Below are 144179 nucleotides of genomic sequence, written 5' to 3' on the forward strand. Positions count from 1 at the left end.
GGGAAGCACGCAGTGTCCACCAACACACTCGAGATTTTCAGGGAAAGGTGGGAACAGCAGAGAGTGATGTGTATAATTTCCTTCTCCAATTCTATTTTGATTTAATCCCTGCCCTCCCCTTCACTGGTTGATCACACAGCATTGCCCTCTGAGAAGGACACTGCTTGTCACTGGCCACTTGGGTGTTTCCTTTCTTCCTGGTGGTGGGAAATTAATAAAGATTTGTACACCTGTTGTCTTTCACTGTGTCTCACACCCGCAAAGAAAAAGAAATATATATCCAGGGGATTTCTCTGTTTCTGGTTGCACTTCAGTCCCACGCTACTGATCATTGGGCACCCGGTGCAGAGGAGGGAGGGTAGGGCAGAGGACCTCCTTGTGGTTCTGTTCCTGGGCCTGGCCAAACTGGTCATAAACGGATCCAGGCAGCGGGCTGTGGAGGGGGTTGTTAGCATTGATTGCCTGCCCCTCTTTCGCGCTTATGTTAGAGCCTGGGTGTCTCTGGAGAAGGAGCACATGGTGTCCAACAACACCCTTGAGCTGGGAGAGGTGGGTGCCACAGGGAGTGGAGTGTATTATTTCCCCCTCCAATTATATTTTGATTTAATCCCTGCTCTCCTCTTCACTGTTTGATCACACAGCCTTGCCCTTTGAGGAGAAGGGCACTGCTTGTCACTGGCCACTCGGGTGTTTCTTTTCTTCCTGGTGGTAGAAATAAAGATTCATGCACCTTGTGTCTTTCACTGTGTCTCATACCTGCACACACAACATGGGTGCTGGGGAAAAAATAAGTTGTCCAAAATGGTAGCCCTCAAACCCGCCAACACACTAAAACAGCAGCTAATGAACTTGAAAGACCCAATACAAACAACGAACAAAACTAGTGTCATTTACAAAATACCGTGCAAGGACTGTAACAAACACTACATTGGACAAACAGGCAGAAAAGTAGCCATCAGGATACATGAACACCCACTAGCCACAAAAAGACATGACCCAGGGGCTGGCTGCAAGTGTCTCCGTCTATACTAGTCTGAAAACACCTGATCTCGGAAGTTAAGCAGACTCAGGCCTGGTTACAGAATTCTGAGTAATCCAAGATGGTGGACATGAACAATTTCTGGCTGTAACAGCTGCTTCTTTTTTGAGGTATTTTTGCTGGAGGGGATTTCCTTGAATTCCAGGAGCAGCAACTACTGTTTTATATGCTGTTGCATTGTTTTGGAACTTAGGGGAAAAAAAGTCAAAACAACAGCAGTTTTAAAATTGAGAAGAACAGACAAAGGAAGCACATGGTGAGGTCAGTGTAGAAGAGAGAGAGAGAGAGAGAGAGAGAGAGAGAGAGAGAAAAAAAACTGACACCACAGTGTACTTGCACAGTACTGCCTTTGCTGTTTGAATTCATGTATCGCTAGGCATCGGAGTACGTCTGGGAAAACTAACAGTGAAATTCACAACTAATCTTGGAGGAACTGTTTGGGTGAAGTTCACAGCATAGCATCAGATAAGTGTATTGTTTTAAGTGTGACCTACAGAAAGTCTGCAGTAGTGAGTAGAGTGGGTTCTTTCTGAATTATATGTTTTTTTGAGATCTGTCTCTTGCTTAAACTTAAAATATAAGCCATAACTATTAATTTAACCTGGGGCAGTGAATAAGATGTTGTCATTTTCGGGGTCTGCAGATTGTGAAGGAGCAAAAGTGGCCTTTAGTAGAGTGATATGTGCTTCTTGGCAGATGTGGGAGTTTAAAGAGAGTTTAAGGGTTACTGCGGATTATATCTGCAATGAATGCTGTTGGTTGTGAATCTTATCAGATCAAGTGGATCGGTTGGAGAGATAGTTAGAATCAAGGAGGAAATTGCAACAGCAACAGTATGTGATGGATGGCAGTTATAGGAAGGAGGGAAAGTCTCAAATACAGTCACATAGATGGGTTAACTCCAGGAAAGGTAAGAGAAATAGGCAGCTAGTGCAGGAGCCTTCCGTGGCTATACAAATTTCAAACAAGTATGCTGATTTGGAAAATGTAGGGGGTGATAGATTCTCAGGGGAATGTAGCACGAACAGCCAAGTTTCTGGTATTGAGACTGGCTCTAATGCAACGAGGGTTACATCGGGTTCCAAGTGATCAATTGTGTTAGGGAATTCTCTAATCCAAGGTACAGACAGATTTTTCTGTGACCAGCAACAAAAAATCAGAATGGTATGTTGCTTCCCTGGTGCCAGGATCAAGGATGTCTCAGAGAGCGTGCAGAATGTTCTCAAGGGGGAAGAGGGGCCAGCAGGAGGTCATTGTCCACATTGGAACCAACGACATAGGCAGGGAAAAGTTTGAAGATTCTGAAGGGAGATTACAGAGAGTTAGGCAGAAATTTAAACAGGAGGTCCTCGAGAGTAGTAATACCTGGATTACTCCTGGTGTTACGAGCTAGTGAGGGCAGGAATAGGAGGATAGAGCAGATGAATGTATGGCTGAGGAGCTGGTGTATGGGAGAAGGTTTGACATTTTTGGATCATTGGAATCTCTTTTTGGGTAAAAGTGACCTGTACAAGAAGGACGGATTGCACCTAAATTGGAAGGGGACTAATATACCGGCAGGGAGATTTGCTAGAGCTGCTTGGGAGGATTTGAACTAGTAAGGTGGGGGGGTGGGACCCAGGGAGATAGTGAGGAAAGAGATCGATCTGAGACTGGTACAGTTGAGAACAGTAGCAAGTCAAACAAGCAGGGAAAAGGTAGGACTAATAAATTAAACTCCATTTATTTCAATGCAAGGGGCTTAACAGGGAAGGCAGATGAACTCAGGCATGGTTAGGAACATGGGATTGGGATATCACAGCAATTACAGAAACATGGCTCAGGGTTGGGCAGGACTGGCAGCTTAATGTTCCAGGGTACATATACTACAGGAAGGACAGAAAGGGAGGCAAGAGAGGAGGGGGAGTGGCGGTTTTGATAAGGGATAGCATTACAGCTGTGCTGAGGGAGGATATTCCTGGAAATACATCCAGAGAAGTTATTTGGGTGGAACTGAGAAATAAGAAAGGGATGATCATGTTATTAGGATTGTATTATAGACCGCCCAGTACTCAGAGGATAATTGAGAAACAAACTTGTAAAGAGATCTCAACTCTCTGTAAGAATAATAGGGTGGTTATTGTGGGGAATTTTAACATCCAAGCATAGACTGGGACTGTCATAGTATTAAGGGCTTAGATGGAGAAGAATTTCTTAAGTGTGTACAAGAAAATTTTCTGATTCAGTACATGGATGTACCTATTAGCGAAGGTGCAAAACTTGACCTACTCTTGGGAAATAAGGCAGGGCAGGTGACTGAGGTGTCAATAGGGGAGCACTTTGGGGCCAGCGACGATAATTCTATTTGTTTTAAAATAGTGATGGAAAAGGATAGACTAGATCTAAAAGTTGAAGTTATCCTGAGCAGAGGGACCCAGTGACTGTCCACAGAAGAACCCCAAGGCAAAGTCGAGCCTCAGGCAAGTGGCTAAAAAGTCCTTCAGGATCTGAGCCAGCAAGCCATTATATTTGCTGCTAGAATGTGGATTTGAGACAGCAAAGAGTCTTATAAGGCCTGACTTAAGTAAAAAATAAACTTGTTGGCTGGTACGGGGAAAGTGCACACCCTGGAAAGTCCCGGTGCACAAGTGTTCAAATAATTACGTTGCATAGCGACTTTCAAATCACAGCTGATTAAAATTCATGTTTGGTTAAATGGTCACCGAGTTGCCATGGAGGCACAGTTGTATCTGTGGTTGTAGAACCTATCTTTAACAAGATTCGCTTGGGTCTACAATCCTTAATTATGCACAAGACCTCAACCAGACTGAGAACATACCCTGAGGAACTGTTGCAGAATAAGGGTACGACTTTGGTTGTGGTCTCTGATGAGAAGCAGTTGGTGCAGTTACCACTGATTGTAGTAAAAGGCTTGGGCCCAAGGCTTTTGGGGCAGAATTGATTGAGGAAGATTCATCCAGAATGGCTCAATGCTTTTCGATTGTGAAAACAGCTGCACGAGTGAAGTCCTAGTGAAATACCAGAATATTTCAGGAAGGCCTTGGGACTATCAAAGGGGCCAAAACCACTTTGCATGTTGACCAGGAAACAATTCCGAAATTTTGCAAGGCCCACCAGGTGCCAGTTGCCTTACGGGCAAACGTGACGGCAGAAAGCAGGAGGATGGAGAGTGAAGGAATCATCAAACCAGTGCAGTTTGCAGAATGGGCAGAACTGTTCATACTGATGGTGCAGTATGTTGGCTCAGTTCACCTTTGTGGGAATTTTAAGCAAATGGTAAACAGCTTCTCGCAACTGGATATATACCTAATCCTTCACAGAGAGGACACATGTGCAAAGTTGGTCGGGGTGGGGAGTTGACTTTTACAAAGCTGGACGTGACCCATGCCTACCTGCAATTGCATTTGGATGAGGAGCCCCACAAGTACACTATAATTAACACCCATAAGAGGTTATACCAAAATACAAGACTGCCATTTGGGGCATCATCACCCAGCGCCCTTTTCCAGCAGACCATGGAGAACGTTTTACAAGGGCTACCAGGTTGCCATTTATTTGGATGACATGTTAATAATGGGGAAGATTAATAAAGAGAACTTAGACATAGTGATTAAACATTTCTCCCAGGTGGGCATATGCCTGAGATGGGAAAACTGTGTTCCAAGCACCCCAAGTGACCTATTTTGGTTACAGAGTCGACAAAACCAGCTTACTCCCATTGGAAGAGAAAGTGAGGGTAATCAAAGGAGCCCTGGCTCCCACGGCTGTCCAGGGCTTCAGTCTTTTCTTGGTTAGTGAATTATTAAGGAAAATCCATACATAACCTGGACTCCATCTTGGCTCCCTTACACCTCCTATTGAAAAAGGGTCAGCCTTGGAAATGGTCACGTAGTCACGATGCACCTTTAGGGAAGTGAGAAAGCAGCTATCGTCATCTCAACTGTCGGCCCACTGCAATCCAAAACGAGAGGTAGTGTTGTCGTGTAGTGCCTCCCCTTACGGCATCAGGGTCGTGTTGGCTCATCAGTCATCCAAAGGAGAGGAACACCCGATAACTTATACTTCCCGGACTTCGGCCGATGCCAAATTCAAATATGCCCAGAGAGAGAAGAAAGGTTTAGTGGTTATCTTTGATGTGAGGAAGTTTCAGCAGTTACTTTACAGATGGGAATTTCTCATAATAACAGATTACAAATCCCTGCCAGGGCTATTGATGGAATACAAGGCAGTGCCACCCATAGCTTCTGGTAATATTCAGTGTTGAGCCCTTATTCTCAGCATGCAAGTACAAGTGAGAACATCCTCCAGAAAGTCAAGTGGCTAATGGAGATACCTTGAGTCACCTCCCACTGGCAGATATTCCATCAATAGTGCCTCCCCTGGAAGAGTCTGTTTTTAGTTTTGAACTTCAGTCAAAGATCCAGACCTATCAAAACTTAAACAGCTGATGGTAATGGGGAAGAAGGTGTCATCGCAACCCGGATTGAAACTTTTCTGGACGCAATGAGAACAGGTCATTGTAGAGGATGGCATATTACTTTGGGGAGCAAGGGCAATTGTTTCAAGTAATGGTTGCTTCCAGAATCATAGAATCCCTACAGTGTGGAAACAAGCCCTTCAGCCCAACAAGTCCACACTGACCCTCCAAAGAGTAACCCATCCAGACCCATTCCCCTACTACTCTACATTTATCCCTGACTAACGCAACACCCCTGAACACTATGGGCAATTTAGCATGGCCAATTCACCTGACCTGCACATCTTTGGATTGTGGGAGGAAACTGGAGCACCAGAGCAAACCCACGCAGACACAGGGAGAATGTGTCAACTCCACACAGTTGCCTGAGGCTGGAATTGAACCCGGGTACCTGGTGCTGTGAGATAGCAATGCTAGCCACTGAGCCACCATGCCACCCAGATACTGGCTGAACCCCACCAGGGTCAACAAGGGGTTTCCAAGATCAAGATGCTAGCAAGAAGCTATGACTGGTGCCCAGGGTTGGATGCTGACATAGCTGCATTGGTGGGACTGTTCCCAGAGTGTCATGGGAATGGCTAGGAAAACCCTGGACATGGCTACATGCCAACTATGCCGGTCATCTCATGGGTTCAATTTTCCTGGTCATTGTGGATGACCATTCAAAGTGGTTGAACATACATAAAATCCATCGGCAAACTCAGGGAGGACAATTGAGAAGCTGCAAGTATTGCTCACAGTGTATGGCCTCTTGGAAATTTTGGTCACGAACAAAGGGATGTGATTTACCAGCAGGGAATTTGAGTGTGTCCTGAAATCAAATGGCATTTGGCACATAAGGACAGCTCTATACCATCCATCATCCAATGGTCTGTCAGAAAGAGTGGTCTAAACAGTGCAGGCAGGATTAAAGAGGCAGTTTCAATTGAGACCAATGGTCCCAATTCCTGTTCAACTATAGGACCACCCCACATGCAACAACAGCAATTGTTTCAGTAAAGTTGCTGATAAGGAGAAGACTCCGTACCAGGTTAAACCTGATATTTCCAGATCTGGGAGGGTGGTGGGGGGGGGAGGGTGAAACAGCAGCAGGGATGCCAATATCAACCACACGCTTCCTCTAGGCAAGAGAGACAATTTAATTCAGTGGATGCAGTTTGGTACCAGAGCCATGGAAATAGTGAGGTGGACGCAAGGTCACGTCCCCTGACTTACAGAGTTCAGGTAGGTGAGACACTCCTGTGGATCACCTTAAAGCTGTTACCTCACGAACGGGGCAGAAGCAAAACATACCTGGCCACTCAGAACATGCAGAAGGCCTGATGGAAACCATAGGTGTTCCCTTTCTGTCTATTGTCCAGGAAACTTCTGTGTCCAAGATGGCTGCAGTCTCAAGGCAATTGCTGACTGAAGAAAAGGAAACCCTCCGAGATGCTAGGGAGGCAAGAGACAGGCTATGGTCCAGTATACGCTGCCCCTGTCAGAGTCTGAATCAGAACCTGATCTGGGGCAAACACAGACAAAGCTTCGAGACAAAAACCAGGCCTACATCTCTGGACATAAGCGCGGAGAAGTGGTGGGTGGATGGGGAGAGTTGTAGTGATTGAAACTGGGTAGACTATGTTGACTATGAAATCCTTGATTGGGGTTGTTAACTTGAGCCAATCGGGAATGTTGGTTGACCAATCTAATCAGGAGATTAGATCTCCATTTCTCTTACTGCCTCTTCTTACCAATCTAGCAGATGCAAGTCATTGTTGATACCATTTCTTAGTGTGGTGATTGTAACGAGGTCAGACAGGTGGAGCTCAGGGGCTGTTAACTTGGTCCAATCAAGGAGCCCTAGAAGGTTCCCTACAGTGTGCAAACAGTCCCTTCAGCCCAACTAGTCCATACCGACTCTTGGAAGAGTAACCCACCCAGACCCATTCCCCCTAACTAATACACCTAACTCTACAGGCAATTTAGTATGACCAATTCACCTAACCTGCATATCTTTGGACTGTAGGAGAAAACCAGACCACACAGTAGGAAGCCCATGCAGACACAGGCAGAATGTGCAAACTCCACACAGACAGTCGCCCGAGGCTGGAATCGACCCCTGGTCCCTGGCACTGTGAGGCAGCAGTGCTAACCACTGAGTCACCATGCCACCCTCTTATAAAGATCACTCTGAGGCAACCCAAGGTGGGACACAAACGCACCATCCCTGGTTTAGGAAGCCAACACCTTATCCATTGGGCCACTGCGGCCACATAATCAAATGGCAGAGCAGACTCAATGGGCCAAATGGCCTAATTTCTGCTCCTGTGGTCATACACCTACAGAGACACAGGGAGAATCTGTAAACTTCACACAGACAGTCACCTAAGGTGGGTCCCTGGCATTGCACAGCATCAGTGCTAACTGTTGAGCCACCACGGTGACAGTTTAAGAAATGCAGGCTCCTCCAGGATTTGAACATGGGATCTCTCGCAAGTCTGTGTAGCAGGAGACCCTAAGCAAGAATCATATCCCTAGACCAACGAGCCACATGCAAAGAAGAAAGAGAAAAAATAATCAGGAGATTAGAATCTCCTCAGATCAAGTGACTGACTCCAAGCTGGCTGGTTACAGTCAGGGTGTTAGTATTGTTTTTTTTGGGACTGGTTTCTGTGCTGGTTGGCCCTGCAGTCACTGTAGACTGTGGGTTCCAGGCTTTTAAGCTGACTGGCCACACAGCCAGTGTGTACTGCTGGATTTAATTTCTCATGAGGGAACTGTTGCTTATTAGTGAACTGACTAGTTGAAACTTGTGCAATGCTCTTTTGTTTTTTTTAAACAAGGACAATATTGATTTTGTGGCAGGGCTTGGCCCGTGCACCAAAGTTTTTAATGTCTGCATTTTCTTTTTGGATGCGTTTTCACCTTTTTGTGTTTGGACTGAGCCCCCCTGAGTCAGCTGCAGTTTCACAAATGAGCTGTGTCTCTGTGAGTGGGCCTGGCCCTCTGTGGAGACTGAATGCCCGTGTGGGAGCAGACTCTGCCTTCAGGCATGGCTCTGTGTTGGAAATGGACTCAGCCTTTTTGATGGTCGCTCATTTCACCTTCATTGTGTTTTGCATGTCTCTGGGTCCGACAGGCCTTACTGGGAGCCAAATGGTGAGCAGATTATTCTGAAAGCCCAAGGATTTATAGATCATCCCAAAAACCATCACCACGAGAGCTGGAAGGTGGATAGGCCATCCTGAGCGCTGTCATCCTGGGGAGATATAGGGATGGGCTATCCTAGAGGTGGCCAGAAGGCACATAGGGGTGGACCCAGAGGGAAAGCATGTGGGGACAGACCAAGAGTGACAAGGCATGCTGGGATTGGGGGGGGTGGACCAAGAGCAGCAAGGCGTGTGGGGGGGAGGGGAAGGGGGAACCAAGAGCAGCAAGGCGTGTGAGGGGGAGGGGAAGGGGGAACCAAGAGCAGCAAGGCGTGTGAGGGGGAGGGGAAGGGGGAACCAAGAACAGCAAGGTGTGTGGGGGGAGGTGGGGGGAGGACCAAGAGTGGCAAGGTGTGTGGAGGGGAGGGGTGATTGAGAGCAGCAAGGTATGTGGAGTGGAGGGGGGGGGGGAGGCACTGAGAGCAGCAAGGCATATGGGTGGGTGGGGGGAGCTGTCTTTGAGTGGCCGATTTCCCAGGGATGCCTGTGAGATATGCACTGTTGCATTATTTGATCGATTGGATTTGTTTTCTGTGTAATGCTTTCCCTTGAATATATTATGGTGAGGTTTGAGGTTTGTCGGCATTTCCCTGTAAAATTGTTTGCATGGGAGGTGTTCGGGAACCAGTTTTGCCTTCCTCATTTCACTGTGAATTGTTTATTGTTAACTGTTGCCTGTTTTTAATGTTTTTATACCGTTTTAATAAAAGTATGATAATGCAAGGAAAAGAAATGAACCAGGAGATTTAGAATTTTCACAGTTCAGCGGATGTGACTCGAAGCTGGCTGGCCACAGCTTGTATACCATGCACCAGCCTCTGTGCAGTTGTTACACAGTGCGTGATAGATTCCTCAACAGAATCTTCTAAACTCATTACCTTGATCACCAGAAAAGCAGCATGGACAACACCAGATTCAACAGACTGTCACCCGCTGTCCTAACTGGGACATTAAGCCCCAGTGAGGTAAAAACAATGACTGCAGATGCTGGAAAGCAAATACTGGATTAGTGGTGTTGGAAGAGCACAGCAGTTCAGGCAGCATCCAACGAGCAGCGAAATCGACGTTTCGGGCAAAAGCCCTTCATCAGAGGGCGTTTGCCCGAAACGTCGATTTCGCTGCTCGTTGGATGCTGCCTGAACTGCTGTGCTCTTCCAGCACCACTAATCCATTAAGCCCCAGTGTTCATCCATTACTATTGGATTAAAAGATCAGAAGTCCCTATTGAACAGCACTGGGTGAGCAGCTTCACTGGAAGAAATGCAGCACTTCAAAGTGTGGCTCACCAGGACTTTCGAGGGTGACGAAAGTTGATCAGCATTTTCTCCAACACATTCAAGACTTCTGCCATGGACTCCTATCCTTCTCGATGTCACAGGAGATGTGTTTCCGTGAGTTGGCTTAAGGACTGATCGCTAACCAAACTGTCTCCTGCCTGACGGTGTTGAGATTGTAAAATGTGACCATTGACTAACACCAGTAAAAAAGAAACAAAGACTCCCAGGCCAAACATTTTTAATTGTCATTGTAAATAATATATTCAAGTCACATTAAAGACCCCAACTTTAACCCGTTCAGCAAGAATATACTTCGTGCATTAAAAAAGAGCTTCAACAAGGACTTCCATTGATACAGTGTCTTTAACATAATTATAAATACCAAGGCACTTCACAAAATCTGACATTGGTTGACAGAAGGAGATATAATGAAAAATGACTCAACACATGGGCACTGAGGTAAGTTTTAAGGAGGGTCTCAATGAATGAGAGGTCAATTTATTGAGGGAATCCTGTAGCTTGTGGCTGAGAAGATTCGAGACACGATCACTTTGGGTGGCAAAAGGAGTGGGGGAGAGATGAGGCATGAATTAGAGAAATGCAGTGGTCAATGGGATTGTCGAGTGGGTGGAGATTAGACAGTCATTTCAAACATATCTCTCATCCCACTGACAGATAAATAGCCTCTAATTCATTATTTTCCCCACTGCTCACATTGAACTTCTTTTGGCCTGTCTGTGAGTGAACTTGTTAATCCAGACCAATGGCAGCTTGTGCTGATGCCACTGGATTGTGCACTGACTGTGCTGCAGAAAATGCACCAAGACTGTTCACATTCAGCTCAGACGACACTGCAGTGCCAAGAGACACAGTGCTGCATTTGTTGAGAGTCTCTTTAAAAAAGACCATCCAGTATAACAATTTATTACACTTAAAGCGTTACATTATCGAATTACCAATTTATGACTTAAGTTCAAATAGTTTGTGCAATTTGCTGCTATTTACATTGCAGGCCACAGTACTTGGTTCTTGGAGATGTGTAAACTTCATTGTATTGAGCTCCAGTTGCCTGTCCTGTGCCCGTTTCAAACAGGAAACCAGAGAACAATGTTCAAACCCACGAACTTCATAAAAACCTTGGTAGAGGTAGCTGGAGGGAAACATTTCAGCTCCTGGTAGAAAAGCCCTGGGAGCATTGACAGTGCTACAACATGCTTCCTTGCAAAAGATGTAAAGGTGTGTCTGGGCATTGTGTCAGACTCACGAATACAGGAACAATGCTAACAGTGGAGTCATGTTCGACAAACCAGGAGGCTCAAATGGGGTCTGTCTCTGTCTGCAAGTCACTTGGAGAACTATCTTTGTCATTGTAAATGTTCACAGTTTATTAAAAATGCTTTAAGACCATAAGATATTGGGACAGATTTAGGCCATTTAACCTATCAGGTTTGTCCCACCATTCAGTAATGGTTGACATGTTTCACAACCCCATTATCATGCCTTCTACCCTAACCTTTGATCCCGTTAACTTTGGTTAAAGGAGGATTTTGTACTGAATATGACAAGACAGTTTCACTCGGGGTTGACAATTTTCAATTTCAGCAATTCTTTAATTTGTTACTAAAGCAATCGGCAATCCTTCAGATAAATGAATACTCCTAAAGCATTTGAACACAATTCTAAATTATAAGTTTCAAATAAATGGCTTAATCAAAGAAGGAAACAGTGCAAACATTTTTCATCTATTAGAACACATTTTTGTTTGTCTATGAGTTATGATGTGTTTTAAATACTGGAGTAGGTCATTTAATCAGGAGAAAGTGAGGACTGCAGATGCTGGAGATCAGAGCTGAAAATGTGTTGCTGGAAAAGCGCAGCAAGGATGCTGCCTGACCTGTTGCGCTTTTCCAGCAACACATTTTCAGCTCTAGGTCATTTAATCAATTGACCTTGTTCTAGTTAACAAACCTTCAAATAAAAGAACAGGGCTCCCTCATATAGACCAATAATCTGTCCAGGAGTGGATGTCAACTTGGATCAGAGCAGCTTACATTCCACTACCCTCCTGGAAGATAGAACAGGCAACCTATACATTCACCAAAAAACTTTAACATCAAAGCACACCTTTTCTTGTGGGATATTTTCACAACACAGCTGATCTCTTACCAGTGACACAAAACTCTCTTCATGAGTGTCGTCTTTGGCAAAATTAACCTGGAACCAAGGAAAGAATAAAAAGCCAAGATATGCAGCCAGTGATGGTTGGGGCTACATGATATAATTCGGTTTCCAGCAGTTTGTTTCTTTACTATCTGGCTCAAAAGATAAAGTTGGCTTGACCATGGCTAACACGGGGAATTAGGGGCAGTATTAGATTCAAGAAAGTATCATACCAATCGGTTAAACAAAACAGTAGCAGACCCAGGATTGTGAGCAGGTTAGATTTCAGCAAAGGAGGACAAAGGGACTGATTAAGAGGGGAAAGCAGAGCACTAATAATCTCGTGAAGAACATACAAACTGATTGTGGTAGTTTCTAAGTGAAAAAGATGCTGGAAGACAAATGTGGGTCCCTTACATTCAGAAAATGGGGAAGTTAGGTGGAGAACAAAGAGGTGGCAGATCAATCAAATACATACAGAGTCATAGAGTTGTAGAAATGTACAGCACGGAAACAGACCCTTTGGTCCAACTTGTCCATGTCGACCAGGTATCCCAACCCAATGTAGTCCCACCTACCAGCACCTGACCCATATCCCTCTAAACCCTTCCTATTCATATACCCATCCAGATGCCTTTTAAATGTTGCAATTGTACCAGCCTCCACCACTTCCTCTGGCAGCTCATTTCCTACATATACCACTCTTTGCATGAAAAAGTTGCCCCTTAGGTCTCTTTTATATCTTTCTCCTCTCACCCTAAACCTATGCCCTCTAGTTCTGGACTCCCCCAACCCAGGGAAAATACTTTGTCTATTTATCCTATCCATGCCCCTCATGATTTTATGAGCCTCTATAAGGTCACCCCTCAGCCTCTGATACTCCAGGGAAAACAGCCCCAGCTTACTCTCCCTATGACTCAAATCTTCCAACCCTGGCAACATCCTTGTAAAGCTTTTCTGAACCCTTTCAAATATCTTGGTTCTGTCTTCACAAAGGAGAATTCAACATCCCAAAAATGTCAGGGAACACACAATGAAATGAGAAAGCAGAACGGAAGGAAATCGATATGAGGAGGGAAATGGTGTTTTGGAAATGGATGGGATCAATGGCCAAAAAATTCCACAGGCTCAATAATCTTCCTCCAGGTGTACTTAACAAAATGGCCCTAGAAACAATGGATGTTTGATATCTTTCAGGTTCTATAGACTCAGGAAATGTTCTGATAGATTGGATTGCTATTAATGTACTTGCTTTGTAATGTTTTATAAAGCAAGTAGAGATCATGGATAAAGAACTGATTGGCAGGGAAGAAATAAACAGGCTTTTTCTGAGTGATAGCCATTGACCAGTGAGACTCCAAAGGGACCAGTGCTTGGACCCCAGCTAGTCACGATTTAGATGGGAAAAAATAAATATAACATCTCAAAGTTTGTAGGTGACACAAAGCTGGGTGGGAGAATGAACTGTCTGAGGGTGCAGAAATGCTTCAGTTTGATTTGGACAATGCATGGCAGATGGAGTATAATGTGGAGAAATGCGAAGTAACCACTTTGATAGCAAAAGCAGAAGGTAGCCATTATCTGAAACGCAATAGATTGGGAAAAGGAGAGGTGCAATGGGACCTGGGTGTCCTGTACACCTGTCACTGAAACTAAGCATGCAGGTGTGGCAGGCAGTGGGGAGTACAAATGGTACGTTGGCCTTCATAGTGAGAGGATTCAAGTCCAGGAGCTGGAATGCCTTGCTGCAATTGTACAGGGCCTTAGGAGTATTGTGTGCAATTTTAGTCTCATTATCGGAGGAAGGATGCACTGGCTATGATGGGGGTAAAACAAAGTTTCCTAGACTGATGACAATACTGGAATATGAGGACTATAATCATTGGAGTTTAAAAGAATGAGGGAGGATCTCATAGAAACCAAAAAGATTTTAACAGGTCTAGACAGGACAAATGCAGGAAGAATATTCCTGATGACTGGGGAGTCCAGAACCAGGACACAGTCTAAGGCTACAGAGTAGGGACAGAGTTTCGGAGTGAGATGAAGAGAACTATCGTCACCCAGAAAGTGGTGAACCTGAGGAATTCTCTGACTCAGAAAATGGTCAAGGCCAAAACATTGAATGTTTTCATGAACTAGTTCGACCTAATTTTTTCAGCTAGAGGTTAAAAAATAGTAGCGGAGAAAGTGGGAATAGTGCACAGAGTCGGAAGATCGGCTGTGATCATATTAGTGGCGGAGTAGGCTTGAAGGGCTGAATGGCCTACTCTTGTTTCTAGTGCCTATGATTTTATGTTTTTATTACTGCTGCAAGTCACTTCTTTCCCAAATTAACTGAGTTACACACAGGGTCAGATACATATGAATGAGAACCTATTCCTTCCATCTGCACGATAAAGAAACATTAAGGTGGGATTTTTAATCAATGCAGATCAATTTGCTCAGTCAGTTTCCCATGTTTGTTGTTGGATGTTATTGCTAATCTGCTTCTTCCACAGTTTGAGCACATGATGTCTTATTACGTGATTTTTTAAATAAAATCAAATGATCTATTATGTTTTTGTCTAATTTCCTTGCAAAACAGTACTCTGCTGCAAATATGTAGCTCATTAGTGTTTATGTTTTCAGTGCTCAATGACTACAAAAACTTCTAATTACCCAACTCATCATTGTAACTTTAGCTAACATTTTTAGTGCCATACAATTATTCTGCTACTTGTAACCAGCTCTTGGCTGGAACTTAAGAACCCACAATCCTTTGAAAATGTCTATCATCATCAAGGAAACCCTTGAAAAGGAAAAGAAACAAATTGTCTGCAATGTTGTTAAGATAAAGAGGAGACAAATCAACAGTAGTAAGGAGAAACCCTTCTCCCTCACTATGTCCTAATTCCCGTACAGCTGTATCCAAACTCCCCACAACCTTCAGTACCCAGTAGCAATTCCCCAGCCCAACCACCTCTCCCCATTCCCTAACTCGATGCAACTTTACCTCATACCAGACCTTGTCACATTGTCCTTCAACTAATTTGACAGAAGCTGTCAATGCTCAGTGCCAGCTCCACTACTGCATTAAAAAAGAACATGAATTTAATTGGAAGCAGTGAGTCTGCCAGATTCCACTATGTGTGAGGCATCATTTACACAATACTTTTAGATCTCTCTGACTCTGTGAGATTTAGGTTTCGAATGAAGGGGATTAATGGAGACACACTGGCCCAAGGAGTGGCCCATGGGCAGGAAAGGCTGTCTCTGCAGTGTCCACCCAGAGAGGTTTCTCCCATCCCCACCTTGTCATTCTTTTTAACAGTTCCTTTGCCTGGCTCCTAGGTTCACCAAACTGCCTTGTCTGAGGTCACCTCATTTCTGGGTGTGACTGAGAGTTCAGCTCTCTGGTTGGGCTAGCAGCAAACAGGAGACCAGCTGATGGCCTTAATTTGATGGTGGGCCACAGAGATATTGGTGTGTGACCTGGGTTTACGAACCCCATTTTCACATCAGTGTTAGGGTCCTGATGCCTGTGGTGAAATTAGGCCCATAATCTTGCCGTGATATCATAGCCTCTTCAATCACACTGTGTAGAAAAATGGCACAGTCCCTCCTTCCAATAGTATTTCACCAGTTCACTGCAGACAGAGAATGTTGTACTTAATTACCAGGTCAAGCCAGAAACTAACGTTGTGTCTTAGCAGGGAGGAAAATGGTCATAGAGTGGAGGGATTCTTAATATATACAAGGATCAAGCACAGATAAAAGTACATAACTGACAGATATTTTGGAAGTAAACCATCTCAATAATGTAAAGATGGATGTGATGGTTAAGTGAGGTATTTGATCACTCCAGCATTCTTCAGCATCTTCAAAAACAGGTGTTCATGGGTGACATTGTGCACAGTGTTCTGAAAAAAAAGAGGGCGCAGTTTGATTAAATTAGTCACAAGATCAAAGTACAAGGCCAATGTAATTAGTTGCAAATATACAAACATGGGAACACAGGAATTAGAAGATGGGAGTAGGCTACTTCAAAGCCTTTGAGCCTTCTCTTCATGATCAGATCATGAGTGATCTGATTGTAATCTTAACCTGGACTTCCTTGCATCATTCCTAACAAATATATTAACATTTTTTAAGGCTGCTCCTTGGATAGATGAAAGGAAACCTGTAGATACAATATATTTGAAATTCTAAACTCATTATGTAAGAAAAGAAGGCATGGTGTTGGATTTTATATATTAGCGTAGTTAAAGGATTAATTAAGACAGAGAGTTAGGATAAAGGGGGCAGTTTCAGGATGCCAATCTGTAACTAATAGAGTCACAATTATTTACAGCGTATATTTATCACTTGGATGAAGAAAGTGAATGCGCGATAGCCAAGTTTGAGAATAATATAAAATATGCTCACAAGACAAATAGTGAGATTCTCACATAGAGTACATAAAAGAACATGGACAGGTTGGCAACTGAGTGGGCAAACTCCTAGTAGTTGCAGCAGAATTTGGGAAAATATGAGCTTATGCACTCTGGCCGGAAGCGAGCAGGAGCTGAGTACTATTTAAATAGAAAAAGACACAGAAAGTCGCAGCACAGAAGGATTTGTGACTTCCTGAACATAAATAACAAAGAGCTGACACCCACGTTTTTCAGGCAATAAGAACAGCAAATGGATTTTTGCCCTGAATACGAAGGGAATAGAAAATAAAAATAGGCAGGTTATGCTAAAATTCTACTAGGCACGAGTTGGAACATAGATAGAATACTGTGGACGGTTTTTCATCAATTAATAGAATCCTGACAGTGGAGAAAGAGGCCATGCAGCCCATTGAGTCTGCACCGACTCTCCAAAATGCATCTCACCCAGATCTATTCCCCACTGCCAATCCACCTAACCTGTACATCTTTCGACTGTGCGAGGAAACTGGAATATCCAAAGAAAACCCACGCAGACAGTCAGCCAGGACTAGAATCAAACCAGGGCCCTAATACTGTGAGGCAGCAGTCTGAACCATTGAGCCACTGTACCACCCTGATTGTTTTGGCCCTTCCTGTAAGGAAAGATTCTGACTTTGGAGTTAGTTCAGGGAAGTTTCAGTAGTTTGATTTGTAGGAGTTTTCCTTTCAGGGTAGATGCAGAGAAGGTTTTTCCCCTGGTGAGAGAGTCAAGGACTAGAGCAAATAATATCAGAGTAAGGGATCAATCATTTAAAATAGACATGGGAGGAAATTTCTGCTCTTGGAGGATAGTGAATCTGTGGAATTAATTCCTGCAGAGTGTAGTCTAGCTGGGACATTAAGTATATTCAGAGCTGAGATGGACAGATTTTTAATCAATCAGGAATTTGGGATAAGACAGGAAAGTGAACTTGAGGATTGCCAGGTCAGCCATGATCTCATTGATTGGCAGCACAGGTTCATTAGGACAAATTACCTACCTCTACTCCTGATAGTCTTGAGTGAAATAATAACATTTTATAAATCACTGGTTAGATTCAGCTGGAATATTGTGAAAAATGTGCACCACATTTTTGGAAGGTCGTAAAGACCAAGGAGATTCCTGAGAAAGATACCAGGATTGAGAGAATCTTGTGGAAAAAGTGGGGATGTTGGATTTGCACTTGAGCACATTGAGGCGATAATGGAAAGAGCTATTCCGAATTATGAAGCACATCAGTTGTCAAGAAGGAGAAATCTTTTTCATGACTGGGCGATTCAGTAACCAGAGGACACAAAGCCTTAATGGACAAAAGATCCAAAATGGTGGGCAAAGGGAATTTTCTTTTCAGATCTAATTAGAACATGTCATGCCAAGATTGTCGCAATAATAATACTTGGGATTGCACTGCACTGAGATATGTATGAAATAATTCAAAATGGAACAATTTGATATTTCAAAACAAACTGAATAGATAATGGAAATGGAAAAACTGAAGGACTATACAGAATATCTGCAAAGTGTGTCAAATTAGGTCATTCTGTCATAGACTTGCCATGGGGAATTTGGGCTAAATAGCCTTACTCAGTGCTATAAGATTCTCCAAGTGAGTGACAATGAGCATCCTGTACAGAATTTACTCATGTTTCTGCCTATTCCCTGTAAACCAGATTAAGACCTCAACTTGCTTTTAACGTAATTAGACTGACAACAGGAACATAGCAAATTTGCAATTAAATGTTCAGGTGCTGAAAAGAATAAATGTATAAAGGAACAGTGTTACATGCTGCTGTTTAAGAATCAGAATAGCTCTCCTGCAATATAAATATGTCACTACATCATTATTGATGCACCACAGTCTATAAAGAACATGTAGTTCAAATGTTCACTTTCCAAAAATCAGTATCATGACATCCAATTGCAAAGAACAGGCCAAGCACATGAAACAAACCAAGGTAAACATCTGAACTGACTTTGAAAGTTTGGAAGAGGAACCAAAAACAAAGGAAATTAGAGTGAGTAATGAAACATTGTTCTTTACAATGAGTGTCAGAGTTTTACTAACAAATGTTTATCTATTCTTGGGTGTGAGGGTCATTGGCAAGGTCAGTAATTATTGACATCTGTTAACTGCCATTGACAAGGTGGTGCTGAGCTACATTCTTAAATATCCATGAAGTGCAGATACACCCACATGAAGTGCTGTTAGGGAGATAGGGAGAACATTATACATACTGTGGTTGCAGTGCATCCAGATAGCAATGCTGATAATCCTAGGAATGAATGAAAGAAATCTATCTTCAGCAGTTGCTTCCTCTCAAACCTGCACTGCTACTTCTGAAATGCAACCATCTCTTCTTCTCACTCATCTGTAGTGATCATTAATGAAATAATCCATGGCATTCTGTGGATGCTGAAGTCTTCTCTTAAATCTTGCTCTTTCAAGAATTTTATTTATTATGAGATTGAAGTAATTGTCAAAGGCTTGCAATGCCTTTTTAAAGTATCTGTGCTTTAAAGTATAAGTGCTTAGTGAACTATCACTATCAGCTGTATTTCCAATTATGTATAAAAGTGTATTTATCTGTTCACCTTCAGATTTTGTATCCAATTTGGAATCTGTTCTGTGTATCAGAAATTGTTTTCACCAATATGTCCAATTCTGTGTTCTATCTCTGAAACCACACAACACCAGCTTATAGTCTAACAGGTTTAGTTGGAAGTACCAGCTTTCAGAGTACTGCTTCTTCAACAGGTAGCTGTGGAGCAGGATCATAAGACACAGAATTTATAGCAAAAGATTTCCGTGTCATGCAACTGGAATGGTATATTGAACAAACCTAGTCATCATACAAACCTATGATTTTTAACTTGACCACCCCAGTCAAACATCAACACCTCCACATCATGGCTATCTCTGTAATTAAGTCTTCTGAGCAATATTACCTCCACTACCATGCCTTCCTGTTATGATTAAAGATTTTACTTACTATAGAAGCTTTATTTCACTCTATTGGCAGTTCTGTTCAGCTTTGCCACTATTCTGGAAGTTTTTCCCATATTTTGCAGTTAAAATGAAGGTGAACCACCTTTCTTGATAGCGTTACTGTATGAATTCCATTCCACACAGCTTTAAAAAATGCTTCCTGCTTTTCTCATGGTTGCTTTCTGAATGATTCCCCCTTGTTGTGGTTTAAATAAATGATTCCCTCCTTTATCTTGTAGGATGGATTTCTTTATGAAGGATTTTTTGCCATTTCCACTGCCTGAATAAAGTTTCCTAATTTTTTTGCCCCCATTAAATAAGATCAGCTTAGGTTTTTAACCTGTTGATCATTATTGTGTTACTCACTGGCTTCATAGTATCCCCGGTCTATGATTAATATCCCCTTGGATTAATGTTTCTTTCATGGCCCTTTGCTGCCATTTTTATAGCTGTGCTTCATGGTGCCTGTTTGAAACGTTTGCAATGCTTGATCTGTGCAGTATCATAGAATCCCTACAATACAGAAATAAGCATTTTACCCCTTGACACTGACCCTTCAAGGAGCATTCCACCCAGACCCCCGTGCGTGCCCCCCACCATCCCTGTAACTCTGCATTTCCCATGGTCAATCCATCTAACCTGCACATCTTTGGACTGTGGGAGGAAACCAGAGCACCCGGCAGAAACCCACACAGACACGGGAGAATGTGTAAACTCCACACAGATAGTCGCCAGAGGCAGGAATCAAATTGGTCCCTGGTGCTGTGAGGCAGCAATGCTAACACTGAGCAGTCATGCCAGTATATAATTTTCTAACTTCTTACTTTTCCTGTTTGGATTATAGCTCCACTTAAAGTTTCCCCTGGCCCACATGGGATTTTAAACTTACTCAAGGAGCCTCCGATATCTGTTCACTCAACGTTGACCCTATGGACCACCACCTTGTGATGCTTTGGAGTTAGTTGTGCTCCTATTCCAGCAGGTCATTAACTCTCTTGTCCCTAAAAAGATCTGAAATGCTTTGACACTGCACTGAAGTACTCTTCCTCATTGAGGATTGCCATGAAGGTTTCTTCTGTAGGGCTCTTAGGTCTTCGGTTCTCCCCTGCTGCTGACTGTGCTGAATGAGCAGCTGGCTTTGAGCTGATTCTGAAGATCTGAAATTCTTGCTCATTATATGCTTATTGGTGCAATCAAATCAAGTCCCCATCACTGCTGTGACCTCGCCAGTTCAGTACACTGCGTGAGCTGCTGCTCATTATCAAGGTTGCTTTCACCACCTTCCTTAAGTGTAGGAAGCAACAGGGCTTGCTGATACAGTGATAGAGGAAAGCTACAGAACAATGGGTTTCTACTTCTGTTGCACCATTCTATGATGTTCTTTATTCAGTATCTTTATTAGTTCATCCAACTCGTGCAGGTCAGGTGAATTGGCCAAGTTAAGTTGCCCGTAGTGTTAGGTGAAGGAGTAAATGTAGGGGAATGGGTCTGGGTGGATTGCGCTTCGGTGGGTCGGTGTGGACTTGTTGGGCCGAAGGGCCTGTTTCCACACTGTAAGTAATCTAATTTAATCTAAAAAAACTCCCTGCTGCCCAAATCCTTTCCTATGCCCAATCTCACTTGCCCAAGAATTCTGGGTTGCTTGATACAATTTAGGTTCTGGTGTTCCAATGCAACACATTTAACATTCACCTTCATGTTTAAATCCCTCCATTAGGGTCCCTTCCCTCATTCTGCTGCTTCCTCAAGCCCATAACCATCCCTGACAAAAGACTCTATTCTGCATATCTATTTACTTCTTTTTTTCTGCCATTTGATCAGAGCTAAATCTCTTCTAGAGGGTAAAGTGGAGGGCAGCAGAGACATAGAGTAGTTTGGTGGCGGACATCACAAATGTTTAGAAACAAGAATGGAGCAAGAGAGATGAGTGTGGCATAGCATGACAACGGAACTCTTGACAGGAATGTATCTAAGCTCCAGCCAGGTTAACATGGACTGAGAAACTTAAGATGGAACATGGAATCAGGGGATTGTTTCCATCAGATACTTACTGCCATATGTTTCATACTCAGCTGATCAAAGTAATGAATCCTCCCGTTTTTTTGATTCAATGGATAACCAAATCCAGCAACATCAACTTCATCACAATAGTTCAGGCCCAACGTGACAGCTAAGAACCCAGTGGTTGGATGATTTCCTCTCTGTGGATGCAGAAACAACGTTATGTTGATATATCTAACCAACCATTAACAGAATAAGAACAGAACATGAGAGAGAGGGTGAAGGAGAGAGAGAAAACAAAGTAGAACATCTGGCAAGAGGGTATTTTCAGCTGATAAAATGAGTATAAGAGACATAGCATGTTGACTGAACAGTCAGGTACAAATGAAAATGAGATAATTGAAATGAAGAACCTCGAAAATAGAATAACAGTCCATTTGACAGGGACCTGGGAAAGCATAAATTTCAAAAACATTCACTATTAAACTATGACTAAAGGAATGGGATTGCAGGTTTCTGGTCTCAATGAGGACAAAGGGTTTGAACATGTAAAGAGACCATGGTTTTGAGGTTCTGGGGAAGAACAATTAGAAAACAAAGACTTGAAGACAACGTCAGTATGGGGAGAAAAAAAGATAATGCTCATTTATTCTGGTGCGAGCTGCAAATGACCAGATATAATGCATTCGGTTTGAAACTGGTGAAGGATTGAATGCTTGAGCTCATTTCAAATGTAGGTGCTTCCTCTGTGATGTGTGGCACAGACAGAATGGGCTGAATGGCCTCTTTCTGTGCAATTGATATTACCTGCTTCTCTCCTTCAATGGCAATTTAACTGAATATTAGTTCTGTATCAGTCTACCACAACCCAGCAGGCATTAATTCTATCCTCCAACTTCATCCCTTCATCTAATCCCATTTCTTGCTGCATATTCACCATAACCTCTGACCTTACCATCTTTGATGCTGAACGATCTGAAGCCAGCGATCTAAGGATTTAGTCTTTACCTTTCTGCCCTCACCTCAATAAAAATATCTCCAAGTCGATAATTGCATGATATGAAAGAGGAATCCAGGCATTTTAAAAGCAGCAGGAGGAGATGATCAGAGGTTCTTGGGGATGCAATGAAATTGAATGTGGACAATTGTCAAGTCATTCACATTTAAAGGCAAAATCAGCAACTCACAAACTCCAGGCCAGATGGTGAAATATCAATGGTTGAGGTTTATAGAAACCCAGGTACCTCAGTAAACCAGAAGCTCAGAATACCCACCTAGTGTGAGAGTAGCAACCAATACAAGCAACAGAAAGTTGAACGACAATAGACAAGAAAAAAAGAAAAAGAAAGCCAAAGACGACACGGTGGCTCAGTGGTTAGCACTGCTGCCTCACAGCACCACCGTTCCAGGTTCGATCCCAGCCTCGGATGACTGTCTGTGTGGCGTTTTGCACATTCTTCCCATGTTTGCGTGGATTACCTCCAGGTGCTCCAGTTTCCTCCCACAGTTCAAAGATGTGCAGGTCAGGTGAATTGGCCATGCTAAGTTGTCCATAGTGTTAGGTGCATTAGTCAGAGGGAATGGGTCAGGTGGGTTACTCTTCAGAGGGTCGGTGTGGACTTGTTGGGCCGAAGGGCCTGTTTCCACACTGTAGGGAATCTAATCTAATCTAATCTCTCAAATCGGAAATAATTCTGGTGAGTCTGACCCTGATCATCAAAATGCACGGAATACACTGAGTGCAATGCAGAAAAGAGCTTTGGGTGAGATGTCCAAGCTATGAACTAAGCATGGAGAAACCTGGCCTCTTTGTCAGTGAAGGAAGGAATCTCTGAGGTTAATTCTAGAGATTTATAAGATTGTGAGCAATAAAGGAAAGGTAACTCCAGAATATATTGTTGCAATTAATTGTAGGGGATGGTTTCAGGTTCAAAGATTTAAAGCAGTAAAAAGCTAAAGTTAAAATGTCATCAGGAAGATGTTCATTACAAAGAGAATCAAATCAAAATACTTTTAGAGATTGGTCAAGAATCAGTTGGAGTTTTTAGATACATTCTGGATGGATACACTTAAGGATGAATTGTAGCATCTTTGTTGTGATTAAAAGAAATAGTGACACATTTAGTGGTATTGCCAAAGGTTAGTCGAATGCTTACATCAATGCTGTCACAGTCTTTATTAATCCACTCTTGGACTCTTTGGCTCTCTGTTTCAATAAGTTTTTATAATTTTGTGTAATCTCCTCTTCATCTTATCTGAGCAGTCTTAAATGTTTTGCCCTCTCTCCTGTTATAACCTACATAACAGCTTCCCTTCTACTTGGCTATCAACCTTTACAATTATTTGCAAAACTCATTTTCAATTTATCTTTGGGACACCTCTTCAAAATTTGACACCTTCACTCAGGACAAGTGTCACAGCTGTATAGGGTCATACCTCCCAGTGTTGATCTAAGTCACACACCATCCTAATTTGGACAAGTAACTGCCATTCCTTCACTAGCATTGGAATAAAATCCTGGAGCATCCTCCCCAAATACACAATGGGAGAAAATTTACCAGATTGGCTGCGGTGGTTCAAGAGAAGCCTTACCTTCACCTTCTCAGATTAATGAAGCAAGGAGAAGTAGTGTTAGTGGTGAAGCAATGACCCACCACAACAATGAACTTTAAGTAAAACATCTTGTCTCTTCAGTGTTTTACTTTCCTTGTTCTTAGTCTCTAGGAAATGCATTAATGCATCTGGATGCTAAGATAAGTACGTAATCTGCTCTGTCTTATATTAATACCTTTTTGCCAGGCTAATTACCTGTGCAATGTTTTCATGTTTAATAACACAGATTCAAGTTTGTTACATGTTCACATCAGCAGAACACAAATCGTAGTCAAAGCTTCCAAATATAGTTTAGGCTAACAGTGCTGAGTAACACAGAGGAAGCACTGTCTTTCACCTCACAGCGAGGCTATGAAATTGGAAATGCCTTTTCCTAGGAACTGTTTTATTATGATTGTAATGATTATGATGATGATTATTATGATTCCACTTGCAATAAAATCCAATATCCCATTTGCCTTCCTAATCACTCACTGCAACTGCACACTAACCTTTTATAATTGAATCACCAGGGTACCCACATCCTTTTGCATTGCCCAGTTCTGCAACCTCTCCTGACTTACTTTCCCTGACAAAATGGATAGTTTAACAGTTTTTCACATTATGCTCACTTTGCCAATTTTTGCCAAAGCACTTAACCTATTTATATTCTTATATCAAGTCTTCATCTTGGTGGTATATTTTCTGACCTTTACAGCTATGAGTACTTCCATGTCTGTAAGGTCTTTTAGATCATGCTGAAATAATGAATGGTCTGAAACATATGCACATCTTTCTTTTCTTCTATGACCAAATGGAGAAAATCTTCAATTTCAAATTAAAGACAATATTCTATAAACCTCAATAAAGCCTTGTAATTAGAGGCTCCATGTGCATGGCATAGTGGCTCAGTGGTTAGCACTGCTGCCTCACAGTGCCAGGGATCCGAGTTCAATTCCACCCTCGGGTGACTGTCTGTGTGGAGTCTGCACATTCTCCCCGTGTCTGCGTGGGTTTCCTCCGGGTACTCCGGTTTCCTCCCACAATCCAAAGATGTGCAGATTAGGTGAATTGGCCATGCTAAATTGTCCATAGTATTCAGGGATGTGTAGGTTAGGTGCATTAGTCAGGGGTAAATGTAGATGAATGGGTCTGGATGGGTTACTCTTCCGAGGGTCAGATGTGGACTCTTTGAGCCAAATGGCCTGTTTCCACACTGTAGGGATTCTAATCTAAAACATTCACACCATTCACTGAGTAAAGATGCTTCTCCTCAAATTTTTATTACTGTTCTGAACACATTTCTATGATACACCTCAAGAATTTTTTTGTATGTTAAAACTATTCTGACAAAATTGTTTAATTCCTCTCTGATAACAGGGGAAGTGCCAGAGGATCGGAGGATGGTTAATATGGTTCTGCCTGTTAACAGGGGTAGTAAATATGAAGCCGGAAATTATAGACCAGTGAGTCTCACGTCACTGTTTGGGAAACTATCGGAGAAAATTATGAAGGAGTGAATTAAAAACCACTTGGAAAGGCACAGTTTATTGAGGGATAGTTGGCATGGCTTTGTCAGAGGGAGAGCATGCCAAACAAATTCGTTCAAAATTTTTTGAAAACGTGAGCACGTTTGTGGATGAGGGAAGTTCAATTGATGCAGTTTATATGGATTTTTGCAAAGCTTTCAACAAGGTCCCACATTGGAGATTGATTGAGGAGCTTAAACAGATGGAATTCAGGGAAAGTTGGCAAAATGGATCAGAAACTGACGGAGTGATAGAACACAAAGGATAGTGGTAGAGCCCTGTTTGAGTGACTGGAGGCTGGTATCCAGCGATGTACCACAGGGAGCAATATTGGCACCATTGTTGTTTGTTAGATATGTAAATGGAGAAAGTGAGGACTACAGATGCTGGAGGTCAGAGCTGAAAAATGTGTTGCTGGAAAAGCACAGCAGGTCAGGCAGCATCCAAGGAGCAGGAGAATCGACGATTCGGGCATAAACCCTTCTTCAGGAATCAAGAAGGGCTTATGCCCGAAACATCGATTATCCTGCTTCTTGGATGCTGCCTGACCTGCTGTGCTTTTCTAGCAACACATTTTTCAGCTATATATGTAAATGGTCTAAATGCAAATTTGCAGACAAAATGAAGATTGGCAAAGTGATTAATCATGAAAAAGATGGTTTTAGGTTACAGGAAGATATAGATGGGTTGGTCAGATGGGCAGATGAGTAGTCGATGTTATTTAACCCTGAAAAGCGTGAGGTGATGCACTTCCGAAGAAGAAACAAGATGCAGGAGTATTTAATAAATGGCAGGGCACTGGGTAGTTTAGAGAAACAGAGGGAGCTTGAGGAGATTATTCACAGGTCCCCGAAGTCAGCACAGCACATAAACAGGATAGTCAAGAAGACATATGGGACACTTGCTTTCATCAGTATAAGAGCAAGGTGATAATGATGGAGTTGAACAGTGTTGCTCAGGCGACAACTAAAGTACTGTGTGCAGTTCTGGTCACCTCACTACAGGAAGGATGTGACAGCACTACAGGGGGTACAGAGGAGGTTCACCAGGATGTTGCCTGGGATGGAGAAACTGAGGTAGAAGGAGTGACTGGATAGGCTTGGATTGTCTTCTTTAGAGCAGAGCAGACGGAAGCAGACATGATTGAGGTGTATAAGATTACGAGGGGTATGGGCAGAGTGAATAGAGAGCAGCTGTTCCCCTTGTTTGAGGGGTCAGTTATGAGAGGACATAGTTTTAGGGTAAGGGGCAAGAGATTCAGAGGGGATTTGGGAAGAAACGTTTTCACTCAGTGGGTAAAGGGAATCTGGAATGCACTGCCTGGGATGGTAGTGGAGGCTGTAAACATAAACTTTAAACAATATTTGGATGAGTAGTTCAAATAACATAACATTCACAGATATGGGACAAGTGCAGGAGATTGGGATCAGTGGTAGTTATGTTGACGCAGACTCATTGGACTGAAGGGGCTTTTCTGGGCTGTATTAATCTATGAATCTATGATACATATACAATTCCAATTTTATTACTAAAATGTATGTGAAAAATCTCCAATCTAATAAACTTTCCATTTTTGAGATGGCTTAGTAGTACCTTTCCTAAGAATTATCACAACGACCTTTACAGATTAGAACAGAAAGTTTCCCTTACATGTTTAATCATATTGGGTTGATTCAGCAATTTTGCCACGGCTTGATACATATAGTACGGATTGAGTATTCGCACCTTGGCAGGATCCAAATTCTTTACAAAGGCTGGCCTTCTCCAGAATCCTGTTGTAATCTAGTGGGAAAAATATTTTGCAATCAGGGAAAGGTATTAAAGAGAAACGTTAAATCTGCACACAGAGTAACCCTACTCCATCATTGTCTTCTATCCAAATATTTGAGTGCAACTGAAGCAGGAATCCAACCATAACTTTTCATGATCCATTTCTCCAATGCCCTCATTCTTTCCTCCAACATGTGGCAAGAATTGTCAATCTGTCTATCAACTGTGATATACTGTGCACCCCTCCAGATACTAGTGTGCACGGACACCAATGGTCACCATGCACTTGCATGGTGGCCAGTATCTGGCGTCCATCAAAGTTGATACCGGTGTTCCTGAATAGCTCATTATTTGTTTCCTGCCCAAGATCAATGACTTTCTCCTCTCCACCTCTTCTCTCTGCTACCTTGAGACCTTGAAAGGTCCTCGTTACTTTGATGAGGGTGAATATTTCTCTTCCATAAACGCCTCACAGCCATTAGAGTCACTGATTGCTGATGCTACATGGTGTGGTCAATAGAGCTCCAGGTCAGGCTTATCCCAAAGTGGGATAATGCCTAAGATTCAAACACAGCAGATGGTGTTCTCAGTCCTTCATCTGAACTGGGTGGGTGTTTCGTTGCTGTTGTCCTTTGAAGGGCCTCATATTACTCAAAAGTGAAGCCTCCTCCCTCACAAAACAAAGCCCTTACCCCACCCACTATGGGTGTGGTCATGGCCATTTTTATTTCCGTTGGGCTACTGCTATCTACAGCACGATGAAAGGAAGCAGTGATTGCTCCTCACACAGTGAATCTCAAGCTCAACCTCTTACCCTTGTTAATCCCCCAAATGTACATATTCTTAACTTGGTATTGCTTCCCCTTAACCCCATCAATCTTGAACTTCCCCACATTCCCACCCAACCCATGTATGTCAATCTTCATCTCCCCACTTTACACCCCCAACAGCAGATATATTAAATTAAATGCCAGATATAGTTGTTCAGAGGTTGGATGCCAGGGTCCATGGATGGGGATTGCATGTGGTCACTGTCCGTGGAGTGGTACCTGAGATGATTGTGCCAGGTGTCTTAGAAGGAAGCCCAGAGCGGCAGGTGACAACTGGAGTTACCAGATACCTGCTCCAACTTTCACATCAGGAATTATAGCCATCTAGTTTCTAACTGACCACTGGGAGAATGGAAAACTGCAGGCAAGTGAGGGAAAATAACATAGAAATGAGATATTAATGCACGCTAACACATGCAAAGAGGCCTCTCACTATTACTCATCCAAATCTCATCTCACCACTAAACACTTGATTGGTCACACCTGCACACACACATCATGGCTGCTGGGGAAATATAAGCACTACGCAGTTAGGTGGTAGTGTAGGGGATTATGAGAAGCTCATTGCTGGTTATCAGACACAATTGTCTGAACTTCCTCAGTGCTGCCTGCATCTTTCGGAACTGGGGAAATTCTGCCTCTGGTACAGCATTGATGGAATGCTGCATTGGCAGAGGTGTTGTTTTTTAGGTGACATGTTTAGCTAAGATCCTATCTTCGCTATTGGGTGAACAGAAGGGATCCCAATATCACGCCTTTCAACAGATTTGGGGAGTTCTCATTGCCATCCTGGTCAATAGTTGCTCCTCAACCACATCACTAAAACAAATAATCCTAGCTGTCTTGTGCAGCCTCTGCACCAAGTGGCTGCAAACTTTCTTCAATTATTGCAGTTATTTCAGAAGTGCTCTTTCTCTGTAAAATGTAGTTAGAATACTTTAAATCATGAACGCCTCAATATGAATGCAAGTCTTTATCTCAGGTTTGCTCCTGCTGTTCTGCTCCAACTTCTGGTCTCCAAGATATGTGTGATTCTGACCTCTTCTGAGTGAGCAATCAAATGATAGAGTAGAGTAGCTTTTGAGTGAGGGGTGTGTGCGGTCTTCCACAATGCTCTTAGCCTTTCGGATGCAGCGTGTGATGTAAATGTCTGTAATGGAGGGAAGAGAGACCCCGATGACCCTCTCAGCTGTCCTCACTATCCATTGTAGGGTCTTACAATCCAAGACGGTGCAATTCCTGAACCAGGCAGTGACGCAGCAGCTCAGGGTACTCTCAATGAACCCTCTTGAGAGTGTGATGAGGAAGGAGGGGTGGGAGGTGGGCTTTCTTCAGTCTACACAAAGAGTAGAGATGCTATTGGGGTTTCTTGGCTATGGAGCTAGTGTTGAGGAACCTGATGAGATTCTCAGCCAGGTGGATGCCAAGAAATTTGATCTCTTCGCTATCTCCACATGGGAGCTGTCGATGTCCAATGGAACGTGATCGCTCTGTGCCCTTCTGAAGTCAACAACCATCTCTTTCATTTTGTCCACGTTCAGAGACAGGTTGTTGGCTCTGCATCAGTCTGTTAACTGCTGCACCTCCTGTCTGTATGCTGATTCATTGTTTGTGCTGATGAGACCTACTACAGTCCTATAGTTGTATCATCAGCAAACTTGATGTTGTGTTTCGACCTTTGCATTTCTGTATAGTCGTGCGTCAACGGGGTGAACAGCAGTGGACCGGGTACACAGCCCGCTCCATCCCAACAGCCCCCTCACTCAGTGTGATGGTGTTGGAGATGCTGTTCCCAGTCCAGACTGACAGAGGTCTCCCAGTCAGGATGTCCAGCAACCAGTTACACAGGGAGGTATTTTACTCAGATTTCCAATCAGGTGCTGAGGAATGATTGTGTTAAATGCAGAACTGAAGTCTATGAACAGTAATCTGACATACCTTCTTCTCCAGGTGGATGAGGGCCAGATGGAGGATAGTGGAAATGGCATCATCTGTTGAGCGATTGGGACAATACGTGAACTGCAGGGTGTCCAGTGAGGGGGGCAGCAGGGCCTTAACATGCCTCATCATGAGCCTCTCAACACACTTTATGATGGTGGGTGTAAGTGCAACAGAGTGGTAGTTGTTGAGACAGGATGCTGAAGACTTCTTCAGCACTGGGATAATGGTCACGGCCTTGAAGCACTTTGGAACTGTTGTGCAGCTCAGGGAGATGTTGAAGATGTCTGTGAGAACTTTCGCCAGTACATTGAAGCATCCTCTGAGTACTCTGCCAGGGATGTTGTCTGGTCCATCAGCCTTATGTGGGTTGACTCTGCATAGGGTTTTCCCCACGTCATTGAGAGGGGGGTGAACGTCCTTGCTGCCACATCATTTAAACCTCAAACTATGCATAGAAGGTGTCTAACTCATCCGGGAGGGAGGCAAATCACTGACTCCGTTTATTCCTCGAAGTTGATGGAATCACCATCTGTTGCCACCTCCCTGAACATGTACCAGTCAGTGCGCTCAAAACAGTCTCGAAGAGCAGAAATAGCTCCTGCCGGCCAGGTTTTCATCTGCTTCCGAACCGGTCTGACATGTCTGACGAATGGGCTGGGATTAGCATAACAGAGATGTGGTCTGAGGAGCCGAGGTTGGGCAGGGCTCTACCTTGTATGCGTTGGGGATATTTGTGTAAACCAGATCCAGCATGTTCTCCCCTATCATCGCAAAGTCCACATGCTGATGGAACTTAGGGAGCACAGTCTCAAGATTCACATGGCTGAAATCTCCAACAACAATAAAGAGTCCATCAGGGTATGTGTTCTGCAGTCCACTAATAGCCCCATACAGTTCACAGAGTGCCATCTTAGCAATAGCACTGGAGGAATATAAACCCCGACCATAAGGACAGCAGTGAATTCAGTGGCAAATAAAATGGTCTGCATCTAACAGCCAGAAATTCCACCAGTGATGAGTATTAACTGGAGACTAGCATGGAGTCTCTGCACCATTTCGTGTTGATGTAGACACACAGACCCCCACCCGAGACTTACTGCACAGATCTGCATTTCTGTCGGCGCAAAACAAGGCAATCCCATCTAGCTGGATGACGGTGCCTGGAACTGTCACTGAGTCATGTTTCCATGAAAATAACAACGAACTCACATTTGCCACAGGGAGTAGACATTGGAGAGCAGAATGGACGGTAGAGCTGTCTGGCTGGGGCTTGTTTTTTAGCTTGGCACAGACTCCTGCACGCATACGCGCCTCAGTCTCCTTACACACCGCTTCCGGCATCTCAACACTTGGCTACTGGCATCAGGTGAGGCCGAGGACAGAAGGCCTAGTCTCCGCAGCAAGCCGAGAACTCCTGCATGCTTACCCCGCTTCCTCCTCCTTGCACACCGCTTCCGACATCGCAACATCCGGCTACTGGCATCAGGCAAGACCAAGAACGAGAGGGCTGGTCTCCACAGGAAGCCAAGATCGCGTAGCTCCTTCAGCAGCTCTCCGTTCAGGTTTTCAGCCAGTTCCTGTTCTGTAATAGTGTCTGCAAACACCGGGTTTCCTGTTCCTCCTGGAATTAAGTAGCTCAGGGTGTAGGTTTAGGGTGTAGGTTTAGGGTGTAGGCTTAGGGTGTAGGTTTAGGGCGTAGGTTTAGGGTGTAGGTTTGCTCGCTGAGCTGTAGGTTTGATATCCAGACGTTTCATTACCTGACTAGGTAACATCATCAGTGGCGACCTCCAAGTGAAGCGAAGCTGTTATCTCCTGCTTTCTATTTATATGTTTGTCCTGGATGGGGTTCCTGGGGTTTGTAGTGATGTAATTTCCTGTTCGTTTTCTGAGGGGTTGATAGATGGTATCTAGATCTATGTGTTTGTTTATGGCGTTGTGGTTGGAGTGCCAGGCCTCTAGGAATTCTCTAGCATGTCTTTGCTTAGCCTGTCCCAGGATAGATGTGTTGTCCCAGTCGAAAAGATAGCTTTTTTTAATCTGTGTGTAGGGCTACGAGGGAGAGAGGGTCGTGTCTTTTTGTGGCTAGCTGGTGTTCGTGTATCCTGGTGGCTAACTTTCTTCCTGTTTGTCCTACGTAGTGTTTGTGGCAGTCCTTGCATGGAATTTTGTAGACGACGCTGGTTTTGTCCATGGGTTGCACTGGGTCTTTTAAGTTTGTTAGTTTTTGTTTGAGAGTGGGTTTGTGTGCTACTAGGATTCCGAGGGGTCTTAGCAGTCTGGCTGTCAGGCTAAGCAAAGACATGCCAGAGAATTCCTAGAGGCCTGGCACTCCAACCACAATGCCATAAACAAACACATAGATCTGGAAACCATCTATCAACCCCTCAGACAACGAACAGGAAATGACATCACCACAAAGCCCAGGAACCCCATCCAGGACAAACATATAAATAGAAAGCAGGAGACAACAGCTTCACTTCACTTGGAGGTCACCACTGATGATGTTACATAGCCAGGTAATAAAATGTCTGGATATCAAACCTACAGCTCAGCGAGCAAACCTACACCCTAAACCTCAACCTGAGCTACAAACCTTCACGAGCCTTGCAAAAATTAAGTAGCTCTCGGCCCGGAGAGGCACTGTGAGCTGCTGCCGCATTGCCATCTTGGATTTCTTTTCGAATTGAATTTAAAATGGAAATGCCTGCATGGATTGATATTGGAACTGACTGTGTGGGAGTGTATTGGTAATGTCTGTTGGGGGTGGATGTTATAATGGAACTGTTTATCTGCATAGTGGAAATGTTCTATTGAACATAGAATGGAAATTATAGATTAGAACCAGAAAGGAGTGGGGAGGCTAAGGTGGAAAGTTGCTGAATTCAGGGACAGCAACCTGCTTTGCAATGACCCTGTTACCACATAAAGTGATATTAATACCCCTCAAACAGCAAGCTGCCTGCACAGTTTCATGAGTTTTGGATGCAGCCCAGAAGTGAACTCACTGTCGAGTGGCTGCCCACCTGAACTGAGGGACCGCATTCATGTGAGACTAGCATCATGTGGAGTGAATGTGCCTAATTACAGCCAGACGGAAACCCTTATAGGAGAGGGAAAATAGAGGAGAGATTGCATTCTGGTTGCAGTCTTCAGTCTTCAGAGAAGAGCTTAAAAGATGCAACATGCTGTAGAAGGCACCCTGGTGTTTTAAATGCTGTCTTGAAGTTACTGATGCAGCAGGTAGACTGAACAGGGAACCAGGCAGAACCTTGGAACATGTGCTGGGAAGGCGAGTGGGAGCAGGGGTACAAGGCATGAATAACACCAGCTTAGCCCAACAATGTGGAAGCTACAAGAGGTTTGATGATCTTGCACAAGTGGTCAAGGTTAGACAGTGCAATGGATATTGCCCGGCATATAGACATTTCCATTACACATTCACGGAAAAATCCATTTTGCTGTCACACAAGACTAATCTTTGCTCTTCAGTCAGGACAGTTCATGGCTGTGTAATTTTGACTTGGGAAAGAAGAGCAAGGCAGGTCTGATTTTGGGTTGGGGCAATGATGGAGAATGGAAGAGGCACAGGTGAAAATGGGGACAGCTGGCCCTAGAAAGAGAAAGGAGACTGCTAGGAGCAGAGGTGAGCTGGGTCAAATACCATTTTGTCTCAAACATTAATCAAGTACTAAAGCAAGAATCAGCCCCATCTACCCCTCCTACCCTCCTCATGCTTCATCCAAACCAAGCCATTGGCTGACTGACTGATGCACTGGAGTTGAAATGCTATTGCAATAGTAGGGTTTTGAGGGTGGGGGTGAGGGGGCGCAAGGGAGGGGGGAATGTGGAATTGAAGAACCAATCAGAACATGATCTGAAATTCGGAATGAAGATCATTCTTCAGTATCCAGCAGAGAAATGCTAGTCTAATGATGACCTGTTGTAAAAACTCATCTGATTCTGACAATCTTCAATTGTCAGAAAAGCCATTTGGTTCCTTTAGGGAAGGAAATCTTCCATGGACTGGCCTGCATATGACTTCAGACCCACAGCAAGAGGTTAACTCTTAACTGCTCTCTGGAATGGTCCAGCAAGCCACACAGTTGTATTAATCACTACAAAGTCTCAAGAAAGAAATCAAACCAGACTGATCACCTGGCACCAACTTAGACAGCAGAATAGACAATAGGAGACACAGCCCTGCCGAATCTGCAAAGTCCTTCTTGCTAACATCTGGGGGCTAGTGCCAAATTGGGAGAGCTGTCTCACAGAGTAACAGCTTGTCAGTCACACTAATGAAATCATCAGGTGGCATGGTGGCTCAGTGGTTAGCACTGTTACCTCACAGCACAGGAATCTGGATTAAAATTCATTTTCAGGTGACTGTCTGTGTGGAGTTGCGCATTCTCCCCATGTCTGCGTGGGTTTCCTCTGGGTGCTCCAGTTTCCTTCCACGGTCCAAAGATGTGCATGTTAGGTGAATTGGCCGTGCTAAATTGCCCATAGCATTCAGGAATGTGTAAGCTAGGTACATGACTTAGGCAAATGTAGATAGAGTAATGGAATGGGTGGGATACTCTTCGGAGTGGACTAGTTGGGCTAAATGGCCTGTTTCCACGCTCTAGGAATTCTATGAATCGATGAACATATGGGACGTACAAACACCTGGCAATGACCATCTCCAATAAGAGACATTCATCTCTGAATCCACACGATCAATATTTCTGGGCTTACCATTGATCAGAAACTCAACAGGACCTCATCATGTAAACACAGTGGCAAAAAGAGCAGGTCAGAGGCTAGGAATATTGCAGTGAGTAACTTACTTCCTGACTCCCCATTTACAAGGCACAAGTCAGGATTGTGATGGATTACTCCCCACTTGCCTGGATGGGTGCAGCTCAAACAACATTCAGGAAGCTTGACACCATCCAGGACAAAGTAGCCAGTTGATTGGCTCCATATTCGCAAGCATTCACTCCCTCCACCACTTACACTCAGTAGCAGCAGTGTGTACTATCTACATGGTGCACTGCAGAAATTCACCAAATGTTGAGTTTCTGATCAATGGTAAGCCTGTTTCCACACTGTAAGTTATCTAATCAAATCTAAATTGTCCATAGTGTTCGGTGCATTAGTCAGAGAGAAATGGGACTGAGTGAGTTACTCTTCAGAGGATTGGTGTGGACTGGTTGGGCTGAAGGGCCTGTTTCCACACTGTAGGGAATCTAATCTAATCTTTATGTCACAGAAACGTTTTCTCTGTTTCCATGATCCGCACCCCCAGCCTTTCAGCAGCTCTTTCCTTTCCCTTTCCTGCATATTCTCATCTAGTTTTCTTTGAAATGCAACTCAGTGACTTATCTCAGTCATTTCCTCTGACAGTGAGTGAGGTAATATCATTAAGCATTTCTGCGGCTTAAGACATCTGAAAACAGAAGGCAAGCCTCGTGCAAAATGTTAACATTTATTGCAAACACATAAAGGCAAGAGCTTCATAAGAGCCTTCTTCCGTCAGGTTGCAATCTGATTTTGTCATGACACAGCTGCTTATGCTTATGGTGAAAGTGAGAACTGCAGATGCTGGAGATCAGAGTCAAAATTAGAGTGGTGCTGGAAAAGCACAGCATGTCAGGCAGCATCCAAGGAGCAGGAAAATCGACGTTACGGGCAGGAGCCCTTCATCAAGAAGCTTATGCTTCTGCTCAGTCGCTCAAGGTTGAGGTACAGTTAACCACCTGATCTGCAATGACTATCACATGCTTTTATTTCAGTCATATGTGGGATCACCAACCCATTTATTTGTCCTGCCTGTTTCTTCTGGGAGTTACCTGACCTCCCATACCAATGTGACTGAGTCAGAATGCATTGTTTTGTAAACGGTGGGCTGCAAATTCACTACATCATTTATCAGAACAAGGCCCCCGAACAATTGAGCTTTTGCAAGCAAAGGTTTAGCTGCAACTCTTAACCATTTCGTGAACACAGTACAGAAGCACCGCATAGTAATTCTGAATGGCTCCGGTCTGGGTGTAGCTGGTGTGAACCATTACAGTTTCAATCCAGGATACCTACTTTTGTCTCATTGTACACGATTGCCTTCAACCAGTGGATGTCAGCTGTCTTAAATGGTACGAGCACAAAGAGTGTATCAAGATTGTTTTCAACGGTGGGATCTTCAATTGTTGATTCCGGGTAAAAGATCCTTAGGGTTGTTTTGTTTCCAACATCCTCCTCATAGCCTCTCACTGGAGCATTGTTTAATCTAGAAACAGGAAACATTAAGAGACCAGTTCAAAAGTCATTATTATGCCCAATTAACATTCCATTTTAAATTATTTTAATCACATTGACTTTTATATGGATTTATTGATTGCATTTTAGACTTTACTTAGGTGATTTTATTATTATAAATCTCCAATGAGTACCTATCATTTAGAGCAATAATTCTTCCCTTTTGAAAGATTGACTCATTGATAAGTGACAGAACAATGGACATCACTGTCACCAGCATTCCAATGACATCATTAGACTTTCCCCGACTGAAATGCTTGAGTATTCCCATCAATCCTGATGTCACCATCTCATCATGTACTTCAGTCCGATCTTTTACATAGAATTCCATATAGCATTCACAGCACAGAGGCCATTTGGCCCAACTGTTCCCCACTGCTTTACAAGTCCCTTCTCTATCAAAAGGAAACATATTAAAACAGCCTTCTATTCATTTTTCCATCATATACTTTTCTAGATTCTGCCTTAAATGTATCTACATTATTCTTTTAAACCTCTCTTCATGGAGGCACATTCCATATTCTCATCACTCCTTGTGTAAAATTCCTTTTGAATTCTTGATTATGGATTAGAAGGAACAGTTCTTCATTGAACCTATTTATATCATTTGATTAAATGGCTTCCCTTGGCAGTATTCAGCAAGGTTAGTTTTGCTCTCAGTTGGCACTTGATGAGGAGAGATCTTCATCACATCTGTGAGTTCCAGTCTTAACCCTCATCTGTGACCTCCCAATTTCAAACAGACACCTTTACTGTCAGTTTGGCAACTTGTTGATGGACAATTCGACATTGTAACTGGCAGCTGAAAGGGAAAATTCGATTTGGCGATTGAAACTGAAAAGCGACAGTGTTGGTATTTGAAGTGGGAAAGGAAAGTGCCAAGCGGCCAGCATGAATTTCAGCCAGGTTGTGAGTTTATTTGTTGCAGCCCATGGGAATAATGGTGAAGCAAATTGAGAACAGGACAGGAAACCTGTATCCATGGATAATCAGTTGGAAGTTTGTGTGATAAGAGGTGGGACATCAATGTGATTGGCATTACATCCAGGATCAACTTATAGTGCAGTAAGAAATCTGATTATCCTACCGAGATCAATAAGTTTAGTTAAATTTTACATCTTTCAAGCATTCTGCCTAGCCCTATTAGAATCATCAGCTTCCAATCCCTCCCTTCCCTGCTTGTCTCTATAAATCCACACAGAACACTTCAGAGTACTTCATTCGATTGGCCTTTGTACATTCAGAGAATGCATATTATATTTTAGAATTCGTGCGGATTTTTAAATTATTTCTATTTTTATTCTTTTATCAATTTTGAACTGCAAGCTTGAGATGCCTTGGGGACTTTGGGACAGCTTGAGGTAAAAGGAAAAGAACACACCAAACAAGCTTTGCTTATTTGTGAAGTCGGGCCTAGAGACTAATGTAGGGCTGACTTCTGTTTAAAGGGGTTCCAACCCCCAAGAAGTGCAGCATGTTTAAGCCTACAGCAGAAATTCAGCTATTGAGGAGGTCAATATCTGGGAGTTGGTTCCGGCAAGTCTGGAAGAGAATCTATGTTCAAGCAGATGACACTTGTTGAATGGTGACCAACCCCTCAGGGACAGTCTATCAGTCTATCTGGGCAGAACCAGAATTAAAGTTACTTGTTTGACTGATGTTTTCTGAGAGATGGTTCTGGGTTGCTGCTGAGACAACATGAAGCTTTGAAAGCTCCTTGCCTAATTTATGACACCAACTTCCTGAAGTCCAAACATATGAAAGCTGAGTTGGGCATAATTCTGGTTTTGCCTGGGTAAACTCAGAAAGTGACCCTGATCAACAATTCAGAAAAGTAACCAAGGAGTTCACATTTATCCCTCAGAGACGACACATTGTGAAAGTTATTTAAGTAACCTGGCCAGTTTTGATATTTTCTTTTCTTCATGCCAACTGTTTTTGTCTGTTTGTCTTTTGTTTTGTGATTACCATGAACCATTGCCTTCTCAATGGTCACCATCATGTTGGATGTAATTTGTGACTTTGATAAGGACCAATACAGACATGTCACTAAGGTTAAAGAGGGTTAGAGAGGATGGATCATGGGTGTTGAAAGAAAGATGAAGACAGAATTGAGTGGCATCAACAGGAAAAAGAGAAAGGGAGATTGGAGATGGAGACAGATTGCAAGGATTGAGTGTCATGGATACATTTTTGAGGAGGGAAGAGTTGACTTAGATTTGAAGGAGATAGATAAAGGCACTAAACAAAGATAACGGCTAATGATATCAGCTAAGCTGGGGGTCAAGAAAAGATATGGTTGGTCAGCAGGTAAGTGGCAATAGGATTGAGGGGGCAGGAACTGAGTGTCATGGACAGAGTGAGTTCAGAGATCGGATGGCAGGCATTAAGATAGAGATTAATGGAGAAAGGAATGAGATCAGAGCTGGCAGGTAATCTATTGAGGCATCAACATCAACTTCACAAGTTTTCAAATCTCTCCTACCCCCACCTCAGCCCAGATGTACCCCTCCAACTCAGCACCACCCTCTTGGGGGCCTGAAAACAAAAGTTTTGGGTTTAAAGCACCAACATTAATTAGCTGACCATGTTGTTTAACTTTATTTCTGCTGAAGTTATTGTGTGTTTAACAAATGGTTAAGTTTTTTTTTGTTTAAGATACAAAAACATTGAATGGAAATTAATTATTTGCAAAGTCTGGGGTGATTATTCAAAAAGACTGATGAGGAACCATTGCAGTGACTATTCTGAAGTCTTTGACGGTTGGATTTTACTGTATTGCAAATACAGAGGTAGAAAGGCTGATTTGGTTTGACTTTCTATCTCCATGTCATAACAAAATTTGACACCAACCACAAATGAGAACATTTATTGATCGATTAAAGAGTTTAGTTTGAAGCAGCATCTGAAATGGGAGAAAGAGGTGGTGAGGCAGAGTATTTTAGTATTTCAAGTCCAATATCTAAGGCCGAGACAACTGAAAACATGGTTGGCAATGTTGAAGCCATTAAAAATGTAAATACGCAAGGGGCAAAAATTGGAGATGATTGCAAGGATGGAGGAGATAACAGAGATAGTCAGACTAGAGACCTCAAAGACATTTGTAAATGACTGGAGGGATTTCAATATTGAGACATTGCTTCATCAAGACCCATAGAGAAGAGGGAAGCTGATTGAATGTGTCTTAATTGATGCAAGTTAAGATGCATGTCAAATGATTTTAATCTGTTCAAGTTTGTGGAGATAAGAGGTCAGCAAACAGGGCTTTAGAATGATAGGCAACAAAGACAGAGGTGAGGATTTCAGCAGCGGGTGAGCTGTGCAAGGCAGTAGCGAATATACGATTGGAAGCTCAGTCCATGGCCCAAAAGGAAGGCAAGGTTATAGTTTCTGGTTCAACCTCAGACAGTTAATCAGAGCAAGGGGTAGCGTCAGTGACTAGAAAATGGAATCTTTGTTGTTGGAGGGATCAACATCTTTCTAACATATAATTGGAATATATTTATTTTCATCCAACACCAATATCAATTAATCAGTATAAAGAGACAATGGATTGTCCAAGGGAACTGGAGCTCTTGCAGTCAATTTACATGCAAAGCCTGACAGTTCAGATGATAGTGCTAGCAGGTAGCCTACAGATGAGAAGTAGGAGATTGCAAAGGATAGATCCTTGGGAGACTCCAGAGATAACAATGGTAGGGCAGGAGGAGAAGTCATTTGAGGAGCCTCTTTGGTAACAACTAAGCATAGAATTAAGGAATCCAACCCAGATGGACAACAGGGGAGGGGAATTGGAAAAACGTTGATGTGGTCAACCAGCCAGGCTGAGGATGATGATGGGGGCTAATTTATTAAAAATATGGGTGCCACTGGCTGGGCCAACATTTATTCCTAACTGCCCTGAAGAATGGGAGAGTGAGCTGCTTTCTTAAACCATTGCATGTCAGGACTGTTCGGAAGAGAGTTCCAGGGTTTTGACCCAATGACAATGAGGGAGTAACAATATATTTCTCAAGTCAGAATGATGTGTACCTTGAAGGGGACCTTAAAGGTGATGGTGTTCCCATGTGTCTGTTGGCTTTGTCTTTCTAGGGCATGAGTTTGTAAGGTACTGACAGAAGAACCTTGGCAACGTATTGCAATGGATTTTGTAAATGGTACACACTCATGCCATTGTGTGATGAAGGAAGCGCTAGCTGAGGTTGTGACTTAGGCTCCTAGTCAAAGAGGGGTACTTGGTCCTGGATGATCTCAAGTTTCTTGAGTGTTTTTGCACCCATCCAGGCAAGTGGAGAGCGGCTAGTAGATGGTGAACAGGCTTTGGGGATATCCCATGTCAAAGCAGTCACTTTCACCTCACCTCTCGAGTTGAGCTCTTTTATGATATTTGGACCAAATTTGTAAAGGGGTCAAGATCTATATGAGATGAGGAGCTGAGTTACTCCCATAGAGTTCCCAGCTTCTGACCTTTCTTGTAGCCAGAGCTAGTCCAATATAGTCTCTAGTTAATGGTAACCTCAGGTATGTTCATAATCTGGGATTCAGTGATGATAATGCCATTGACTGTCAAAGGACAATGGTTAGATTCTTTCTTGTGGGAAATGGTCATCGCCTGGCATGTGTGTCTATGAATGTCACTTATCACATGTTAACATAAACCTGGATGTTGTCTATGTCTTATTGCATATGGACACAATATAATGAGTGATGCTGAACACTATGTAATCAACAGTGAATATCCCCATTTCTGACTTCATGATGAAGGGAAGGCCATTCCCAATGAGCTTGCGCATGACCCACACTAGCTCATATTGTGTATACTTCAAATGGAGCTCCAGTGCATCAATACATTTATTTCCCAAGCATTAATGGTTTTGTGTTAATTTTTCCCTCTGGGTTGATGAAACACCTAAAGATGGCTAGGCTTGGGGGTCTACCTTGAGGAACTCCTCGTGCTGTGGTGACCTGACGCTGAGATGATTGACCTCCAACAACCACAACCACCTTCCTATTTGATTGGTATGATTCTAATCAGCGAAGAGGTTTCCCTCTGATTTCCATTGACTCCAGTTTGCTAGGGGCTCCTTGGTACCACACTGATTAATCCCAAGGCTTAATATCAAGGATAATCACTCTCACTCACCTTTTGACTTCAGCTCTTTTGCCTCTATTTGGATCAAGATGTCATGACATCAGTATCTGAATGACCTGAGCAAAATGCTAATTTGCAGAAGTGACCATTTTAGTCCCACTTGATGACATTGCTGATGACCCTTGCTACCTATTTGCTAATGATCTTATTTGGTAGTAATTAACAGAGTTTAGGACATACCTGAGCAACTTCCTATATTGCCAGATAGATGTCAGTCTATGAAAATGACATTGTGACATCGTCATCATAGAATGCCAACAGTGTGTCCTTTGGCCCAACAAGTCCATACCAATCCTCAGAACAGTAACCAACCCAGACCCATTCCCCTACATTTATCCCTGACTAATGCACCTAACTATAGATCCCTGAACACTATGGGCAATTTAGCATGGCCAATCTACCTATACTGCACAGCTTTAGACTGTGGGAGGAAATCAGAGCACCCAGAGTAAACACGTGCAGACACAGGGAGAATGTGCAAACTCCACACAGACAGTCACCCGAAGCTGGAATCGAACCCAAGTCCCTGGCACTTTGAGGCAGCAGTGCAAACCACTGAGCCACCATGCCATCTCATTTGATTGGCTTTAAATTCAGAGTTTATTTGATTCACATTTCACCAATCCCATGGTGAGATTCAAACCCATGTTGCCTGAACAGTAATCTGGGGTGATGGATTACAAATCCAGTGACATTACCATGACCCCATTGCCTTCTCAATGGTCACCATCATGTTGGATGTAATTTGTGACTTTGATAAGGACCAATGCAGATATTCACTCAGGTTAAAGAGGGTTAAAGAGGATGGATCATGGGTGTTGAAAGAAAGATGAAGACAGAATTGAGTGGCATCAACAGGAAAAAGAGAAAGGGAGATTGGAGATGGAGACAGATTGCAAGGATTGAGCGTCACGGATACATTTTTGAGGAGGGAAGAGTTGACTTAGATTTGAAGGAGATAGATAAAGGCACTAAACAAAGATAACGGCTAATGATATCAGCTAAGCTGGGGGTCAAGAAAAGATATGATTGGTCAGCAGGTAAGTGGCAATAGGATTGAGGGGGCAGGAACTGAGTGTCATGGACAGCGTGAGTTCAGAGATCGGATGGCAGGCATTAAGATAGAGATTAATGGAGAAAGGAATGAGATCAGAGCTGGCAGGTAATCTATTGAGGCATCAACATCAACTTCACAAGTTTTCAAATCTCTCCTTCCCCCACCTCAGCCCAGATGTACCCCTCCAACTCAGCACCACACTCTTTACCTGTCCTACCTGTCCATCTTCCTTTCCACCGATCTGCTTCACTCTCCCCACCAGCCTATCACAATTATTCTCCTATCTATAGCCTTCCCAGTTACCTTCCCCACAACCCCACCCCCACCCTCCTACATATTTCTCAGCTCCCTTGCCCGTCCACATTCCTGAGGAAGGGCTAGTGCTCGAAACATTGATTCTCCTGCTCCCCGGATGCTGCCTGACCTGCTGCGCTTTTCCAGTGCCACATTTGTTTGACTCCAACTCTGCAGCATCTGCAATCCTCACTTTCTCCTTTCACCTAATTGGTCTAGTTTCACAAAAACGCTTGTTTTAGCATAGCTACACATCTCTGAGCTCTTCAGCAGGCAATATATTATTGCTGCAATGACTTTAACCATGCACAGAAGAATGGACTATAATCTTGTGATAAAAACAATGACTGCAGATGCTGAAAACCAAATACTGGATTAGTGGTGCTGGAAGAGCACAGCAGTTCAGGCAGCATCCAACGAGCAGCGAAATCGACGTTTCGGGCAAAAGCCCTTCATCAGGAATAAAGGCAGTGAGCCTGAAGCGTGGAGAGATAAGCTAGAGGAGGGTGGGGGTGGGGAGAAAGTAGCATAGAATACAATGGGTGTGTGGGGGAGGAAATGAAGGCGATAGGTCAGGGAGGAGAGGGTGGAGTGGATAGGTGGAAAAGAAGATAGGCAGGTCGGACAAGTCCGGACAAGTCAAGGAGACAGTTACTGAGCTGGAAGTTTGAAACTAGGATGAGGTGGGGGAAGGGGAAATGAGGAAGCTGTTGAAGTCCACATTGATGCCCTGGGGTTGAAGTGTTCTGAGGCGGAAGGTGAGGCGCTCTTCCTCCAGGCGTCTGGTGGTGAGGGAGCGGCGGTGAAGGAGGCCCAGGACCTCCATGTCCTCGGCAGAGTGGGAGGGGGAGTTGAAATGTTGGGTCACGGGGCGGTGTGGTTGATTGGTACGGGTGTCCCGGAGATGTTCCCTAAAGCGCTCTGCTAAGAGGTGCCCAGTCTCCCCAATGTAGAGGAGACCACATCGGGAGCAACGGATACAATAAATGATATTGGTGGATGTGCAGGTGAAACTTTGATGGATGTGGAAGGCTTCCACATCCATCAAAGTTTCACCTGCACATCCACCAATATCATTTATTGTATCCGTTGCTCCCGATGTGGTCTCCTCTACATTGGGGAGACTGGGCGCCTTCTAGCAGAGCGCTTTAGGGAACATCTCCGGGACACCCGCACCAATCAACCACACCACCCCGTGACCCAACATTTCAACTCCCCCTCCCACTCTGCCGAGGACATGGAGGTCCTGGGCCTCCTTCACCGCCGCTCCCTCACCACCAGATGCCTGGAGGAAGAGCGCCTCACCTTCCGCCTCAGAACACTTCAACCCCAGGGCATCAATGTGGACTTCAACAGCTTCCTCATTTCCCCTTCCCCCACCTCATCCTAGTTTCAAACTTCCAGCTCAGTAACTGTGTCCTTGACTTGTCCGGACTTGTCCGTCCTGCCTATCTTCTTTTCCACCTATCCACTCCACCCTTTCCTCCTTGACCTATCACCTTCATCTCCTCCCCCACTCACCCATTGTACTCTATGCTACTTTCTTCCCACCCCCTCCCTCCTCTAGCTTATCTCTCCACGCTTCAGGCTCACTGCCTTTATTCCTGATGAAGGGCTTTTGCCCGAAACGTCGATTTCGCTGCTCATTGGATGCTGCCTGAACTGCTGTGCTCTTCCAGCACCACTAATTCAGTATATAATCTTGTGATACCTCTCCTAGTTTAGGCATTCAGTTTACCTTGTGAAGTAGAGCTTGGTTTATTGCAATCTTGCCTCTGACTCAGGACATGAACAGGAAGGTTAAGGCTAAGATAGCATTGTAGAACTGGGGACAGCAGCACTGTGGGAGCTGCTCCTTCACTCTGTATTGAAGTATCAGCTATGTGTTTGTGTCTCTTTGACGCTTTAAATTAACGGTCAGAGTCGATAATGGCTGACACCAAACCGATACTGTAAAGCAAAGCGACTCACCGAATAACAATATCGTACTTGTTGATTGTTTTTCCCAGGGAGCTGTTCCTCAGAGTGTCTCCATTGCCAACGACAACACATCGTTTACAATCTAACCTGAAAAGACCAAAACCTTATATTAAAGCAGGATTAATATATGCTGTGACTGAACGTTACAAAGTGAGAAGTTCAAATTTATTTAATTGGTGAATAATTTCTATTGTTGTTACAGCCAACAACATATGACAGATAAATATTTATAAAGGGACAGAGCATAAATGCTATGTTAATGATTGTTTACTTTAAACAATCATGACAACGATCTCCATGTTCCATGTTATGGTGCACCTGGACATGTCAGATGATAGTTTTAGAAATCAGTCCAAGCTTTGTTGGTTTTGGAGCTACGCTCATTCACCTTTTGCCATTTGTGATTAAATGGGAATTCATTGGGCTAATTAAACTTCTAATTGCAAAAGAAAATAATTCATGGATGCAATTATTGTCTATTTGATCTCAATACTCACCTCCCTACACCATGTAAATACTTGTGTGGCAATGCAAAGCAGACTGTATTTTTTTCTGTAATTGTCTGTATTTTACATTCTCAGTTACCACGATGGGTCATACTCCAACTCCAACAACCATCTACTTATTTATTTTCTTCACCATAATCAAGCATCTCAAGTCACTTCACAGAATTATTATAAAGCAAAATAGGACTCCAAAACATTGTATCATGTAAAGAGATATCAGGTCAGAGGGCCGGAATCTTTGGCAAAGAGGTAGGTTCCTAGGAGTGTTTGAAAGGTGAAAATTGGGTTTGAGAGCTGGACAGTTGTAGAGATTCCAGAGTTTGGGACCTAGGTAACTGAAAGCATGGCAACCAATGGTGGAAAAAGTATAATTGGAACTGCAGGAGAGGCCAGAATGAAATGGGCACAGATATCTCAGAGGGTTGTGGGCCTGGGTGAGATGACAGTGAAGGGGAAGGATGTGTCCATGGAGGGATTTTGGAGCAAGGATGAGAATATTAAAATCAACATGTTGTTTGAATGCAAGTCAATTAATGAAGATCACTGATCACATTGGGGTCATAGAGGAGTTGACGTTGCTGCGAGTTAAGAAATGGGCAGCAGAGTTTTGGGTGAGCTCAAAGTTATGATTGAATGTTGGAGACTAGCTAGGAGTGTACTTGAATAGTTCAGAGTAGATATAAGGAAGACAGACAAGATGGGCTAAGGCAGAAATGAATCAGGCATTGTCAGGTAGGCTTAGCAATGGCATAAAAATTAGTTCACAAGTTTGCCTCTGGGTTGAATATGATTCCAAGATTCAAACAGACGCTTTAATCTCAGACTGTTGCCAAGGAGATAGATAGAGATGGTGGAGAGGAAATAGAGCATGGCGCGTGAGGACTGTAAACAAAGGCTTTCATCTTCCTCACTTTAATTGAAGGAAATACATGTTCATCAACACTGGGTGTCACACAAACCATCTGAGAATTTAGCAATAGAGGTGAAGAGATGGTTTATTGAGGCGGCCTGATGACATCATGAGCAATACTCATGGGAGTCGCAATAATCTGCATGGAGACGGAGTTGCGGCCATGGTTAGCTTGAGCAATCTGTACAAGTATGTCAGGGCAGCAGAGGAAAGTAATTCAAATCAAGAGCAGGTAACTCTAGGAGATAAAAGCTGAGGAGCATGCAATGTCTCTGACTCTGCTGACATTTTCTGTCTATAATCAGATTCTTCTTCGGAACTGAAATGCTTCCATTCAGGCATCTGCGGGCTTGGAACCAATTCTGAAGAAGACTCATCTTGAAGTGGAAATGTCAACTCTGGTTCTCTCTCCTTGGACGTTGCCAGACCTGCTGAGGATTTGCAATATAATTTTTATCCCAATGTCTCACCCATGTTCTGCTCTGCATTATGAATGTAACAGTAATGAGAAACATACATCCAGAGGATTGTTCAAGAAGGGGAAAAGTATCCCTGGAAAGTAGATCCCGGAGCGGATGATTTACCTGTCTATCTCATCTGGCATGTTGCACTGTGTTCGACCCAATATCTTTTTGACAATGGCTTCTGGAAGGAGAAAGATAAATTTACCCTGACATAATAAATACTTTAGAGAACACAAAAACTCAGCCTCTGTTGCTGTTTCTCACCTTGGTTGCTTTACCCAAAACTCAATCAGCCTCAAAATTTTAAAGGGCTCCATCGCACTTCAGACCTGTCACAAGGCAATGTATTTGGGGAATCATGTCATATCCCGGGCATTACATTTCAGACATTTTTAAAACATGAAAGACTTGCTGATTCTGTTCTGATCAGAATTATTCTATCTTCAAACTTCATAAGTAATCATTAAACTCTTTCCCTCAATGATGACTGCAAGAGATGTTGAGAAGACATTTTATAGCTCCTTGGGTCACAGATGAGACCAGCTGAGTGAAAAAAACCCTGAAGTGACAATAAAGTATGGTGGTGATGGGAGAGGGGTTTGGGGATATGGCAATTGTAGATAACTGGCCTAAACACTGGAAACAGTCTTTATAAATGAAAACTTTTCAACTTAAGAAAACATACTAGTGAGCAATACCAAAGGCTGATTGTGTTGCCCTTTGCTATTTTAAGCAGCTAATGGCCTGAATTTGCACTCAATATACCAGAGAGACTTGCTGTTGTGCTTGCTGGTGTCAACTGTTCACTACTTGTTCAGCAGGATGATGGGTGTCAGTGCAATTGAAAATCTGATGAGGTGAAAATCTAGACATCGGATCCAAAGGTAAAATGACCATCTAGGAGCATTAGGAATACCAAACGAGGGTCAGACTGAGCCATTGTACAATAGAAGCTATCGTTGGCAGAACAAAAATCATGTTGAGCATTGGAGAAACTGAGAGCAATAACGTGGAAGGAGTAACTTTGCGCTTGTACATAAATGCCATTACTCCATCACTAAAACCTTCTAGTTCCATCTTTATAGCATCACCAAAGTCAGTCTTGCTTCAGCTCTTCTGTTACTGAAATCCTTTGTTACTTTTAGGCTGACTATTCCATTACACTGCTATCAGCCTCCCACATTCTAAATTCTCATATTCCCAAGAGGTCATCCAAACTGCTGTTGCCCATATCTTACTGCACCATGACATGTTTACCCTTTCACACTTTAGCTCACTGGCCAACAATGGCTCTCAGTTAAGCAACAACTTGAATTTAAAATTCTCTTCCTTGCTTTCACATCCTGCAGTATACTAATGCCTCCTTAACTCTCCAGTCACCTCAAGTTGCATAACCCTCTAAGATATCTCTACTCCTCCAAATCTGGCCTCTTAACTCAGTTGTAATCACTCCACTCTTGGTGGTCATGTCTTAAGCTGCCAAACCCTAAGCCACATTGATAACTTGGATGAGGAAAGTGAATGTGTGGTCACCAAAATTGGTGATGATACAAAAATAGGTGGGAAGGCAAGCAATGACACAAAGTATACAGAGGCATTTCGGTTTTCATTCACTCACGGGACGTAAGTGTCACTGACTGGATGGCTATTCACTGCCCAGAGAGTAGTTAAGAGTCAACTACATTGTTGTAAGGTCTGGAGTCATATGGAGGTCAGAATAACAATCTCCATCCCAAAAGGACATCAGTGAACCGAATGGGTTTGTTCAACAATCAGTAATGGTTTTGTGGTCATCATTAGATTCTTTCCAGAGTTTATCGATTTCAAATTCCACCATCTGCAGTGGTGAGATTCAAACTGAGGTCCTTAGTATCTGAGGATAGAGAGAATAAATGAGCCAGCAAAACATTGAAAGGTGGAATATAACGTGGAAAAATGTGAGGCTATATGCTCTAATAGAAAGGATAGAGATATTGGATATTAGTTAAATAGAAAGACAGACTGCAGAAAGCTGCAGTACACTGGGATTTAGGGTTCTCAAGCACAAATCAGAAAAAAACGTTCAGTGGGTAATAGAGAAGGCAAGTTGAATGTTGGTCTTATGTTAAAAATAGTGAAGTTTTGCTAAACTACACAAGGCACTAGTTAGACCACAGCTGGAATACAGTGACGTTAAGGCCCCATTGCCTATGGAATGATGTGCTGGCAGGGGAGGCAATCCAGAGAAGCTTCACGAGGTTGATTCCAGGCGTAGAGGGATTTTCTTCTGAGGAGAGGGTGAGTAGGTTGGGTAGGTTGGGTCAGCACTCATTGAATTTTAGAAGAATGAGAGGACACCTTATTGAAACATATTAGATTTTTCAGAGGTGGGAAGAGTCGAGGACCAGAGAACATAATCAAGAATAAGGCATTGCACTTTTCAGACAGAAACAAGGAAAAATTTCATAATCTCATCCACGGGACCCACACAGACACGGGGAGAACATGCAAACTCCTCACAGACAGTCACCTGAGGCTGGAGTCAGGCAAGGTCCCTGGCACTGTGAGGGAGCAGCACTAACCACTGAGTCACCATGCCACTACATGTCTGAGTTCTTATCAAAATGATGGAAAATATTATCAACAGTGCTATCAAGTGGCACTTGTTCAGCAATAACCTGGTCACTGATGTTTGGTTAAGTACCATGCAGGGTCATTCAGTTCTTGACCTCATTATTGGCTTGCTTCAAATTTGGACAAAAGGCTTAACTCCAGAGATTTTCCACTGTAGCAAAATAGCATCTCTCTTCCTGTCCTTCTCCAGCATCAGGATATCCAGTTCCATGATCATTGCCTCTGGAATCTTTTCTGTGTCCTGGTTTTCCATCTTCCTTGCTTTAAGTTACATCCATGCTGTTCAGCCAACTTCCCTTTAAGAGGAATAGGTTGCTTTTAAGAACAAAGTGCTGGCTGTTTCATTTGCCTTCAGTATAACACTGTTATCTCGCTGAGTATACAGACAGCACAAGGAGGAAGCCTGCAGTAAAAAACTTACTTGGCCCCAGGATACATTTGTGAACTGCTACCACTCTGCCCCAAGACATGTAGCCGCCAAGATTTTAAGCCCAGTATCTTTTGGAAAACAGGCAAAAGTTAGGATTTTTTTGGTGCAACAACGCAGATATCTCCTCATTTCTCCTACTCCAGCTGCGTCATGTTGGTGTACATTTACCTCTGAATATTGCTGATGCTCCTTCCATTGATCCTTCACTTCCTTATTTGAAAATAATACATTGCATGCTCATTTTGGGTTAGCAAAGCCATTTGACTGACCTTGAACCAAGTAATGACACAACTTTGTGTGAAGAATGATTTCCTGTAAAATATTGGTTGCAGAGGAGACAGTGAAGAAGATTTTCTATGATTACAAAGGGATCTTTGTAATTAGTGCTGTTCAATTGTGTTTTACAGAATAATATAAACTACCTGACCAGACATGCTAAAATTACATCTTGCAACAAAAGTATAACCTGAGCATTATTACTGTCAGTCCCGTGGGTGAGATTATGAAATTTGCATTTTATTAATACGGTGAACAGGCACTGCTCCCTAAGTCAAGTCAACTTATTTTTAGATCACATAGACTTTGGAAGCCACAAAAGGCTTTACAATAATGAACCATTTTGCATTCTAGTGACAATTTTAACAAGATGGTAACCACCAAATCCCACGCATCAAGATCCTAATAAAAGCCAGTATCATAAGGAACAAATAACGTCTTTTAAATATTGGCTGAGAGATTCGTATCAATGTGGAAACCAGGGAGCTTCCCCAGCACAAAGTATATTTCAAAAACACTCCAAATGAAAGAGACAGCTCAAGCAATTTAGCACTCCCTAAGAAAACAATAACCTGGATTGGTGCTAACATCTGGCAAATGTCTACCTCATCAGTTAATTGCTTCTTCCACAGAAACATGATTATGTCTGTAAACACTAAACAGACTGCATTCATCAAATTAAAAATCACACACCACCAGGTTATAGTCCAACAAGTTTAATTGGAAGCACATGAGCTTTCGGAGCAACACTCCTTCATCAGGTGATAGTCGCTCCGAAAGCTAATGTGCTTCCAATTAAACCTGTTGGACTATAACCTGGTGTTGTGTGATTTTTAACTTTGTACACCCCAGTCCAACACCGGCATCTCCAAATCATGTCTTCATCAAATTACATTCAGTGCTCCAACTACCAATGATACAACCTGATCCCTCAAAAAGGTGCTGCGGGAGAATTATTTCAAGTCAGTCCTGAGTTTAGTTGCAGGTTTATTTCTTTGGCTGCAGACTTATGGGGTTCTGAATGACGTGGGCTAAGGCGAGATGTGGGCAGATTTGGGTGAGGCATCTGGCAAGGTTCATCTCAAAGTTAGAAGCATCTTTTATGCTGCTGCTGAGTAGCGAAGGGAATTTTTCTTGAGGCAGCAGTGAGTTGCCAAAAAGGGGGATTATAGGTTGTAAGACATCTCACTAAATGTTCCAACTCACCTCATTAACATTCTCCTCCCAACTTATGAAACAAAATAGTTGTTGAGTTTTCTTGACGTGAGATTCGAGGGAGTACTGGAATCTCCAGCTCACCCCTGGCTGTGAGGAGCCTCCAAGTTGCTCAGCTTAAACAGCATCTCAGGCATGACCCACAGGCACCAACCGCACGCACCCCTCATTCATGGACATGAGCCAACCTTTTAACATCCTCATGACACCTCTCTGATCCACTTGTAAGATACTCAGGAAGCACAGATCTGCGTTGCAAGGTACACCAGTAACAGGACTGACACCCAGCTCGTAAATTGGGTGAGGCCTGCATCGCAGGGCTGCTTGCTTTGCTTTGTCATGGTTCACATCCATAGTGCCGGATTCTGTGCCTTTGGAATCCCTGTTTCACTGTGTCAGTTAGCACATTGATGCTTCAGCTGGAGCCAAAGGCTCTCAAAACTGCTGTATTGACATGCTGTTTTGTGCAGCCACACAAGAAGGTGGTCCATCTTTGAGAATGAGTCCAGTGTTGGTTCAGGAGAGTGCAAGTATAGCCTTTATGGCCTGCAAGGGGTTGGGGGGAGGTGGGGGGGGGGGGGGGTGTCAAGACTGGGGGAGAAAACACAATCCCTTGTAGAGAGGGAGACGAGGGAAGCTTGAGCTGTTTGTTGGTGAGGTAAAACAGCATTGGTGGGTATGATAGATAGTGGGAAGGGAGATTATTGGGAATGATCAGTATTATAGCTTTTACTATCAAGCATAGAGGAGCAGAGTGGGTATCATTAAGGTGTAATGTTAATGCAGTTGGATATAAAGTGCAATGTGGTGGGTCTCCACAAGGATGGGCTGTGTTGTCAGGGTAGCATGAGATAGAGAGGGACATGGAGGCTCTGGGATGGGTTTTTGCGGGGAGGTACCTGTTGACCAAGTGGAACCTGATGATGACAGTGTCCACCATCAGCTGTGCCCTCCGGCATTACTTGCTGTTTCTAGGTGCAAAATGCAACCCAAAGATTGGGGCATTGCGCATGGTGTCAAGAGCCAATATCAGTTTGATGGGGAAAAGAGCAGGACTCACATCTGCTGGACAATATAGCAATGAGGAAGTGAATTCATGAAACACGCATTTTCAAACATCAGCAAAGCTTAATTTGAATCATTTCCTTACCTATTTGTTGTCAGGCAGCATGAAGGTGTTTAGCGTTCGGAGACTCATCCAGGGCAGACTGCACAATTCCATTGGCGCTTGTAAATTGAAACACTGGCACCTCAATGATGCTGCAGTAAGCAGCAATGATGTTAAAAGCGGCCAATGGTAAACCATTAATCATGCAATTTTCCAAGGGGCTTTGGGAGATGGATGTCATCACTTCTTTATCTATTGTTTGAGTATAATGATTGTCTGTACTGTATGCGGTGGAAAATTTCATGATTGATGTGGGTTTGGGTTGGGAAGAGGGTCAGAGCACAGCAGGCTGTCCCTTTTGATGGAATATCTTGGTCTCTTAGCCACTGCGGCACCTTCACCAAGTTGGTGCCCGTGATAAGGCTGAAGCTGAATGAATGGTGTTATTGGCTCCCTGTATGTCTCACGGTGTGAAGGGATGTGTGCAGCCCTCATCTGCAGGCAATGCCACCAACAACTCCTCTAAGACCCAAGAACCTCTTTCACTCCTTGTGTTCCCAGCAGAGACCACTTCCACTGAGAGTCCTGTGCCTTGCTGTTGATCACTGGTGGCTGCCTTCCTGAGGAATTGAAGGTGCAGGGAGGAGGTTTGGGACCAAAGGGAAGCTCAGGAGCAGCAACAAGCTACCATGGAAAACAAGAAACCCAACCAATATGCAGGGCCCCTCAATATTGAGGACCACAAGAGGCAGAGTTTTTGCTCCTGATTCCATTTCCTGAGGATGAGTGAGGCATGGTGTCGATACAGGCTTTGTTTGTCCTGGAACACTATGACAGCAATGTGACAGATGTTGGAGATAGACCCGAGGAACGGGAGGCTATCTTCTCCGGAGGCTGTGTAGGGGATAGCAGCTTTGAGTGTCTCTGTGACTGGTTCCTTCCAGGGAGTGACGGCTCACTCAGTCTGAATGGGATCTCTCAGTCATGTACCCACAATGCATCTGCATGGTGAGTGATGTCAGCAATGGAAGATCACCCTGACTCATTTTGTTTCCCGATGATGAGGCCAGTGCTGCAGCCTGTGCAGTAGGACTCAGGAACATAACTGACTTTCCCCATTGACTGTATACACATGGCACTGAGAGGGCCGTATCACAATGCTGTGGAATTCATCAACAGTCACTGGTTACATTCCATTAATATTCTGGTGATCTGTGATCACTGTTACCACTTCCTAGAGGTGTGTGTCCACCACCCTGGGAACTGCCAAGGCCCCTATATCCTGGAGCACTCTCATGTATGTGGTGTGTTTGTGGGTCCAGGACCTTACCAGGGAGGAAGGGAAACCCACTGTGACCATGTCTCATGACTCATCTCACAACCCTCTGACTAATACAGAGAATGGATATGATGCTGCCCATCCTTCGAGCAAGTCCATGGGGGGGCCGCTGATTAAGCTGCTGAAGGTGTGGTCCCACTGTTTGGACTGGTTTGGGGGGTGGTCCTCCATATAGTCTGGGCAGAGTGTGCTGCATCATCCTGGTGTGCTGTGCCCTACATAATCGGTGCAGGCAATGAGCTTATGTGATGGACACTGAGGGGATGGATATCGTTTTCTGAGGGGCTGAAGGGTGAGGACATTGAGGAGGAGGGAGCTCTCCCTGTCCATGACAGAGCTAAGATGTGCTGGGTGCTACAAACCAGACAGGAGCTGACTCAGCCTCTGTTCCAGTCGCTAAGTACAAGTACACCATCATGGGCTGTGTAAAACTGTGGGGCTTTATCCTAAATTTCCAATTGTGAATGTAATGAGGAAATAACAAGCATGTTTTTTGAAAGCAAGCAACATGACGCTCATTATAAGCACTGTTTACACTGCTGCTTATTCCAGCAATGGGTAAAGTATGGTTGAAGATGATGTGGAGCAGAGGGGCTAGGTACAGATGGAATGTGATTGGTGAAGGTAGTGAGCTGATCTGTGAACTAGCAAACAGTTATTGATGATAAACATCTTTTGCCTGACAACAATTATGTTCAGTTAACTAAACAAGATCCAGAGAACTCACCAGATCCCCCCAAGTTTGGAAGATACTGTTTTCTGCAGTAAAAGCCACTTTCCCCTGATTCTCCTTCAGTATTTCCTATAAGTTGTGGCATTTAATTGATAAATCAGAGAAGTTCTATAAATGGACCAGCCACCTTGTACCTCGTGTAAACCAGCGGAAGCATCTGAAGAAGAAAGACTGGAAGGCAAGCATTCTGACCAGCACAACAACCAAACCTAAATAAGAGAGAATCTAACCACTGCTGCTTGATATTCAATGGCATTACTATCACTGAATTCTCCAATATCAACACCCGGGGTGGGGGTGGGGGGGAGGTGGGGTGTGTGTGTGTGTGTGTGTGTGTGTGTGTGTGTGTGGAGTGGGAGGTGGTGACCATTATTCAGAAACTGTAAAAGGCTAGACATATAAAACAGTGGCTATAAGAGTGGGCCAAAGGCTACAAATTGTCCAGCGAGTAACTTCCCTCCTGACTTCCCAAAGTCTGTCTACTAGTCAGGTACAAGTCAGGAGTGTGGTGGAGTACTTCTCACTTGTCTAGATGGGTGCAGCTCATTCAACACTCCTTGTCAACAAGGACAAAGCAGCCCACTTGATTGGCACCACATCCAGAAACATCCACTCCCTCCACCATCGATGCTCGGTAGCAGTAGTGTGTACTATCTACAAGGTGCAGTACAGAAATTCACCAAAGATCCTTAGACAGCACCTTCTGAATCCACAACCACTTTCATCTAGAAGGACAAGGGCAACAGATATATGGAAACACCACCACCTGCAAGATCCTCTTCAAGATATCACCATCCTGACTTGGAAATATATTGTCATTCTGTCAGTGTCACTTGGTCAAAATCCTGGAATTCCCTCGCTAAAGATATTATGGCTCTCTGTACAGCATATAGACTGAAAATTGAAAAGGGAGCTCACCCTTGCTTTCTCAAGGGCAACTAGACATGAGCAATAAATTCTGGCCGAGCAAGTGATGGCCATATCCCATGTGTGAGTAAACAAGTAGGTAAGTAGATAAATAAGAATCTCAACAACCCTACAGACAGGAACCGCTGAACTGCCTTCACTCTCTTTCCCTCTGTCCATGCACTTTCTGGTCTGTCCATCTGTTTAGGGAATGCTTATCAGGAGATTATAGTTTTAGTTAGTAAAGCTTTATAGATGGGTCATAATTGTTTACCTGCAGCTAACGTCCAGTTAGTCGTATTAAAATTGTTCCAGATTAGTACAGAAACCCCACTTGAGTTTTCGATCGACTTGGGCCTGAAAGTCAGGTAAACTGGGGAATCTCAGTAGTTTGAGAACCTTGCACGTGTGTGATGGCTCTAGAAATAATAGGACTTGATTTCCAGCAAATTATCCCAGAGAGGAGTCACAACTTGAGTACCAAGGGAACAAAAGGTAATCAAGGATATGCAGGAATGGGGAGGTGAGGTTAAAATCAAATCAGCCATGATCCTATTGAATGGGACGAGGTTCAAAGGGCCAAGAGACTTATTCTTGTTCCTTGTTTCATGTTAATATCTATAAAATACCTTGGGTCATAATGCCGGGATTTGGTTTATATTCTGGGGGAGAATTGCAGTCTGTAACCATTTTCTTTGTGTTCCCTTTAGATGACTGGTAAATAAAAGCTTAAGTTTGGATACGTCAGACAGTGGAGCGACATTCTTACAGTTTCCTACTGAAGACAGACCAAATGAAAGGCATTGCAATATTCCTCACCATTGCCTTTAATCCCATATGGCAGTGAATGAAGCAGATAGGTTGGCTTGTACCACCAACCACTCTCAATCGTTACAAAAACATTGGTATTTCGAATAAAACTGAAAAAGAAGCAGATCAAAGAGTAAGAGATCAGAGTAAATCAAAAATTTTAAATCTAAATAAGGCAATAGGAAAGGTCGATAGTTGTTCACTCACTTTGGGAGGATTGGCAAATCATGTTCTTTTGAGAGCCAGGATGTACAATGTGTAGTTTCACTGTAATGAAACACAGACAGGTTGATGAGAAAGGAATTTTGTTGTTTCTCTGTCACAATAAATTTAACCTGCTAGCCTGTGGCCGGATGGGCCTCTCAAAATGATAGATTTTTGAAAATGGACAATAAATGGGGCATGCTGGGAACTTGAGACAAGCCTTGGTTAAAGTGACTGTGCTAATAAAACATCCTGCAGAATCCAGACAAGCTGCAGCTACAGACAGACAGTCTGTAATTGACCCAGCAGCTGCAGACAATACTATATACAGTCTGAATGTCATCCCCAGGACAATCAGAAACTTTGAGTTGTTTGCCAGACACAGGGCACCTCACACCCTTATTTGGAGGGAGCTACCTGACTTACACCTCCAGGAATGGAGGCCTAAGCACCACCGTGACATCGACATGTCACCGCCTGGTTGGGTCGGATCGATCGGGATGATCGAGCGCGCATATGTGTGTGGGGAGGGTGGGTGGGGTTGTGTGATGCTTAGTGGGATATGTGAGGTAAAACACAGAAAGTCAGAAGAAACCCAGTGGGATTAGGACCAGAACATGGTGAAAACCATACCCTTAGTAGGATCCAAGCCCTATACCCCTTTAGTTAATTGAGAATGACAGAGAAAAACACCACAGTAGATTGTCCCATATGGGGAAAAAAGCTAAAGCAATACATTATAAGAAAAATTGGCCCATGTGGGCAGAATTTTGTTGTAATGATGAAATGGGACCAGGAAACCTAGGACAAAAATATTGGAAGGATTTTAGGAAAATTCAAGGAAAACAGGATTCCAAACTTGAAAAGGCTACAGCAAAGTTGTGCTGTCTGGGACAATTGTTAGAGATGGAACAGGAATTGGAAACAATCCGTAAAGAATTAGAGGATGCAAGAAGGAAAATCATGGAGTTCAAACTGAGAAATGCAGCTCAGGGCCAAAGAAATCAGGCAAACCTATTACACGTAGAGCAGTTCCCAATTCCCGTATGAAAGAACATACCAACATACCAACACAGCTCATAGTGTCAGCTAAAGTGGTCACTGAGAATGAAGTGAGGCAGTTAAGAAGTAAATGTGCAGATCCACAAGCAGCAGTAAAGGTGATGCACCAGGCGGAGAGGGAGAAGAAACAGGCAGCTGCAGAGCACACTAAGGGTCTGCAGGAGATTGAGAAGGTAAAAGCCCAACTCTCAATCCGTAACAGAATAACGTGCGCATATGGGGAAACTGAAGAGTCAGGAGAAGGACAGGAGTTAGACGGGATGAGCTCAGTGAAGACATACAACAGTGCGTCATGTGCACAGAGGATTGGGGCCTGCACTCACCCTTCCCAGAGGAGTCAACTCCTTCAGCGTCCCCTGGGGGCACCCCCTGTCGCAATGAACCCGATTACCACTGAAAGACCAATGCCCCAGCGATAGCATACACCATCCCATTTACAATTAGCAGAAATCACCAAAATTATTCTGGAATTTGAGCCATTGGGCCGATCCATTTACATTCTTTGAAAGGGTCAGGGAATGCAAGGTTTTACATGGATTAGATGATAGAGAGGAAGTAAAACTCATTGTTAATGTGTCTGAGCCAGTCAGTGCAGTCTGCAATCCCAGCCCCACTAAAGGTAGGGAAGGCTCCCTTGCCGATATCAACAAAGCGATCCTAACAGCAATTGGGTACAATAAAGGAGACCCTATAGGTGGCTTAAACAAGTGTAGGCAAAAGTAGGGGTAACACCCGACAGCCTCTGCCAGTCGTTTATGGGTGCACTTCTCAGGAATCTACGGAGACTTAAACAGGGCTCAGTTATCAGAGGCTGACCCAGCTAATTGGGCTAGGACTTTAGTTTTCCATGCCACTGACTAGAGCAGGAAGGCCTGTGTGAACTTTGACCCTGTAGAGCCAAGCCATGATGAGGCATGGGTTCTGAGGAGAATGTCTCTGGTGTGGAAGAAAGAAACCCATGAACTAAACAAGAGCAAAACAGAGAAAGGAAGGAAAACACTTCCTTTCCGGTGTGGAGGAATGAAGGTAGATTAGATTACTTACAGTGTGGAAACAGGCCCTTCAGCCCAACAGGTCCACACTGACGCACAACCCACCCATTCCCCTACCTAACACTATGGGCAATTTAGCAGGGCCAATTCACCTGACCTGCACATCTTTGGACTGTGGGAGGAAACCGGAGCACCTGGAGGAAGCCCACGCAGACACGGGGAGAATGTGCAAACTCCACACAGTCAGTCGCCTGAGGCGGGAATTGAACCCGGGTCTCTGGCGCTGTGAGGCAGCAGTGCTAACCACTGTGCCACCATGCCGCCAAAGGGTAGAAGGGGGAACACTTACCAAAGGAACCCAGTTCCACTTTACACAGCCACAGGGAGAGATAAAGCTCACAACAGAGGAACACGTGGCAGCCAGGGCAGTGCTATCGCTATGTGTGCACAGGACACTGTGAGCAGGAATGTAGAGCTACACAGACCACCGACCACAGCAGGACCAAGAGGTGACAGACAGAATCACCAACTCCCGTTAGTAGGCCCCGTAGGCACCAGCCAACCCATGTATCCCCCAGTCGCAACCTACAAGGCATCTGCACAATGTTGTCAGGCTTCTCCCTCCTCAGTATATGTCTGCAACACAAAGGGGGATAGTGTAGGTAGACCACTAGTCAATGGTGAGGTATGAGGCCACCCTGCAGAATTTTGTTGAGAAACAGAGGTTCCCATACATCCCTGAACACCTTGAGATTTAATGATCTACTCTGGTGGACCACAGGGACTATTATTTTAAGTGGGTTTACTGGCCTGTACAAGAGGGGTATGTTACTGAACCGATAGAATTTAAACTGGGTGACATTAATGCCAACTCCCTGCTATTATAGTCAACCTTCCCCTGTCTTTGAGATTGATTACGTGACCAGGTGCAATCTGATCTTAGAACCATTAAATACCTGTATATGGCAACAGACTCCAGTTAGCAATGCCCCACCTATCATTTCAACAGGAAGGTATGCTAATCAATTCAGCACAATAGGGACATTCAATCCCCTAACAATGACCAAGGATCCGGCTATGAGAAAGGTCAATGTGAAACACAAAGGGGTATTCGCCCAGTATAAACATGATTGTGGGCGTGTCCTGGGAGAGGTGATAATTGAGGGGCCTGACCCGAAACCACAAAGACAATAGTCATGGAGAGGGGGAGGGAGCCATGATGATTGACAGGCTGTTACAGCAAGGAGTGCTGAGATCTGTAGCTTCCACTAATAATGCTCCAATTTTGCTGCTCAGGAAACCAGGTGGTTCATGGTTTTTAACCATTGATTATCGGGAGCTTAATAAAGCCACTCCCTCTCAGTGCACCAACAGCAGCCACCAGTCCAGCCACAATAACGGAGCAAGTCCCATAAACAAAGTACTTCACAGGAATGGCCTCTGGTCCATACCCTGGGTACAAATTCACATTTACCTTCCAGGAACAGCAGTATACCTGGACATGTCTATCCCAAGGGTTCCATAACTCACCCTCGATTTTCCAAAGACGATTAGCCAAGGGACTGGAAAGGTTTGCCGCCTGACTGCCTAATCCAGTATGTAACAACTTATTCCTACACGTGGAAACAAGGGAGCAGCACATTCAGCTCCTCAATGAATTACTCGACCTTTCACATGTGCTAGGATGTAAAATAAATCCAAAGAAGTTGCAAATTCTAATGCCTAGGGTTACATTCTTGGGAAAAGAAAGATAGACCAAAAGTGAATAGATCCCATAGTGCAACTCCCATTTACTTTGAGATGTTAGTGCGCTCTGATCTTCCCTAGGGTTAGTGGGATATTGCAGGAACCACATCGATGGGTTCACGACCAAAGCAGACCCCTCTGAGAGTGGCTGAAAAAGGACACTGCTTGGAATTCGACGTCCCATCAGACAAAGGCAGTAACTAATTTAAAACACACCCTTGCTGGAGCACCCGCTTTACTCGTTCTTAACCCTGACTTACCATACACCCTAGAAGTTGCAGCCACAGATCTAGATGATAGCTGCTGTTCTACTGCAGGGGCAGCACATTAGGCCATGCTCAGTGGCCTACCCCTCCAAGGTCCTACAGCCTATGGAGCAAGGGTTTTCCATGTGCAAATGACACCTCCTCACAGTGTGTTGGGTAGTTCAGTAATTTGACTCTATCATTGGTTTAAACCCACTGACCATACTGACTGAGCACACTCCAGTCCAGCTCCTGCTGAATCAGAGATGGCTCACTGATCCAGATTCGAGCCATACAATGGACTCTGCTGCTTCAAGATTGGGACATCGAGGTCAGACATACCAAGGTGTCCACCTTCCCAGCCGATAACCTAAATTATGGAGGAGACCCACATGACTGCCAAATCATAGCCACTAAACACCCCACCAGCCCTTTTGGACCAAAGCAGTTTGAGAAACAGTTAGAATTTGCAACCATTTTATACAGTGTAACCCATAACTTGTGAAAAATTTTTAAAATCATGGTATTTGGTATTCCAATATTAGTTATATTCTAATTTCAATGGATCTTTTCAATTTTGTCTTGTAATAGGGGCAGAATGGGTTGGAGGGCTTTCAATGAGTCACTCAGAATAGTTCAAGCAATTTTGGTTAATTTTGGACAGATGGAGGTCATCAGAGAGGCCGATTGCTGTATTTGGGCTGCTAATCAGTCAGGGAAGCACCAAAAAGCAGCCTCTATGATAAACAAGACTGCTTAATTCATTCTGTGCGTTGAGGCAGAGGAAGAGTTCCCAAAAATGGTTGGATAGTTCCTTGCCACAAGGACTCAGGAAAGAGTTCTAAGCGCTGTCTAATGCAATTGAGCATGATGAGAGCTTGGGGGAAAAAAAAAGCTCAGGACCGTTCTGGCTTGGGGAAGCTAACTGTATGTGAAAAACTGAAATTGGACCTCAATAGTTGCTGATGTGCAATTGTTATAAATCAGGGGATTGCAGTCATGATTGGGAGAGTAAACTACTGGAACATAAGCAATCATTTAATTAGACCGTAACATCCGCTTCTGAGGAGGTTTTGAGGCTACCACTTCAATAGAGAAGAAACTGGAATCACGAGCAAAGTTTAAAGTGATTTAATGACTCACAGTGTCACTAACATTGCTGATTGCTATTTGTTGAACTTTGGGTGTTCAAGTGCGGTTTACTTATTAGTTCTGGACGTTAGAAATAATTTGTCAATATACTCGGCCGACTATCTGTGTGGGGTTTGCACATTCCTGAAGAAGGGCTTATGCCCGAAATGTCGATTCTCCTGCTCCTCGGATGCTGCCTGGCCTGCTGTGTTTTTCCAGCTACACATTTTTCAACTCTGGTCTCCAGCATCTGCAGTCCTCGCTTTCTTCTACATTCTCCCCATGCCCACGTGGGTTTCCTCTGGGTTTTCCGGTTTCCTCCACAATCTAAAGATATGCAGGTTAGGTGGCTTGGCCGAGCTAAATTGCCCATCGTGTTCAGGGCTGTGTAGGTTAGGTGTATTAGTCACGGGAAAATGTAAAGTAATGGGGGGGCGGGAATGGGTCTGGGTGGGTTACCTTTTGGAGGTTGGTGTAGACTTGTTGTGCCAAATGGCCTATTTCCACATTGTAGGGATTCTAAGATTCTATGAAATAAGACAAAGTGATAAGCAGGCAGACTCCGCAGTCAAAATCTATGTTGATGGATCTTTCACCATAGAGGATGGCAGTCGGATCACGGCTGTGGATCTCCATGACTGACCTTCAAGGACAACCACTAGTTGAAGTAGCTTTCAAATTCCCCAGCCATCGAAGTGTCCAAGCTGTGGAACAAATAGCTGTAGCTGATGTAGTCAACCACCCCGATTAGTTCCCTTCACCCGCAGATATATGGTGTGTGTGTGTGTGTGTATAACAGCCTCACTATGGAAAGCTAAAGGCTTTATTCCTGCCAATGGGAAACCCCTCCCTTCAGCTCCCTCATTAAAGTACATACTGCAGGCTGTTGGTGGAAGAAAATTTGGCATAATTAAAGTTAGAAGCCACCACAAGCATTCCCAGCAGGTAACCATGGAGCAGATGAGTTAGTTAAGGGAGGTGCTCATGTAGGAGAATTCTGGCAGCCACCCAGAGGTGAGCAGAGTCAAGAGTGTGGTGTTGGAAACACACAGCAGGTCAGGCAGCATCTGAGGAGCAGGAGAATTGGCATCTAGGGCATAAGCTCTTCATCAGAAATTAAGGCTTGAATGGTGCCTGACCTGCTGACCTTAGCAACACTGCGAGAATTCCTTAAAATAGATTGTGGGAGGAGTTCATCCAGAGGATTGTGCGAAAAGGAGAGATAACTGACAGATATAGGATGAATTAGTGTTAAAAGCATGAATCTATGTAGTTCTGACTCAAGACAGGAATCAAATCATGTATCAGTATCATGATGGACATGGGCACCATGGCTACTACTGAACAATTGAAAGAATGGTGTTGGTGGCCTGAGTTACACAGGGATGTAGCACACTACATAGAGAACTGCCTGGTGTTAGCCCAAAACAATCCTGACAGGTTGGCTCAACAGGGAGAACTGAGGTACACCGTTCAGTGGAAGGGCCCCAAACAAATCTACAAATTGATTATATTGGTCCTGTTCCACCATCTGGGAACAGATTTATCTATATTCTAGTCAACATAGACACATTTACAAAATGGGTTGAGGCTTTAACCCATTAGGACAAATGCTGCCAAAACAACCACGCAAATCCTTACACAACAAGTATTTACAAGATAGGGTCTACCCCGCAGCAAGGAGTCAGATCAGGGAACCCATTTCACCAGCCAAGTCATGCAGAATGTAATGACAATGTTTGGTATCGAGCAGAAATTCCACATTGCATACCACCCCCAATCCAGCGGGATTGTGGAAAGGTTGAACCGCACCCTGAAAGGGATGATTAGGAAGATGATGCAGCAGAATATTAAAACCTGGGACACAGTGCTTCCGTTTGTCCTCATGATGGTACGTGATCCCCAGGGTATACCCACCATACCCTCATGACAGGCTGACCCATGAAAGGAGCCAACCACCTGTTCAGTCTCGCACTGCCCTCCCCCATGAGAAAGCCGTACAGCAGCTCCCCAAGAATATCGAGGCCATTCAGTTAGCAGCAGCTGTCAGGTTAGGGACTAAAAGGAAAGTGAGCAAGGCTTCCTTCCACAGTAAAGTTAACCCTGTCAAATGTCCCATGGCACAGTAGGTGATGCCACAGATATACAATCCTGGTTCCTTTCTCTCCCCAAAATATTCAGGAGCACACACTGTGGTGGATAAGGCAAGTCCCTTATATACAAGGTTCTACTAGCCACAGGAAAGACCGGCTGCTACCCTGTAAACCAATTAAAAGCCTATGGCACACACAACACAGCCACTCTCACCACCTAGGTATATGTTTGGTGGATGACACTGCCCTAGAGCAAGTGACAAGACTAAGGACACCCCCCCACACACATCCTCTCAGTCAGTCTGCACCCCTAATGAAAGTTTTATTCTCCCATCACTGCCATCGATTGCAACTTCAACACCCAAGGGACCCCTGGACGACTTAATTGATTTAATGGGCGATTCTCCAACAAATTGGAGCAACTCGCTAGTGACTGACAGCACAGACATGTTACACATTCCCAAACGTCTAGACACGACAGAACTCCCCAATAGCTCCCCAACAGACAGGGAAATCAAACAACCCCAACTCATTATAACTCAGATCTCAGATGACATGCTCACAGCATGTTAATGTGACAACACTAAAAGGCTGGTACAGACCAGAGACAAACAGACTGACCCAGACCATCAAATGGTAACATCCAACATTCAGGGTATTACCGCTAGAGGGAATGACAGGAGATGGATGTGCGAACTGGAAGGATACAATATTGCCACCCTCCCAGAGTCCGAGGATTCACAACACACTGATGGCTCTCTGTTGGGTGCCATTTGATGAATGCAGCCATTGATGAATCCAGGTGATGAAACATCTTGTCACAGCCACCCAAGGTGAGATGCAACTGTTTCTGATGGTCTGAACCCAAACATATTTCACACGTCTCTGCAGTCCCAGTGGGACCAGCTCTTATTCCTGTACAAGCTGATGAAAGTAACCTGTACAAAGTTAAAAATCACACAACACCAGGTTATAGTTGAACAGGTTTAATTGGAAGCACTAGCTTTCGGAGCGCTGCTCCTTCAACAACCACCTGATAAGGGAGCGGCGCTCCAAAAGCTAGTGCGCTTCCAATTAAACCTGTTGGACTATAACCTGGTGTTGTGTGATTTTTAACTTTATACACCCCACTCCGACACCGGCATCTCCAAGTCAGGAAGTAACTGGTTACCCTAGCATTGTTCATTGGATATAAGCTCCATATCAAATTCTGCCCAGGGTCACAATGACAGTCTCACTTTCATCTTCAAATTTCCTTTGTAGGTGACAAGGACCACTTCATTCATTGTTCATGATGACAGCATCATTTCACTTTTTTCTGACCACTCCATGGTTAAACGATTTAAAACACCCTAACCCCTCCCACTGGAAACCGAGGTTGGAATCTACCAGATCAAATTAACATTCCATATGGGTTAACACTCCTATTCCCTTAAAAAAATCGTAGGCAGGTGGTGTGTTAGGGCATATGCATTACCTTAGTTCGAAACTATTCAAATATTAAACAAGGATAACATCCGAAACAACCTTGATCTCTCTCCAGGACAACCATCATCATGCAGAATGTAATCAAGAGTTACTTTATCGGGATTAGCATCAATACCAGAAATGACACACCAGAAACACAGAACAGACCAGGATAAATATTTGTTAGCCTAGTAAATATTAGTCATCATGTTGTTTGTATAAAATGTTCTCTGGTTTTATAACATTTGCTTGATTTTTCCATTTTATTCTGAATTTTTCTATGCATTTATTTGTTTCTCCATTGTCTTATTTATTTTAATTTATTTTATTAATTTAATTTATGTTTGATCAGCCATAAAGTCCAAATAATGACACTCCATTGAGATATTGTTTGATGATTTTGCTTGATCGTAGTTAGGTGTGATTTTCAAATGTGCTACCTGCAAAAGCTTTGTTGTTTAAGTGTACGTTGTGCTTTGCGTGAGCCTGGATGATCATGGAGTCACCAGGTAGAAGTTGGTCTGTGATCATGTGACATATCACGCTTCACATTCCGGATCAATAGGAGGGACTGTGGCCGGACGGGCCGCTCACTTATGAAAATGGACAATAACTGAGGCATGCTGGGAACTTGAGACTAACCATGACCAAAGTGACTGTGTTAATAAACCATCCTGCAGAATCCTGACAGACTGCAGCTACACACAGACAGTCTGTAACTGACCCAGCAGCTGTTGTTTTGTTGTTATAGTAATAATTGTGTTAAATAAATAAATATTACTGTTTATTATTATTAATAGTCAACTCACAGTTTCTTTGCTTGATAGAAGCATTAAACACTCTGTGACAGGCGTAACAAACCACAGTCAATTGCAGCAGAACTAATCACCTCCCATGTTTTACTGAGGTCATGATGTTGGTGCAATTATCCATCATGGATGGCAAGGTTCTATTACACTGAATGGAGCTGAATGGAGTTTCTGGTGGGAGATGCAAGTGGAGTGATGAGAGCTGAAGAAGCCGATCAGCAAGATTAGCCCTCAGCAGATACATTGACTGCCAAGTTTGAAGAGACAGTAGGATTAGGCAATGAGGTTTCTGTTTGATATAAGTCAATGGCAAATGCCTTGAGCAGCCACCCAGAGGATTCCAAGAGGGAAGCTTTCGGTTTATATGAGGCAGTCAAGCCTGAGTTGGTGCCAATAGAATAGAAAGGTCCAGTTGAACGGATGGGTTGGGACGGAGATCTGAGTTGGCAGAGCACCTGAGAGGCAAGATGTGAAAGAAGACATGCAACTGAAGAGAGTCAAGAAAAGAAAAAGAAAAAGAAAAACAAAATTCATAATCTTTAAAATGCGCAAACATGCAATTTAGATCGAGGCTTTTTCGAGATCAGCATCAAAAGGTCTCCTTCCAGATATTGCACAGAGGAAGATTTCCCCTAGCAATGAGAATCAGGCGATGTATATAGTCAGTTCTGGGATTATAAAAATTATGGTGACAAAATCTAGAAGCAACAGACATTTGTTCTCTGGGCAAACAGATGAGTTTCTGCCTTGAGCTAATCACAAGCTCAGCAGATCCAGAGTTCTAGACAAATTTCTAGAATTACTGGAAATGACTGTTTGCTGGTTCAGTAATAAGATTGCTAGCAATCCCTCTATACAGCAATTATTTATGCCATCAGGTTCCAATAACCTTAGCTTTGAAATTCCTTTTGCAAACAGCTCTGCTTCTCAATTCACCTTGAAGAAATGTTTTGATCAAGCTGTTGGCCACATATATCTTTCACTAGCTCAGTGTCAATTTTTGCCTAAAAAACTCCTGTTGAGTGCATATCCTCACTATATTAAAAAGAGGAAGCCCCTCATACAATCAGAGTTGTCTTAGCAAACAATCAACCCCTTTCCTTCTGTTGTAAAATTATTATGAACATTTAGAATTAGATCTTCTTTGTCATTGTCCTGACAAGTGTAAGACAAAAAGCTTCAGCTGCATGTCTCACTTATCAGTCAGATTCAAGCTCTAGCTAAATAGCTGTATGCTGAAAGTGCACAATTTGCAATTATTGCTGTGGTGTCCGAACTTGAAGTCAAACCTAAAACGCAAGCAAAGTATTCCACAGTCACAGGGATTTTGGATGAGATTTGGAGTGGACAACTAGATATCAAATGGTGTTAAGGGCAGCTCAGTGATTAATTTGAGTGAAAAGAACTTTAACAAAATTCACTGTGAGCTGAGAAGGAGATTATCAATAAATGTTTGTTTTTCATACCGAAGGAAAGTATGCAACACACTTCGCCAGGGAAGAGCAAAGATTTTTGTGAACAAATTTAATGATCTGGACTCAAAGCTTGAGTCAAAAAATAAGAAAACGAGATTGATGGAATGGGCAGACAGGTGGCAGATGAAAATGAACCAGAGAAGGATGAAGTGATGCATTTTGGTAGGATGTTTGGGAAAATGTAATCTGAACTAAAGGTACAATTCTAAAGAGTTGTTAGCAGTAAGTAGACATCAAAAATGCACACAAGACATTGAAGTTGACACCAAAGGTTGAAAAACTGACTTAGAAAGCCATCCAGGATCTTGGGGTTGATATTTAAAATAAAACGAATTACAATGGATATTTATCAAACATTAGTTCAACCTCATCAGGAGTATTGTGATGCATTCCAGGAACAGCAATTTAAAAATGATGTGAAGTCTTTAGAGACAGGGTAGAAAAGGTTTACGAGAGTAGTTGGAGGTTTGAGGGACTTCAGTAAATTGGAGAAAATGAGATTATTTTCCCTAAAGAGGAGGCTTAGAGGAGATTTGATAAAATATTCAAAATCATGCAGAGTTTAAACAGAGTAAAGAGAAACTGTTCCTGTTGGTGGAAGAGTGGAGAACTAGATCACTGACAAAGAACCAATAAGTACATGAGGCAAAATGTTTTCACGCAGTGATCTAATTCCAGAATGCAGCACCTAAGAGATTTTGGCAGGAAAACCAATTGTGACTTTTATCAAGGCTATGGTACAGAGGGATGAACTGTGTGGGTTACAGTCAAAGGATGGGAGAGTGTGACTTACTGAATTGTTCTGCAAGTCCAATGGGCTGAATGACCTCGTTCAGTCATTGGAACCATCTATTATTCAGTGACAAAACATGATTATGGCTGAAAAAAAGGTGAGAAGGGTCCCACAAGTTGTCTCATGTTCCCCTCAAAACATCTTGCAAGATTCACTGAGGGCCAGAAGTTCAAGGTTATTCAATCTGTTGACATTGGAATGAATAAACTTGCTGTCACAACAAAGGAGTGGACTGTGGTTGATGAACAGTTGAAGCAGGAGTTGTGAAGCCAAGAACTTGTTTCCTTTGTGAAGATAAAACAGTGACCTTACTCACAGATCAATCATCTCCTGGCATGAACCCATTACGTTTTGTCTTTTGCCTCATGCGCTATTTACAGCATTTGGAGATACCGGTGTTGGACTGGGGTGTACAAAGTTAAAAATCACACCACACCAGGTTATAGTCCAACAGGTTTAATTGGAAGCACACTAGCTTTCGGAGTGACACTCCTTCATCAGGTGATAGTGGAGGGCTCAATCCTAACACAGAATTTATAGCAAAAATTTACAGTATGATGTAACTGAAGTTATACATTGAAAAATTAATTGTCTGTTAAGCCTTTCATCTGTTAGAATACAGTGATAGTTTCACTTTTTTCATGTGTAAATCACAAAACCTTTTTTTTAAAAAGTTGCATTCTGGGGTTAGCTGTTAACAATGGTGATAACTAGACAATATGTTGAAGGTGTTAGCCCCCTGTGTTCTCTGTCTATGACCTGATGTTTAGATTGATTCTAATCTAAAAAGTGAGATAACGGTGTTTTACATAAATTCATGCAGCTTTTGAGCTCAGAGTTCTACATGAATGTATGCAGTTTTTGAGCAAAGTGCAATGTAACTCTACAAGTACAAATTCACCCCACAAAATATATGTGTGCATGTGGGTCTTTGTCTGTCTGTGTGTGTGTGTGTGTCTGTCTGGGGTGGGGGTTGTGAGTGTGAGAACGTGTCTGTGTGTGTGTCTGTCTGTCTGGGTTGGGGGTTGTGAGTGTGAGAACGTGTCTGTGTGTGTGTCTGTCTGTCTGTCTGGGTTGGGGGGTGTGAGTGTGAGAAAGTGTCTGTGTGTGTCTGTCTGTGTGTGTGTGTCTGTGTGTGTGTCTGTCTGGGTTGGGGGTTGTGTGTGTGAGAAAGTGTCTGTGTGTGTCTGCGTGTGTGTGTGTCTGGGTTGGGGGTTGTAAGTGTGTGAAAGTGTCTGTGTGTGTGTGTGTCTGTGTGTGTGTGTTTGTCTGTCTGTCTGTCTGTGTCTGTCTGGGTTGGGGGCCCCAATTTAAGTTAGAGATGTGCATCAGGCCAGAATGAAAAGCCAGGTATCTTGGAGAGTTGTGGGATTCGAAGAAAATACAGGGAGTGGAAAGGCTATAGTTAGCACCTGGCCGCGAATTTTTAAATCAAGGTATTGCTGATCTCGGAGCTAATGTCAATCAGCAAGCACAGGGATGACACATGAATGGATTTGATTTGAATTAGTTTTACTTACAAGTCAACAAAATCAATTTTGCTAACTTTTCTGAATCTGAAGAAAAGAAATAAACACTAACATTAGAGTCACATAATTAATAGTGACACTGAATGAACACTTCTGATACAGCAAACAACAATAATCAAAAAAGACATACAGAGTCATAAAATCACAGAATTGTTACAGCGCTGAGGCCATTTGGCCCACCATGCCTATATTGGCTGTTCAATTGAGCATCGTCATCTATTGCCAATCTCCTGCCTTTGCCCCATTTCCTCGCCCACTATCTTTATCCAAATAATCAAATACCCTCTTGAATGCCTCAATTGAATCTGTCTCCAACACATTTCCAGGCAATGTATTCCAGACCATAACTGCCTGCAATGTGAAAAGGTGTTTTTATCACATTATCCTTGCTTTGCTTGCACATGCCATCGATTCTGTGCTCTCTCTTTCTTGTTCCTTTTATGAATGGGGAAAGTTTCTCCCCATCTACTCGATCTAGCCTGCTCAAGATTTTGAAAACATCCCTCAAAACTCCTCTCAGCTTTCTTCTCCCTAAGGAGAACAGTCCCAAACTATCCTCATAACTAAATGTTCTCATTCCTTGAACCATTCTTATAAATCACTGCTGCCCAACTGGAGTCCAATCCTGACATATCTGTTAGAATTCTTTGAGGAGTTAACGATCAGGTTAGACCAAGGACAGCCAATGGATGTTATCTACTCAAATTCGCAGAAGGCCTTTGACAAGATGCCACACAGGAGGCTGCTGAGTAAGATAAGGGCCCTTGGTGTTAGAGGCAAAGTACTAGCATGGAAGGCACACAGTGGGGATAAAAGGGTCTTTCTCAGGATGGCAGCCAGTGACTAGGACCCGTGGGCACAGTCTTAGAGAAGAGGGAAGACCTTTTAGAAAAGAGGTAAGGAGAATGGGCGGCACGGTGGCACAGTGGTTAGCACTGCTGCCTCACAGCAGCCAGAGACCCAGGTTCAATTCCCGCCTCAGGTGACTCTCTGTGTGGAGTTTGCACATTCTCCCCGTGTCTATATGGGTTTCCTCCGGGTGCTCTGGTTTCCTCCCACAATCCAAAATGTGCAGGTTAGGTGAATGGGCCATGCTAAATTGCTCATAGTGTTAGGTGAAGGGGTAAATGTAGGGGAATGGGTCTGGGTGGGTTGCGTTTTGGCAGGTCGGTGTGGACTTGTTGGGCCAAAGGGCCTGTTTCCACGCTGTAAGTAATCTAATCTAATTTAAAAATGCCTTCTTCAGCCAGAGATTGGTGAATCTATGGAATTCACTGCCACAGAAGGCTGTGGAGGCCAGGTCATTGAGTGTATTTAAGATGGAGATGGATAGGTTCTTGACTGTCAAATGAATCAAGGGTTATGAGGAGAAAGTGAGGGAATGGGGTTGAGAAACTTATCAGCCATGATTGAATGGTGGAGCAGACTCGATGGGCTGAATGGCCTAATTTCTGCCTCTATCTCCTATGTCTTATGACCTTATGGTCAATCCATTCACGTCTTTCCTATAATTTGGTGCCTAAAATTGTATATAATACTCCAGCTGAGGTCTAACAAATATCTTGGTACAAGATCAAAATCACTTCCTATCTCTTGTACTCTATGCCCCTATTAATTAAGCTGACCACACTGCTTTTCTAATTGCTCTTTCTGCCTGTCCTGTCCCTTCAATTATCTGAGCACCTATATACCCAGCTTCCTCTGCTCCTGCACCTACTTTAGAATTATAACTCTTATTTTATGTTGTCTTTTAACGTTCTTCCAAACAAAATACATCACCTTACACTTCTCAGCATTAAACTCATCTTCCACCTTTCTGCCCACTCCATCAATTTGTCTGCGTGCTTTTGGAGCTCTGTATTGTCCTTCTCACGTTTAAAATTCTTCAAGTTTTGCGTCAATCCACAGTTATCAATAGCATTGCCCTCATCAAACGTCTCAGTTAACCTCTTCAAAAATCTCGAGCAAGTTAGTTAAACAAGATTGCCTCTTTGGAAATCCATGCTCAATCTTCCTAATCAATATGCTTTTTCAACGAGACTGCCAATTCCATGCCAAATAATAATTTCTCGTAGCTTCCTCACCACCACAATTAAACTGATTGATCTGTAACCGCAGGGATAATCCTTACATCTTTTCTTGAACAAAGATGTAATATTCGCAATCCTCCAGTATTCTGACACCACCCCAGATTGGGAAGATTGGAAGATTATGTCAGTGTCCTCCCCCCAAAGACTCGGATACATTTCATCTGGCCATGGTGCCTTGTCACCTTTATGTGCCAACAGTCTACCCACCATTTCTTCTTTATTTATTTTGCTATCATCTAGTGGCAGGTTTTCCTCTTCTCACCATGGCCTGGGGCAACAGACTCCGCTTTTGTAAAAACAGATACAAAGTATTCATTTATCACCTCATTTATGACCTGTCCTACCTACCAATCTCCCTTCCCACCTGTCCGCTCCACCCTCCTCTCTGACCTATCACCTCCATCCCCACCCCCATTCACCTATTGCACTCTTTGCTACCTTCTCCCCAGCCCCACCCCACTCCTCTCATTTATCTCTCCACCCCGGAGGCTCCCTGCCTCTATTCCTGATTTTGCCCGAAACGTCAATTTTCCTGCTCCTCGGATGCTGCCTGACCTGCTATGTTTTTCCAGCACCACTCTGATGGAAACCTCGGGTACGTCCCTGCATCCATGTGTGTGTCCACTTTTTGATCTTTAATCAGTCCTCCTCCTTCTTTTACCACTCTCTTACTGTTTCTATGCCTATAAGACTTTGGGTTTTCCCCTCATGCTGAATGAACATCTTCGATCATAATTCATAATATGGTGGTTCGGTGGTTAGCACTACTGCTTCACAGGGTCAGGGACCTGGGTTTGATTCCAGCCTCCTGTGCGGAGTTTGCACATTCTCTCTGTGTCTGCATGGGTTTCCTCCGAGCACTCCAGTTTCCTCACATAGTCCAAAGATGTGCAGGTTAGGTGAATTGGCCATGCTAAATTGCCCGTGGTGTTAGGTGCATTAGTCAGGGGGAAATATAGGGTAGGGGAATGGGCCTGGGTGGGTTACTCTTTGGAGGGTCAGTGTGGACTTGTTGAGCTGAAGGGCCTGTTTCCATACTGTAGGGAATCTAATCTAATCTTCTCTGCTTTTTGACATGTTCTCTAAACCTTCAGAACATCTTTAGGGCCCCAAACCTGTTTTCTGCCATATACCTGTCATAAGCACACTTTTCTTTCTCATATTAATTTCTATCTCCTTTGTCAGGTGGGGAGCACTGGATTTGTTTGGCCTAGTGTTCTCATTTGAGGGGCTAACCCTTGCTTGTACTTAACCATCTGCTCTTTGAAGTTAGCCCATTGTTCAGTTAGCATTTTTCCTGTCAACCTCTTGTTCCAGGATTCTGGATTAGTGGTGCTGGAAGAGCATAGCAGTTCAGGCAGCATCCAAGATGCTGCCTGAACTGCTGTGCTCTTCCAGCACTACTAATCCAGAATCTGGTTTCCAGCATCTGCGGTCATTGTTTTGACCTCTTGTTCCAGTCAATCCTGCACAGCTTTGTTCTTGTTATATTGAAGTCAGCTCTCCAGCAACTGGCATTTCTTACTCTGGATTATTGAACTTCATGATACAATGATCACTGTTTCCTAAATGTTCCCTCACTGATACTTGATCCACTTGGCCCACCTCATTTCCTAGGACCAGGTCCAACAAGGCATCCTTTCTTGTTGGACTGGACACATACTGTTGGAGGAAATCACCTGAACACAATCCAAGATCACTAGTCCCTTACACTACAATTATGCCAGTCTATATTTGGATAATTGAAGTCCCCCATTATAACTACTCGACTACATTTCTCTGTAATTTTCCTAAAGATTTGCTCCTCTACAGGCTTTCCAGTAGTTAGTGGTTTATAGGTTACACTGAGCAATGTAATTGAACACCTTTTGTTCCTGAACTGTAGCCCAATTGACTCTGCCCTTCAACTCTCTGTAACTTGCACTTTCTTCAGCACTGCAATTTCCTCTTACCCAATACATATTTATTTAGTATCTTATTGATACAGTGCCTCATTGCACTATGTCACCTGTAATCAACTTGAAACAAAACACTTGTTGAGCTTTTAAAAACAAAGGTTTTGAAATCGAAATCTGATTGGCAACTTGTAGTCGAAGAGATTGTGCCAAGTGAATCCAATTTCTGTGTGTTTGGAGCCAATCATAACAACCACTGTTACTGCAGAGAACATATTTATTTTTCATTGTTACTTTAGCAATAAACTAGAAATACCTCTATTTCAAAATCTAATGACTATGAAACATCCCCTCCTTTTTTTTAAACTGTCTGATTTTAACATGGAATGCTGAATCAAATGGAGTGGAAGTAGTGTGTTCAGATTGCATTACTTTTCCATTGTATGGATTAGATTCAGTTTACTCTAACATCTCTGTTACGATGCTCTGATGCAATTGAAACTGAATTGTTTCATTGTAGTGACAACTGTTACAAATGTCCAGTTGTTTGATTTTCAGTATTGAAATTGTTACATGTGGGTGAAATGAAAACTGGTGGAAGAGGCTGTCAGAAAATCCTCAGGGAATTTCAAATCAAAAGGTGGCCCATGTTATTTTCTAGGGAAGATGTGGAAAAATGAATAGGCAACTTTTCTGAGCACCTTGGTTAAAGATGGATGTCTACTGCTGTCTCAGTAAGGGGTTTAAATTAATTAAGGTTTCCCAGAACAAAGGGAAGTTTATTGGACATAATCAGCTTAAATGTTTGACTGGAACATCCCAGAAGTACCACATTCTCCTGGAAGTAGGTCACAGAGGGAGATACCTTTCTTGGTGAGGGGGTTAGCTCCGTGATTTCTCAGAGAGTGGTGTTTGGAAATCACTGGAGTTTAAAAAGAGAAAACATCCAGCAACTGGTGCTTTGAAGTTACTGGAACCAGCTGTAGAGGATGGCTGGTGTTTGGGGATTTCCTAGCTTGGTCTCACTAAACAAGAATACAGTGAGACTTATTCTTGAGTGAGGCATCCACAATAGTGAGATATTGAAAGACAATTGGAGAGTTTGCCTAGACAGGCGTTGATACAAATCTCATAGCACAGGGAAAATCCGAGAGCCAAGTAGAAACTCAGTGAATTCAGAGAGCTGTGGCATTTCTTGGCTGGTCCAAGAGAAGTTAAGGGATCCTCAAGATCCTGTAAAATGTATGGGAACTTTAGGGTGAAAGTTAGAATGAGGAATGTTCTATTTAGATTTTCAAGCTTAAACTATAAACGTTAGCAAAACACCAAGCTTGCTTTATTTAACTTTGGTGCAGTGCTTAAAATGGGAAATCTTGTGGCATAGTCATTCAGCTAATAACTGAGATGCATTTCTTTTCAAAAATGCAACTGGTCTTCACTGAAATACATAGTAAAAATGCTCCCTTTTTCTCAATGTTTAATCACTGGCTTCTTCTTTGTGCCTGGGGAGTCAGGAAGTGAGTTGCTCAATGCAGAATTCCCAGCTTCCAACCTGCTCTTGTAACACCAACGTTTCTATGGATCTTACAATTAAGCTTGTGGTCAATAGTAATTCCCAGAATATAGATGGCTGTGGATTCAGTGACGGAAATGTAATTGATTATCAAGGGAAGTTGGTTAGATTTTGTCTTGTTGGAGATGGTTATTGCCATGTACTTGCATGACAAGAATGCTAGCTGCTAATTATTAGCTAAGTTTGAATATTGTCCAAGACTTAGTTTGTGTGGCCACTGAGCCAATTCCAATGTGAGGAGTCATGAGTGGTGCTAAACATTGCACAGTCATCAGCAAACATCCCCACATCTGACCTTCTGATGAAGGGAAGTCATTGATGGAACAGCTTTAGATGGTTGGGCCCAGGACAGCAGCAATATTGTGAACATGAGATGATTTGGTCTCCAATGTTATAACCATCTTCCTTAGGTATGACTCCAGTCAGTGGAAGGTTACCCTGATTTCCAGTGATTTCAATTGCATTGGGTCTCCTTTGAATCACATTCTGTCAACTGCTGCCTTAATGTCAACAGCAATTACTTTCAGCTAACAGATTTCCCGGGAAACCATCAACTGTGGCCCACCCTTAGTCAATTGTTCTTTTGTGAAAAAATAAATAATGATCATTTTTGGAATTAATGAGAGCACACACTTATCAAATACACTGAGTGGATTTAATTAAAGTGTGCAAGGACCTCTTTTTCACATAGAGGGTGGTGCATGTATGGAATGAGGTGTCAGAGGCAGCGGTGGAGGTTGGTGCAATTACAACATTTAAAAGGCATCTAGAAGGATGGGTACATGAATGAGGGGTTTAGAGGGATATGGGCCATGTGCTGGCAAATGGGACTCGATTTATTTAGTCAGCATGGACGAGTTGGACCAAGGGATCTATGTCCATGCTGTACAGCTCTATGACTCAATGACACTAAAGGCCAAAAGCTCCAATGGATTACTCTGTAATCCAAAAACTTTAAAGAACTTATAGGTGGTATGGTGACATGTCCGCCTCACAGCGCGAGGGATGTGTTTGTTTCTTGACCTCAGCAACTATCTGTATGGAGTTCTCCCTGCATCTGTATGGGTTTTGGTTGGGTGCTCTGGCTTTCTCCTGCGGAACCGACTGATCCCGCACGGACTCCGGACTACATTCAGACCAACAAAATTTGGACCCAACCAGGACAACCAGTACCTACAACAAATCCGAAGCCTCCAGCAACAGACCTCCCTCCGGATCCTCCGCTCCACACTTGCAGCCATGCGCCGCTACCTACATTCCCTGCAGTCAGCCCTTCCTCAGCTCAGGACAACACTCTCACAGACCTGTCAAGGACCTCTACTGTTCTTCATCCACAGAAGAATCCATACACTAAACAAACATTTCTTCCTAGCTATATCGGAAATTAAAGACAGTAAGTACCAAAAACTTTCATGTACTTACCCCCACACTCTGGGTTCCTCAACTGTTCCAGAATCTTCCATCGGCCTCCGAAATCACTCCGGCACCATTAACCACGCGGCCGCTCCAGCACCCACGGCAACAACTGCCGCCGTGGACCATGACGTCACTTCCGCCCCCACCGACCTTGCAGCCTCCACGATCGCCGCCCAGGCAACCGCCTCCACGATCGCCAGGAAGACCATCGCCGACAGATTCGCGGCCTCCGCGGCTATCAGGAATAACACTGTCTCTGTCGTCACCACAGCCACTTCCGCCCCCTGAGTTGCCGTTGCCGCAGCCACTTCCACCCCCAGTGACATCACTAACCTGCACGACCACAATGCCGCATGTGTCTCCGCCCCCACGCCGATCTCCGTCACCACGCTTAACTCCACCCCCACGCCAATCCCTGTCACCATGCCTAAGCCCGCCCCCACGCCGATCTCCGATACCACACCCAACTCCACCCCCACGCTGATCTCTGTCACCATGCCTAACCCCGCCCCCACGCCAATCTCCGTCAGCACGCCTAAACCCACTCCCACGCCGATCTCCGATACCACACCCAACTCCGCCCCCACACCGATCTCCGTCCCCGCCCCCACGCCCAACCCCGCCCCCACTCTCATCTCCAGCCCCACACCAGGTCCTAGCTCCCAGCCCTGCCGTGTTTTCACCATCCCTCCAGAACTACCCCTCTCCGAGGATGAAAGATCAGTCCTCAGGAGAGGCCTCACCTTCATCCCCCTACGCTCTCGGATTAACGAGTTCAACACGCAGCATGACATCGAACAATTCTTCCACCGCCTTCGCCTCCGTGCCTACTTCTCCAACCAAGACTCTCGCCCACCCTCTGACGACCCCTTGTCCCACCTCCAACACACCCCATCCACCTGGACACCCCGTGCTGGCCTCTGACCCGCCCTCGATCTCTTCATAGCCAACTGCCGCCGTTACATTAACCGCCTCAACTTTTCCACTCCTCTCACCCACTCCAACCTCTCACCCTCAAAACGTGCAGCCCTCCACTCCCTCCGTTCCAACCCCAACCTCACTATCAAACCAGCAGACAAGGGAGGCGTGGTAGTAGTTTGGCGCACCGACCTTTACACCGCTGAAGCTAGACACCAGCTCACGGACACCTCCTCCTACTGCCCCCTTGACCATGACCCCACCTCCCACCACCAAACCATCATCTCCCAGACCATCCATAACCTCATCACCTCAGGGGATCGCCCATCCACCACCTCCAACCCCGCACCGCCCGTATCTACCTCCTGCCCAAAATCCACAAACCTGACTGCCCTGGCCGACCCATTGTCTCAGCCTGCTCCTGCCCCACCAAACTCATCTCTGCGTACCTTGACACGGTCCTGTCCCCATTAGTCGAAGAACTCCCCACCTACGTTCGGGACACCACCCATGCCCTCCACCTCCTCCATGATTTTCGATTCCCCGGTCCCCAACGCCTCAGCTTCACCATGGACATCCAGTCCCTATACACCTCCATCCCCCATCACGAAGGACTCAAAGCCCTCCGCTTCTTCCTTTCCCGCCGTACCAACCAGTACCCTTCCACCGATACCCTCCTTCGACTGACTGAACTGGTCCTCACCCTGAACAACTTCTCTTTCCAATCCTCTCACTTCCTCCAAACAAAGGAGTAGCCATGGGCACCCGTATGGGCCCCAGCTATGCCTGCCTCTTCGTAGGATATGTGGAACAGTCCATCTTCCGCAGCTACACTGGCAGCACACCCCACCTTTTCCTCCGCTACATCCTCCCATGAGGAGGTTGAACAGTTCATCCACTTTACCAACACCTTCCACCCCGAACTCAAATTCACCTAGACTGTCTCAGACTCCTCCCTCCCCTTCCTAGACCTTTCCATTTCTATCCCGCACGACCGAATCAACACGGACATTTACTATAAACCGACCGACTCCCACAGCTACCTAGACTACACCTCCTCCCACCATGCCCCCTGTAAAAACGCCATCCCATATTCCCAATTCCTTCGTCTCCGCCGCATCTGCTCCCAGGAGGACCAGTTCCAAAACCGTACAACCCAGATGGCCTCCTTCTTCAAGGACTGCAATTTCTCCCCAGACATGGTCAACGATGCCCTCCACCGCATCTCTTCCACGTCCCGCTCCTCCGCCCTTGAGTCCCACCCCTCCAACCGCCACCAGGACAGATCCCCACTGGTCCTCACCTATCATCCCACCAACCTCCATGTACAGCATACCATCCGCCGTCATTTCCGCCACCTCCAAACGGACCCCACCACCAGGAATATATTTCCCTTCCCTCCCCTATCAGTGTTCCGAAAAGACCACTCCCTCCGTGACTCCCTTGTCAGGTCCACACCCCCCACTGACCCAACCTCCACTCCCGGCACCTTCCCCTGCAACTGCAAGAAATGCAAAACCTGCGCTCACACTTCCCCCCTTACTTCCCTCCAAGGCCCCAAGGGATCCTTTCATATCCACCACAAATTCACCTGCACCTCCACACACATCATCTATTGCATCCGCTGCACCCGATGTGGCCTCCTCTATATTAGGGAGATAGGCCGCCTACTTGCGGAACGTTTCAGAGAACACCTCTGGGACACCCGGACCAACCAACGCAACCACCCCATAGCTCAACACTTCAACTCCCCCTCCCACTCCACCAAGGACATGCAGGTCCTTGGACTCCTCCATCGCCAGACCATAGCAACACGACGGTTAGAGGAAGAGCGCCTCATCTTCCGCCTAGGAACCCTCCAACCACAAGGGATGAACTCAGATTTCTCCAGTTTCCTCATTTCCCCTCCCCCCACCTTGTCTCAGTCAAATCCCTCGAACTCAGCACCGCCTTCCTAACCTGCAATCTTCTTCCTGACCTCTCCGCCCCCACCCCCACTCCGGCCTATCACCCTCACCTTGACCTCCTTCCATCTATCGCATTTCCAACGCCCCTCCCCCAAGTCCCTCCTCCCTACCTTTTATCTTAGCCTGCTGGACACACTTTCCTCATTCCTGAAGAAGGGCTCATGCCCGAAATGTCGATTCTCCTGTTCCTTGGATGCTGCCTGACCTGCTGTGCTTTTCCAGCAACACATTTTCAACTCTTTCCTCCTGCTGTCCAAAGATGTGTGGGTTAGGTGGATTGGCCATGCTAAATTACCCATAGATGTGCAGACTAGGTGAATTAACCATGGTTAATGTGGGGTCATGTGGATAGGATGGAATACTTTTCAGAGGGTCAGTGAAGATGCAATGGGCCAAATGGCCTCTGTCTGTACTGTAGGGATTCCCTAAGGTTCAGACAAAAGGATTGTTTGAATATGGAGTTTATTAAGGAGGAAGGGAGACAGCAGTTTAAGTACATGATCATTTCTGTTCCTTATTCAATTCGCTTCCATGTCTGGACAATAAGCCTAACTCAGGAGCTCGAGAAATAGACTTCCACAATCAAGGTGCCATTACAATTGATGTTTTAACTCTGCAAACACCCATCATAACATCAGGAGAGGCAAGAATGTGAGAACGATAAAACTTCTTTTTACTCACAGTGGGAAATGGATGTCCATGAGGAATGGCCTAAAGGATATGAAACATCATTTGTCAGACACAGGATACATAAATGAAGTCTCTAATCTCCAGCATCTGCAGTACTCACTTGTGGCTATACATAAATGAAGTAAGAGTGAATTTTGACAATACATCAAATAAAAATCAATATTCCGAAAGGCATCTCACCACTATATTCATTATGTGGAGGAGCTGGTGTTGGACTGGGGTGGACAAAGTTAAAAATCATACAACTACAATCTGGTGTTGTGTTTTTATCATTCCCTCATGACCTCCTTCCAGTATCTCTTCTCCATGCATCATATAGAGAAAGGACCTAAAGACCTTTTAAAACAAGCAGCTTCAAAGTGAAATATGTAGAAGATTAAAGGGTTTGTAAATTGTAATTCTTCAGCAGCATAATGTCCAGTCTTCCAGCCAGGAAATAATGTGGGGAAGTTTTAAGGGAGATATGGATAAATCACATTAAACAAGCTATAACACAGAGAACAAGATCTTGCATATGTGCATCTACACATCTCATAATTTTGACTTCAGCGTAGTTACTATGCAAAAACGGAAATGAGGGCATGGCCACTATTGTACAACAGAATTAGAATTGTTCAATATATTTCCTGAAAGAAAATTTTTCTAATTTATAATGATTACAAAAAGCGAGAAATCTTGCACAAATGTAAATTCAACAAAGCAGTCATTAATGCTACTAAGTATCAGAAAGGGAAACGTTCATGGATGACGACATTTGAAAGGACTTACCCAGAGAACTTAGTCCAATGAATGGTCAAAATGAATAGGATCAGTGTGACACAAGCGAATGGAAAGAAACATTTATTCTTATTCCAATCTACAAACAACACAAGGAAAATAATTATTTTGATCCCTTCCACATTACAGGATTCACAGCAAGAGTCAGACATTGCAACGCTATAATCTGCAATTAAACACCTCTCTAAACATTGAACTGTAATCAAAACAGAAATTGCAGGAGAAAGTCAGCCAAGCTGGCAGCGTCTGTGGAGGAAAATCAGAAGCATCACTGGATTTGAAACATTAACTCTATTTCTCTCTCCAGATGCTGCCAGACATGTTGAGTTTCTTCAGCAATCGTTGTTTCTTTTTGTTTCAGATCTTCAGCATCCACTGTTCTTTGTTTTATTGAATTGTAATTTGCCCACTTCACATCACATTAACTGAAACGGGAAGGAACTTGGACATCAAATGAAAGCACAGGTCTGTTTCAATTCTGAGTCAATTCAGAATCAAAATGAGAGTTACTCAACCTCACCAATCAGCAAAAACAACAACATATAGCATCTATAAGGTATGAGGCAAGATGACTCAACATTTGGTCAAAGGAATAGGTTTTAATGGGTTTTCTGAAGGAGGAAAGAGATTAAATAAATGAAGAAATTTAAGGGGGGACTTTCAAAGCTAAGAGCTTCCATAACTGAAGACACAGCCACCAATGGTGTAGCATTAACATCAAGAATATTCAAGAGAGCAGAATTGGCAAGATTTCTTGGAGAGCCATGGGGCTAGAGGAGATCAGTATAATTGGAGGGGCAACATCAAGTGGCATTCTAAAGCAAAGATGACAATTTTAAATTTGAGACCAATGATGGTCGGTGAGATTATGTGTGATAGATGAAATTGTGCTTATTTCAGGTTTGGTTTCAGGTACCAACACCCAAACTTCCAACAATCTCAACGTTATGCAGGCCAGACAGGAATATATTGGAAGAGTCAAGTCATGAGGTAACAAGAACACGGCTGGGAGTTTCACAGGCAATTGAACAGAAGCAACGAAGCACTTGAAGATACACTGCAGGCAATCTAAGGGATGGAGTAGATGTAAAGCAGGATGCTCATTGCAACATCAATGAGATCATCATGGTTGCAAATTGCTTTTTTCAGGCGAGGGCAGTTATCAGGGAAAGGGACGGTGTCATAGTCATAGAGTCATAGACATATACAGCATGGAAACAGACTCTTCGGTTCAACTTGCCCATGCCAACCAGATATCCCAACCCAATCTAGTCCCACCAGCCAGCACTTGGCCCATATCTCTCCAAACCGTTGCTATTCATATACCCATCCAAATGTCTTTTAAATATTGCAATCGAACCAGCCTCCACCACTTCCTCTGGCAGCCCATTCCACATATGCACCATCCTCTGTGTGAAAAAGTCACCACTTAGATCTCTTTTATATCTTTCCCCTCTCATTCTAAACCTATGCTCTATAGTTCTGGACTCCTACTCCCCCCCCAGGGAAAAGACCTCGATCGTTTCAAAGTGAACAAAGCTATGGACAGCAGCTTCCAATATTTGATTGGAGATGATTTCCATTTAGCCAGCATTGGATGTGGGACAAGAAGTTTGGTAATTTAGCAGTAGTAAGGAACTGAAATAAGTCATGGTAAAGTAGGCTTGTCTGTCACAAGTGTGCTTGGAGCAACACTTAGGTGAGAAAAAGAAGGGGGTCAATGATAGATCCTTAGGGAAACATCAGAAGGAACAGTATAAAAGTGGGAAGATATTATATTGCAGGTGAATCTTTAGCTATAAGTAGATAAATAAGAATGAAAGATGCTGAATGCATGAGTGTGGATAAATATTGCAGCGAAATTGTATAGTTAAGGTTGTGTACAGATCAAAACATAATGGGGGTTTGGGAGAAAGTTGCTGCAATAATCTTTTGTGATTTTAATCTTCATATTGATTGGACAAATCAATATGGCAAGGTGACCTGGAGGATGAGTTCATAGAGTATATCCAGGACAGTGCCTTAGAACAATATCTTTTTAGAAAAGTTTAAGCGGATTGGGCCTTTATTCCATGGGCATTGTAAAGAATGCGATTACATAGCATTGTGAGTGGACTTATCGAAGGAAAGATGTATTGCTATCGAAGGCAGTCCAGTGAAGATTTGTTAGGCTGACCCTGGGTAGGGAGGAAATTTCTTTGAAGAGGATTTGAGAAAATTGGACTTGTACTCCTGCAGTTTAAAAGAATGAGAGGAAACCTAATTGAAATATATAAAATTCCTAAGGGTATATGCTGAGGGGCTGTTTCCCTTTGTGGGAGAGTCAACCACAGAGTAAGAGATAGAGATAGAGTGAACTTTCTTTTTCTCAGAAACAGATGAATATCTGGAATTCTTTACTGAAGCCAGCTGAATTCCCTCCTCCCTGTCATAAATAACTCAATGACAAAGGGAGTTTGGGACTATCTAAGAAGCTGTCAATTTGATGGGACCAGTCTACCCTGACACCATATAAACCACACATTGACAATAATTTTAAGAGGTTCTCCATCACATCTTAGCCAATATTTAGTCCTCATCAAAATCACTAACATGGAATATCGTGTCTTTATCATCTTGTTGTTTGCACATACTTAATGTGACAAATTGACTTTGACATCACCTATTATACAACAATGGGATCAATTCAAAAAATACTTCATTGATTGTGAAGTACTTTGTGACATTCTGAGAACATGACAGACTCTGTAAGTTCTGCTTTTGCCTCTTCACAGCAATGCCACTTCAGGTACCCTTCCTTATCCCGTCACTGTAACATAGCAGCCGACTTCACGTGTGCTTTTAGTTAGTGTTTCAATCTCCAGACAGAACACAAAGATGTTGCAGTGCACAACAAGCCTCTCCTACTTGCTCTGAACTTCATCCTTAATGGCCAGTCAAGCGATGATAGAATTCCCACTTCTTGGACTTAGGACTTTATAGGACATATCTGTAATGGAAAGAAAGGGAATTTTGATTTTAAAATATTGCTTACTATTGCAATACAACTTCACGGATCAAAGATTGATTGAGTAATAGTGTAATCTATTCCACAAGAGGAGGCTATTCAGCCCACAAACTTCCTGCAGGCTCATCGAACTGCCCAGAATGGTCTCTGCATCCCTGCAGATTTATTTAATTCAATTTCCCATCCAATTTCCCTTTGAAAACATTGTTTCTGCTTCTACCATCATCATGGGCAGTTACTTCCAGGTCAAAAACACTCACTGAAAAATAAAGCTCTTCTTCAGGTTGCCACTGAATTTGTTGTCCAAAATCTTAAAATCAGTGTCGATTAGTCCTTGCACCACCAGTTGATGTCAACAGTTTCTTCACCTACCTTATCCAATCTGGTAATCACTGTGAGCACTGTTATCAAGTTGTCCCACAATCCAAGGAGAAAAATTACAACTTCCCATAACTAACCTTGTGCCTAACATCTACCAACACTCGAAATATTGCAGCAAATTGTTTCTACACTTACTCACATAACCATCACATCCTTCCTAAAGTGTGGTAACCAGGACTGGACACAATACTAAGCTGGAAACCTGAAACAAAAATAGAAAATCCTGGAGAAACTCAACATCTACAGGCATAAAACAGAGTTAACTTTCAAGTTTAGTGACTCTTCATCAGAACATCAGACCCTTATGCCGATGAGGAGTCACTGGACTCAAAATGTTAATTCATTTTGTCTCTCCACGGATGCTATCAGAGCAGCTGAACATCTCCAGCACTTTTTGTTTTGTTTTGAGACACAACATTCTTGTTGTGGATGAACCAGAAATTTAAAATGGCACAACATAACATCTCTGCCTCTGTATTCAGTGCCTGTACTTTTGAAGCCCAAGGTCTCATGTGCTTTGCTAACTACCAGCTCAAATATATCCAGTGTCCTTCAAATATCGATGCACATACAACCCTAATCCCTCTGTTCCTGCACACTCCTTCGAGCTATGGCATTCATTCATATTACCAACTATTTACCACCTGTAAAACTCACATTGATTGTGCTCTGTTGTCTGAAGGGAATGAAGACAATTCCTGGAAGAGAAGCCGACTTGCTTCATGAGGAACTCAGAGTTTGGAAGGATGTTGTGAATGAGATTGACAATATATGTGCTGGATATATTGCTAATCCAATTCTCAAGATCTAACCTGCTATTTAATATGTCATTTATGGTCTGTAGTCCAGTCTGACAATTTAATTTTAATTTATATTAAATTTGGATTTTAGATTAAAGAAGGTTTTTCACTTGAATATTAAAAGTCCTTCTGCTCTAAACTATGGAATATTGTGGGCTTTTTTTTGCAAATAACCAGCTGTTTGGATTTCCACTTACAAACATCTTCATCTTCAGCTGCTTCATCAATGACATTCCCTCCATCACAAGATCAGAAAGGGTGACAGTTGCCAATGAATGCACAATTTTCAGCACCATTTACGACTCCTCAGATACTGAAACAGTCCATGTTCAAATGCAACAAGATCTGAACAATATCCAGGCTTGGGTTAACAAGTAGGGCGCCGGGGGAACACAGCAAGCCATGCAGCATCAGGAGGTGGAGAAGTTGACATTTCGGGTGTAACCCTTATAGATTTAATAATGGAATAGTTTGGTTTCATGAAAATGCAATGGTCAAGTGGTACAGGGAGTACGTGCAATGCAACAGTGAGTTTTGCGAGCAGTTAAGACAATTGGAAATAAACAAAGTTGGAAACAGAATTCCAAAGTGGACAAAGAGAAAGACAGGGCATAAAGAAGTGAAGAAGAAGAGAAAGAATTCCAAGGAGTATTTGACCTTCGAAAACTAGAGAGCATGGCTGAAAAAAGAGATAGCAGTAGAGGGAAAAGAAAGAGGAGAATCTAAATTAAATTAATGCAGCTTCGGCAAGCATTGGAGAAACATGGAAGAGGAAAGTTCTCATCGTAATCCATGGTTCAGTCAGGCTGTGTTTGAGGTAGTGCAGGCTTGGCAAACGTTGTGAAGAAATGAATGTCGAAGCACTTTACTTCTCATTTGAAAAGATGATCAAACGAAGTGGCCAAAAGCAGATTAGACTTTGTCCCTACAAAGTAAATTAACTGGTAAAATACAATCTCATCCATCCCTGTCAGAGAAACCTTTTAGGGGTTATGAGGTGAAAGAAGTTGTTCGAAGTGTATATGAGTTGGCCCCAGAAGCATACTGGCAAAAGTACTTTACAGAAACAGCCTGGACAAACTTATGCCGAACTGAACAGAATAATGCTGATAGGGGAATAAGAGTTTTAAAGGCTGAACCAATTTATGATGCTGTCAGAGAACTTTTATTTAGAATTTGAAACTTCCCTACCTTCTGTAGAAAGACCAAACAATAATAACTGCAGGACGAGCCGTTATAATGTCTGACGGTTATGAACTGTCCCATAAACTGCCCCATATTCCGTCAGCCCCAGAAATTTGAGAAACATAAAAAGTGGGAAATTGAAAGGAAGAGGGCTAGCCAGGATGGAGAATAGACAGGAAGGAAACGCCCCCCTCGAACTCTGTTTCAGAGTCTTAAGGAAATTGCTAAGTGTGGAAGGAATGTTCGGAAGTTTGAATGTTTCTGTTGCAGTATGTTGGGCCATGTTTGTTTGAAGTGTTTGAAATGTTGGAAATTTCGGCATAGACGCGTGGGATGTATAAGTATGGGTAAAAACAAGCCAGAGAAGGAACCACGAAATGATAATAGCTCGGACCAGGTTGCAGCTCTAACTATAACAAAAAGACCGGGTGAATTCTGTTGTTCACAAAGAAATACGTAAGGTAGATGAGAGATGTGCAGGATTGTTGTCGAAAAAGAGGATGAGCCCGTGTTCTTCAGGTGAACTCGCTAAACCCATAGCCATACTCAGTCATACAGGGGCAACACAATCACTTTTACAGGGGAAAGACTTAGCTTCCCTCCAGACAGCTAAGCTATAATAAATCCGACTAGCAGAGAATATATTCCGCTTCCATTGCACAAAGTACAATTGGAATGTGATTTGTTATTAAGAAAAGGCATGGTCAGAGTTGCAAAGAGTTGCTTAGAATCGCTACAGTGTGGAAACAGGCATCTGGCCCTAACAAGTCCACACCGACCCTCCAGAGAGTAACCCACTGAGAACCATTCGCCTACCCTATTACTCTACATTTACCCCTGTGTAATGCACCTAACCTACACTGTAATTTAGCATGGCCAATTGAACTAATCTGTAAATTTTTGAATTGTGGGAGGTAATACTGAGCTATCATGCAGCCTTATGCAATTAGCTATTGAAAGAGTAGCCTTACTTCCAGGTGGAACTAAAGGTTGTAGTTTTGCTCAAGGCTACGAAATGATCAAAGGAGGTTCATCAAACAGGTTCTGTGCATGCTTCCTTTGTGTGAAATATGCAAAGCAGTGGTTTAACAAAGTCCATCAATAAATGCAAATGTAATGCCACAAACAAATAAAAGAACAGCTGAAATCGGTTTCAAAGGTGAAGATAATCTAGGCAGAGTATTCTAACATCACTAATTGATGCACAAAAAGCATAGTCTGAATCTAATAAATTGGTACAGTCAACTTGTGCTGAGCTAATGTTTGGAGGAGTTCTGGAACATTATTATCTTAAGAACGGGGTGGAGAGGAGGAAGTGGAGACCTCCGCCTAATCCCACAGATGAAGAATGGTCAGTTATGCATCAGAGAGTCGTACCATCCAGTTACTGTAGGGAGATATGCCCATGGCAGGGTATGTGTAGAGTCGAAAACCTCAGGCGGCCATAAACAGGTATTTTACCTGGCCAAAATTGGATAAAAATAGATGGGCAGTTTTGTAAAATGTAGGTAAAAATAATGACTGCAGGTGCTGGAAACCAGATTCTGGATTGGTGGTGCTGGAAGAGCACAGCAGTTCAGGCTGCATCTGAGGAGCAGTAAAATCGACCTTTCGGGCAAAAGCCCTTCATCAGGAATAAAGGCAGAGAGCCTGAAGGGTGGAGAGATAAGCTAGACGAGGGTGGGGGTGGGGAGAAAGTAGCATAGAGTACAATAGGTGAGTGGGGGAGGGGATGAAGGTGATAGGTCAAGGGGAGGATGGAGTGGATAGGTGGAAAAGGAGATAGGCAGGTAGGACAAATCATGGGGACAGTGCTGAGCTGGAAGTTTGGAACTGGGGTGAGGTGGGGGAAGGGGGAATGAGGAAACTGTTGAAGTCCGCATTGATGCCCTGGGGTTGAAGTGTTCTGAGGCGGAAGATGAGGTGTTCTTCCTCCAGGCGTCTGGTGGCGAGGGAGCGGCAGTGAAGGAGGCCCAGGACCTCCATGTCCTCAGCAGAGTGGGAGGGGGAGTTGAAATGTTGGACCACAGGGCAGTGTGGTTGATTGGTGTGGGTGTCATGGAGATGTTCCGTAAAGCGCTCTGCTAGGAGGTGTCCAGTCTCCCCAATGTAGAGGAGAATGCATCGGGAGCAACGGATACAATAAATGATATTGGTGGATGTGCAGGTAAAACCTTGATGAATGTGGAAGGCTCCTTTAGGGCATTGGATAGAGGTGAGGGAGGAGGTGTGGGCGCAGGTTTTACAGTTCCTGCAGTGGCAGGGGAAGGTGCCAGGATGGGAGGGTGGGTTGTAGGGGGGGGCGTGGACCTGACCAGGTAATCACGGAGGGAACGGTCTTTGCGAAAGGTGGCGAAGGTTGGTAGGGTGGAAGGTGAGCACCGGGGGGTGTTCTGTCCTTGTTACGGTTGGAGGGGTAGGGTCTGAGGGCTGAGGTGCAGGATGTGGTCGAGATGCGTTGGAGGGCATCTTTAACCACGCAGGGAGGCAAAATTGCGTTCTTTAAAGAAGGAGGCCATCTGGTGTGTTCTGCGTTGGAACTGGTCCTCCTGGGAGCAGATATGGTGGAGGCGGAGGAATTGGGAATACGGGATGGCATTTTTGCAGGAGGTAGGGTGGGAAGAGGTGTAATCCAGGTAGCTGTGGGAGTTGGTGGGTTTGCAAAAAATGTCGGTGTCAAGTCAGTCATCATTAATGGAGATGGAGACGTCCAGGAAGGGGAGGGAGGTGCCCTTCCTGGACCTCTCCATCCACCTCCCTCCCCTTCCTGGACCTCTCCATCCACCTCCCACCCCTCACCCTTCAGCCTCTCTGCCTGTATCCCTGATGAAGGGCTTTTGCCCGAAACGTTGATTTTGCTGCTCCTCGGATGCTGCCTGAACTGCTGTGCTCTTCCAGCGCCACTAATCCAGAGTTTTGCAAAATGTGTCATATTTATCAAGTCATAGGTAAACATCAACAGAAATTAAACCAGCACCTTTGATTCCGATAGCAGTTTCTAAGGAACCATTCAAGTGGATTGTGAGGACCATTACCTAAAACAAAAGTCAGACATTTATAAGAGCCATGTAATAGGAATGATGAGAGCTGGGGGAGTGCACTTGAGTTGGAGCATTTTAGTTATAAAAAGAGATTGGACAGACTTTGGTTGTTTTCCTTGGAGACTGAGGGGTGGGGGGGGGCGAGCAAGGCTTGTGATGTATAAAAGTGGAAAGCACATATAGATGGAGGAATGTGAGGAAACTTTTCCCTTGGTGGAAAGATCAATGATGAGGGGCAGAGATTAAAGTTAAGGGATTGGAGGTTTGGGGGGCATGTGAGGAGATTTTTTTCATCCAAAAGGTAGTGAGAATTTGGAACTCGTTGCTGGTAAGGCTGCCAAGAGGCAGAAACCCTCATAACATTAAGAAGTATTTAGATGCGAACTTGAAGTGTCAAGGTATATAAAGTCGTGTGACAATTGCTGGAGAATGGGATTAAAATAATTAGATGATTATTTTTGACCAGCATAGACTTGCTGGACGGAAGGACCTTTTTCTGTGTTGCTGACCTCTTATGACTCAATGACTGTAATTAAAGCTAAGGTGTACGGATTTTCACTCATTGTGGTTCACAATCGTGTCAAGGATCAAACGTTAGGTGAAAACATATTCAGGATATCCCCCAGTAGTTTGGGGACTAAACAAATGAAATCAATGGTGGCACCACGGACCTGGGTTTGATTCCAGCCTTGGGCGATTGTGTGGAGTTTGCATGCTCTCGTGTCTGCTTAGGTTTCTGCTTGATGCTCTGGTTTCCTCCCACAGGTTAGGTGGATTGGTCATGCTAAATTGTCCATAGCTTCCAGGGATGAGTAGGTTAAGTGGATTAGCCATGGGATATGTAAGGTAGAGAGCTTTTGCCCGAAACGTCGTTTTCGCTGCTCCTTCGATGCTGCCTGAACTGCTGTACTCTTCCAGCACCACTAATCCAGAATATGTGAGGTAGTGGGCCAGGTGGGATGTTCTTCAGAGGGTCAGTACTGGAAGGATTCTAAAACTGTGTACCATCTGTAAGGCCAAGTTGCTTTGGAGAGGTAACACCAGCTTTTAAAATCATGATCATGTCTACCCTGTCTCTATGTCCCTTACAGTATAATACATCTTAATTCATGTTATGTGTATCCAAAGGATTGGGACGAAGGGTGAGACTTCTCTTATTTGCAAGAAGGGAATCCAAAAAGGAAGTCCAAATGAAGCTACTGGCTTCAGCCTATTTCAATTAATTGCTGGCCATGACCATTAAAAGATAATCTTCAGTACTAGAGTATGTGTCCACGTATTTCAAAAAGTTATCAGGAGAGCGAGCAGGAACATATGGAAACTTCCCAAAACAAAATTAAAGAATCGGCAGATAAACAGGTGAAAGCAAGAAATATCAAAGCACCAGGTGCAGTTTTCTTTACAAGGTGATCCACTTTAAACAAAATTCAATGGTCCATGCAAAGTAGCTAAAAAGAAACAGCTAAGGCATTTAAAATTAAGCAAAGAAATAACTAAAGCACATATTTAAATAATTATTTCTCCCATGGTGATGCCTGAAGTTGCACTCTGTACATGTTCATGTTCATTTCAAAAGCTGGTATTGAAAAGCCCTCAAGATAAAAATGGGAATAAATTGGAAATTTCTTTGAAAAGACAATTCTGGCAGTCATTGCACACATCAGGACAAACCCTGCAGACAGTCCTTGTGAAACCCATTAGATCTACAAAGTGCTGAGGTCTAGTTCTTTCAGAAGCCAATAATGAGAGACCATGCTGAAGATTTGTTCAATGTCTGTGTTGTTGTGGAAAGGATTGTCACATCCCAGTTCTAAACTCCCAAGTAGTTTCATATCTATTGAGTGACAGCGTCCTCACTGAATCCTCCAAGGTTTGGGTGTTTAATTGTCAAATCTTGCAAATACTGGTTGTTATTCACTACAGTCACCAATTTGGTTGTTAATATGATTTTTTTTTCCCATGCCCCATGTTATTATTGAACTGTTGTTGAAGTTGGTCATTTTTGAGACTGTCAAATGAATCAGAGCATAAACATTTTTTTTCTTTTGATTTATAATTGTGGGTATTGCTGATGAAGCCACCAGATAATGCCATCCCAAATTACCCTGAGCAAATGATAGTGAGCTGACATTTTGCATCTTATGTTCTTAAGTGCCACACTGCTGTTGGATAGCAATTTCCAGGATTCTGACCTAGCAAGCATTGGAATTAGTGATATATTGCATGAATGAGCTCCTAAGAATGTTCAGTAAGCTTGACACTAACACTTGACACTTGATTAGCATTCGATCTACAAGCTTCAACATTCAGTCCCTCCACTGCTATTGAACAGCAACATGTACCATGTATAAGATGCACTGCAACATCTCACCAAGGTTACTTTGACAGCACCTTCCAAATCTATGAACGCTACCACTTAAAAGGGCATGGACAACAAATGCAAAGGAGCAACAACACCTGGAAGTTTCCATCCAAACCACACACCTTCCTCCCTTTGAACGAGATCACCATTTCTTTACTGTCACTGAGTCTATGTCCTGAACTCCCTTTCAAACCGCACCGCGGGTCTCCCTGCACCACAAGGGCTGCAGCAGTTCAAGAAGCCATGATTGGAGGTGCCAGTGTTGGACTGGGGTGGACAAAGCTAAAAATCACGCAACAATAGGTTATAGTCCAACAGGTTTATTTGGAAGCACTAGCTTTCGGAGCGCTACTCTTTCGTCAGGTAGCTGTGGAGCAGATCATAAGAATGAGCATATTGATCCCAGCTATGTAAATTACAATAACTTCAATGGAAGCCCAACAGTTTTTTAAAGTTCTACCAGTAGTGTTTATGAATTCCCAAGAAAAGCAGAATGACTACCTGGTCATAACAGAACTGACAAAAGGCAATAATCAGAAAAACAGACAACTGAAATCAATACCATCTTAACACATTCATTAAAATCCACCTTGCTGGCACAAAATCTCCCTCAGCTGAAACCTTCTTGTGGTTTGTTAGTTTATCCTATGGGATTAGTTGTTTCTGGCACCATTCCCATTGAAACCAAACTACAAATGCTGTTAGGATCCGAACTCTTCCAGCGTGCTGTCAGTGATCAAATGCTTCAACAAACCCCATTCCTCTCAGATCCTCAATTTTCACCAAATCCCCATCTCCAAGCAACTCTATCCTTTCATCAAAACCTCGACCATTTCTGCCCTCATTCTCTGTCAGAAGATACCTCCGGTACTCTCTCAGAATCATCCAAGGATATTATTACACGCCTGTGCAACAAGTGGGATTCCCTTTTCAAGACCCAACCCTTTCATGCTCAAACACTTTAGCTTATGCTGTTGATCTCGCTGCTAAGTCGCATCAGATCCCTCCTCTTTCCAGACCCCTCCCCACCCGCCGCCAAAATTATCCTGAAATCTGTTGTTTCTCTCTCTCTCTCTCTCCTTCCTTGCATTGTTCTCTGATATTGATACCAATTGTCGCTATGCTCTGCCTCTCCCATCATAGTCCCATCTCCCGGAACAAGAACACTTCCCCAAGCCTTCCAATTATCCCAACCTCCAATTCTCGAACAAACCCTGAATACTCTCACCCTTAGCGAGATCCATTCGGCCAGCACCTCCTTGAATCTCCTCACTCCTTGACTGTCGTCTATCCTTGTGGTTCCCATACTCTCCACGTTGAAACCTGACCCCTTTCCGTTTCCATCAGCTGGCGGTTCCGATTAACTTGACCGATCGTGCACCACCTTGACACCTGTTTCCGAATATGTCTGGAAACCTTCATTTATCTCCTCTTTTTCTTGAACCCTCCGGTCCTTAATTTGCAATAATTGTCTACAGTCGCAAAAGCTTAAAATCCGTTACAATGTGAGTTTCGGGTCTTAAAATCGATTCTTGGAGTTTCTGTAATTCGGAATCGTCTCGCTGCTCCTCTAACTACATTTCCAAGATTTGTTATAGGGACCAGAATTGTCCACGGGCTCCCTTTTGCTCTCAGAATCCCAGTGATTAATGTAACATTTACCTCGCCAGTAGCTCTACCTCAAATACAGTCCATTTCACATGGTCGGTAAGGCCAGAGGGAGCACTACACCGCACCTTCATCACGACAACAAGCAGAAATTATATCTTCTACACTGACATTGCTCAAATACGGATATATTCACCATTTTCTCGCCTTCTTGTCACTCACTTCATCTTTAGTTTCATTGGCCCTCTTCCAGCATTGCCTGTGTCTACCTTTACTAAGGTCACAACAACCTCCACTATAATACAAAAAAAATCCTGTAGCAGTTAGCTTGACAAATGCTTCTCATGTTCCTGTTTTACAAATCCTATTCGTTCATTGCAGCTCCCCCAATGCCACCATGTACATTTTTCTAAAAGAATAATTGACATAATCCCATGTTTTACCTTCTTTGGCAGAGTTGTCAATCCCAAGAGGCAAAACCTCGGAATTTTCAGGTGTCCAGGTTGTATATCCTTTTATTGATCACACCGGATTCAGCTAGCTGAGTCACTAAACCTGGTCCCACCCCACGCTCAGGTTCAAAGAACTACCAGCTATTTGTTCCTTAATAGAGCAGTGTAAATATTATTTTGTTTCCCTCGGTTTCATTAACAATTTGCCTCTCTCCCTTCACTTCAAAGGTGCTCATGTAAATCTTTTCTGAATCCTTTCAAGTTTCACAACATCTTTCCGATAGGATGGAGACCAGAATTGCATGCAATATTTCAACAGTGGCCTAACCAATGTCCTGTACAGCCGCAACATGACCTCCCGACTCCTGTATTCAAGACTCTGACCGATAAAGGAAAGCATACCAAACGCTGCCTTTACCATCCTATCAACCTGCGACTTGGGTAGGAGAGTCCAGAACTAGAGGGCATAGGTTTAGGGTGAGAGGGGAAAGATATAAAAGAGACCTAACGGGCAACATGTTCACGCAGAGGGTGGTTCGTGTATGGAATGAGCTGCCAGAGGCAGTGGTGGAGGCTAGTACATTTAAAAGACATTTGGATGGGTAAATGAATAAGAAGGGTTTGGAGGAATATGGGCCTGGTGCTGGCAGGTGGGACTAGATTAGGTTGGGATACCTGGTCAGCATGGACGGGTTGGACCGAAGGGTCTGTACATCTCTATGACTCTATGCCTCTAAGTCTCTCATTTACTTATTTTTCAATTCTAGCATCGTTTGTTAGAATTATGCCATTATTAAATTCATGTCAACTTCCAATACCAGTTGTTGATGGGATATGGTGGTTGCTGGCTGGGTCAGCATTTATTGCTGTCTCTAGTTGCCCTTGAGAAAATGTGGTGAGCTGCTCCCTTAAACTGCTGTAGTCCATAGGCTGTATGTAGACCCACAATGCCTTTAAGAGGGGAGTACCAGGAATTTGACCCAGTAACAGTGAAGAAACAGAGATATATTTACAAATAAGGATGCTATGTGTCTTGAAGGGGAACTTGCAGGTGGGTGGTGTTCCCATATGTCTGTTCCCCTTGTCCTTTGTGATAATCATGGTCATGGGTTTGGGAGGTGTTGCCTAAAGAACCTTGGTGCATTTTTACAGGGCATCTTGTAGATGGTATACAGAGTATCAGTGGGAGAGGGAGTGTATGTTTGTGGGCGTGGTACCAATCAAGCAGGCTGCTTTGTTCAGCTTTTAGGATGCCATCACACTCCTGACATGTCCCTTACAGATGGGGTCAGGTTTTGAGAGTCAGGAGTTACTCACTGCAGTATGCCTAGCTGCTAATATGCTCTTGTAGCCATTGCATTTCCTCTGGCTAATCCAGTTCAGTTTCAGGCCAATGGTGATGCCCAAGATAATGATAGTGGGAGATTCAATAATGATCATTCCATTGAATCTCAAGGGACAATGGTTAGATTCCCTTTTGTGGGAGATGGTCTTTGTCTGACATTCATGTGATGCAAATGTGACAAACTGTTGTGAGCCCCATGTGTGGATATTGTCCAGGTTTTGCTGCATTAGGACATGGACTACTTCAGTAACTGAGGAGTCATGAATGGTGCTGATCATTGTGCAGTCATTGGACCACAATCCCCAGGTGAGACCATATGATGGAAGGAAGGTCATTGACGAAGCAGCTGAAGATGAATGAGCCGAGGACACTATCCTGACAAACTCATGCAGTGGTGCCCTGGAGCTGAGATGACCAATCTCCAACAATCACAATCATCTTCCTATGTCACAAGTATGACTCCAGCCAACGGAGAGTTTTCCACCTGTTTACCATGGACTCTCATATTGCTAGTGCCCCTTGATGCTGCATTCAGTCAAATAATGCCCTACTTGCAAACGGTTCAAGGAGAATAGACCAAAATTCTCCAGATGAAAATAGAGATGCAGGATCAGGTGCTATGTTGTACCTGGAGCTGGGGACCATTGTGGTTCATCGTGAGCATATCTGTAGCAAGTGTTTGTTGCTTAAGGAATTCCAGCTCAGAATTGATGAGGTGGAGTCTGAGCTTTGAATACTGTAGCACATCGGGGGGGAGGGGGGAGAGTTACCTGGGCATTGTGTTTCAGGAGGTATTCACACACCCCTCAGATAAACTACCTCGAATTCGAACAGTTCTCAGGGACAGGAGGATGTGACCATAAGCAAGGCAAGTAGAGGGATCCAAGAGGTAGTACTGAAGAAGGCTCACTCCTTGAGCTTGTCTAATGGGCTTGAGATTCTTTTTCTCTGTGTGGATGAGAAAGGAGGCTAAAGGGAGGATGAGCAAACTGAGCATAGCTCCATGGGTACAGGGAACCATTCAAGATGGGGACATAAAAGAGAAATGTAGTTGTAATTGGGGATTGGGGTCAGGGGAATGGACACTGTTCTCTGTGGCCAGGATCGAGAGTGCCGAAGGCTGTGTTGCTTGCCTGGTGCCTGGGTTCGGGAACCTACAGTGAGTGGGGAAAGATCCAGTTGTCATGGTTCATTTAGATACCAACAATATAAGTACAAAGAGGAAAGAGGTTCTGCTGAGGAAATATGAGTAGCTAGAGACTAAATTAACAAACAGAACGCAAAAAGATAATTACCTCCGGATTACTAACTGAGCCATGAACAAATTGGCATAGAGTCAAGAAGATTAAATAGGTAAGCACATGGCACAAAGATAGCAATGGGAGAAACAGGTTCAAATTCATGGGACATTGGCATCAGTACTGGGGGAGGATGGAGCTGTTCTGATGGAACAAATTCACCTGAATCACGCTGGGACCAGTGTCCAGGCAAGTCAAAACTAAGGCTGTGGATAGGGCTTTAAACAAAAATTTGTGGAGGGTTCAGTTACATGGAAAAGAGATGATAAAGTTTCCAGAACAAACAATAGGACAGAGGGTATGGAAAGGCTCAGGAACCTAATTTCAGGCACAGTAGATAAGGGGACAATTATGAGAAGGGGAGCAGTCAATACAGCACTAGGGTGTTGTACTTAAATGCATGCAGTATATACTACAAGGTAAATGAGCTTGTAGCACCGATTTAAATTGGCAAGTTCGATGTTGTGGGTTTGACAAAGACATAGATACAAGGGGATCAGGGCTGGAAAATAAATATCGAAGGGACAGGCAGATGAGCAGAGGGGTGGAGTTGCCTTGTAGTAATAAACTAAATCTATAGCAAAGTTAAAAATCACACAACACCAGATTATAGTCCAACAGGTTTAATTGGAAACACACTAGCTTTCGGAGCGACGCTCCCTGATTAGGTGATTGTGAAGGAGCGACGCTCCGAAAGCTAATGTGCTTCCAATTAAACCTGTTGGACTATAATCTGGTGTTGTGTGATTTTTAACTTTGTCCACCCCAGTCCAACACTGGCATCTCCAAAGCATAAATCTATAGCAAGAAGCGATATAGAATTGGAAAATCTAGAATCTATCTGCTTGGTTGGAGTTGAGGGACTGTGAAGGAGAAAAGCTCTAAGGTATACAAGCTTCCGAGCAGTGGTCAGGACATGGGGCAGAAAGTAAGTCAGGAATAGAAAAGATATGTAAGAAAAGCACTATTACAATAATCATGCTGGTGGACAGGGCAAATCAGGTCAGGAGCAGATCCCCAGAAAAGCAATTTATGGAATATCTATGAGATGGTTACTATGGAGCATTTGTGGGAGAACCTACAAGAGAACAGGCAGTTGGTGATGTGTAATAAGGTAGATTTGATTAGGGAGCTTAAAGTTAAGGAACCCCTAGGGGACAGTGGCCATAATATGACAGAATTCACCCTGCAGTTTGAGAGGGAGAAGCTTGAACAATGTTACAATGAGTCAAGGTAACTACAAAGACATAAGGGAGAATCTGACCAGAGTTGATTGAAAGAAGAGCCCAGCAGATAAAGTAACATTGGCAGGGGTTTCTGGGGGTAATTCGAGAGGCACAGTAGAAATTCATCACAAGGAAGAAGAAACATGAAGGGGAGGATGAGACAGCTACAGCTGGTCAGCGAAGTCAGGAACAGCATAGAAGCAAATAAAAAAGCATATAATGTGGCGAAGATTAATAGAAAGCCAGAGGATTGTGAAGCCTTTAAAAACCAGCAAAGGATAACAAATAAGCTTTGGGGGCCGGGGGGGGGGGGGGGGGGGGGGATGCGGGGGGGAGGGTGGGGGGGGGGGCAGGGCGGAGAAAGTGAAATATGAGGGTAAGCTATCTCATAATATGAAAGAAGACTGTGAGTTATTTTAGATATATAAAAGAGAAGAGAAAGACAAGAGTGGACATTGGCCCAATGGAAATGAGGCTAGAAAAGTAGTAATTGAGAACAAAGAAATGGCAGAGAAAGGAAGACATCACTAGTATACCAGACCTTGAAGAGAGCCAGGGGGTAGGGGTAAATGTGATGGACATGGACAAGGAGAAAGTGCTGGGGAAGCTGAAAGGTCCTGAATGTGATGGACTATACTGCAGGGTTCTAAAGAAGATAGCTGAGGAGATTGTAGATGATCTCTCAGGAATCACTGAGTGAGGGAGAGTTCCAGAGGACTGAAAATGACTAATGTTTAAAAAGGAAGGATAGCAGAAAACAGGAAACTACAGTAGGTTAACCTGGCCTTGGTCATTGGTAGGATTCTGGAATCCATCGTTAAGGATGAGATTATGGGGTATTTAGAAGTGCATGGTAGAATAAAGCTGAGCAGCACAACTTCATCAAGGGAGGTCATGCCTGACAAATCTATTAAAATTCTTTGAGGAGGTCAGGAGCAAATTAGACAAAGGAGAGCCAGTTGGCATGATCTATTTGGATTTCTAGAAGAAGGTCTTTGACAAGGTGCCACACGGGAGGTTGCTGAAATAAAATGAGAGCAGAAATGGCAGGTGGAAAACTCTGAGGTTCTGCACTTTGTTCAGAAGAATAGATGCAAAGACTATTTTGTAAGTGGGAAAGGCTTCAGAAATCTGAAGCACAATGGGACTTAGGAGTCCTTTTCAGAATTCTCAGGGTTAGCATGCAAGTTCAGTTTGAAGTTAGGGAGGCAATTGTAATGTTAGCATTCATTTCAAGAGGGTTAGAGATGTACTGCTGAGGCTATAGAAAGCTCTGTTCAGACTGCATTTGGAAACTGGTGAGCAGTTTTGGGCCCCATACCTAAAGAAGGATGTGCTAGACTAGGAGGGGGTCCAGAGGAGGTTTACAAGAATGATCCCAGAGATGCACAGTTTGTCAAATGAGGAATGCTTGAGGACTCTGGGTCAAATGGTGGACCAGACTCAATCAGCCGAATGACCTAATTCTGCTCCTGTGTCTAATGGTCAATCCAACCACAGAACTGAAAGCACTCATTCTTTGGGACCAGTCTCCCAAGTCATTTTTCCCTGCTCTCTAAAGCTGTGTATTCTTACTGAAATGCTACCCCGGATTGGGGCAATTCTTCAGTTGAAGGCACACCAATGATTTCACAGAATCCCTATGTTGTGGAAGCAGGCCCTTCAAGTCCACACTGATCATCTGAAGGGCATACCATCCAGCCCTCTCCCCCTACCCTATAATCCTGCATGTCCATTGGCTAATCCACCTAGCCTGAAAGTTCATGGTCACCATGGGCAATTTAGCATGGCCAATCCACCTAACTGTGGAAGGAAACCCACGCAGACACAGGGGGGAACGTGCAAACTCCACACAGACAGGCACACGAGACTGGAATCGAACCCGGGTCCCTAGCACTGTGCAAACCACTGAGCCACAACGCCACCCTAAAGCAGCACCTGAACAGGGACTTGAACCTGGACCCTCAGCTTAAAAGTCAGATGCTTTAGTAACTGAGCTATCCAGGCTCCATTTCTCAATGATCATTGCATCTTCCTATTGTGCACTGTGCCTCAAGTTCTTTCACAACAGACTCTACCACCTTATGGACAGAAAAAAACCCAGGGCTGGGATTTTATGGCCTACCAAGGTAGGATGCCATGCAAGTGAAGAGGGTCTGTAAAATTCATCCCAATGACCAATTAAGGGTCACTCAGACATTCTCCTGACTGCTGCTGGTACTTTTCCTGCTGTGGGAGAGGTTTTGATAAAGGCTCATGCACCATTTTTGTTTGCGGGTAAGATAAAATAAAGAACTGCTGGAGAAACTCAGCAGGTCTGGCTGCAGCCATGGAGAGAAAACAGAGCTAATGGTTTGAGTCCAAAGCTGAAGAGTGGGTCACTCGACCCAAAATATTAACTCTCTTTTTCTCTCCACAGACACTGCTAGATCTGCTGAGTTTCTTCAGCACTTTCTGTTTTTGTGTTAGAAGAATGAGGTTTATAAAATGATTACATTTTGAGATTGTATCGTTCAATTTAGCATAAATTATGCAACTTGCTCTTAGGTCTGCCTGACAATAAATCTGAAATAAAGGTGCTGCAAAATACTCAAGATTATAAGATATTGGAGCACTGTATAAAGGAGAGGTCTCAATGCATTACTGCCATTAGCACTCCCTTTGACATGGGCATACGCGCTATTTATTTCACTCACTCCTCCTGTCCTTCTGTCAACAGCATAAAAATAATCCTAATTTTCCAGCCCCCTTCAGTTCCAAAAAATAACCACGGGACTTGAAATGTTAACATTGCTCTCTCTTCACAGACATGGCAAGACGTGCTGAGTTTCTTTGGCACTCTCTATTTTTATTTCAGATCCACTGTACTTGACCTTTACTGGAGGGCTTGTCACAGCGTTTATGACTAAAAAATAGGCTTGGAAATCCGATTCTACTGAAAAGGCTGTTTGTGTTGTGATTTGAGCTTGGGTTGAGCTTCACTTGAACAACGTAGCAGGTTGAGAACTGAAAAGTAAGTGTGAAACCAAGAGGGGGAGCACCTGAAAGCTTGTGGTTATGTCTGGGGTTGAGCAGAGGTGTCCCATAAAGTAGTCAATCGATCTACATTTACTCTCCCTGGCCAGTAAAGAGGACAGTAGCAGTAAATCAAACCAGATGGATCTTTGACCAAGATCAGCTACATTGAGGATCATTCATTCAGCTCAAACCTAGTGGTGGACTTCACTTCATCTTATACCCCTCGTCAGGGAGTGAAGGTCTGAAGAATTGTCAGGTAATGCTTTAGGAAGGCTGCTCTTGTAACAGACAGCTGCTGAAAGAGATGAATTATCTACAATCAATGGTAGAAAGCAATTCAGGTTTGGTCAGAGGTTTGCTATTGTGGAAGAGTTAGAAAATCCCAAAAGCTGGTGTTTTACAAACTACAAAGCAGATATACACTGTATTGCAATGCAGTTTTCTGATGATTAGAGTGGTGCTGGAAAAGCACAGCAGGTCAGGCAACATCCCAGGAGCAGGAAAATTGATGGCTCGGACAGGAGCCCTTAATCATTGAAACCTTTAAAATTCTAACAGGACTAGTTTGGGTAAACACAAAAGCAATGATTTTGATGTCTGCAGAGTCCTATGGTGGCTCGGTGATTAGCACTGCTGCCTCACAGCACCAGGAAACCAGGCTTGACTCCAGCTTGGGTGACTGTGTGGAGTTTGCATGTTGTTACCGTGTCTGCGTTGGTTTCCTCCAGGTGCTCCAGTTTCCTTTCACAGTCCAAAGAATGTGCAGGATTGGTCGATTGGCTGTGGTACATTTGGGATTATGGGCATACGGTGAGTCTGGGTGTGATGCTGTTTGGAGGGTCAGTGCAGATGTAGTGGGTTGAATGGCCTCTATCTACATCATTGGGGTTCCATGAACCAAAGGTCACAGTTTAAGGGAAAGTCCATTTAGAACTGAGATGAGGAAACATTTGTTCACCCAGAAAGCAGTTGAGGCCAAAGCATTAAATATTATCAAGAAAGCAATAGATATAGTCTTTGAGGCCAAAGGATAAAGGGAAACATTGTAAGGGCTGTAAGACACTATTTACTGAAGGACCTTTTTTCTCATGGGTTTTCTATGTGGAAAATGCCTTCCTGGCAATAAGCAATTGATTTATTTTATCCTTAAGCTCATAAATTTCCTTTTTGGAGGATGATCATGAGACATAGAAGCAGAAGTAAGTAATTTATCCCATTGAGTCCACTCATCAAGATAATGACTTACGCAATCATCCACAATTTGTTTTTCCCATCTTTCCCCCATAACCATTGAATCTGTGGACGATTAGAAATCTGTCTAACTCAGCCTTGAATATGTGTATGAACCTGATGAAACAGATGCTTTTGGTTTGCAATGTCTTGGATGTCTGGACCGTGTAATTTGTTTTTTTACCATTTCCTGATTCTGTGGATTTTGTTGTCCCACCTCAGTGGCCATTTCCGTGGCGTCACATGTACAAAATTCTCAATTGATTTTCACTCTTACTCTTCAGGCAATCTGTGTCGAAATGTGGAGATTCTTTACATCACCTTGGATATCTTCATTGGCTCTTAGTGATTGCATTCTTAGTGAAACTAACACATTTGCGTTCACACTATGTGAGAATTGTATCTTGCTTGGCATGATCTCTGCCACTGGCACTGCTGATTCCTCCTGGGAAGACAAAAAATAAAACGTGCTACTTGAACATTCATCTTTTGACCTTCTGGTATCAGGCATGCATCTGTCATCATAATCTACTCACAAAGTTGTGTTGCACTCTGAATTACATTGGCTGAAGTTTCATCAATGTCCTCAAGTGGGTCATTCTGCTCATTAGCTCTCGCATCATTTGCGCTTCCTTGCAAACTTTATTGTTGCTTGCAGTCTGAACTATCTTCAGTGTTGCCAGGAATGGAACTCGTTTCTGTAAACTCTATATAATCGTAGATTTCCATCCCAGTTGTCAATATGAAGCAGCTCTCCTGTGCTGCCATCGTAAATCTTAATGGATTCTTTCTTCTGTTTTGGCCTCCCCCTTGACTGTAAGAAGCCAAAGGAAACCTTCCGCCAGTTTCCCCAGGACTGAAGTTTCTTTGATCTGTTCTTCCATGAATGGATTTTCCTCGACCAGTTGTAGCACGATTCGCAGTTGACTGGTTTTCTCATCACTTTAACTCTTTCTACAATTTGATGAATGCTGAAGTCAAGACACTCACTTGTGTGAGAATTCTGTATTGTGAATTATATTTATTTTCTCTACTAACTTACTCCCCTTATGTTGCAAAGTTCTGTGTAACATGCTGTTATGTTGTGTCATTCTTCCTGCACTATGCAGTTATAGAGTCATAGAATCATAGAAATGTACACGATGGAAACAGACTCTTTGGTCCAACCTGTCCATGTCAACCAGATTAAATTTATCTCGGCTCATTTGGCAGCAATTGGCCTGTATCCCTCTAAACTTTTCCTATTCATATACCCATCCAGATGCCTTTTAAATGTTATAATTGTACCAGCCACCACCACTTCCTCTGGCAGCTCATTCCATACACACACCACTCTCTGTGTGAAAAAGCTACCCTTTCAGCCCCTTTTAAATGTTTCCCCTCTCATCTTAAACCCATGGCTTCCAGCATTGGACTCCCCTACCCTGGGGGAAAGACCTTGACTATTCACCCTATCCATGCCCCTCATGATTTTATAAACCTCTATAAGGTCACTGTTGTAGGCTGAAAACAATGTTTTTTCACCAATGGTACACTTTCTGATCATGTAGTAACTGTGTATCAAGCTTAAAATGAAAGGCATGTCCACTGACAGGAATATTTTCCTACAAAAATGTTATTTCTATTTCCCCTAGAAATACCTCAGTAATTGACTCGCTGCTCTGTGTCTGCCACCTTCTTTGACACATCTTAAGAAAATGATCTATTATTTTGCAGGTAGACTGGTTTATTTGCGCCTGTGAGTTTTCCTTGTCCTATAATGCTGATACTGATGCTCGGTATTTGCTGTCTGTAGGAGAATACTTAAGAGGGAAATCAGGAGGGCAAGAAGGAGACATGAAGTAGTGTTGGCAAATAGGGAGAATCCAAAGGAATTTTATAAATACATTAAAGATAAAAGGGTAAGTAGGGAGAGAATAGGGCCCCGTAAAGACCAGCAAGGCCGCCTGTGTATGGAACCACAGGATATGGTGGAAAAGTATATGAAAGATATAGAACATGGAAAAATAACTAACGACATCTTGAAAAATGTCCATATCACAGAGGAGGAGGTACTGGACTTTTTAAAACAATCCCTGCAACTTGATCAGGTGTACTCCAGAACTCTGTGGAAAGTGAGGGAAATGATTACTGGGCCCCTTGCTGAGATATTTGCATCGTCGATAGCCATAGGTGAGGTGCCAGAAGACTGGAGGTTGGCTAACATGGTGCCACTATTTAAGAAAGGTGGTAAGGAAAAGCCAGGGAACTATAGACCGGTGAGCCTGACATCGGTGGTGGGCAGGTTGTTGGAGGGAATCCTGAGGAACAGGATTTATATGTATTTGGAAAGGCAAGGATTGATTAGGGGTAGTCAAGATGGCTTTGAGTGTGGAAAATCATGTCTCACGAAGTTGATTGAGTTTTTTTGAGGAAGTAACAAAGATGATCGATGAGGGCAGAGCAGTGGATGTGATCTACATGGATTTCATTAAGATGTTTGACAAGATTCCTCATGATTGACTGGTTAGCAAGGTTAGATCACATGAAATGGAGGTAGAATTAGTCATTTGGATGCAGAAGTTGCTTGAAGGAAGAAGACAGAGGGTGGTTGTGGTGGAGGGTTGCTTTTCAGACTGGAGGCCTGGGACCAGCAGTGTGTGCCAGAAGTTTGATGCTGGGTCCACTACTTTTCATCATTTATAGAAATGATTTGGATCTGAGCATAGAAGGTATAGTTAGTAAGTTTTCAGATGACACCAAAATTGGAGATGTAGTAGGCAGCAAAGAAGGTTACCTCAGAATACAATGGGATCTTGATCAGTTGAGCCAATGGACTGAGGAGTGACAGATGGAGTTTAATTTTGATAAATGTGTGGAGCTACATTTTGGAAAGGCAAATTAGGCAGGACTTATACAATGAATGACAAGTTCCTGGGGCATGTTGCTGAACAAAGAGACTTTGGACTGCAGGTTCATAGTTCCTTGAAAGTGGAGTTGCAGATAGACAGGATAGTGAAGAAGGAACACATTTCCAGCAATACACTTCCAGCAACACATTTTCAGCTCTGATCTCCAGCATCTGCAGTCCTCACTTTCTCCTAGTGAAGAAGGTGTTTGGTATGCTTTCCTTTATCGGTCAGTGTGTTGAGTATAAGAGTTGGGAGGTCACATTGTGTATAGACCACTTTTGGAATACTGCATTCAATTCTGATCTCCCTGCTATGGGAAGGATTTTGTGAAACTTGAAAGGATTCAGAAAAGATTGACAAGCATGTTGTCAGGGTTGGAGGGTTTGAGCTACAGGGAGAGGCTGCATAGGCTGGGGTATTTTCCCTGGAGCTTCAGAGGCTGAGGGGTTACCTTATGGAGATTTATAAAATCATGAGGGGCATGGATTGGATAAATATACAAGGTCTTTTCTCTGGGATGGAGGAGTCCAGAACTAAAGGACACAGGTTTAAGGTAAGCAGGTAAAGATTTAAAAGGGACCTAATGGCCAACTTTTTCATGCAGAGGGTGGTGCGTGTATGGAATGAGCTGCCAGAGGAAGTGGTGGAGGCTGGTACAATTGCAACATTTAGGAGGTATCTTAATGGGTATATGAATAGGAAGGATTTAAAGGGATATGGGCCAAATGGTAACAAATGGGATTAGATCAATTTAGGATATGTTGCTGGCATGGACAAGTTGGACTGAAGGAGCTGCTTCCTTGCTGTACATGTCTATGAGTCTACGTGGTTTGATGCCATACTATAAATTTGGGTTCAAGACAGACTGGAAAAAGTAAGTTCTGTTTTCAGGCTTAGATTTCAAAATAATGTGGATTTCTTGCACATTAATACCAAACACTGCTACACATGGTATCATCGATACATCAGGTTCTGACTTATGATGTCACTTGGAAAGGACTATTCTATCTTCTACATGTGTTCATTTCATATCCTCTCAGGGTCTCTCTAATTGTAGAACATAGTGAACACTGGTGTGGCCTTCTTAGGAGACCATTGAAGTCTGCTCTAACTCCACCCTCACAGTGTATTTACACTCAATGATATGTAGTTCCATGACATCATTCCAAGATTGCTGCTGGCTACCTGGGAGAAACAGGTTCGAATTGATAGAAAATTGGCACCTGTACTGGGGAAGGAGGGAGCTGCTCCAATGGCACAGTCTCCAATTTAACCATGCTAGGACCAGAGTTCTGTCAAATTGTAGAACTAGGGTTGTGAATAGGGCTTTAAACTGAAAAGTTAATGGCAGAGGTGGGAGAGTTTCAGTTGCATTGACAATGATAGAAAAAAATTAAAGGGGGAGAGGGGTTAGCAGACATTTTTAAAGACTCCAGAATAAGTAAGAGGACAGAGGGTGTGGAAAGGGTCAGAAATCTAACTTTAGGTACAGCAGGTAAAAGAACAACCATGAGAAGGGGTTAGTCAATACAGGAGTGAGGGTGTTGTACTTAAATGCGAACGTTATATGATAACAAGGTAAATGAGCTTGTCGCGCATATCGAGGTTGGCGGGGACGACGTCTGTGGGCATCACAGAGACATGGCTGCAAGGGGATCAGGGCTGGCAACTAAATATCCAAGGATACACGCCCTATCAAAAGGACAGGGTGATAGGCAGAGGGGTCAGGTTTGCCTTGTTCACAAGAAATCAAATGAAACTGATAGCAAGAAGTGATAGGGTCAGAAGGTTCTAGGATCTGTGTGGGTAGTGTCGAAGAACCACAAAGGGAAAAAGGCTCTGCTGGGAGTTGTTTTTCAGGCCTCCTCACAGTAGTCAGGATGTGGGGAACAAAATAAATCAGACTATAGAAAAGGCAGGTAAGAAAGGTACAGTTACCATAACATGGGGGGTTCAGTATGCAGGTGGACTGGGAAAATTAGGCTGGTAGTGGATCCCAAGAAAATGAATCTGCAATATCTACGAGATGCTTTCTTTGGAGCAGTTTGCGGTGGAACCCACTAGGGAACTTGATTAGGGAGCTTAAGGTGAAGGAATCCCTACAGAGCAGTGACCATAATATTACAGAATTCACCCTGCAGTTTGAGAGGGAGAAGCTGGAATCAGATGTAAACGATATTACAATTAAGTAAAGGTTGATACAAAGACATGAGGGAGGAGCTAGCCAGAGTTGATTGAAAGGAGAGACTAGCAAGGAAGATGACAGAGCAGCAATGGCAGGAGTTATTGGGGGTAATTCAAGAGGCACAGCAGAAATTCATCCCTCAGAAGAAGAAGCACATGAGGGGGAGGATGAGGCAACCATGGCTGACAGGGGACATCAGGGGCAGCATAAAAACAGAAGAAAAAATGCATAATGTGGTGAAGGTTAATAGAAAGCAAGTGGATTAGGAAGCTTTTAAAAATAGCAGAGGAAAACTAAAAACAGAATAAGTGAGAAAAAGATAAAATGTGAGGGTACGTTTGCTAGTAATATAAAAGAAGAATGCAAGAGATTTTTTTTTAGATATGTACCAAGGTAAGGGAGAGGCAAGATTGAACATTGGATCCCTGGAAAATGAGGCTGGAGAAGGTGTAAGGGGGAACAAATAAATGGCAGAGGAACTGAATAGGTATTCTGCATCAGCTTTCCCACTGGAAGACACCGAGACCACACCAAAGCTTCAAGAGTGTCAGCAAGCAGAAGTGAGTGTAATGGCAATCACTAAGGTGAAGGAGCCCAGGAAGCTGAAAGATCTGAAGGTGGGTTAATCATCTGGACCAGATGGACTATACCCTAGAGTTCTGAAGGAGATAGTTTAACAGATTATGGAGGCATTGGTGGTGATCTTTCAGGAATCCCTGGAGGCAGGAAAATGGCTTATTGTAACAGGGACTTAAAGGGGAGAGAGGCAGAAGACAGGAAAATATAGGCTGGTTAACCTGACTTTGGTCTTTGGCAAGATTTTAGGGTCCATTGTTAAGGATGAGATTGAGGAATACTTGGAAGTGCATGGTAAAATAGGGATGAGTTAGCATGGCTTTGACAAAGGGTAGTCGTGCTCAACAAATTTGTAAGAGTTCTTTGAGGAGGCAACAGGCAAGTTAGACAAGGAGAGCCAGTGGGTGTGATCTATTTGGACTTTCAGAAAGTCTTTGACAAAAAGGAGGCTGCTAACTAAGATAAGGTCACATAGTGTTTGCAGCAAGGTTCTGGCATGGATAGAGGATTAGCTGACTGGCAGAAGGCAAAGAGTGGGGATAAAGAGGTCTTTTCAGGAGTCAGTGGCTAGTAGAGTTCTGGAGGGGTCAGTGTTGGGACCACAACTATTCACATCATGCATTAACGATCTGGGCAAAGGAACTGAGGGAACAAACACAGAATATGCTGAAAAAGCTCAGCAGGTCTAGCAGTATCTGTGAAGAGAAATCAGAATTAACGTTTTGGGTCAGGTGACCCTTCCTCAAAACTCAGGGCATTGTTGCTAAATTTGCAGACGACACAAAGATAGGTGGAAAAACAGGCCATTTTGAGGGAGCAGAGAGGCTGCCGAAAGACTTAGGCTGGGAGAGTGGGCAAAGAAGTGGCAGGTGGAATAAAATGTGGCAAAGTGTGAGTTTATCCACTTTGGTAGGAAGAACCAAGGTGTAGACTACTTTCTAAATGGGGAAAGGCTTTGGAAACCTGAAGCACAAAGAGACTTAGGAGTCTGTGTTCAGGATTTTCTAAACATTAACGTGCAAGTTCAGTTGACAGCGAGGGAGGCAAATGCAATATTCGCATTCATTTCAAGAGGGCTAGAATAAAAGAGCAGAGATGTCCTGCTGAGGCTGTATTAGGCCCTGGTCAAACTGCATCTAGAATATGGTGAACAATTTTGGGTCATGTATCTAAGTAAGGCTCTGCTGGCCTGGGAGGAAGTCCAGAGGAGGTTTACAGGAAGCATTGCGGGGATGAAGGGCTTTTCATTTAAGGAGCAGTTGAGGACTTTGGGTCTGTACTCAATGAAATTTAGAACAATGAGGGGAGATCTCATTGGAACCAGCTGATTACTGAGAGGCCTGGATAGAGTGGGTGTGGAGAAGATGCTTCCATTAGTAGCAGAGACAGGAACATGAGGACACAAACTGAGTGTAAAGGGATGACCCTTTAGAATTAAGATGAGGAGGAATTTCTTCATCCAGAGGGTGATGAATCTGTGGAAATAATTGCTGCAGAAGCCTGTGGAGGCAAGCCATTGAGTAGCTTGGAAAAGTAGGCTCAAGGCAAGGGCATAATTGATATGTGGAGCTTGTTCAAGGAGCAACTATTGAGTGTCCTTGATAAGTATGTACCTGTCAGGCAGGGAGGAAAGGGTCGTGTGAGGGAGCCATGGTTTAATAAGGAATTGTTAAAGGGAAGAGGGCGGCCTATGTAAAGATGAGGCGTGAAGGTTCAATTGGGGCGATTGAGTGTTATAAAGTAGCCAGGAAGGACCTGAAGAGAGAGCTAAGAGCAGCAAGGAGGGGACATGAAAGGTCCTTAGTTGGTAGGATTAAGGAAAACCCTAAGGCTTTCTATAGGTATGTCAGGAATAAAAGAATGACTAGGGTAGGAATAGGTCCAATCAAGGATAGTAGTGGGAAGTTGCATGTGGAGGCTGAAGAGATTGGGGAGACACTGAATGAATACCTTTCGTCAGTATTCACTCAGGAACAGGACATTGTTGCCGATGTGAATACTGAGTCACAATTAAGTAGAATGGATGGCTTTGAGATTTGTAGGGAAGAGGTATTGGAAATTCTGGAAAGGGTGAAAATAGATAAGTCCCCTGGGCCAGATGGCATTTATCCTAGGATTCTCTGGGAAGCAAGGGAGGAGATTGCAGAGCCATTGGCCTTGATTTTTATGTCCTCGTTGTCTACAGGCATAGTGCCAGGAGACTGGAGGCTAGCAAATGTTCCCTTGTTCAAGAAGGGGAGTAGGGATAACCCTAGTAACTATAGGCCGGTGAGTCTCACTTCTGTTGTGGGCAAAGTCTTAGAGATAATTGTAAGGGATAGGATTTATGAACATCTGGATAGGAATAATGTGATCAAGGATAGTCAGCATGGTTTTGTGAAGGGCAGGTCATGCCTCACAAACCTTATTGAATTCTTTGAGAAGGTGACTAAGGAGGTGGACGAGGGAAAAGCAGTAGATGTGGTGTATATGGATTTTAGTAAGGCGTTTGATAAGGTTCCCCATGGTAGGCTACTGCAAAAAATACGGAGGCATGGCATTGAGGGTGAGTTAGAGGTTTGGATTAGGAATTGGCTGGCTGGAAGAAGACAGAGGGTAGTAGTTGATGGTAAAGGTTCATCTTGAAGTGCCGTTACTAGCAGTGTTCCGCAAGGATCTGTTTTGTGACCATTGCTGTTTGTCATTTTTATAAATGACCTGGAGGAGGGGTTAGAAGGTTGGGTGAGCAAGTTTGTGGATGATACGAAAGTCAGAGGAGTTATTGACAGTGAGGAAGGATGTGTCGGGTTACAGCTGGATATAGATAAGCTGCAGAGCTGGGCAGAAAGGTAGCAAATGGAGTTCAATGTAGCTAAGTGTGAGTTGATTCACTTTGGTAAGAGTAACAAAAAGATGGGGTACTGGGCTAATGGTCGGATACTTGGTAGTGTGGATGAGCAGAGGGATCTTGGTGTCCATGTACACAGATCTTTAAAAGTTGCCACCCAGGTAAATAGTGCAGTGAAGAAGGCATATGGCGTACTGGCTTTTATTGGTAGAGGAATTGAGTTCCGGAGTCCTGAGGTCATGTTGCAGTTGTATAAGACTCTGGTGCGGCCGCATCTGGAGTATTGTGTGCAGTTTTGGTCACCATACTATAGGAAGGATGTGGAGGCACTGGAACGGGTGCAGAGGAGGTTTACCAGGATGTTGCCTGGTATGGTAGGAAGATCGTATGAGGAAAGGCTGAGGCACTTGGGGTTGTTTTCATTGGAGAAAAGAAGGTTTAGGGGTGACTTGATAGAGGTGTACAAGATGATTAGGGGTTTAGATACGGTTGACCGTGAGAACCTTTTTCCACGTATGGAGTCAGCTATTACAAGAAGGCATAGCTTTAAATTAAGGGGTGGTAGGTATAGGACAGATGTTAGGGGTAGGTTCTTTACTCAGCGAGTCGTGAGTTCATGGAATGCCCTGCCAGTAGCAGTGGTGGACTCTCCCTCTTTATGGGCATTTAAACGGGCATTGGATAGGCATATGGAGGATAGTGGGCTAGTGTAGGTTAGGTGGGCTTGGATCGGCGCAACATCGAGGGCCAAAGGGCCTGTACTGCGCTGTATTCTTCTATGTTCTATGTTCTATATTTAGAACAGAGATGGACTGTTCCTTGATCAGTAAGGGAATCAAGGGCTATGGGGCGAAGGCAGGAGAATGAGACTGAGAAACATTCAGCCATGTTTGAATGGTGGAGCAAACTCAATGGGCTGAATGGCCTAATTCTGCTCCTATATCTTATGATCTTATGGTCTCAAGTGAAGAAGTACCACTGTGTCCCACTTTTCTCCAACTTAGCTAATCCCCTCTTAGTACATAACTATTGATTTATAAACTATTTACAACATAGCAAACTCTTACAGGATATAAATTTATAACTTTTCATACTGTGAGCTTGTGTGACGATTAAGCTCATTTGTGGAATGGTCACAATCTGGTGACGATAATTCTAGTCTGCGATGTATGGTCATTCTCACAACGATTTGTATCTGTACAAATGTTCTGCATGGGTCTTATTTCTGATGTTTTTCTGCTTGTAAATTCATTGCTTGCAGTTTCCCAGTTGAGGAACTTCTCTGATTTGACTTTGATTCTGTTTCAGTTGGCGTGAGTACATCATAAAATCTTGGTTCAGGACATAGAGTTACCTGCCTCATCGCACTACCACATTCTGTCAGTGAGATGTAGAACAGAAATTTTCTGCCTAACCACTAGACTTGATTGTTCTTTGCCTGTGTGCTGGTCATGCACACCTTTCATCTTCTTCTATCTTTCCAGAAATTGATCCCACACCTTTGGGATAAAGTTGGCTGGCAACTTGACAGAGTCACTCTGCCAGTGAAGGAATGGCTTCACACAGTTGCATTGCACTGAGGTGTAACAAGTCTTGGCCATTTTTCCGATATTTGACGATGACGGGTTTTAGCACCACACCAAAATGCACTCTGCCACTTGGCTCAACCTCAGATAGGTTAACAAAGTGATGCAATACACACCCCATTTCTCATATTGATTCAGGAATGGTTTGCCCATATGTCATAGTCCATTGCCTGAAAGAATCCTCTCCAGTTCACCAAACAGGTTAAAAGTAAAATTCAACATCTGTGCAACAGTTACACTGGACATATCCTGTCAACAATATTTGGAAATTTAAAACAAATCACAACTTAAAAGCTATAATGACAGACATGCAAAAGGTCAAGGGTATTCCTGGACCATAGGTGCATAGGACCTTTGTGAAATAGTGACTGTTCCTTCTTTTTCTCGGCATGCCTCATATCCCCTGGAATTACTTCAGTGTCACTCCTTGTCTCTGGCCAATGCATGTACTAGTCCCCCAGTATGGTCTCTGCCCATTGATGTTTGATGTGACTCTTGCAAGGTATCCAGTCACAATAAGAACATGGTTCCTTTAAAGATAACATGACAGGGTATTTTTTCATCCTAGCGTGCCCCAACAGATTCTTTTGAATTTTGGAATATTTGGAAGTAAGACTTTACAACATTAAGTCTGGCCTTTCAAAACTCTTGTGCTGTTAGGTCCTTGCATGTTTCTCCTTGCAGTTGCTGGCATTTGTACTGCACAAAACTCACCAAGCCACTCACCAACTCACCGATCATCAACTTTGCCACCTGCAGACCTGCAAACAAACACTTGTGATTTTGATCGGGTTGGGCAAACTGCTCAAGGTATCTGATGTAACCAGTAAATTACAGGTTATATAATGTATGTTGCTTGATCTTAATAAACAGACATTGTAGCCTCAGAGGCATTGTATTGGGTTCTGTCAATTCACTTTGAGTTATTTGCAGTCAATTTCACCATTACTTTTCTTCTCAAAGAGGCAGATATTGAATCATATGATCAAAAACACAAAAGCAAATATCTCCTGGACCATGTAGGACTGGTTTCATTGGCAAAATGTGTGGTGTTGGGAAAGCACAGCCAGCCAGGCAACATCCGAGAAGCAGGAGAGTCAACATTTCAAGCATAAGCTCTTATGAGAATAACCTTATTCTCGGAACGTCAACTCTCCTGCTCCTCAGATGCTGCCTGACCAGGCTTTCTGACTCTGATCTCCAGCATTTGCAGTGCACACTTTCTCCTGGTTTCACTGGGCTGACGACCAGACTTTGAAACGAATTGTTATTGACCTGTTCACAGAATCAAGTTGTCACAGCTCAGAGTGAACCCATTCAGCCCATCATGCCTGTGCTGTATTTCAAATTGAAGAATTTATGCTGTGCCACTTTCCACTTTCTCCCTGTGACCTTGCACAAACTCCCTTCATCCAATACCATCATGAATGCTTTGATGTAAACTGCCTCTTCCACACTCTCAGGCAGTGCACTTAACCACTCACTGCCTGAAATACATTTTCCTTCTGTCCCCATTGTTTGACTGACCAGAGTTACTGACCTAATTGAATGATATAGTTGCTATGGGAGGCATAGATGCTGAAACGATGCTTTGTCTTGTAGGAGAACCTAATTCTAGGAAGTACAATTACAGAATAAGAAGTCTCCCATTTGTCATGGAGATTGGGAATAAGTTCTTCACTTGAAGGTTTCCTAGCTTTGGATTTCCCTTCTATGATGAGTAGTGGAGGCAGAACCATTTTCAAGGAGAACTGTAAACAAATTTTTGATCTTCAAAAGAGTCAAAGGTATTGACAGAAAGCAGAAAAGTGGAGTTAAGACCACAAGTATAACCGCCGAGATCTTACTGATTGAGCTAGGTCAAGAGACAACATGGCTGACACATTTCCTTATTTGTTATGTTCTTTCACTGAACATTGTTTGCTTGTCTAACTGGAAGCATTGCTTATTAATGAATATGTATTGGTATTGTACCAAATATTTCATTAGCTAACTCCCAGTAACCAGTATTCTTCACATTTTCCACTCCATTTGTGGAAGGTTGGCATCACTGTTCAGGAGAATTATTTTATACCCATCCCTAACTGCTCATCAGGACGTGATGGTGAGATGCCACCTTGAAATTCTGCAGTCTGTGTAAAGTTGGTTACCCACACAGTTATGTCAGGAATTGTTATTGACCTGTTCACAGAATCAAGTTGTCACAGCTCAGAGTGAACCCATTCAGCCCATCATGTCTGTGCCATTGTACCATTGAATCCTATAGTTGTTTCTGTTTGTAAGATGTTCCATTGTTGTCAGATCATTAATCTATTCTGATCCGTTACTAATTTGTCAGTCTTTTAAAGTCTTTCCTCATCTTGCTTTGAAATCATTTTGCCACAATATTGACAGGGTAGCTAAGTGGGTGTGGGAGATAGATGGGAAACTCATCAATGCTGCTGCATACAAATACTGTTAAAATTAACAGAACCTATAAGGCCACAAGCTAGCCCATTCAGTTGATCTAATAGTCCTTAACTCCATTTTCATGTATTTTCCCCATAATCCCTGATTCTCTTAATGATTAAAAAAATAGTTTATCTCAGTCTTGAATATACTTAATGACCCAACCTTAAGAGACCTCTGTGGCAAAGAACTCCACAGCTTCCATACCTTCCAAGAGACCAATATCTTCCTCCTCTGAAGTGTGGGACCCCTTAGTCTGAGATTATGCCCTCCAATCCTAGACTCCCACAAAAGGGGAAATCTTTCCATATCAACCTTGTCAAATCCATACCAATCTTGTTCTAACAATAAAGTCACCTCTCATTTTTCTATATTCCTCTGAGAATAGTCCCAATCTATCCAACCCTTCTTCATTCAACCTGGTATCAGCCTAGTGAATCTTAGTTAGACTGACTCCAATGTCAATGTATCTTTTCTTATTCAAGGTTCACAATATTCTAGCTGTTGTTTGACCAGTGCCTTGTACAATTTTCCCAAAATCTTCCAATTTTATCTTCCATTTCCTTTTAAATCAAGGCCAACGTTCCATTTGCCTTCTCTTTTACTCACAAATCCCTCTGATCTGCAGCTTTCTGTAGTCTTTCTATCTTTACATAATGTTCAGCTGTTCCATTCTACCAGCCCAAAATCCTTAAGATCACATTTCACTGTTTATATTCCATCTGCCAAGAATTTGCTCACTGACTTAACCTGTCCTTAACCCTCTGCAGACTCTTTTTGTTATGATTGCCAATTGCCTTCCCACCTATTTTTGTGTCACATGCAAACTTGGCCAAAGTGCATTGACTTACCTCATCCAAGTTGTTAATATGCATTGTAAATAATTATGGCCCCAGCACCATTAGTTAGAGGCCTGAACATGCCTCAATTCTCTATCTTCTATTAGTTAGCTAATCCTTTATCTATCCTAAAGCACTACATTCAACACCATGGGCTGTTATTACAAACATTCATAGGTGCTACCTTATTCAATGCCTTCTGAAAATCCAAATATGTTAATCTACTATTTCTCCTTTAACTATCCTGCTTGTTGATTTTTTCTGGTGCATCCACTATCTTTGTAGCTACTTCCTTTAACTCAGGGGAAAACCCATCAGGTCCAGAGGGCTTATTAGTCTTTAGACCTATTTGTTTGCCAAGCATTTTGTCTCTCGTAATAGTTATTACCTCCAGATCCTTCCGATAATGTGGTAACCAGAAGTGCAACAATAATCCAAATGGGGCCTAATTAAAGTCTTATTCAGCTGCAACGTGACTTGCCAACTTTCATACTCCATGCTTTGATTGATGAAGGCAGGTACGCCTTCATTACCACCTTAACCACTTGTGTTGCTACTTTCAGGGAACAATGAATTTGGAACAAGATGCCTTTGTATATCAATGCACGTAAGGGCCCCGCCATTTATAGTATACTTTTCTCTAGCATTTCACCTCCCAAAAATGCATCATCTCACACTTGCCCAGATTGAACTCCATTTGCTATTTCTCCACCCAGCTTGCCAACCGCTATATCCTTTGCCAACCTTCCTCATTATCAATAACTTCATCAATTTTCATGCCATCTGCAAACTTACTAATCAAACGCACTGACATTTTCATTCAAATCATTCAGACCTCTAGTACAGACAGACATTTCTGTGGCCAGCAGCAAAAAATCAGAATGGTGTGTTGCTTCCCTGGTGCTAGGATCAAGGATGTCTCAGAGAGGGTACAGAATGTTCTCAAAGGGGAGAAGGGCCAGCAAGAGGTTATTGTCCACATTGGAACCAAAGACATAGGAAGGGAAAGGATTGAGATTCTGAAGGGAGATTACAGAGAGTTAGGCACTATTTAAAAAGGAGGTCCTTGAGAGTAGTAATATCTGGATTACTCCCGGTGCTACGAGCTAGTGAGGGCAGGAATAGCAGCATAGAGCAGATGAATGCATGGCTGAGGAGCTGGTGTATGGGACAAGGTTTGACATTTTTGGATCATTGGAATCTCTTTTTGGGTACAAGAAGGACGGATTGCACCTAAATTGAAAGGGGACTAATATACTGGCAGGGAGATTTGCTAGAATTGCCCGGGAGGATTTAAACTAGTAAGGTGGGGATGTGGGACTCAGGGAGATAGTTTGGAAAGAGATCAATCTGAGACTGGTACAGTTGAGAACAGTAGCAAGTCAAGCAGTCAAGGCAGGCAGGGACAAGTTAGGACTAATAAATTAAACTCCATTTATTCAATGCAAGGGGCTTAACAGGGAAGGCAGATGAACTCAGGGCATAGTTAGGAAGGTGGGACTGGGATATCATGGAAATTACAAAAACATGGCTCAGGGATGGACAGGACTGGCAGCTTAATGTTCCACGATACAACTGATACAGGAAGGCCAGAAAGGGAGGCAAGAGAGGAGGGGGATTGACGCTTTAGATAAGGGTTAGCATGACAGCTGTACTTTGGGAGGATTTCCCTGGAAATACATCCAGAGAAGTTATCTGGGTGGAACTGAGAAATGAGAAAGGGACGATCACCTTATTGGGATTGTATTATACACCCCCTAATACTCAGAGGGAAATTGAGAGACAAATTTGTAAGGAGATCTCAGCTATCTATAAGAATAATAGGGTGGTTATGGTAGGGGATTTTAACATTCCAATCATAGACCGGGGCTGCCATAGTGTTAAGGGTTTAGATGGAGAAGGATTTGTTAGCTGTGTACAAGAAGATTTTCTGATTCAGTGTGTGGATGTACCAACTGGGAAAGGTGGAAAATTTGACCTACTCTTGGGAAATACGGCAGAGCAGGTGACTGAGATGTCAGTGGGGGAGCACTTTTGGGCCAGCGACCATAATTCTATTAGATTTAAAATAGTGATGGAAATGGATAGACCTGATCTAAAAGTTGAAGTTCTAAATTGGAGAAAGGCGAATTTTGACAGTATGAGGCAATAACTTTCAAAAGCTGATTGGAGGCAGATGTTTGCAGGTAAAGGGAAGGCTGGAAAATGGGAAGTCTTCAGAAATGAGATAACAAGAATCCAGAGAAAGTATATTCCTGTTGGGTGAAAGGAAAGGTTGGTAGGTATAGGGAATGCTGGATGATTAATGAAATTGAGGGTTTGGTTAAGTAAAAGAAGGAAGCATATGTCAGGTATAGACAGGATAGATCGAGTGAATACTTAGAAGAGTATATAGGTAGTAGGAGTATAATTAAGAAACAAATCAGGAGGGCAAAAAGGGTACATGAGATAGCTTTTGCAAATAGAAGTAAGGAGAATCCAAAGGAGTTTTACAAATGCATTAAGGACAAAAGGGTAACTGGGATGAGAAAGGGCCCTAAAAGATCAGCAAGGTGGTCTTTGTGTGGAACCGCAGAAAATGGTGGAGACACTAAATGGGTATTTTGCATCAGTATTTACTGTGGAAAAGGACATGAAAGATGTAGAATGTAGGGAAATAAATGGTGCCATCTTGAAAAATGTCCATATTAAAGAGGAGGAAGTGCTGGATGTCTTGAAATGCACAAAGGTGGATAAATCCCCAGGACCTGATCAGGTGTACCCTGGAACTCTGTGGGAAGCTACAGAAATGACTGCGGGGCCGCTTGCTGAGATATTTGTATCATAGATAGCCACAGGTGAGGTGTCGGAAGAATGGAGGTTAGCTAACGTGGTGCCACTGTTTAAGCAGGGTGGTAAGGACATGCCAGGCAACTATAGACCAGTGACCTTGACGTCGGTGGTGGACAGGTTGCTGGAGGGAATCCTGAGGGACAAGATGTATATGGATTGGGAAAGGCAAGGTCTGATTAGGGACAGTCAATATGGCTTTGTGTGGGGGAAATCATGTCTCACAAACTTTATTGAATTTTTTGAAGAAGTAACAAAGAGGATTGATGAGGGCAGAGTGGTAGATGTGATCTATATGGACTTCAGTAAGGCGTTCGACAAGGTTCGCCATGGGAGATTGGTTAGCAAGGTTAGATCTCACGAAATACAGGGAGAACTAGCCAATTGAATACAGAAGTTGCTCAATGGTAGAAGATAAAGGGGGTGATAGAGGGTTGTTTTTCAGACTGGAGGCCTGTGACCAGTGGAGTGCCACAAGGATTGGTGCTGGGTCCTCTACTTTTCGTCAATTTATATAAATAAGTTGGATGTGAGCATAAGAGTGACAGTTAGTAAATTTGCAGATGACACCAAAATTGGAGGTGTACTGGACAGCGATGAAGGTGCCGCAGATTTCAACAGGATCTTGATCAGATGGGTCAATGGGCTGAGAAGTGGCAGATGGAGTTTAATTCAGATAAAAGCGAGGTGCTGCATTTTGGGAAAGCAAATCTTAGCAGGACATATACACTTAATGGTAAGGTCCTCGGGAGTCTTGCTTAACAAAGAGACCTTGGAGTGCAGGTTCATAGCTCCTTGAAAGTGGAGTCACAGGTAGATAGGATAGTGAAGAAGGCGTTTGGTATGCTTTCCTTTATCAGTTAGAGTATTGGGTACAGGAGCTGGGAGGTCATGTTGCGGCTGTACAGAACATTGGTTAAGCCACTGTTGGAATATTGCGTGCAATTCTGGTCTCCTACCTATCGAAAAGATGTTGTGAAACTTGAAAGGGTTCAGAAAAGATTTACAAGAATGTTGCCAAGAAGGGTTGGAGGGGTTGAGCTATAAGGAGAGGCTGAACAGGCTGAGGCTGTTTTGCCTGGGGTGTCAGAGGCTGAGGGGTGACCTTATAGAGCATAACAAAATTATGAGGGGCATGGAGAGGATAAATAGACAAAGTCTTTTCCCTGGGTTGGGGGAGCCCAGAAAAAGAGGACATAGGTTTAGGGTGAGAGGGGAAAGATACAAAAGGGACCTAAGGGGCAACGTTTTCAGCACAGGGTGGTACGTGTATGGAGTGAGCGGCCAGAGTAAGTGGCGGAGGCTGGTACAATTGCAACATTTAAGAGGCATTTGGATGGGTATATGAATAGGAAGCGTTTGGAGGGATATGGGCCGGGTGCTGGCAGGTGGGACTAGATTGGGTTAGGATATCTGGTCGGCATGGATGGTTTGGACCGAAGGGTCTGTTTCTGTGCAGTACATCTCTATGACTCTATAACTCTATGTATACTGTATGATAAACAATCGAGGTCGCAGCACTTGTCCTTGCAGAACACCACTGGGCACAGATCTCAAGTCAGAAAAACACCCCTCCACAACAAATCTTGTCGTCTATGACCAAAACAACTTATCAAATCACCAAGAAATCTATCAAGGTCCCAGTAATCTCCTTCCATGCCTCCTTCAGTATCCTGGGATAGATCCCATCATGTTCTGGGAACTTATTTACTTTCATGCTTTTCAATACACACACCTCTGCCTTCTTGATAGTTACATGCCTTACGGTATCAATAAAACCCTCTCTAGACTTGCCATCATGCATATCCTTCACCTTGGTGACTACCACAGGACCTTCCTGTGGCTCCACACAAACTGCCTCTTTTGTCCTTGAGTAGACAAAGTTACGTGATTTAGAGATGCCAGTATTGGACTAGGGTGTACAAAGTTAAAATCACACAACACCAGGTTATAGTCCAACAGGAGAAAGTGAGGACTGCAGATGTTGGAGATCAGAGCTGAAAAATGTGTTGTTGGAAAAGCGCAGCAGGTCAGGCAGCATCCAAGGAGCAGGAGAATTGACATTTCGGGCAGAAGCCTGAAGAAGGGCTTATGCCCGAAACGTCGAATCTTCTGCTCCTTGGATGCTGCCTGACCTGCTGCGCTTTTCCAGCAACACATTTTTCAGCTATAGTCCAACAGGTTTATTTGGAAGCACTAGCTTTCGGAGCATTGCTTCTTCATCAGGTGGTTATGAAGTATAAGATCGTAAGACTCAGAATTTATAGCAAAAGTTACAGTGTGATGTAACTGAAATTATACATTGAAAAAGACCTGGATTGTTTGTTAAGTCTCTCATCTTTTAGAATGAACACGTTGGTTTTAGTTCTTTCATATGTAAATTGCAGAACATTTTTAAAGTTACATTCCCCAGTGAACTTTAACTATTGGTGTCATGTCAGCCCAGATAATGCATTGAAAGTGTGAGGTGCCCTGCATGAGACTGTCTGTGCCACAATGTTCAAACTGATTTTTAGATTGGAATCAGTCTTATTACCATTTTATACTCCACAACTACCTGATGAAGGTGCAGCACTCTGAAAGCTAGAGCTTCCAAATAAACCTGTTGGACTATGGCCTGGTGTTGCGTGATTTTTAACAAAGTTACATGGCCACGATTTTAATTTCAGATTTAATTGAATGTAAATTTCACCATCTCCCATTGCTAAGATTTGAACCAGAGAAGTTAGGATTACTAGACCAGTGACAGCACGACTTTGTCGCCAGTCCCTATTAACTTTGATTGGAATCCGGCATACCTGGCCAGTATGGGGAAGAATCGAATGTTTCCACCTAACTCCTCTAGAACTGAGAGTGCTCTGAATGTTACTTTCCAAAGGGAACAGTGCCCTTCCTAGCAACATACAGAAAATGGATTTCATCAGAGGTTAGATGGATCGATTGGAGAAGCTGGGTTTGTTCTCCTTCTTAAAGAAGAAATTTCAAAGAGATATTCAGAATCATGAAGCCTGTCAACAGAGTACTCGGGGAGGAACTGTTCCTGTGATGAATGGGACAAGAAACAGAGAACATTGAGTTAATGTAGTTTGCAAAAATGCAATAGTGACATGAGCAAACTGGTGCTTTCTCAATAAGTGATTAGCATCTGGAATGCAGTTCTAGGGAATGTGGTGGTGGCAGATTAATTTAAGATATTCAAAGCAGATATGGGAATTGACAGAAATGAAAATAACAGAGCCATTGTTAAAAAAATGGGGGCACGAAGATAAACTATGCAGAGAGCCTGCACAGATACCACAGACTGAATAGCATTCACATGCTGGCATTGTTTTAAGGAGTTATGATACAGGGTTAACCCTGTCAGGGCAGAGAGTCTTGAGGTAAGTGAGTGGTGAGGGAATTTGCGCACACTCTCTCTCTCTCTCTCTCTTTCACACACAGTCTCATACCACATAAATGCTGTTTCACATACACACTGCACCTTCACAGACATACAGTCCGTCTCATACACAGTCTCACACGCAGACTCTAGCCCACACACGTTGTCTCCTGCGCACACTGGAACTTGTGAGTCACATTGTCTCACAAACACAGTCTCACACAGAAATGCACAGTCTCTCTCTCACTCACACACAGCCTCATACACAATAATATAATTTCACATACATAGTCCCTCTCATGCATTTACGCAGACAAACCCACACAGCTTTATACACAGTTAGTCTCACTAACAGGCTCACACACACATACACACTCACACACAGACACGCATACACACTCACACACACAAATATGTTAATCTCCTACTTCTCCTTTAACTATCCTGCTTGTTGATTCTTCAAAGAATGTGAGTAGATTTGTCAGGCATGATTACTCCTTCCTGAAGTTCATGCTGACTTTGTTTAATCATATTATGCATTTCTAAATGCTCTGTTATTACATCCTTTTAATTGACTCTAACATATTCCCAAGAACAGACATGAAGCTAACTGGCCTATAGTTACCTGTATTTTATCTCTTTCCCTTTCTAAATAAAGGTGTTACATTGGCAGTTTTCTGGATCTTTTACACAGTCTAAGGATTCCTGAAAGATTACTCCTGGTGCATCCACTATCTTTGCAGCTACTTCCGTTAACTCAAGGTGTAAACCATCAGAACCAGACGGCTTATTAGTCTTTAGACCTATTTGTTTGCCAAGCATCTTTTCTCTCGTAATAGTTATTACCTCCAGATTCTTCCTATAACGTGGTAACCAGAAGTGCACTCAAAAGTCCGAATGGGGCCTAATTAAAGTCTTATTCAGCTGCAACGTGACTTGCCAACTTTCATACTCCATGCTTTGATTGATGAAGGCAGGTACGCCTTAATTACCACCTTAACCACTTGTGTTGCTACTTTCAGGAACAATGAATTTGGAACAAGATGCCTTTGTATATCAATGCAACTAAGGGCCTAGCCATTTACAGCATACTTTTCTCTAGCATTTGACCTCCCAAAAATGCATCATCTCACACTTGCCCAGATTAAACTCCATTTGCCATTTCTCCACCCAGCTTGCCAACTGCTACATCCTTTGCCAACCTTCCTCATTATCAATAACTTCATCAATTTTCATATCATCTGCAAACTTACTAATCAAACCACTGACTAATCAAACCACAAACATCCAAATAATTCAGACCTCTAGTACAGACAAACGTTTCTGTGCCCAGCAGCGAAAAATTAGAATGGTGTGTTGCTTCCCTGGTGCTAGGATCAACGATGTCTCAGAGAGGGTGCAGAATGTTCTCAAGGGGGAGAGGGTCCAGCAAGAGGTTATTGTCCACATTGGAACCAAAGACATAGGAAGGGAAAGGATTGAGATTCTGAAGGGAGATTACAGAGAGTTAGGCACTAATTTAAAAAGGAGGTCCTCGAGAGTAGTAATATCTGGATTACTCCCAGTGCTATGAGCTAGTGAGGGCAGGAATAAAGCAGATGAATGAATGGCTGAGGAGCTGGTGTATGGGAGATGGTTTGACATTTTTGGATCATTGGAAACTCTTTTGGGGTAAAAGTGACCTGTACAAGAAGGACAGATTGCACGTAAATTGGAAGGGGACAAATATACTGGCAGGGAGATTTGCTAGAGCTGCTCGGGAGGATTTAAACTAGTAAGGTGGGGGTGTGGGACTCAGGGAGATAGTGAGGAACGTGATCAACCTGAGAATGGTACAATTGAGAACAGTAGCAAATCAAACAGTCAGGGCAGGCAGGGGCAAGATGGGACTAATAAATTAAACTCCATTTATGTCAATGTAAGGGACTTAACAGGGAAGGCCGATGAACTCAGGGCATGGTTTAGAACATGTGACTGGGATATCATAGCAATTACAGAACCATGGCTCAGGGATGCGCAAGACTGGCAGCTTAATGTTCCAGGATCCAAATGCTACAGGAAGGATAGAATGGAGGGAAGAGAGGAGGGGGAGTGGCATTTTTGACAAGGGATAACATGACAGCTGTTCTGAGGGAGGATATTCCTGGAAGTGCATCCGGGGAAGTTATTTGGGTGGAACTGAGAAATAAGTAAGGGATGATCATCTTATTGGGATTGTATTATACACCCCCTAATAGTCAGAGGAAAATTGAGAAGCAAATTTGTAAGGAAATCTCAGCTATCTGTAAGAATAATAGGGTGGTTATTGTAGGGGATTTTAGCTTTCCAAACATCAACTGGGACTGAGCTGAAAATGTGTTGCTGGAAAAGCGCAGCAGGTCAGGCAGCATCCAAGGAGCAGGAGAATCGACGTTTCGGGCATGAGCCCTTCTTTGGGAATATGGGCCTGCCATAGTGTTAAGGGTTTAGATGGAGAGGAATTTGTTAAGTGTGTACAAGAACATTTTCTGATTCAGTGCGTGGATGTACCTACTAGAGAAGATGCAAAATTTGACCTAAACTTGGTAAATAAGGCAGGGAAGGTGACTGAGGTGTCAGTGGGGTAGCTCTTTGGGGCCAGCGACCATAATTCTATTAGATTTAAAATAGTGATGGAAAAGGCGAAACCAGATCTAAAAATTGAAGTTTTAAATTTGAGGAAGGTGAATTTTGACAGTATTAAGCAAGAACTTTCAAAAGCTGATTGGGGGCAGATGTTCGCAGGTAAAGGGAAGGCTGGAAAATGGGAAGCCTTCAGAAATGAGATTACGAGAATCCAGAGAGAGAATATTCCTGTCAGGGTGAAAGGGAAGGCTGGTAGGTATAGGGAATACTGGATGACTGAAGAAATTGAGGGTTTGGTTAAGAAAAAGAAGGAAGTGTATGTCAGGTATAGACAGGATAGATCAAGTGAATCCTTAGAAGAGTATAAAAGCAGTAGAAGTATACTTAAGAGGGAAATCAGGAGGGCAAAAGGGGGATATGAGGTAGCTTTGGCAAATAGAATTAAGGAGAATCCAAAGGGTTTTTACAAACACACTAAGAACAAAAGGGTAACTAGGGAGTGAACAGTGCCCCTCTAAGATCAGCAAGGCGGCGTTTGTGTCAAGCTGCAGAAAATGCGGGGGATACTAAATGAGTGCTTTGCATCAGTATTTACTGTGGAAAAGGACATGAAAGATATAGATTGTAGGGAAATAGATGGTGACATCTTGAAAAATGTCCATATTGCAGAGGAGGAAGTGTTGGATGCCTTGAAACGCACAAAAGTGGATAAATCCCCAGGATCTGATCAGGTGTATCCTGGAACTCTGTGGGAAGCTTGAGAAGTGATTGCTGGGCCTCTTGCTGAGATATTTGTATCATCGATAGCCACAGGTGAGGTGCTGGAAGACTGGAGGTTAGCAAACGTGGTGCCACTGTTTAAGAAGGGTGGTAAGGACAAACCAGGCAACTATAGACCAGTGGTGGGCAAATTGTTGGAGGGACTCCTGAGGGACAGGATGTACATGTATTTGGAAAGGCAAGGTTATTGGTCAGAATATTGAGTACAGGAGTTGGATGGTCATGTTGCGGCTGTACAGGACATTGGTTAGGCCACTGTTGGAAAATTGCGTGCAATTCTGGTCTCCTTCCTATCGGAAAGAGAGGAGAATGATATAAAAGAGATCTAAGGGGCAACTTTTTCACGCAGAGGGTGGTACGTGTATGGAATGAGCTGCCAGAGGAAGTGGTAGAGGCTGTTACAATTGCAACATTTAAGAGGCATCAGGATGGGTATATGAATAGGAAGGGTTTGAAGGGATATGGGCCGGGTGCTGGCAGGTGGGACTAGATTGGGTTGGGATATCTGGTCGGCACGGACAGGTTGGACCGAAGGGTCTCACTAACACACAGACTCACACACATTCTTGCTGCCACACACAGAGAAACACAGCCTTATGCACAGACAGCACTCATATACAGACATTCCCCCAGTGCACACTCTCTCACACACACATTCTTGGTGACACACCCACACCAACCCACACACACTCACACACCCATAACACACATACCCACACATACTTACCCACAAACACACACACACACACATACATACATGCGCACACCCGCACACACTGACACATCCACACAGCGACACATACCCACACACACCCACACACACTCACCCACAAATACACATACATTCATGCACACACCTGCACACATTGACACATCCAAGCATGGACATATAACCACAGACACACACACTCACACATACTCACACGCACGTACCCACACCCACACGCACACCCACCCACACCCATACCCCCCCACACACACTCTCACCCACACACACACTCACACATTCACACTCATACACATGCACCCACATCCACATGCACACCCACACACACACACACACCCACACACACATTCACACACATCCACACTTACTCACACATGTACACACATGTACATACACTCTCACACACATCATACACACACACATACCCACTCACACTCACTCACTCACACACACCCACACACTCACACACTCACACACCCACACCCACTCTTACACGCACATACCCATGCGCACACTCATACACCCACACACACACACACCCACTCACAGACACACACACCCACACAAGCCTTATACATGGATAGTCTCATGAACACACAGATTCACCCATACATCCCCATAGCTTGAGTTATAATGAGATGATGGTTACGCTGGGACATTTATCACTGGAGTCTACGAGACTGACAGGTGATCTAATCAGAGTTTATAAAATTATGAGAGGCATGGATAAGCTAGATAGATGACAATTTTTTTTCCCCAGGTTGGGGAGGTCTAAAACTGGAGAGCATAGGTTTAAGGTGAGAGGAGAGAGATACCAAAGAGTTCAGAGGGACATTTTTTTCTTATTGAGGGTGGTCTGGAATGGGCTTCCTGAGGAAGTGGTGGAGGCGAGTATAATTTCAGCAGTGCGGAAACCTTTGGACAGGGAAATGGATGGGAAAGGTATGGAGGCCAAACACAGGCAAATGAAATTAGTTTTAATTGTCAAACTGGGTGGCATGAGCGAGTTGGGCCAAAGGGCTTGTTCCCGTGAAAAGGATCTGTTAAAATAAACCTACAGGCTCTCCCATACACACTCACCCACACACAGGCACTCTCACACACAGATTCCTCCTGAGACACAGACTCTCATAGCGCTATACACAGATAGTCCCACTAACACAGACACTTCTCTCTCTCTCACGTGCAGATTCTCACTGATACAGACTCACCCACACGCAGTCTTATACACAGTCTCACTGACACAGATTCACCCACACACACTCTCACACAGGCGCACTGATACAGACTCACCCACACACAGTCTTATACACATTAGGGACACATACACTCTCACTCAAATTAGTTTTCTCTTAGTATTTGTTTAATCCAAAAAGTTCACTGTTGATGCAAATCTGGTCCACAGGCAGTTTTCTCGGTCCAAGGTCACAGAGTTGGTGTCACTGGATCTCCGCCTCCACCACGAAGAGGGAAAATCTACCCGATGTACCTTTTGCCAACTGGGAAAGTGAATGAATGATTCGGCAGGTAGCTACAGACAGGATAAAAACATGCACTGATTTACCATTAACAGTGACCAGATAAGGTTTCAGAGGCCATATTGCTGTTGGTTCATTGGGAATGTGGAAAAAGGGAGATTTACAATCTGTGTCTGTTTGCAAGTTGTGGAATAGTCATTCACTGCACGACAGAGCTCCAGGTCTCTGACACACTGGGGCCTCTGGACCAAGATCAGAACCTGAGGACCAGGGACAGGGTTCATTTTGGAACTAGTTACCTCATTGTCATTGTAGAAGCAAGGAATACCGCAGGTGCTGACTTTTCCTTTTAAATGGAAGTGGTTGTGCTGGGAATGGGGAATGGGGAATATGAACAGATAGTACTGGAGCACCCCAGCATTTCCAGAGAGAGTAAAAACAAACATAACGTTCCAAGCCCAATATATCTCTTCGGAACTTCTTTTAAAAACTCCACCAAGGCTTCTTTTTTATTGCAAAAATGTGCTCTAGTCATGAAGGAAATCTCTTTCTGTACATACACAGGTACTAAAGCAATTCTGTACAGTCTTTTCGTATAACAAAAATTAAACAGTGGAACTTGACATTCCCTGGAATTCCAAAAGTCAAAGGCATTTTCTACTCAAGCAAGACACCCCCATGTCCCCTTTAACACACATGGTATTCATAAATGGCCCTAGAATTTGTAAAACAAATCTCTACAGTGTAAAAACGGGCCATTCAGCCCATTGGGTCCACACCACCTCTCTGAAGTCATTCCACCCTGACCCACACCCCTACTCTATATTTCCCAGGGCTAATCCACCTAACCTGCACATCTTTGGACTGTGGGAGGAAATCCACATGTGGGGAGAATTGTGCAAGCTCCACACAGGAACGTTGCCAAAGGGTGGGATTAAACACAGTTGCCTGGCGTTTAGAGGCAGCAGAGTTTGCCAGTGTGCTGCTGCAGACTTGGCAAATTGTCATTTTACTCTCAGTTACTGAAGTCTGTTACTGGCTACCCAAATAAATATCCCAAATACAAAATATTCAAAGTAAATACCCTAAGCAAAATAGAGCAGATGCTGGAAATCTGAAATAAAACCAGAAAGTGCTGGAGAAACACAGTAGCTCTGGCAGCATTCATGGAGAGAAAAACAGAGCTAATGTTTAAAGCACTTTTTGTTTTTATTTCAACAAACCAGATGTCATGGAACAGCCAGGAGTGCTGTATCCCTCACCTGTGTCTTAAAGATTCGAGGAATTTCAGCCACATGCCATTTGACCAGTAAGCCCAATTGCTAGTATATGTTCCCTTATACTTTAAAATTATTTAGGTCATCCTGAAACACATCTAGTTAAACTCATTATTCTTACCAGCTCCATCATTTTCTCTGGTAACTTGCAGGAGTAAGGGACGTCTTGGTGATGAAGAATTAAGCAACCTGGCAGAGAAGGATGCAAATAGGAATACACATTTCAAAGGTGAATAATGCAGACAGCTGAAAGTGCAGACAAAGACCAAAGCTGCCTCTGGTCTCGACTTAGAGCAGGACTGAATGTGCAAAAGGACAGAGCACTATCACATGTTCACTAACTGGCCAGCCATCCAGAATGGCGTCAGAAACTGGTCAAATTGCCTCGGATTTCTCTGAACAACAATAAGCACTGTATGAAGAACAATTAAGCAACCAAAGTATAATGTAAGCAGCAATGTAAAACACAAGCAATTGGTTGTTTTTCCAATGGCCACACCTACTGTACTCAACTATTGCAAGTGATTTGCAAAAATGTGTAAATGATTCGATGTATTACTAGACAGTACATACTGTACAGTGTGTTTTATAAATTCTTGAACCAGTGTCAGTCTGTTTTATTAAATTGCCAAATGTATCCGATGCATGGCAACATTGACAGCACTCTTAGCTTGAAAGAAGTTATTGAATACTAAATCCTTAGATGTTTTAGAACAGAGATAAGGAGAAACTTCTTTAGCGAGAGAATCTGAGAAATTCATTGTCATAGAAGGCTGTGGAGGCCAGGCTATTGAGGATATTTAAAACAGAAATATATAAGTTCTTGATTGGCAAGGGGATCAAATGTTCCTGGGAGAAAGTGGAAAAATGGGGTTGAAACACCTATCAGCCATGATCAAATGGCAGGGCAGATTCAATGGGCCAAATAGCCTAATTTCTGCTCCTATTGTCTTATGGTTTTATTGATAGGATTTGACCATTTATTATAGGTTTCTCTTTACTTAAGAATGTGACAATTGTAACTGTCTAAGAATGAAGGTACATCATGCTGACACTTTTAAAACCTGGAATGGAGTCAAGCAATGCTGTTCAATAGCCCCCATACTACTTACAATCTTCCTGACAGTGGATATTCAGCTTATCAAAGATGAATTGCCTTCTCGTGTGAGTATTACCCTAAAGCCTATATCAGGGAAAGTCCTGACTGCATTCTTCTGGACAAGTTACTTCACATGGTTGAGGGAGCCTTCCTGGAGATATATTGTGGCTTTTGAATGTGTAGAGAAATCTCTGACATGGTTTACATTGCCACGATCATTATCAGGAACTCTTTGTTGCATTCATTGACCTGACCAACACATTTGATTCAGTAAATTTTGAGGCTCTGTGACTTTTCTCCAGAGAGTTGGAAACAATCCTGCAGCTGCTTCATGTTGATATGACCTCAACTGGCCTGAGTGGGAGATAAGAAACACTTTTAAAACCTGGAATGGAGTCAAGCAATGCTGTGCAATAGCCCCCATACTACTTACAATCTTCCTGACAGTGGATATTCATCTTATCAAAGATGAATTGCCTTCTCATATGAGTATTAACTATCAACTAGATGGAAAACCTTTGAATCTCAATTGCCTCCATGCCAAAACGAAATTGACCACCATATGCGTGCATTACCTTCATTTTGTGAATTGCTGTTGTATTCTGTTCCATTCTCAATCTCTTCAATTCTGCATACAGGACGCTCAGCCTGTCTTTGATTTCTGTCAAAAAAACATTCATATCAATTCAGACCTGGTCAGTCAAAGAAATATTACATATATTTCATATAAGTTGAAGGACTTATATTCGGAAATATGTTGAGCATTTCCCATACCTTCACAGCTGTCTTTCTCAAAAGGCAACTTTGACAATGAGATCCAACATTGGAACTCTGTTACCTCACCTGCAAGCTATGGGTAGCTAGTGTTGGACAGCTGTTGACTTGCAGAGTAGAAGGCATTAGACAATAGATAATAGACAATAGGTGCAGGAGTAGGCCATTCTGCCCTTCGAGCCTGCACCACCATTCCATATGATCATGGCTGATCATCCTTAATCAGTATCCTGTTCCTGCCTTATCTCCATAACCCTTGATTCCACTATCCTTGAGAGCTCTATTCAACTCTTTCTTAAATGAATCCAGAGACTGGGCCTCCACTGCCCTCTGGGGCAGAGCATTCCACACAGCCACCACTCTCTGGGTTAAGAAGTTTCTCCTCATCTCTGTCCTAAATGGTCTACCCCATATTTTTAAGCTGTATCCTCTGGTTCGGCACTCACCCATCAGCAGAAACATGTTTCCTGCCTCCAGAGTGTCCAATCCTTTAATAATCCTATATGTCTCAATCAGATCCCCTCTCGGTCTTCTAAACTCAAGGGTGTACAAGCCAAGTCGCTCCAGTCTTTCAGCGAAAGGTAGTCCCGCCATTCCAGGAATTGACCTCGTGAACCTACACTGCACTCCCTCAATAGCCAGAATGCCTTTCCTCAAATTTGGAGACCAGAATTGCACGCAATACTCCACGTGTGGTCTCACCATGGCCCTGCACAGCTGCAGAAGAACCTCTTTGCTTCAATACTCAATCCCTCTTGTTATGAAAGCCAGCATGCTATTAGCCTTCTTCACTACTTGCTGTACCTGCATGCTTACCTTCATTGACTGGTGTACAAGAACACCCAGATCTCTTTATACTGCCCCTTTACCTAAATTGATTCCATTTAGATAGCAATCTGCCTTCCTGTTCTTGCCACCAAAGTGGATAACCATACATTTATCCACATTAAACTGCATCTGCCATGCATCTGACCACTCACCTAACCTGTCCAGGTCACCCTGTAATCTCCTAACATCCTCCTCACATTTCACCCTGCCACCCAGCTTAGTATCATCAGCAAATTTGCTAATGTTATTACTAATACCATCTTCTATACCATTAATATATATTGTAAAAAGCTGCGGTCCCAGTACTGATCCCTGCGGCACCCCACTGGTCACTGCCTGCCATTCTGAAATGGAGCCGTTTATCACTGCTCTTTGTTTCCTATCAGCCAACCAACTTTCAATCCAAGTTAGTACTTTGCCCCCAATACCATGCACCCTAATTTTGCTCACTAACCTCCTATGCGGACTTTATCAAAAGCTTTCTGAAAGTCCAGGTACACTATATCTACTGGATCTCCCTCATCCATCTTCAGAGTTACATCCTCAAAAAATTCCAGAAGATTAGTCAAGCATGATTTCCCCTTCATAAATCTATGCTGACTCTGACTATCCTGTTACTACTATCCAGGTGTGTCATAATTTCATCCTTTATAATAGACTCCAGTATCTTTCCCACCACTGAGGTCAGACTAACTGGTCTATAATTTCCCGCTTTCTCTCTCCCACCTTTCTTAAAAAGTGGTACAACATTAGCCACCCTCCAATCTGCAGGAACTGATGCCGAATCTATCGAACTCTGGAAAATTATCACCAACGCATCCACGATTTTTCAAGCCACCTCCTTCAGTACCCTGGGATATAGACCATCAGGCCCCGAGGACTTATTAACCTTCAGACCTAACAGTCTCTCCAACACCAATTCCTGGAAAATACAAATTCCCTTAAGTTCAGGTCCTTCAGCCACTGTTACCTCAGGGAGATTGCTTGTGTCTTCCCCAGTGAACACGGATCTGAAGTACCAATTCAATTCTTCTGCCATTTCTTTGTTTCCTGTAATATATTCCCCTGGTTCTGTCTTCAAGGGCCCAATTTTAATCTTAACCATTTTTTTGCCTTTCACATATCTAAAAAAGCTTTTACTATCCTCCTTTATATTTTTGGCCAGTTTACCTTCGTACCTCATTTTTTCTCTGCGTATTTCCTTCTTAGTAATCCTCTGTTGTTCTTTAAAAGCTTCCCAATCCTCCATTTTTCCACTTATCTTTGCTATGTTATTTTTTTCTCTTTTAACTTTATATGTTTCTTAACTTCCCTCATCAGCCACGGCCATCCATGCCTCCTCCTGGGATCTTTCTTCCTTTTTGGAATGAACTGATCCTCCATCTTCTGCATTATCCACAGAAATATCTGCCATTGTTCCTCCACTGTCATCCCTGCTAAGGTATTGCACCATGTACTTTGGCCAGCTCCTCCCTCATAGCTCCATAGTTCCCTTTATTCAACAGAAATATTGTCACTTCTGATTGTACCCTCTCCCTCTCAAATTGAAGCTTATTGTATTATGGTCACTACTTCCCAATGGCTCCTTCACTTCGAGGTCCCTGATCAATTCTGGTTCGTTGCACAATACCTGATCCAGAATTGCCTTCTCCCTGGTAGGCTCCAGCACCAGCTATTCTAAGAATGCATCTTGGAGGTACTCCACAAAGTCTCTTTCTTGAGGTCCAATACCATCCTGATTCTCCCAGTCTACCTGCATGTTGAAATCTACCATAACAACTGTAGTAACATCTTTGCAACAGGCCAATTTCAGCTCCTGATTCAACTTACATCCGACATCTAGACTATTGTTTGGGGGCCTGTAGTTAACTCCCAAGAGAGTCTTTTTACCCTTAGAATTTCTCAGCCATCCATACTGACTCTACATCCCCTGATTCTAGGTCCCCCCCCCCCCACCCCCCCCCCGCGCAAGGGACTGAATATCATCCCTTACCAACATGGCCACCCCACCCCCTCTGCCCGTCAGTCTGTCCTTACGATAGCACGTGTAGCCTTGAATATTCATTTCCCAGGCCCTGCCCACTTGAAGCCACGTCTCAGTTATCCCCACAATATCATATCTGCCAATTTCCAAAAGAGCCTCAAGCTCATCCATCTTATTTCTAATGCTTCATGCATTCATGTATAGTATTTTTATTTTGTTACTGCTCTCACCCTTCCCATCAACTCCTATTTCACTCAACCTTCCAGCATGATCCATTTTTGAGTTTTCTGCCTTATTGATACAGTTGACTTTCTTAACTTCCCTTGTTCTAACTTTCCCTTCAATTTCCTTCTTAAACATCCAGTTTGTCCCCCCCGTTCCTTAGTTTAAATGTAGCTGTGTTGCAGTACCAAATCTGCCTGCCAGAATGCTGGTCCCTAACCCATTAAGATGCAAACTGTCTCTCTTGTATAATTTATGCTTACCACAAAACATACCCCAGTGACCCAAGAATTTAAATCCCTGCTTCCTGCACCAGTTCCCAGCCACACATTCAAGTCCATTATCTCCCTGTTTCTGGCCTCACCAGCCTGAGGAACTGGAAGCAAACCAGAGATAACCACCCTGGACGTCCTGCTTTTCAGCCTTCTTCCTAATTCTCCTCTTCTTCCCGACATCATTTGCGCCGAAATGTACCACCCCCTCTGGCTCTTCACCTTTGTCCTTGAGGATTTCTTGCACTCTGTCTGTGATGTCTTTAACCCTGGCACCAGGAAGGCAACACACCATCCTTAAATCCCGCCTGCTGCCACAAAAACCTCGGTCAGTTCCTCTCATTATGGAGTCCCCTATTACCACGGATCCGTGCGATGTCCGACTCTTCCGCTCTGACTCTACGCCAACTTTTGATTGACAGACATTGTGTACCACCATCACCCTAAGTCAGTTTAGAAACCACAACACTGCGATGGCCGGGAATCGAACCCGGGTCAACTGCTTGGAAGGCAGCTATGTTCACCACTATACCACCTGATGAAGGGCTTTTGCCCAAAACGTCGATTTTGCTGCTCCTCGGATGCTGCCTGAACTGCTGTGCTCTTCCAGCACCACTAATCCAAAATCAGGTTTCCAGCATCTGCAGTCATTGTTTTTACCTAGACATTGTGTACAGAGTAGTTATTGTCACCATACTGCTGTATGACAGTGAGATCTAGATTGTGTCTCAGAAACATGTAGAAACCGCTAAAGAAATTCCATCTGCAATACCTTTACCATAATCTCAAGATTGATTGGAAGCACCATTGAACAAATGCCAGTGGCTGTTCTGAAGCCAACTCCACAAGCATTCAGGAAAATCGCCTCCAAAACTAAATGTAAAGGACTGGGCTCCATGTGCAAATGAAAAACATCTCCCCTGCCAGTTCCTGTTTTCTCCACTCTCAAATGACCACTGTTACCAGACAAAGAAAATGTTACAAGTCACTTTGAAGCTTTCCTTGCAGCATGCAGCATTGATATTAATGACTGGGAGGATGCCAGCCATCCAAAAATGGGAACAACTTGTCCATCAAGCTTCATCAAGCATTGAGTCGAAATCTCCTTAACAATCAGGCAGAGTGGTGGGTAAGAATTAAAGAAAAGGAATTAAATCCTGCAGTCTAGATCCCATAACATAATGGGACATCCTGGATTATATGCCCAAATATCTGAGTCAAATATCAGCTCTGTTCAATCAGATGAAGACCCACAGCAGAAACCTGTGACTCTGGGCAGACATCATCCCGGAAATGAGGGACAATCACCAGTGGTGACTCCACTTTAGTGCAACGCTGAGCTATAGAGCTGTAAATGAATTCGGCTAGACGGCAAGGATCTGTGGCACTAAAGGGCATCAAAGTGGACTCCTGGCACACATTTCCCTTCCAGAGACATCCAGGGAAGAACAGATTACACAACAACCTTGATTATCTGAATGAGACGGACGGGGAGTATTTTGTTTGGATATCTGATTGTTCGATAACTGATTTGATCGTAAACAAAAGAAGCATTTACGAGACTTGAGATCTTGGTCAAGTAATCCGAAATTCGGATAATTGATGTTTGGATAACAGAGGTTGTTCTGTATATTGCTGTTTTTGTCATGTTGACTTGTTGCAAAACTTTGTGTACCACCATCAGTCAGATAACAACAATTACTGTAATTCTCCAGCTTGAGGGAGATGAAGAAGGATCGATCAAAACACAATATGTACCAGAAAGGACTGAAGTGATATGTGCGTGGAGAAAGTGAGGATTGCAGATGCTGGAGAGTCAGAGTCAAGAGTATGCTGCTGGAAAAGCACAGCAGGTCAGGCAGCATCCGAGGAGCAGAAGAATCGACGTTGCAGGCAAAAACCCTTCATCAGGAATCATGGGCATGATATGTGCATGGGTATTCATGTTAGAGTCAATATTGACAGAGTTTTACAGACTTCACAGACCTTGAAGGATGTCAGTTAGTCATTATAATGATGTTTTAGGCAGCACATTAGAGGCAGAAGTGGACAATGTTACGGAAGTGCAGAATAGGCAGTCTTTGTGGTATGGAACTGAATGTTCAGTTTATGAAGGGATTAGTCATCAAGGCAATGTTATGAAATTGGATGAATCAAAGTCTTTGTCTACACAAAACTAAACAGGACAAAACTACAGCTCATCTGGGAATGAATTGGAGTGATCTAAGTGGAAAGGTTAAGAGATCTGGTGCAGAGATACAGCTGTCTGTTATCAACAAGCATGTAGAATTTGACTGAGCACCTGAAAGGAGCAAAGATCCAACTCCCATTTTCCTATGACAGCCACTCTGACTTAGCTACATTTGATTTTAAAATGTTAGTTCTTGTGTTCAGATTACACCACGGCTTCAATCTTTTTTGTCTCTGTAACTTCTTCTGACTTAGCAATCATCTGAAATTCCTGATTGTTTCCAATTCTTCAGGCATGGGTATCTTTCATTTTCACCAGCCCACCTTTGACAGCTGCGCCTTCAACCATCTATACCCTACACTCTAGAACTCCCTCCCTGAGTCTCATTGCTTCTCTCTCATCTTTAACCATACTTTTTTGTTCTATGCTTAATCCTCCTTGGTTCAGTGCCGTTTGAATTATCAAGATGGGGAGCAATTTCATATGTTGGGTTTGGGGGTGCTACAAGTGTTAGGGGGTGCTAGGGTGGCATGGTGGCTCACTGATTAGCACTACTGTCTCACAGCACCAGAGTCCCAGGTTCAATTCCAGCCTCAGGCGACTGTCTGTGTGGAGTTTGCACATTCCCCCTGTGTCTGCGTGGGTTTCCTCCCACAGCCCAAAGATGTGCAGGTTTGGTGAATTGGCCATGCTAAATTGTCCATAGTGTTAGATGCATTAGTCAGAGGGAGGTGGGCTGCTCTTCGAAGGGTCTGTGTGGACTTGCTGGGCCGAAGGACCTGTTTCCACACTGTAGGGAATCTAATCTAATCAAATCACAAGAGGATTGTTGGAACATTGAAAAGGGTTGGTAGTTATGGGTTTCTGGCTCAGCTGATTATGGGAGGGGACCAATGATCGCTGTCAGTGTCTGAATGAGACATTGTTGGAGGCCAGGGAGGAACCAATCTTGCCTAATATACGAACAGGGTTGGAACAGCGTATCTACATTGCTGAAACTGTCCTCACTTTCTGCTGTCAGCCAGGATTCCTCACATGCAGGAAACTCATGCAACTGATATTAAACCTGGAAACAAGTTAAGAAAAGAGGCGCAGACTCGCAGTATTGAGGTGGACTTTTAACTGCTCTCTGGGGAATTAGGGATGGGCAATAAATGCTGCCTAGCCAACTACACTCACCTCAAGAATGAAGAAAGAATACATCTTAGAATGTTAAAATTTGCCCAGTAGCTATAGATGAACTACAGATGCATGTTGAGGCTGAGTTGTTCATTATATTCAAGGTTTAGATGGATGAATTTTTAATCATGAAAGAAAATCATGGGTTGTGAGGATAGGCAGGAAAATGGAGTTGAGGATTATCAGATCACCCACAATCTCATTCAATGGCAGAAAAGACTCAATGGGCTGAATGGTCTACTTCTGCTCATTTGTCTAATCGTCTTCAGCCACCTCACTGCAATCATTTTACTTCTCATGCTTTTAAAGTTTGCTTTATTTATTCTTTATGTGTTGGTTTAAGTGCACAGCTCCAAGTGAATTCTACATAGTAAACATTAGTAAAGGCAAATACAAAGTAACTATTTTAAAAATATTTTATTTCCTTGTCAACTTCAGAAAAGTGCTATAGGAATAAAAATGTTAACTTGTTTCTATCTCCGCAGCTGCTGCCAGACATGTGGAGTTTATCCATTGATTTCATTTTTATTTCTTTGCCCCTGTATTATTTGAGCATTATACACTTCAAGCAGCCAAAAAATAATTTGCCTTATTTATTTAGATAAGCATGTCAAAATATATTTTGGCATGATAGACTTATGATTATTAATTTAAACTTTAAACATTATCATAAATTCTACACTGATTCCTTTTAGCAACATTCCTGTCCCCGTCATAATGAACCAAATGTTCCTGCTCGTGTATTGCATTGGATAGACTCCGACTATGCAACATCGTTCTGAGATTGATCGACACCAGCGGAATTTACGATTATTATGTTTTGTTCCCACAAGTTTGAAATAATCACAGGTTTCTGGAGCTGACTTTGAATCTATTTTTCAGTAATCACCAGAGGCTACAGAATAATTAGTACTATTATTCTGCATGCTGATTGGTTTGCAGTGATGATTAATGATGCACACTGAAAGCACAGAACAAGATATAAATCTTTCTGAATGACAACATTCTTCTTTGTTTGAAAATGATTTATGTATTTCAATACATCTGCTCCAATTATGAATGTTTGTGTTATGTTGAAATTAATGAAAAGAAAATTAATGATCAAATATTGTCATTAAGCTAAGTACCTCAGAAGCCTTCTATGGTTTGAAGTCTTTTCTCAAAAACATTATTCATGACATTGAGTTATAGAGTTATAGAGTCATACAGCACAGAAACAAATCTTTGCATCCAACCAATCCATACTAACCATAATCTAAAACTAAACTAGTCCCACCTGCCTGCATTTGGCCCATGTCCCTCCACACATTTCTTATTCATGTACTTACTGTTGCTGATGGTCACCTTACTTCTCGTTTGACAACCAATCTAAGGAGATATGGCACCGTCCATACTGAGTTTTAATTTCAATAACTCTCTCTCATATCAGCTGTGAGCACCAAATATTTAGTCTTCTCATATGCGAACCCCATGAAAGTATATTTCATTTGTTTTAGCAGACCAACTGCATCTGGGCCAGTCCGCATGGCATTTAGCTAATTATGGTCTCACCTTATGGGTTTGATATTCATTCTCCTCAGTGATGACTCCACGCGCTGTCCTGACACTGTTGTACCTACTATTCTGGTTACAGGAATTTTGTTCAATGTCATTAAGATTGCACTACGTGTTGGTGCTGCTGGCGCTGTTGTCTTGGTGGTAGTGATACTATTGATCCTTTCTGCCTTTCCAGCTGAGTTGGACGTCAAACATGGACTCAATTCCTTCTCATCAGCTTCAGATCGGTATCAGTCACAATGATATGTGGCCTCAACTTCACCAACAACATTTGCCAAGTTTTCATGATTGGATCCTGTATTTGTCAACAGCTCAGACATGGAGTGATTTCATTGAACTGTTGACCTCTTATCTGCATATTGAAGAGTTCTAAAAAAAAGTCATCTTGAACTTGAAACGTTAACTCTGTTTCTCTCTTCCACAAATGCTGCTAGGCCTGCCGAGCTTCTCCAGGATTCTCAGTGTTTGCATCAAAGAGGTGTTGTCTTCTTTCTCCCTGGTCATTTAGAGCAGCTATTGTCAGTGGGAGCCCTCACACATGTGAAGGGGGTCACAGACTGAAAACTGTGAGGAAGGGCACCCCAGGGATGTCTGGGGGCTCTGGAAACTGAACTGAAGAAATACCCAAGCCCAACCTAACCTGGAGCCCGATATCATGAAACGTGCAGAAAAGCACCAAACCCAAGGACCGCATTAGGCCTGATAGATGTTTAATGTCATACAGTCTTTCTTTAAGTTTCCTCCAGTATGTTGGAATGTTCAAGTTTTCTTGGTGTTCAATAATAAACGTTTTTCTGGCCATCTGTACATGTTCTATCCCTGTTTGAAAGGGGGGCCCTAGAACCAAGAAGAACTTCTTGAGGTGGGGGGGGGGGGGGGCACAGCCAAAAAACAGTTCAGAATCACTGCTTTGGAGGATATGTGTTGGTTATCAATGTTGTTTTATACCTTCTGCTATTGAGCACATCTGTCAGTGATGTCATATCAGCCCTTGACATATGTAGAAAGGAATGATCATAAAGCAAAGGTTGAGCCTTCTTCCTTTGTCTTTCAGCATTCCCAGAGGATTCTCTTGACTGAGTTTCCATAAAGTTGTGTCTTTCTTGGGAAATGAGGTGATGATGAGACCTCAGAACCAATCCACCATCTACAAGTCTGGAGTGTGATGGGATATTCCCCACTTGTCAGGATGAGTGCAGATCCAACAACACTCAAAAGGTTTGACAGCATCTGCAATAGGCACCACATCCACAACATACTCTCTTTCCACCACTGGTGCTCAGTAGCAGCAGTGCTTACCATCTACAAGATGCACTGCATCAACTCACCAAGGCTCCTCAGACAACACCATGACCTGTACCACCTAAATGGACAAGAGAAACGAATAAGTAGCACACCACCATTTGCTTGTTCCCCTTCGATATCTCACCATCCTGATTAGACAAATATTGGTTCTTCTTCACTGTCACTGGGTTAAAAGTCTAAACTCCCTTCCACAACAGCACCATGGGCGCAACAATTTCCCAAGTATAGGAGCAGCTTGAGAAGACAGCTCACTAACACCTTCTCAAGGTCAGTTAGGAATGGGCAACATAAATTGACCAATGCTGAGCTGATGTCCACATCCTGTGAATGAATGTATTTTATATATATATATATTATATATATCTTGCAGGAATTCAGTGCTCAACCACCGGAATATTTTCTGCTTGAGATGATTGTTATAGCCCCCAAATCCTTCAGCTTTCTGAGAAAAGGGAGTAATGGTCTATAACTATGAGAAAAGGCGGAAGTGGGTCCTGCAGAGCTGGAGATTAGAGTCACGCTTAGTGTGGTGCTGGAAAAGCACAGCAGGTCAGACAGCATCCGAGGAGCAGGAAAATCAATGCTTCAGACAAAAGCCCTTCATCAGGATCCCTGATGAAGGGCTTTTGCCCGAGACGTCGATTTTCCTGCTCCTCAGATTATGCCTGACCTGATGTGCTTTTACAGCACCACTCTAATCTTGACTATAACTATGAGATGTCATTCTCAATTGTCAATTAATGAATCAGCTCCCACAAAATGCAAATGTGGCTATCATCTCATCTACCTGATGTACATTCCTGTACGTCTGGCATACATTGCATGTAGGCACCATTTTTCCAATGTCTTTGTAGCTGCCTATGCAGTACATAGCCAGGATTGTCCTGAGCCAACAATTCTCCATTTTCATGTGGTCTGCATATTTTTTTTGAAGGATTCCTCCCGACATTGTTTTGGAGTTGATTACTCTGATTCAGCTAGCTAAACACTATTTTCCAACTGTGATGTCAAATATGATTGACTAATACTGTTGTATTGCTGGCTGTGTTTACTATAATGTATCAGGCAAACTGGGACTACTTATGGAGAGAGCATCTTAATTCCTCATTGTTTCTTGTCTCATCTCCAATTTGACACTGTGTTAGTGAAGTTATGCTCATTAGTTGTGGGTCTTTATATCTGGATCATTTATTTTGTGTTTGCCATGTAGTCATAAAAAGAAGGCCTCTATTAGCAACACTCCTCTTCCTGGCTTGTATCTCAGAGTGAAGTCATTGCTCCAAATCCTCAAGAATACCTTCTGCAGTCTTGCTGGAGCCCTGCATAGATTTTCCTTGTAGGTCTAAACTACTGCATGAATGATCTTTCTCCATGACAAATTTTCTCTGAGAGAGACCATTTTTGGAATTTCTTACATCTAGTCACAACTACGAACAGCTGTTCCTACCTTGGCATATCTGGTCTCAGCAGATGTTAAAATTTTGTATCCCTATGCTGTTGGCTTTGTTTTTTCTCAGCGTTCATTCCCACCTTTTTGTCGGAGGATCTTCTTGTTGAGTGACAGTTTTTTTTCCATTATAGTTTCCTGTGGTCCTCAATATACTGTCTCATCAGCTGTTGGACATTTTCTATGTCTTGTGATACGTGAAGTATGCTTGTATGGAGTTTGTACATTTTTCCTGTGTTGGTGTAGGTTTCCACCAGATGCTCCACCAGTCCAAAATTGTGCAGGCGAAGTGGATTAGCTATACTAACATAGAACATAGATAGAAAATAGAAGAATACAGCGCAGTACAGGCCCTTCGGCCCTCAATGTTGCGCCGATCAAAGCCCACCTAACCTACACTAACCCACTATCCTCCATATGCCTATCCAATGCCCGTTTAAATGCCCATAAAGAGGGAGAGTCCACCACTGCTACAGGCAGGGCATTCCATGAACTTACGACTCGCTGAGTGAAGAACCTACCCCTAACATCAGTCCTATATCTACCCCCCCTTAATTTAAAGCTATGCCCCCTTGTACTAAATTGCTACTTAGTGTTCAGGGATGTGTAGGCTAGTTGGATTAGACATGATTATTGTGGGGTTATGGGAACAGGGTAAAAAGCTCTTTGGAAGATAGGTATAGACTGAATAGCCCCACTCCATGATGTAGAGATACTATGATACTGGATTAAGCCAAGAAAATTTCTCAACTCTTTCATGCTTCTTGGATCTTCCATCTCAGAGATGGCTGTAAAGTTTTGAGGATTCAATTTCACACTGTCAGCTGTAGATCATTCTGAAGACTTGGCTTCAGCCTGCTTCACAGTGCATTTCTCTGGGTTGAGCTTAATCCCAGTGTTTCTGGCTCTTTCTATGGCTTCATGATATAGATGGTGGCCATGATTTTTCACATCTGTAGAACAGATTTGGATTTCATCTGCTGATACACATCCTGGCACAGTTTAAGGCCAAAAGGAAGATGCAGGAATTCATGCCATCAAAGAGGTGGATTGATTGTTGCAAACAGTGAAGGTTCTTCATCAGGTTTCACATTCCACCTGCAAGACAGTCTGATTAAAACGCCTGCCCCAGTGCCCTAAGAAATAATGCCTGTTACAATTGTTACAACCCCAGACCAGACCATCAATTTAATATTAAGATCTAGTTGGGTACCAGTAAGCTTTATTAAAGTAAACAAAAGGTAAGATCTAGAGGCAAAAGTGAGGAATGCACATGCTGTAAATCAGAGATCCGTCCTGATGAAGGGCTTTTCTTGAAATGTCGATTTTCCTACTCCTTGGATGCTGCCTGACCTGCTGTGCTTTTCCAGCACCACTCTAATCTAGACTAAGGTGTAGAGGGCTCACAAAGATAATAGACCACACAATGTCACAGTTTTGAAGAAACAAGAAGACTTTCTTGTACATTGCATCAGTAAAACCAGCTACAATGCATGTATACAATCAGAACACTAGGAGGGTGAATTGTTATTAATGGGGACTGTCAGTGGCTAAGAAGAAATTGTGTGTAATAGCAGATTGCATGGTAACAAGGCCTGGTGTGTCGGCGTTCGGGTAAGAAACAAAAATGGAAATTGCCGGAAAAGCTAAGCAGGGCCTGGCAGAGACACGGTGGCTCAATGGTTAGCACTACTGTCTCACTGCACCAGGGACCTGGGTTTGATTCCAACCTTAGGTGACTGTCTGTGTGGAGTTTGCACGTTCTCCCCGCGTCTGTGTGGGTTTCCTCCGGGTGCTCCAATTTACTTCCACAGTCCACAGATGTGCAGGTAAGGGTAGATTGGCCATGCTATTAGTCAGAGGAAAATGGCTCTGAGTGGGTTACTCTTCGGAGTGTCGGTGTGGGCTTGTTGGGCCGAAGGGCCTGTTTCCACACTGTAAGGAATCTAATCTAATCTAAAAAACTTGCAGTAAACATCAGTAATACATCATGATCACATATCATCACACAAATCAAGTACTTAATACAACACAAAGCCAAGTATTTCTTTCAAGTTTGTAGTCTTTTATGAAAATGTAGCTTTGCATTCATCATACTACATCAGAGAAGTCTAACCTCTTTTAGCACTTGAAACAGTCATTCAAGCTATGAATTTTACAGGCTTTCCACTGTGATGCTGATAAGGTTGCAGAAGCAATTAAACAACATGAAAAAGCAAGCACAATATTTTCTTCAACTGCAGGCTGGATGTTTTTGTTTTAAAATTAAGAAGGGCAGTGGATTTAAATGACTTGACACTTGACAGTAAACACAGTTTGGTCACCTTTTTCACAGATTAATGTTTAATGTTAATAACCTCAAAGAGCCCTTGACCTCTCAAAAATGGGCAGCCAACTTTTCTAAAAGGGTGCTTTACCTGTTCAATAGGTGTAATATAAATGGATAGCCCATCTGCTCAAAATAGATACTCGTACAAGTCCTCATGAATCACAGTTATGCAAATTACAATCTACCCACATTCTCACTACAGATATGCCCCCACCCCAGATATGGTGGATGGGGATGCAGGGTTCCAGAATTTGTGCTCCAATGCCATTTTAGCAAAAACACAAACCCCTTCTGACCCCACAAAAATTTATCCAAAACTCTGCTACCTCATCAAAAGAGCCCCATCAAGTTAGCTAAAACCAACATTCCCTTAATTTAATCCAAACTGCTTTACCTTGGATAAGCCACAGCTGTCGTATTGACTGTTGGT

The 144179-nt window shown here is 43.3% G+C and overlaps 1 protein-coding gene across 1 annotated transcript; it reads right to left on the minus strand.

Moving 5' to 3' along the window:
* Window positions 1-15962: 15962 nt before the first annotated feature.
* On the minus strand, window positions 15963-77040 carry LOC140493955 (CMP-N-acetylneuraminate-beta-galactosamide-alpha-2,3-sialyltransferase 4-like). The gene is made up of 8 exons (XM_072592907.1): window positions 76910-77040; window positions 56321-56421; window positions 47002-47062; window positions 44993-45088; window positions 36300-36489; window positions 27334-27465; window positions 21613-21762; window positions 15963-16043 (listed from the first exon to the last, which is right to left on the minus strand). The coding sequence occupies exons 1-8, from the start codon at window positions 77038-77040 to the stop codon at window positions 15963-15965; spliced, it is 942 nt and encodes a 313-aa protein (XP_072449008.1).
* Between the last annotated feature and the right edge of the window lie 67139 nt (window positions 77041-144179).

Source organism: Chiloscyllium punctatum, chromosome 23, assembly GCF_047496795.1.
Source record: "Chiloscyllium punctatum isolate Juve2018m chromosome 23, sChiPun1.3, whole genome shotgun sequence".
NCBI lineage: Eukaryota > Metazoa > Chordata > Chondrichthyes > Orectolobiformes > Hemiscylliidae > Chiloscyllium > Chiloscyllium punctatum.

Bases quoted from the DNA above. Each gene is read 5' to 3' on its own strand.
- LOC140493955 (XM_072592907.1), bottom strand. From the start codon at position 77,040: ATGGTCTTCCTGGCGATCGTGGAGGCGGTTGCCTGGGCGGCGATCGTG. The intron at 27,466-36,299 runs GTAGGTATCCTG...TTTTCCCACTAG, and splicing joins TCGTGTACAATGAGACAAAA to ATTACAACAGGATTCTGGAG. The intron at 16,044-21,612 runs GTAAGTATCTGA...CTTTTTTTTCAG, and splicing joins TGAGTATGAAACATATGGCA to AACACTGTGCACAATGTCAC.